Source organism: Nuphar pumila, chromosome 1, assembly GCF_984573655.1.
Source record: "Nuphar pumila chromosome 1, dmNupPumi1.hap1.1, whole genome shotgun sequence".
Lineage (NCBI taxonomy): Eukaryota > Viridiplantae > Streptophyta > Magnoliopsida > Nymphaeales > Nymphaeaceae > Nuphar > Nuphar pumila.
In genome coordinates, this window is record NC_143249.1 from 70,905,020 (window position 1) to 71,049,198 (window position 144,179).

At 38.0% G+C, this 144,179-nt stretch overlaps 4 protein-coding genes across 5 annotated transcripts in view; 3 read left to right on the top strand and 1 right to left on the bottom strand.

Annotated features, from left to right (window-relative positions):
* Window positions 1-9,310: 9,310 nt before the first annotated feature.
* Window positions 9,311-11,166, top strand: LOC149848989 (uncharacterized). 2 transcript variants are annotated; one of them, XM_089998323.1, is made up of 3 exons: window positions 9,311-9,616; window positions 10,257-10,936; window positions 11,139-11,166. In XM_089998323.1, the coding sequence occupies exon 2, from the start codon at window positions 10,423-10,425 to the stop codon at window positions 10,909-10,911; it is 489 nt and encodes a 162-aa protein (XP_089854449.1). In that variant the 5' UTR covers window positions 9,311-9,616; window positions 10,257-10,422; the 3' UTR covers window positions 10,912-10,936; window positions 11,139-11,166. The 2 variants fall into 2 exon arrangements, with proteins under 2 accessions (XP_089854449.1, XP_089854443.1); XM_089998317.1 differs by lacking the exon at window positions 9,311-9,616 and adding an exon at window positions 9,706-10,082 and having other exon boundaries at window positions 10,257-11,166.
* Window positions 11,152-92,321, top strand: LOC149848990 (uncharacterized). Its single transcript, XM_089998332.1, has 4 exons — window positions 11,152-11,286; window positions 86,603-86,785; window positions 86,864-86,928; window positions 91,987-92,321. Exons 2-4 carry the CDS (start codon window positions 86,641-86,643, stop codon window positions 92,053-92,055), a joined length of 279 nt encoding a protein of 92 aa, XP_089854458.1. The 5' UTR covers window positions 11,152-11,286; window positions 86,603-86,640; the 3' UTR covers window positions 92,056-92,321.
* A 3,368-nt stretch (window positions 92,322-95,689) lies between these two features.
* On the bottom strand, window positions 95,690-116,032 carry LOC149848991 (putative methyltransferase PMT7). The gene is made up of 5 exons (XM_090006440.1): window positions 115,878-116,032; window positions 110,576-110,655; window positions 99,997-100,243; window positions 99,773-99,911; window positions 95,690-95,964 (listed from the first exon to the last, which is right to left on the bottom strand). Exons 1-5 carry the CDS (start codon window positions 116,030-116,032, stop codon window positions 95,806-95,808), a joined length of 780 nt encoding a protein of 259 aa, XP_089862566.1. The 3' UTR covers window positions 95,690-95,805.
* A 22,409-nt stretch (window positions 116,033-138,441) lies between these two features.
* LOC149848992 (uncharacterized) overlaps window positions 138,442-144,179 on the top strand; it is a 7,735-nt gene continuing 1,997 nt past the window's right edge. Inside the window, exon 1 of the mRNA XM_090013067.1 lies at window positions 138,442-139,015. Coding sequence (XP_089869193.1) covers window positions 138,535-139,015 — 481 coding nt within the window. The 5' untranslated portion in view covers window positions 138,442-138,534. The remainder of the gene's footprint in view (window positions 139,016-144,179) is intronic.

Genomic DNA, 144,179 nt, shown 5'->3' on the forward strand with positions numbered 1-144,179 from the left:
TACAACCCAACAGTTTAAAGTTTACAAAAAAGCAAGAGTATAAAAATGTCCAAAAATAGGGAATATATCCCAACAACACCCAAAAACCCAAAACCACAAGGGACAGGATCTGCAGCTTAAGTGTGGGTCCCCAAGCCTCCACTGTGTGTCGTCGCATCAACACTACACCTGTTTGTCACTTACATCTCCATAAAACGGGGTCAGGCCTCTTGCGAGATGGTGAAGAAACAACCATAATATATATATATATATATATATATATATATATATATATATATATATATATATATATATATATATATATATATATATATATATATATATATATATAACAATCTAACAGGAAGCAGAAACAAGGACTAACAAGTGTATGTGTCTGTGTCAGGTAAGTGCGTACGTGACAAGTGAAACAAGTAACGTAACTGAAGTAACTATAAAGCAAGTAACTCAAAGCAGTAACTGAACTGTAACAAGTGCTGAACAAGTAAGTAACTAAAGTAACAACTGAACAAGTAAGTAACTGAAGAGAGACTACTGAACAAATAAAGTAGCAACTACAGTAAGTCAGTGGTGATTGGTTAGTCTTTAAGTTCTTCTTGTTACTCCTTCGGGTATGTGAAGGAACCTCGCATTCTGTGAGACATGCACCCGGCGTCTGTTATTCAATTCTAGTGTGGTAACCGAGGATGCTACAGACCGAGTAAACCTCATGTGAGCAGCACATAGCTGGGAGAAAACTCTCGCATAGGCAAGGATTGCAATCCATACTACTGCAGTAGTGAGGTCCTAAAAAGGTAACCTCGACCTCCCTGACTCTGAGTGACTGGAGGCCAAAGGGCGCTACGACTCCTGTCAAAACACGTGTCGTAGTGACGATAAGTCACTCAGGGCTATACCATCCACCCTCTCCAAGGTGAACCATTTTGTGAATGGGGCGAAGCGGGTTTATCTTTCTTAGGCTCATTGTTTAGTCATACCTCTCAACGAGGATTTTGCCTCGTGGTCCCCACAGGGTACACAAAACGAGGACTTGGCATGCCCATCCACGTGCTCAGCCTCACGCGGCCAACAAGAGCACCTCGCTCGTGAAAGCGAATCACAACACCATATTATTTCTTTTCTAATTCAGGGTATAGTCACATGTGAGTCCACTCACAACAAAAGGGCCATTGCCCAGAGACTCCAACTGAGTCCAAAACACATCATATTCATTCATACCCTATGGTGTTCAAGTTTCAGTCTTTTCATTTCATGAAGTAAGTGCATCTTGTGCACTTACCAATGCCTCAAGTAATGTACCAGTCGAGGTACGCACTACTCAGTACCAGTGTCAGGATGTGCCACGTGCAAGGTGTAATAGTACCACATACTTTCTATCATTTGCACGATTATAAAGGACAGAGGCATTATATGATTTCATTTCTGAGAGACAAGTAAACGTGCAAGCAAATATACAGTTTCATGCATATGACATTTCATCAATTTTCATCACTCAAGAAGTTGTCTCTAAATCATTAACATTAGCATGTTGCATAACATGAAATTATTCTTGTAGTAACAATTCATGATTTGGCGTACTTAAGTGTTAAGATTAAATTTAACAATATTTTCATACGTATGGAAATTATATTCTCATTTCCAAGGTGGATCGTCGCTCTTGCAGGGAGAGACGCAATCGCGACACGAAAGACCATCATACATGATTTAATACACTTACGAGTTATGGTGGAAATCTGAGATATTCCCAACTTATGGGAATAACATTAACATTTCCACGATGTGAGTAATTTCCTTACGCAGTACGACACACATACGTGTCAAAGGAGAATTCTGGAAATATCCCATCTAATGGGTATTACATTAGCTTTCCACGGTTCGGGGTGCCGCACCTGCGGACCCAAAACGAACCATTTGACAAGACAAATGTAAAGTAACACTAAGTAACTCATACCTAGTTCGGAGTGTAAAATTATCTGAGGAAACACTTGGACGGGACACAAGAGTGTCGCATGTCCATTCGATCGCACTGAAACACTCAATTACGTGCATTAACATATATATATACGAAGCTTACAGTTATCAGCATATATATACACTTATACTGGTTCACTTAACGATGCCCAACCCTTTACATGTATATTCATATACGTATATACCCATTTTTCATATGAATATACCTATATATAAGGTTATCTAAAACTTGTGCATCCTGAGGCATGTGCACGCATGCCAAACACTCTAACCAAATCGTGAAAGGGTGCAGGGCAAGACAAAAACATGAATTTTGGACCTACTAAGGTTCAGCTAGAAGTAGGTTTGTGCTGGCCGTAAAAGGAAAAGGATTGACAGCCGATTGGTGGGGTTACGGGGCTGCAAAGGCGCTGGCAAAGGGGTCGCGGACCTGCTGCCATAGCGGGCCCACCTAAAAATGCAGGTCTGGTCCTCAGACCAGACTGTTGTGCGCACCCGGAGGATCTGGTCCGACTCATGGTTCAGACCAGGCTGCCGAAACGGCTCAGTTAGGACTGGGTCAAACTGCCAAAAGGGGGCTGCCACGGCTAACCTTACAACACTGGGTACTAATGGGGTTGGTCAGGGGGTCTGGTCCAAGTGACCGGACCACGTTGTCACCACGTACCCAGGTTTGAACATTTGGTTCAAACCTGGACCAAAAGGAGGGTGCCACACGTGGCCTGGGTGCCCAGCCCCACGCGGCTGGCACCCGGCCCCGACAATGGGCAAACCAAGGCTGGCACCATGTGCCACGCCCGAGCTGCCAACACCATCAGGTCTGAACGTTTAGTCCAGACCTGAATGCAAGGAGATTAGCCGAGAAGAAAAGGACCTGGGTGCTCAGCACCAAGTGGCTCCACCCGGCTCCAACAAAGGAGAAACTGGGCTGGCACCAAGTGCCAAGCCCGGGCTGGGTCTAGGCTCATAAACCAGCCGTCCCAAACGGGCTGTAGTATTGGTCTGAACCCATGGGTTCAGACCGGTACCTCAACCCAAACCCAGCTACAAAAGAAAACAAGAAGGACATTGGGTGCCTAAGGTTGGGCGCGGTCCATCCGCATGGCGCCCAACTCCAAATGTGGGGTAAGTAGGTTGGTTGATGGGTCTGGTCCACTAGACCAGACCGTGTGACTATCCACAGTCACGAGCTGGAGCCTAGGGCTCAAACCAGCTGCAACAAGGTGGGTTGGGCGCCTGTCATAGGTCGGCCCTATCCTGCCAACCATTTGGGTAACCCAAATGCGCCAACCACGAACCAAAAAAAAAAATAAGAAGCAACAAAAACAAGAAAAAGGGGAAACGATCGCCAGAGGGATCAGGGGCTTTCCCACATCTAATAGGGCCTGGTCACGTCGTGACCCAAGCCAAAAGCATGGCTCCAGCACCAGTCCCAACGTGTTGCGACTGGGTTGAACCCAATGCGCCAAGCGTTTCAAGGGGGGGTGTTGACGGCTGCAGCACACCAGCTGTGCTTGCATGCATTGCAAGAGGGTGCTAAAGGAGCTGGGTGTATGCTGGACGAGCCCAGCTCGGTCCAGTACACCCCAGCAAGGGTAACACGTTAAAAACCTAGCTATGACATCCATAGGCATACACGGCTGGAGCTAAAATAAATAAAAAAAATGTGAAGGGAAAGAAGCTGGAAAACGTCATTGTTAAACTAACAAAATATGCTTTAAAAGAAAATGGCATGCACAATGCAACCAAAGGCAAAAATATTTGGCAAAAGAAATGGAAAGAAACTCTTACACATGAACAAGGATAAACAAATGACAAAAAGAAAAACCATGGAAAGAAGCTAGCTTTGCTAAATCCGCCAAAGGAGCATGCACGCATAGGTGCATTCGCATCCTCGGCTTCACGATTTGTCGACATGAACAAAATGGAATGATTCTTCACCTTCAAAGCTGGAAATGGAGGTGGTAAGCAGCTACCTTCACGCCAAGGGTGGGACACTCCCACGGCTGGAGGAAGAAGAAAGTGAGAGAGGAGAGTGGGAGAGAGAATGAGAGAGAAGAGAGTGAGATTTTAGAAAAATCGCCCCTCTAATGGGGGGCTCGACTTTTTCTAAAGGGTTTTAAAGTAGGCTGAGCTGAGATGGAGGGTGGGAAAACACCCATCCAAGATGTAGGGCTGGGGTGGAACACGGTTTTCCACCGCTGCCCAGCCCTTCCATTCATTTTAGGGGATTCAAAATTGCTTTTTAGTATTTACAGGATTGCCATGGGGCTGCCACCCCATGCATCCAATGAGATGCATTCTAATCTAATGATGGCTCTTCCCTCTTGGGAAGAGCCCTTGGGATCTCTCTTGAGTCCCAAGGCAAGCACTCAAGTTCCACGCCAAACCCAAGAGGGAATGGCGCCCCTCTATGCCAAAACGTCATCTCCTTTCAAGCCATGACATGACATTATTAATTAGATTAATTAAAAAATTTCTTTTTAATAATTTGGGTAGGGCCAATCGTGGCCCTCCCTTTATGAGCTACTAAAATCTCTTATAATGATGCCACTAACCCAGCTGGTCAACGTGATCAGCTGGTTTCATGGCCATGGTCGTCCCAAGGCCCTCCTGAAAGCACGGATATGACCTTGGTCGACCTTGACCAATGAAAGAATAAACTGTCTATAATAGCAATTTTATTTTTAACTAAATTTCAAGTGTTTTTCCATGATGTGCAATAATTTTATTTTATATTATCAATGTAAATGATATTACAAAGTTACTCAAGCAAAGAAATCTTTGTTTCGAACGAATTAGGTCTTGTTTAGGCCCTCGCTAAATTTCTAAGTGATCTTCCATAATTCACATGCACTGACGAGGTTTTTTTGTCGTTCGGACCTCAAATTCGGGGTAAATCACCATAGACCTATTCCAAAATTGCCCTAAAAATTTTGGGGGTTAATTCGCTCTAGATTTCCCTCAATTGCCTTTTTACGTAAAATTACATGATTTAACCCGCATCTCAATGTAGACTAAATTACAAAAATTGCCAAAACCACAAAATTCCATCGATCTCAACACAATTTACGTAATGTTATCACAAAATAAACCATGGACCTTACAACTTTCCTCCTATATTTTATGTTTCTCATGTGCATTCATATAATTTCATGCAAGCATGGGGGAGTGTCACTAAGGACAGTGTCATTCAAGCATGGGGGAGGGTGTAGTTTGCACAACCAATTTTGCGCCCAATTTTTTTTGTCTACGTGCACATTGATGAAAACTTATAAAAAATAGGCTTTTAAGGAATGAGTTTGACCTTATATGAATGCTTTACATAATCTAATGTTTTTAGAGATTTTTTTTAAGCCCCACGAAAAACTTTTTCTGACATTGAACTAGAAAAACATGGTTATTTATGTGGATTTCAAAAAAATGATGATAGATGCATTTTAGAGTTTATTTTGAATCATAAGTATGAATATGCATAGTTTTATTTTTGAAAAACTAAGCAAATGAATGATATTGAAAATAAGAGCTCAAAAGTGAAAAAGCGCATATGTTTAGTTGTTTGATGTCTTTGTATTCCCTAGTAGCTGGGTTCAAACACAAGTTGAAGTGATTCTCACGTCGAAAAGGATGACAAAGGAAATCACTTCTTTGTCTAAGTTGATATATGTGGCCTATTCGGTTCAAGCAAGTAGAGCCTGAGGGGTGTTTACACCTGGTGCCCTAAAGCCATCTGGCTTGTAAGTCACCGGCCCAAAAGCTCGTTACATGAACTTTATAGAGAGCCTAAGAGATATTGACATTGCACATGACAAGAAGCAAGCTATACGTAAAACTATGAGAATTAAAGGTCTAGTGACTCGAGTAATTAAGTTTGAGGGATACTTTGTATCTCATGCCCTAAGGTCGTCTGGCCTGGGAGTCACTGACCCAAAGCTCTTTACATGAGTCACAAAAACTAAAATTTCAAAATAGTGCTTACCAAAAAGAAAAAAAATTTGAAAATCTGGAAAAAGAAAAAAAAGTCAAGAGCAAGAAAGAAAAAGTCCACTGCTTAGGAATAAGTATTGAAAAAACTTATGCAGAAAGCATATGAGTGAGAATAAGTAAATAATGACATGTATATATTTGATTTTCTGAGAATAAAGCATAAATGATTATGATTTTTAGAAAAACAAAAGAAAAAGTTTTTCTGTGGTGGCCTGTAAAAGGCTCTAATTATGTTTTGAAAATATAATGGCATGAAATAATTGTGAAAGCAAACTCCTTAACTGGCTAATGTTTTTTGAAGTTGAACCTTTATGCATACATGACAGAGATGTTTGTGGGTAGCATCACTGCAAACCCTCACAAGACCTTACTCGTCTACTGAGGTAACTCAGGGGTTTAAAGGGCTTATTGCATATGCTAAATGCAACCATGATTCCTGCGAAAGTGAGTTAGGCTTTTGTCTTGGTTAGTTTGTTATTTTTGCTTTTTTGATTCAGTTTGCTCGAGGACTAGCAAACGATAAGCATTAGAGAATTTGATCATGCATGTATTTTTCATTTTATTCATACTATTTTATGCATGATCCATTGAAAAATCGTATTAAAAAATCATTTTTATCATTAGTTTCAAGAAATCGCTTTAAAATAAAAGATATAAGAAAATTGCACATTTCAAAGCTTGTTGTGTGTTTTTCATTGTTTTGTTTAGTTTAGGATTTTTTCTAACTTGTAGTTTAATTAGATTAGGAGTAATTAATTAATTTTAGTTAGTTTAGAAGTTTTGCTTTTTGAAAAACATGTTTTCTAGAGAAGACTTGTTTTTGAAAACTATTCAAACTTCCATAGAAATCGTGTAAACCTAATAATTGTAATATAAATAGTATGTTTTTAACAAGATCAGACATTTTTGCCTCTGAGAAAAATGTTCCCCCTCTTCTGCTTCTCTCTCTTCTTTCTTCTCTCTTCCTACCGGTTCCTTTCTTGTTCTTCATTTCTTCTTTCTTGTCTTCTCTTCTTCTAAACCCTTTCATTGCCGACAATTTCGTTCTTTATTCGTCGAGGAGGCGTCTGTAGCTCGAGGAAAAGTCATCTTTCTTCTCAACCCATCCGTCGGAGGTAAATCGCACAGTTTGCTTCTTCTCCCCCTTTTTCTCTGTAGTTTCATAGATTTATGTTTTTGCATACCATAAATCATATCATTGCATGTAGTTTTGTTTGATCATTACATATTCATCATATTTAGATTAGATTAATTTAAATTCAACATCTGAAAATATAAAATATAAAAAGAATATATATATATATATATATATATATATATATATATATATATATATATATATATATATATATATATATATATATATATATATACATATATATTGCTTAATCTAGATTAGTTATTTTTCTTGATTGTGCATAGAATAACGTTAGTTTAGTCAAGTCGGTATATTTAACATAGCGTCTTATATTTTCTTGATTTTTAATTAAGTTTAGGTTAGATCTGAGTTAGAGTTAGGCCACATTACATTTTTTTTATTTGATATTTCCTAGATTACTTAAATAGTCTTTTTACTATTAGCCGATTTAGTTCTTGTATCATTTTTCTAAATGTTTCTAGATGGCGTTAAGTAAATCTTAGTTTCTTTGTTTAAATTTAATTCTACGTTAGTCATTTACTGTTCAATACATACCATTAAGTTTTCATTAAATATTAGATTAGCTTTTTCTTAGTTAGATTAATTATTAGATTAGAAAAAAAAAATCGGTAAAAATATAGTGTAGCATTTTTTTTTATTGTAATCAGCCACATAGCATAGCGTTGATTTATGTCATTTTTTTTAGTTAGACAGTAGTTTATTTAGTTCTAGTAGCTTTTAGTTTATTGCTTAGATTAGAATTAAAATAATTTTGGTAGTCGAGTTATGTCTTCTTTCAATTAGCATGTTGCCTCAAACTAGTATAGTTAATATTAATGCTTAAGTTGTAGGTTACTTTCAACTTTTAATTCATTTAGTCAATTGTAGCTTTATTTAATTCATGTCAGCCTATGTCAATTGATTTATGTTATTAGAATTTGGTTATCATTTTTTTGAAATATATCTAGCCGATCTTTGCTCGTTCTCCATTACCGTCTTAACATAGAAATAGATAGTCGGTTTTGCTTTTATTATGTCATTTGATCATTGAATAGTTTAGGTTAAATATTTATTTCAGGTTTTTTTTTATTTGTTAATTCTGAAAATTCGTACAGTATATAGTTTGTTAAAATTCATTTAGTTGTTTTTAGTTTTTGCCTTTTAGTCAGTTTGTTATTAGTTAGTTTTTTTATTATCTTTAATGTGTTACACTTTAGTTCGTGTTAGTTAGTTTATTTTGTTATTTTGTCTTTTAGTGTAGTGATTAGTTACATGTAGTTAGTTTATTTCATGTGAGCTTAATTTATATTTTTGTGATTTTTGGCTAAAACTAACATTAAATTTCTATGAGTTTTTGTGTTTTATTTTGTGTTTCGTCTTTTGATTATTGTAGAAAAGCGTTTAGACGTGCAGTGAGCCCTCAAAAGTACCTTCGAAGATCCCTCTAAGGTCCCTAAAAGGTTCCCTCAAAAAACCCTTAAGCCCACTCAGAATTCCTCAAAAAATAAAAAATTTATTGGTGAAGAAAAAGAAGAGAGATCACAACCACTGAAGGACAAAGAAGGGACAAGAAGCTCAAGCACGAAAGACCATTTTTTTTTTCTTTTTAACTTAGGCTATTATTTTATTTTATTTTATTTTATTCAATTCAATTCAATTTGGGTTTATAATAAGGCACTTTAATTTTATTTGTTTAAGCCCTCCGCAAGGACCACACTCTCATTTAGTTAATTAATTTTTTTTCAAGACAATAAAGAATAGCTTAATTTCTTTGGATTACAAAGTGTTTCTCTTATTCTCTGAGATTGGCCTGAACTCCACCACTCATGTGAGCTGATTTTTATTATTTGGTGCCTGATTTTCGTACTGTTTTTATTAAAAATATTATTTTAAAAATCTATTTTATAAAACTCACACCACCACTCTTAAAATAATGCTTTAACCGGCAAAGCACCCAAGGGATTTGAGCATGGACTTTCAGCTTGATAGAGGATCCGGCTGACCACATGAGTAATTCATGTGGTAGCACTGGTTCTGGTATTAGTGCACAAGGCCAAGAAACTGTTGTAGCTCTCTGGATCTCCTTGCTCCTATACGTATTCCGGGTCGGTTTCAGTTCTTATATGGTCCGTCCGGAATCCGTCCCCTTGCACGCCTATAAATAATGAAGGGAGACCGTTGAAGGATCCAGGTCACCACCAACTGGCAACCCGCTGTTTCAGGTCACCGTGCCCTTCCCGGCGGTCCGCTGGGTATAAAAGGCCCAACGCGCTGGGCCTCCGCGGCCGAGGCTCCCCCACACCGTCCTCCTTCACGGAAGGGAAGGGCCTCTCTCTCTCTCTCTCTCTCTCTCCGTGAGGTGAGGGCTAGGGTCTGCAGGATAAGCTCGGAAGCTTCCTTCATCCTTATCCCTTCCTCGTGGGGTCCTCTCTCGCTCGTTTCCTGCTTTTGCGATCGTCACCCGCAAGTGGAGAGATCCAAGAAGAAGAGATCGTCGCTCCGCGTCTCCATATCGAGGCGGTACGCTCGTTCTTTGTGTCGTTCCTTTATTCTTTGACGCGTTTCTTGCGTTTCGTTCCTTCTCGTTTGTTACGACGTTCAAGAATTCTCCCTCTGGTTTCTCTGCAAAAAAAAGGAATTATCCTTCTTGTTATCGTTTCTTCGTTTTAGGATCTGTAATTCGATCGTTATCTTGTTTTTCCTTGAAAAGAGACATCAGATTAGTGGTAAATTTGGGTTCTTTCCTGAATATTCTATTTCTGAAGGTTCTATGCCGCTTTTGTGCGTAATCCCCCTCTAATTTTGCGTTAGGGTTGGGTTTTCCAGTGGAATAATTTCTTCGGTCTTTCCTTTCGAAATTTCATTTTGACTATGGTTAAAATCAATCTCGTCGTTGTAGATTTTATGTTTTTCTTTTCAGGATTTCATGCCGTATTTCTCCATAATATCTCTCTAAACGACGTAGGTCCTTTGGACTTTTCTTGAGGTAATCTTTATTTAGATCTGGTTTTCGAGTTTCTTCTTTGAAAAATGCGTCAGAATCGTCAGATTAAGGGAAGAATGGGTTACGATTCGTGTATTGACTTTCTAGTGTTCCTTATGCTTTAATTTTCTTCAATCGCCCTCCTATTGACGTTCCTCTTTGGTATTTCTCTTGAAGAAATCTGCAGCGAGACGTTCGATCGGCTTGAAGCCCGTTTCTTTTCGTTGAAGATCGGTTTTGTTTGTTTTTTCTGCCGTAAGATTTGTGCCTTCTGATCGTTCCCGCTAAAGAAAGCATCTAGCTGCGGTTCCTTTACGGAAGGACGAGACCTTCCCTGGCCGAGATGGCTGCTGGGTCAGAGATTCCCGATTCGTCTCACCGGCTTGATGTGGACGAATCGGCCGATCTGCTCTATCAGCGTCGATGCGGCTGCTTCTGGTTCAGCTACTTCCCGTCGGAGCGGTCCTCTCGGAGCACGTCGTGCTTCCGCGGTGAATGGTGGGAGAGGGTGAAGACGGCAGCGACAGAGCCGCAGAACAGCCAGAGCTGGTGGGTCAAGGGCTGGAACGCACTGAAGCGGATGAGGGAGTGGTCGGAGATCGTCGCCGGGCCGAGGTGGAAGACGTTCATCAGGAGGTTCAATCGGAACGGGCGGCACCGCCTTGGGAGGTACCAGTACGACCCGCTCAGCTACGCTCTCAACTTCGACGACGGGGGACCCAACCAGGAGGCCGAATACGCCTACGGAGACTTCTCGGCACGTTTCGCCGTCCCTCTGCCCAAGTCGAGAGATTTCGCAAATGATGGGCCCTTGTTCACGACGAATCATTGACGAAGAAGAAAAAGGAGGAGAAATCGTAAGCTGAGGAATCCCTTTACCCCTCGATTTCTCCCTGTAAAATACGATACTTTTACTACAGTTTTTTTTCCAATAATTTCCTGTAATTCTTCCAATTTTTTGGGCTGTGTTTTCAGTAGACATCCATTCGTTCAGATTCTTCTCCAAACATGCTCTTTTATTCTGCTCGTTTATCTTTGGAGCCATGCTTTCCTTTTCAGGTGGGCTCAATTCAGAAGAGGCATGAAATATGTTTCCATATCTTGGAATTCTATTCTCATAATAGTGATTATGATAAGCATTTGGTATAACACAATTGGTATGGACGAGTGAAGTCTTTACCCCTCGTGCACTTTCAAGTACATGTTGGTAGGTATTTTTGATGGATTTGTCATGCCTCATTTACCATGTTTTGGATCGATTCATTTAGACATATTAAACTGTACTTTCAAATAAAATGGTTAGGCTGCACCTGTAAACGATGAATTGTCACATCCAAGCTGCAAGATGTGAAACATGAGTGTCCCAAAATAATTCCATGGTAAATTCATCCAAGCGGTCGATCTACTTGAAAAATGCACAAAGTGGATGAGATTTTTGTCACTGACGCGGTATGTGAAAAACTGCACGATTTTAAGAGATTCTTCTGCTTGGGGATATAATGGTATTATTACTGCTCTGGTTTGGTAAGAGCGGATCCTATTATCACCGTAATCAAGACCCAGTATCGACTCAAGTCGGATGGGAAATATCAAATGATCCAGCAAAATTATAATATCTACAGAGTAACCTTGTTTTTCTGGATTTGGCGTATGGGTATTTCCCTTTTAGATACATGGGTATGCTTGATCTTAATTTATGTTCAAACTGTTTTAGAAGTTTTCGTATTTTTCTCCTTAAAAATCGGTAAAATTTATTTTGCTGTCTTTCATGTGGGGCTGGGAACGGAGACCAGCAACTCATGTTCGTCCTGTAAAGAGCTCATTCAAACTCACGAAATAGACTCGTCCAGCCTTTGCATGAGCAAGTGTGCGGCTAGGCTTGGCTCATATGGGCTCATTGTAGAATCGATGTCCAAGGTGTAAATGAGATGGCACATTATTTAAAATCGATTAGAACTGGTAAGAATCAGGCGATCCGACCCTAAGTTCGTGGGCGTGGGCGGGGTCGTTCATTCAGTTTGTGGATGCATGATAGATAAAAACGGTTTCAAAGGGCCAGTGGTCCGAGGATGTGCCCATTTTGTTGGCTAGGAGTTAGATTCGTCTGTTTCTTTACGCTGCTGGTCACCCACGCAGCTAATGCTTTATTTTGGATTTATAACCAGAGGATACGCACCCGGCTAAGACCTAGTCACATTGGCTCAGCCTGCCATACCTAAGGTCGTTGCACCGGAAGTGTAAAACTCCGAGGCTACCCTCGTGTAAAACCTTGATTTTTTTTTTTGTAAAATACTATTTTAAGATTTTCGTTGAAAGCAAACACAGCGGAAGGCTTTACCTTTAAAATCCTTTTTTGAAACACAAATTTCAAACCAAGATCCAAAATCTCGAAAGACAATTTTGCACACTTATGCAAAACATAATAGTGATTCATTTCACAAAATGTTTATCATTATTTACATCCATATACAAAGTTCTCATAACATGAGAAAGAGTCTCAGGTCCACGTTCAAAAGTGATGCAGAGCATCCAGATGATCAGAGTTTCAAAGCTGAGTTGGATCCCAATGAAACTCCTCAGACCCCAGCATTGCTACCGAGGCAATCCACTCGCTTGCAGGACATCCCTTATCCAAGTGGATCCACAGCTTAGCCAATGCCCGTCACCATTTGCTTGGATATTTTGGATTCCATGGCATTCTGCCTGGAATCATATTTAGGACATTTTTGTCTTCAGACTTTATTTTATGTAATTTTTTATTTATTTTTAATTTTTAGGTATCGAATTCTATGGATCCGGATAGTTCTAGTGCCTTGTAGGATCTTTTTGTGGCACTAGAAGGTGTACAGGGTAATTAGATAGTTTTATTTTTATTTTTTATAATTTTGATGTTGGATCCAAAGTAATATGTGTGTAAAGATCTAGTTTGAGTATTGGATCTTATAACAAGATTCAATACCACCACCTGGATCCATATTGGTGCCCTAGAGCTGGACCAATATGGACTTAGGTCAATGATATTCAAGCTTTCCTTGACCAGCCCCATCAACTCATCCTCACTGGGCGTAATTGAGGTGCCACCCAACTGGTACAATTAATTCAAAAGTGTGTTGTGTTATTGGGCCAACTTGAGGTGCAATGAGTTGTGAGGCTTGTTTGAAAAAAGCTCCCTCATTGGCCTCAAGGGAGGCTGCCTCTCGCATGGCCAATGAGAATCCTTGCTCCTTTTGAGCCCCTTCAATCCCAGTAGAAAAATGGTGGAAGGGTCTTTTGCTACTTTTTGGTGAAGAAAATTTGAAATGATGATGAGAGATGGGAAGAGGTTATTTAAAGGGTGAACACAGTTCATGTATTTTGACTGTATCTCTCTAGACATGGGTCTAAATTGCATGATTTTTATCATACTAAAAAGCTAAGGTCCTGCTCTACGAGTTTTCTGTTTACCATTTGGCTTGATTCGGCTCGGTTAAGCCGCTAAAGTCCCTAACAAGTTGTCTACTTACGGCATCAAGGAAGAAGGTGATGCAAAGCCTTGTGCCTTTATGCATGTGAGGGTGTTGCTGGTCGTGTGATCAAGGTTTGGAAACCTTGGTACTGGTGTTTGAGACATGGGAGATATCAGGCTGATTGTGGTCTACCATTGAAGCCAAGCTTGTTTTTGTTTCGTAGCTGCAAAGGACATAAACAAACTCTACTCTTGTTTTTCTTGTGTTTAGCATTTTTTTGAGTTCCATTATCTTTATGCTATTCTATTATTGTTCGTGATGATTGTAATCTACAAGAAACTTGTTTATGATTGATTGAATGAATGTTCTGAGATTTTTATGTTATTGGATGTTCTCAAAGTTTGTTTTATAATCCTGCTCGTTGTGGGTTGCTTACACTCTGTTTCTATTGAGAAACGAGTTATCCTATTTTTGAGTTATCTAAGATGACTTTAGTAAATTGATCGTATCGGCCTGGATACTAATCGGATTCAGGTTTTCTTTAGCTTTCAGAAAATCTAAAACACCGATCTACAATCTTGTTGTTAATGCCTTTGCATGATTCAACCATCTGCATCCTTAAAAAACATTATGAAGTTTTGGACGGACAGAACTCTTTTGTACCTTGTCCAATACCGAACACTCCTGACAGTGTTCCATATTTGCTGGTTGTTTTCCTATCCTCTACATGAAATCGTGATTGGCTCAGTTCTTTGGAAAGTTAAGACGTGGGTCTATAACTTTCATGTTTAAGGTTTTTGGTGAATCATTCCTGAAGTGGCTCAAAAGTTTCGTTCTTTTTGAGTCTGCAAAAAATCCGTGAGTAAAAGAAATCCTATTATAGTTTCTTGAATAGGTTTTCGTATTTTCTGAACATCCTGATATTCTTTGCATGATCCATAAATCTGAAACCTGATCTGTTTAGATAACATCTTATTAGTTATTATTGTTATTTGGAGTTTTGCATGATTCGATCTCCTGAATGTTCAAAACTCAGCATTAATTTATTGCATGCTTGAAACCATATTCCTCATTTTACAACAGTTAGAACAAGCCATATCTAGACTTCAAAAATTCGTAGATACCCGTAGGAATAGCCGAAAAATTCAAACTTTGACTTTCTGGAAAGGTCTCGGTCTAACCTTGAAATCTTATGTTCAGAGTTTTCCGAAACTCTATCATCAGAGGGCTCAAAACCCCTCTCAAACAAACTGCCTACCGAGTTCAGCCAGACTGTCGAAGACCAGTCTTACTGGTCCAGTCCCACGTTCATGGATCGGGCAGATCAGATCTGATTCTTGTGCACTCAGATCTGTTAGAAAGGTGTGCGCGTCACACAACTTTCTCATTTTGACCACTTCTGTCAAATCAGAGTGTTTGGGTCCCAAATTTCTATTTTCCAGAGTCCTGTTTGGACTCACCTACATTTTGATAGCTTTCGTGCATGTCGAGATCCAATTGGATCTTAGATCATGAATCGGCTCCTGTGCCAAGTTTGCCATCAAGTCCATCGAGCTCAATGCTCCTCGCCGATTCATTCAACTAAGTCATTTCCTGGAAATTGATTCAAATAGTGGGATGAGATAAACTGCAGTCACAGTGTGATCCAACTACTCAACACTAGCGTTAATGAGTAGTGACACGAGATCAATTTAGTTTAAAAAGCTACGTAGCCAAAAATCCATTTTCCAAACAGGAATGTTGATCCTAAACTCATTAGGCATCGAACTTCAAGAGAACTCACACTATGAAAAAGATTCAAGAGGAGTCAACACTGCTGAACTAAGGGTTGACCCTCAACTGAACTAATTGAATATAAAAGAGAAAAGAAGAGACAACTCTGCATTCCCATGAGTCGACTCTCAAATCCAGACATAATATCTATGACTTAAAGAGGAGTCAACTCTCAACTCAACAAAATCATTGATAAACAATTAAGGAGTTGACTCACACAATACATGGGTTGACTCTCAACTTTAGAACATAACACTCAACATAAACCAAGAGGAGTCTACCTACCCAACTTAGGTGTCGAGAACAGAACATCAAATCTAAATGAAAATGACTCAACTCACCCAACATTGGGGTCAACTTTCAGATTAGAACATAATACCAAGCATAAACCAAAGAAAATTGACCTACCTAACTCAAGGGTCGACTCTCAAAGCATAACATAATGCTAAAACCAAAGAGAAGTTGACTCTCCCAACTCAAGAGTCAACCCTTAGAACATAACATAATATATATCATAGAAGATGAGTCGATACTAATATCCAAAATTATAAGAGGAGTCGACTCTCAACTCAACAAAATCATTCATTATACACAAATAAGGAGTCGACTCTGAAACATCCGGGAGTCGACCCTCAAAGAATGACATAATATACACAAGAGAGGAGTTAACTCTATATTCTCAGGAGTCGACTCTTTATGCAAAACATAACACCAATATAAGCCAAAAGAAGTCAACTCGCCCAACTCAGGGTTTGACCCTCAGGTGCGCCATGCGCTGAATACACAGATTCATGTCAAGTCTAACTACATGCATGAATATTTTATTCATCTTTTTATTTAGTTGGTTTTGCATTACATGATATGTTCATACACAATTTTGTTATGATCCTGTTTACACCAAAGAGGCAACACCTCCTTCAAAACTGTGGGCATCTTTGGCCCATCCAAGGGTGTTCATTTATACATTTGCTTATGTCTTTTAACCCTTGGAGGACATCGAGACACTTGCACTAGAGTCTGAGATCCTTCTTCAAGGCATCCCTCTCTCTCAGACCCAGAGTTCGAGACCTTATTCATCCCCTGAAGTCAACGTAGTGCATTACTATGCATGTTGCAGCAACTCCACCTCTACCTCAAGTATCAGAGTCTAGTGTCCCCTAAGCCCCGAGGTATGAAACAGATCCCTTAGATCCATATGACAGGAGCATAGCTTAACTATCCTAGAAACTTTTCACGAGGTTAGTGCAGGCTTATTCACATATGACAAGCTAGCTTAAGCCATAAGAAAACCGAGCGAACATATGTTACTCTTAGTGACTACATATATTGTATCTTGTTTTTAATTAAGTTCTTATGCATTACACAAAACCTCATAATGTATTTTCTTGATACCCTGTGTCAACTCTGAGAAGCTGACTAAAGACGTAAGAAAACTAGGCGAGAATAACATATCTAACAAGTTGATTGAAGTTGCAAGAAAACCAAACAAGTATAATACATCTAATAAGTTTGCTCAAACCATAAGAAAACCAAGTGAGCATAATACATCTAATAAGTTGGCTTAACCATAAAAAAACTAGGTGAGCATAATACATCTGATAAGCTGACTGAAACTGTAAGAAAACTCAGTGAGCATAACACATCTGATGGCTGACTAAATTTCAAAAAAACACGATGCACATAACATATCTAACAAGATAGCTCACTAATATCTAATGCTACAAACCAATCGTCATAGGCTCACAACTAGAGTATAACATGCATCATTTCATCATACCCTCGTGGTTAAGACAACCTGAGTCAATGCTTCATCTATCGTACCATCACGATACCAGTATCTTGGCCAAGATACAACTACCACCACAAAAATGACATATAGCCAATAGAACAAGTGTACCCCTTAGGTACTGGCACCCAAGGCTAAGGCCCATTGTACCCCTTTGGTACGAGATACAAGGACCAAGCATCCAAAGTCCACATACACACAAGTACATACAACAAACACCATATAGTAGCATGTCGGTACTTGGGTTTGGGTCAAGACTCGGCACACACAACAGTCAACATGAAGGCCAACTCAAGATACATGCTCAGTACCACAGATCAACATCCAAACATGTTCTTGTAACAAGATACCTCTAAGGTCATTACCCTAGGATTCCAACTGTACATATACATACCCTTTCAGTTACCTTAAAATTGCTAGTTTGGAAATGCCCATAACTAGAATCTGCAGGATTCCATATCTCAAATGCATCATACACCATGCAATATGCATCAATGCACTAAATAAGTTCCTCTTGGACAACCCACACTCACATAAGTGCCTCACTGTACAAAAGTGGCTCAAGAAAAAACACTAAATACAAGTAATGCAACTCATACACAACAAATTTTAGGCTAATACATCGAACCCTCAACCTAATAGCCCATACTCAGAGTCAAAATTCCAAAAAAAACATATTCACATGTATCAAGAGTCAACTCTTATATTCAGGGGTCATGAAATTATGAAAAGCTCAAACTAAAACATGATTAAGCAAGTTCATTGCATACGATAAGTTTCTTAACAAAAATCATGTATGATACACACATTAAACACTTTCACATGCCAAGATTTCACTTAATCTAGCATGTTTTTCAAACAAACATCATCTACATGCCCTAGATTTTCATGGAGCAAGAAGATCACACCTTGAAATCATTGAAACAACAAAAAATTCATCAAAGACAGTTCCTCACATGCGAGGAATCAAACACCCATGAGAGCTCCCAACACCGATTTTATGGTGTGCAGCCCCTCCTTCTCCACTACAACGTAATGGGTGTAAGGGAATGGGGGCTAAAGTAGAGGGAATAAGAGTATGGAAAAATGTTTATTCATTATGGGACAAGAGAGATTAAATAGTTTTTAACTCAAAACTATTTAATCAAACTACAACCTAAATACATGTCAACACTAAATAAAATGTTGGGGGCTGAGTTGTACATTTTAATGACAGCTGCCCATACCAAATGAATAGAATGCCGTTTGTAACTTTTTTATAACCGTTTTGCCTCTTTTGTTAACTTATTTACATGAATGTCATTACCTACAAAACCTATATCCTTCAAGCAAATACCTTTCATATCCCTTGATAATTTAATCCTCCATCTTTATTGAAAATTTTGGTCCTAATCCCTCATCCAAAAATTATGGTTCTACGCTTGGATGCAATCAGATCCGATCCAAACCTGATTTTGACCATTTTAGTGTCCAAAACTCATGAACTCTAATATACAACCATATACTTTATGAATTATGCATAAAATTCATTTTAATAGATTAAAACATGAAAAAATATCGAGTTACAAAAGGTCGAGATGTTACACCTTGGGCCTATACCACACATTGGCTTGCACACATAGGTGATGCCCATGGGAATTGAACCTTGACTATCCGTGTAGCAGCCAACACCCCACCCCACTATGCCAAGCCCCCACCCAATACGCCAACCCCTTTTGGGTCCACACAGCTAATGCTAGGTAACCCTAAAATTGAATCTATTTAATTATTTACTTTATTATATTTATTTTAAATGATCATTTTTAATTTTGCATCTACAAATTTTTATAAATTAAAACAAAACAAAAGCTACACAATAAAAAAGCGAGACAATGCATGCTAAAATAAATAATTGTGTGAAGCACTTTAACAAAATAAATATTTATGTGAGGCAATTTGGCAAGAGAATGTATTAATTGTATGAAATTATTTAACAAAATAAATATTTTTTTTACAAGGAAAGTTGGGGTTAGTAAGACCCCTACCAGTTACACATTATACCACTGGCATTCGAACTTACAATATCCAAACACAAGGTGATGTGCACTAATTGCTCCTTTCACGCAAGTAGTGGTGGCTAAGAGAACGTGGGTCAGGCTAGATGGGCTTGAGCTATTTATTATTTAGTAATAATATAAAATTTTTTAAAATTAACTATTACATAATAACTTAGTAACTATTTCTATTTACTTAATTAGTTACATTAATTTTATAAAAACTAAAAAAATAATTAATTCGACGGATGAAAAGTTGGAAACTTGTTAATTATTATTCTATATAAAAGGATTTGGGTCAGGCTAGGCTGGACCGACTTGCTTCACATTGGCTCGTTGGGTTCATGGCCATGGGCTGCTCTTCAAACCCAAGCCCATTAAGAAATGGGCCAAAACCTATCTCATTAGTAAACGGGTCATGCCCTCTCCTGGATAGGCCACTAGTGATTCAAGCTCTAAACAGGCTCGAGTCGGGCCAGCCCGATGCCCACCCCTACACACAAGCAAAGTTGTCAGTACACACAAGTATAGACAACAAACACCACATAGTACCATTCCAGTATTTGGGTTTAGGTCAATACGTGGCACAAACAACGAGCGTCAACATGAAGGCCAACTCAAGATACCTACTCGGTACCATGGATCAACATTCAAACAAGTTCTTGTAACGAGATACCTCTAGGGACATTACCCTAAGATTCTAGCTGTATATATACATACCCTTTAACTTACCTTGAAATTGCTAGTTTGAAAATGCCTATAACTAAAATGTGTGGGATTTCATATCCCAAATGCATCGCACAACTTGCAATATGCATCAATACACTAAATGGGTTCTCTTGGACAACCCACACTCACATAAGTGTCTCACTGTACAAAAGTAGCTCCAAAAAATACTAAATACAGGTACTGCAGCTCATACACAACAAAATTTAGGCTAATATATCGAAACCCTAGCCTAACAGCCTGATGCAACTTTTTTAATAAAGCATTTTAAAAATATATTTTCAATAAAAACGTGTGCAAACCATGCATCAAATCATAAAAACTGGTTTGCACGAGTGGTGGAGTCTAGGTCGAACTCAGGGAACGAAAAATACTTTGTATTCAAGCATATAACTAAACTACGCTTTATTGCCAAAAAGAAAAATTAATTAATTGAGTAAATAAGGAAGTGAGTGCAACCTTCTGTGGAGGACTTTAAATAATAATATAATGGCCTTATTACAAACCCAATTAAATGAATAAAATAAAGGACAAATCTTTAGTGCTTCGAGTCTTTTGGTCCCCTTGATCCTTGTGCTTCCTTCTTTGTTCACTTTTGTATGGTTTGATAAATGGCTTTCTGAGGGCTTCCTAAGGGGCTCTTTTGAGGGCCTAAAGGGACTTTTGAGGGGACTTTTTAGGGACCTCCGAGGGCTCTTTGAGGGTATGAAAATGGGCCTCTCGCACGTCTGATTGTTCCCTTGCACAAAACAAAGACACTATACATAGTAGCATGAATAGAACTAAAACAAATCTAAGCTTAAAAACAGTAAAAACAAGATTAAACTAACTTCTAACAAACCACTACAAGACGGAATAACATAACAAACTATTAAAGAAAAGAACTAACTAATCATGAAATAACTAAAAAAACGCTAATGTTGAATGCCTAATGAAATAAATAAACAAGACAATCATGGCTAATAAACTACTAAAACAAATAAAAGCTAATGAAGTTAACGTCTATTGCTGAATGAACGTCTAATGCAATACATGGCTTACGTTAAATAACTAACACAACTAATAACTAATACTAATCAGCTAATGCAATAACTAAAGGATAAACTAAACTAATGAAATCAACGATGAATGAAATAAGATAACCTATGTAATCTACAACTAATGCAACAAACAACTTAAGTAATTAAACTAATGTAATGGACGTCTGCTGCAAGCAAAACATGAATTGACAAAACCGGAGATATGTAATCACTACAGCTGACGAACAACAATAGCAAAACAAAAAAACTAATCAAGTAAAATCTAATGCAACATGGGTTCCGAACAACATCAAACACGTGATAAAAAAAAACATGCTGGAACAGAATAAACAAGACCGACTAATAACAACAAGAACTCAAAATGTTGTATGCAAAACCAAACCAACTGAATAAAAAAAACACAGAGGCTGAATAAAAATATTGAAATGCAAAGATTAAATACCGACTGAGAAAAAAAATTGATAAAACGCAGATTCAATATGGTGAAATCTAACTATACGAACTAGAATACTCATTGAAACTACACTAGACTAAACTATATATATATATATATATATATATATATATTCACTTTATATTTTCAGATGCTAAATTTAATCTAATCTAAGCTAAATATGTAGAATATGTGATGATCAAATAAGACTACATGCAATGCTAAGCTTTATGATATGTAAAAACTAAAAAAACTATGGTGAAACAAGGGAGAAGAAGATGGTTTTTACCTGTTGTACCCAAACAAACTTCAGCTCTCTCTCTCCGACAGAGAGAATGCGAGGAACCGATGATGATGGGGTTTAGAAGACAAATTGAGTAGCAAAATAAGCAAGAAAGGAAGAAGGTAGGCAACCGATCGATCAAAAAATGGGAAGAATGGAAGAACGGGAGGCAGAGAATAGAGAGAGAGGGGCGCAGGATCCAAGGCTGGCAAAAGCATTTTTTCTCAGCTAAAAAACAACTATTTATATTAATACTATAGGTCAAAACACAAGTTTTCAAAGAAGATCCAAAATATTTTCACAACTTTGAAAGAGGGTCTTCCTCAAAAATATATATTTCAAAAGAGGTTTTTCCTAAAATGAATTAAAAATAATTAATTAAGTCCTGATCTAACTAAACTATGAATTAGAAAAATTCTAACTAATAAAAATACTAAAAAATGCAGGGTAAACTCTGAAATTGTGATTTGTCTCAAATTTTCTATCTCGAAGCGAATTCTAGAAAACAATGATAAAGATGGGGTTTTAATGAGATTTTATCATAGATCATGCATAAATATAGATGAATAAAATGTAAAATGTTATGCATGATCAAATTCTCCCTTGCTTATCATTTGCTAGTCCTCGAGCAAGCTGAAGCAAAAAGCAAAAATACGAAACTAATCAAAACAAAAGTCTAACTCATTTTCGTAGGAATCACAGTTGCATTTAGCATATACAACAAACCCTTTAAACCCTTGGGTTACCCCAGTAGACGAGTAAGGTCTCGTGAGGGTTTGCAGTGATGCTACCCACAAACATCTTTGTCATGTATGCATAAAAATTTAACTTCAAAAAGCATTAGGCATTTGAGAAGTTTGTTTTCACAAATATTTTATGCCATTATATTTTCAAAACATAATTAGAGTCTTTTACCAACCACCAAAAAATAAAACATTTTCTTTCACTTTTCTAAATATCATAATCATTTATGTTTTATTGTTAGAAAATCAAATATGTGTATGTCATTATTTACTAATCATCACTCATATGTTTTCTGCACAGGTTTTCTCAATGTTTTCTTCTAAGTAGTGAACTTTTTCTTTTATACTCTTTTCTTTTTCTTTTTCTTTTTCTTTTTTTTGATTTTCAAATTTTTTACACTTTTTCTTTCTTTCTTTTGTTAAGCATTATATCCAATTTTTAGTTTTCGTGACTCGTGTAACAAGCTTTGGGTTAATGACTCCTAGGCCAGACAACCTTAGGGCACCAGATATAAAGTATCCCTGAGACTTAATCGCTCAAGTCACAAGACCTTTGGTTTTCATAGTTTTACGTATAGTCTGCTTCTTTGTCATGTACAATGTCAACATCTATTAGGCTCTTTATAAAGTCCATGTAACAGGCTTTCAGGCTGGTGGCTCTCAAACCAGATGGTTTTAGGGCACCAAGTGTAAACGCCCCTCAAGCTCTACTTGCTAGAATAAAATAGGCCACAAATATTAACTTAGACATAGAAGTGACTTCCTTTATTATCTTTTTCAACATGGAACTCAAATACTTCAACTTGTGTCTGAGCCTAGTTAACGGGGAATACAAAGATATCAAACAACTAAACGTATGCACTTTTCACTTTTTGAGCTAATGAATGCAATGTGGTTCATTTGCTTAGTTTTTCAAAAATAAAATTATGCATATTCATACTTATGATTCAAAATAAACTCTAACATGTATCTATAATCAATTCTTTAAAATACATATAAATAACCACATTTTCTATATCAGTGTCAAAAAAAAATCATGGGGCTTAAAAATTCTCTAAAAATATTAGATTTTGCAAATCATTCATATAAGATCAAACTCATTCCTTAAAAGCCCAATTTTTATGAGTTGTCATCAAAAGTGCAAGTACAAAGACAAAAAAAAATTGGGTGTACAAACTACACCCACCCCCATGCTTGAATGACACTATCCTCAATGGCACTCCCCCATGCTTGTATGAAAATGAGTGAATGCATGTGAGAAAAATAAATGAGAGAGGAGTAGAAGTCACCAGATCCACACCGTGGAACCTTACCTAATATGGCATGTGAATGGATCTGCATAGGTTCCACCTATCTACCTGTTATGCAACTCATAAAAATATGCCAAAAATGCAATGCATACACGATCTAACATCTAACTCATGAAAGAAGAAAACTATCTAAAACTGAAAAACTACTAAGACTACTAATAGTACATCACAAATATAGGTTGTCTTTCATAAAGCGCTAGGTTTTACGTTCTCAACCAGATGAATCTCTGGTGACCCTTCTGTTGAGAAACTATATTTTGATGATACACAATATGATACACTGTCATATATGATTTAATATGATATGATAATATGCCTTCATGAATAATGTTATATTATGACTGGATATGATTTGTCATGTATTTAACGAGTATTTGATGCAAGGATATTTCACCCAAAAAGGATGGAGATCTCCTGCTCAAGTACAACCTTTGGTACAATCATACTCTCTGAAGAAAAAGCTTGATGGGCCATTCATTTTTAAAGATCATCCAAGGAGATCGGCTACTTCAAGATGAAGATTTTTTTCTTCTTTAGAGTCATATGTAACAGAACCTTCAGAAACATGCATATTGCATATTACATGCTTTATCATACAAGCCACTCATTCACAAAAGCTATGTTTCATAAAAGCATACGATATTTTCAAAAAGCTCTTTTTTGAAAATTAATCATTGTACCTTCTTACAAACTTTTATGAAAAAGGTATTTTGACAAGATATAATAGCTCATGATTTCAAAAGCATTAATTGTACCTTTTAACATACATTTATGAATAAGACAACTTGAAAAAAAATAAAAAGTAATGATTTCAAGTATGTAAGGAAAAGACAAACATAAAAATCGGCTAGTTGAACTAGCAAAGAAAACTAATATTATTATAATATGTTTAGAAAAGACTTTAGTTACTTTATACAACTCAAGAATGTCAACTTACTTAAAGTCATCATTCTTTCTGTAAAACATTAAATACCACCTCAAAAACTTTTTAGAAATGACTATCTTAACCCCACTCAAGAATGTTGACTTACTTAAAGTCTTTATTCTCTCTGTAGACATTAAATAACACATCATAAAGTATTTTGAGATATGACCATTTACAAATAAAGGACTCAAAGCATTTATTGTACTTACATACATACTAAGTCAAGAAGTGACGATTTGTAATAAAAATATTAATAAACTACAAATCATTAAATTGAATAAAGACAAAACTACATGAATATTTACAATCCAACGTTCAATGTACTACAAATCATTTATTATAAGAATAGACCTTTTTACAAAATATATCACACCTAAAATACTACAATGAATAGTGTACCCCAAATGCTACACTTATAGAAAGAAGACTTTTTCAAAAAATACATAAAGTTGTTTTTGAAATGACTTGACATCTCACATCCCAAAAAGATAATCATTTCAAAAAGGCAATGACTATTTTCTGAAGGCTATATAAACACAAACAAAATAGTTTTTCAAACATGGACATGTGAGCATACAACGAGAAAAATTTTTATTCGATATTTTTGAAAGAGAGCCTAAAAAAAGAGAAAAAGTCAAGTATAGCTCTTTGACAAAGAGTATCCTCTGAGTGAAAAGAACAGAACAATCTGAGAATCCTTCATTTGTGCATTCATATCATTCTGAAGGTTCTATAGAAAGTATTGTAACTTTTTGTTATTCACTGTTTTCCTTCTTTGTTGAAAGAAGTAGACCTCTGTGAAAGAGGGTGTGCCCCTTCTCTGTTGAGAGAAGAAGACCTCTGTAAAAGAGGGTGTTGTCCTTCTCTGTTGAGAGAAGAAGACCTTTGTGAAAGAAGGTGTGTTTCTTCTCTGTTGAGAGAAGAAGACCTCTAAGGAAGAGGGTGTTGTACTATTTATCCGGTAACTCGGATGTTATAGTGAAAGGCTCAAATGTTTTGCTTGGAGACTGGATGTAGGTCAGTGAATCGACCGAACTAGTATAAATCCTGTGCTTTATGTGTTGTGCCTTATTGCATTTAATTTTTAATTTATCGATCTATTTCATATTTCACTATTCACCCCTCTTCTAGCGAAATTTCATTTGGTATCAGAGCAGGTTTGCTGGTTTCGACATAACAAGTCTTCCAACACTTATGGCATCAACCTCTTATGCTCGTGATATTGAAGGTCAAAACGCATCTCGTCCTCCTTTCTTCAACGGCTCCAACTATGAATACTGGAAATGCAGAATGGCTATATTTCTAAAGTCCATAGATTTTGCAGTATGAAAAATTGTTGAACATCCATACACATCTCCATCCTCAGACTATAACTTATGGTCTGATGAAGAAAAAAAGATAGTCAATCTAAATGCAAAGGCTATGAATGCTTTGTATTGTGCCATTGATCAAAATAAATTCAACTGAATATCTATTTATGAATCTGCTCATGATATTTGGCATTCTCTGGAGGTTATTCATGAAGGAACCAACAAAGTGAAAGAAGTCAAAATCTCATCTCTAGTTAGAAAATATGAGTTGTTCAAAATGAACAAAGATGAACCTATCACAGAGATGTTTACAAGATTCACCAACATCACCAACGACCTAAAATCTCTGGGAGAAACCTATTCTCAGACAAATAAAGTGAAGAAAATCTTGAGATCTCTCACAACTGATTGGGAGAAAAAGACAACAACAATTGAAGAAGCTCAAGATTTATCTAAGCTTACCCTGGACGACTTAATAGGCAATCTTATGGCCTATGAAGTCCATATAAAGGAAAGAAGGGAAGAGGAACAACCTATAAAGAAAACTCTGGCCTTCCCAACTCTTTCTGAGAATGAGGACTCAGAAAAAGAATCTGAAATTGCGCTACTCACCAGAAAATTCCTGCACTTCATGAGAAAGAACCGGTTTCCAAATAAGCACAAGGAAAGAAAAGACTCTAAAGAAGATTCCATGTGCTATCAGTGTAATAAGCCAGGACACATGAGACGTGACTGTCCTCTTCTAAAAAGAAAATCCAAAACCAAGGAACCAAAGAAAAGGTTCTTCAAGGAAAAGGCTCTACATGCTCAATGGGATGATTCAGAACCATCCACAAGTGAAGAGTCAAGTGATGATGAAGCTGAAACCGCCAACATGTGCTTCATGGCAAAAAGCTCTGTAAGTGAAACTCTCGATTTTTCTTTCGAAGATCTTCAAAATGCTTTTCAAGAACTTTTTGAAGAATCAAGAAAAACGATTCTCAAAAATAAAAATTTGAAATCTGAAAATCTAGAGCTTGTGCAGAAAAATAAAAAACTCAGTATTGAGATTTCTGAGTTGAAAAAGAAAAATTTTATGATTACTTCTGAAATCTCCTCTACTAGCTCCAAGACTAAAAATCTTCAAGTAGAAATTTCAGAATTAAAAAGTAAAACTAAAAACCTTATGAAAACGGTTTTCAAGTTTACCAAAGGAAAAGAGAACCTGGATTAACTCCTATCCTTTCAAAAATTTTCTTTCTACAAGAATGGTATTGGTTATTCTCACATGAATAAACCTTCTTGTATAAATAAAAAGATTGTTTTCATCAAAGGTTCTGCTGAACCTAAGCAGGAGCATTACAACTTTCATACTTTGTACTCCTCTAAAGTTATAGACAAATCCAAATCAAAATGGATATGGGTTCCTAAGTCTAACAAAAAGGGACCTGATTGGGTACCACAAAGAATTTTTACTTAATATTTTGCAGGCTCCAAAGAAGAACAGATGGATACTAGACAGTAGATGTTCAAAACATATGACAGGACATCCAGATCTTTTTGTTGTTCTTCATCATAAAGAAGGAGGAACTGCCACCTTTGGAGATAACAACAAAGGTTTGATAATTGGTATTGGTAATATTGGTAATATCGATAAACCTCTTATCAAAGTTGTTTTCCTTGTTAAAGGCTTAAAACATAACCTCTTAAGTATAAGTCAAATGTGTGACACAGGTTATAATGTTAGCTTTAAACATGATGCATGCCTTATAGCAGACACCAACGAAAACATCATTTTAAAAGGTATAAGAAGAAATAATATATATGAACTATACCTAGAAAACATTTCTGAACATTGCCTTATAGCTAATAATGACACTCAAAATTTATGGCACATGAGAATGGGTCATGTCAACTCAAAATACATGTCTAAATTAGCTAAAAACAATTTAGTACGTGGGTTACCTAAAATGACATTTAAAAAGGACTATTTTTGTGATGCATGTCAACTAGGAAAATTGTCAAAATCATCTTTCAAGTCAAAGAATATTGTTTCAAGTAAAAGACCTTTAGAGCTTCTTCACCTGGATCTTTTTGGTCCTTCTAGAGTAGCTAGTCTTAATCATAATAAATATGCTTTTGCCATTGTAGATGATTACTCAAGATTTACTTGGGTAGTATTTTTGAAAAACAAAAGTGATACGTTTTGTGAATTTGAAATTTTATGTAAAAAGTTACAAAATGAGAAATCTTGTTCTATTATAAAAATTCGTAGTGACCATGGAGGAGAATTTGATAATGATCTTTTTGTAAATTTTTGTAACTTGCATGGTATTTCTCATAACTTTGCCTTTCCTAGAGCTGCACCTCAAAATGGTGTATTAGAAAGAAAGAATAGAACCCTTCAGGAATCTGCTAGAACTATGCTCCAACATAATAACCTTGCTAAATATTTTTGGGCAGAAGCTATAAATATTGCATGCTATATATCAAATAGAGTTCTTATTAGGCCCTTATTAAATAAAACTCCTTATGAATTATTCTATGGCAGAACTCCAAGGATAAACTACTTTAAAGTCTTTGGGTGTAAATGCTTTATCCTTAACACAAAAGATAGCCTTGATAAATTTGATGCTAAATCTGTTGAAGGCATATTCTTAGGATATTCAAGTCATAGTAAAGCATACAGAGTATTTAATAAGAGTTCAAATACTATTGAAGAATCTATGTATGTCAGTTTTTGTGAATCTATTGATCAATCTGTTTATAAGCATACTAACGATGATGATGTTGAAAGTACAGATTTATTCCTAGATAACACAGCTAAACCCAATGAAGATGATCTTCAAAGAACATTTGCCGAAATTAGAGATCATCCTCAAAGGCAGATTTTGGGAGACCTGACCAAGGGGGTTCAAACTAGAGCTCAGCTGGAACGGATTGCAAACATGGCATTCATTTCTCAACTTGAACCAAAGAAGATTGGTGAAGCCATCATCGATGAGTTCTGGATGCTAGCCATGACTGAAGAACCGAATCAATTCCAAAGAAACAATGTTTGGGATCTTGTACCAAGACCAAAAGATCATCAGATCATTGGGACAAGATGGATCTTCAGAAACAAGCTAGATGAAACAGATAATGTTGTAAGAAACAAGGCAAGACTAGTAGCTCAAGGATACAACCAGGAGGAAGGTATTGATTTTGATGAAACATTTGCTTCTGTTGCTAGACTTGAATCTATTAGAATGTTTTTAGCATATGCAAGCTATATGGATTTCAAACTATATCAAATGGATGTTAAAAGTGCATTTCTAAATGGTTTTATAAATGAAGAAGTATATGTAAAACAACCTCCAGGCTTTGAAAATGAGCAATTTCCAGATCATGTTTTCAAACTAAAACGTGCCTTATATGGACTAAAACAAGCACCTCGTGCTTGGTATGACAGACTTAAAACTTTTTTTATTAAAAACTGATTTTTCTGTAGGCAAAGCAGATTCTACTTTATTTGTAAAAATAGTGAATAATCATACCTTAATCGTTCAAATTTATGTGGACGGTATCATCTTTGGATCTACTAAACATACTCTCTGTGAAGATTTTTCTAAGTCCATGCAGAAAGAATTCAAAATGAGTATGATGGGAGAATTCACCTACTTTCTTGGACTGCATATTAAGCAAACCAAGGATGGAGTCTTCATCAACCAATCTAAGTATGCTCATGAACTTCTGAAGAGGTTCAACATGAACTCAACTGCTTCAAAAACTACTCCTATGAGCACAACTACTGTTTTGGACAAAGATGAAGATGGTAAGACTGTTGATACAAAGTTATACAAAGGTTTGATAGGATCACTACTTTATTTAACTGCTAGCCGTCCAGATATCATGTTCAGTGTTTGCTTGTGTGCTAGATTTCAGTCAAATCCAAAAGAATCACATTTTAAAGTTGTAAAAAGAATAATGAGATATCTAAAAGACAATTGATTTTGGGTTATTTTATTCAAAATCATCTACATTTGATTTAATCTCATACAGTGATGTTGACTTTGCTGGAAGTAAAACTGACAGAAAAAGCACAAGTGGAACATGTCATATGCTAGGGCACTCACTAGTTTCATGGTACAGTAAGAAACAAAACTGTGTATCATTATCAACTACTGAAGCTGAATACATAGCTGCTAGCCTAGCATGTACACAGGTCATCTGGATGAAACAAACTTTGAAAGACTTTGGTTTAAAATTCGAAAATACAACTATTTTATGTGATAACACAAGTGCTATAAATTTATCTAAAAATCCTATTTTACACTCTCGAACTAAACACATTCAAATTAGACACCACTTTCTAAGAGAACAAGTCCTAAACAATATAATCAAACTAGAATTTATACCCACTAATAAACAATTAGCAGACATTTTCACTAAACCTTTAAAAAATGAAGACTTTATAAGAATTAGGAGAGAATTAGGGATATGTAAATTAAGTGATTTATAAAATCAATTCATATGACTAATTAAAATATAGAAAGATTAGTCTACTCGAGTTCACCTTTACAAAATATTAAAATATAATCTTTACTTGACAAAATTTATCTTAAACAAAGATTAAGAAGTAAGAACGATAAAAACACTTTATGTGAAATATTGTTTTTCTTTTACAAATTGTGTCATAATCGAGTGTTTGCATTTCTTACTATTTTTTTATTTTGTCATCATTCCATTCACCACCTTTTTCAAAGTTAAGGTCTTTCATATTTCACTTACATCATAAAGTTTTACTTTTAAATTAATGCTTTATGTCATCTGTTATATCATATCTCAAGTACAATCTACTTTTTGTCCTATCATCCTTCACACTTTTTCAAAAATTATATATATATTCAATAAAAAGAATCCTCGATAATCTTGTCTTACATTTTCTTCTTTTTTTTTTGTTCTTGTCATTAGTACCATTAGTACCATCTCTCTGTCTCTCTCTCTCATACAAATTGAGCCTCCATTCTTCTCAATCTGTGACTTTGACTCCTTTACAAGTTTTGAAATATTTAAACATTTTTCTAAAAACTATGAACTCCCTCCAATCGAGTTTCTCTAAAAACCATGTCCTTTAAACAAACATCACTTCATGTCAATCATGACATTGCTTTATATCATTCATCTCATATCAAACATCAATTGTTTTTTGTCCTTTTTGTCCACTCTTATCTTACTCTAAATTCGTATATGGCATCACCCTTTCTTTATGTCTACTCTTACTCCTTCCACGCATATCCATAATAATACTTCTTATATAAGAAATCATTACTCCTCACTCATGTTTTTTTTGTTTTCTTCTAAATTCATCTTTCACGAATTTAGAATACATTCTCATAAAGTAAAAAGATCATTTAAAGTTGTTTGTTTTATTAGGCCATTATTCATCTCACATGATATGGCTTTATAACACTCCATACTCAAATTATGTCACACTTCACAAGCCAATAAACTCTCTCTCTATAAAATTCCCTTATATAGAAAAATAATGTTTGAAACTATTTTTGTTGTTACTCTTCCTAATATAATATACTCTCATCAACACTATCTTCCAAATAATGATTTGATTTATCATTCACAAGAGCCTTAAGTTACAACTCACACATTCTCCTTTCAACTAAAATCTAAAATTCAAGTGTCACTCACTTCTTATCACAATTATTTTCTTCTCTCTATTTAATGAATTGATTCATCCCTCACCAATTCACTCAAAAATCTATCATTCTTTAAGTCTTTTACTCTCTCCAAGTACTCACTCTTTTTTCTCAAAGTTTCCATTATCTCAAGGCCTTTGGAAATGGCATCCTCTTCACGATCATCCGATATCAACATGATTGAAGTATCAAATCTGAGATATCCAGATCTCATTCACCTTTTTCATTTCATTAACTCCATGCCCATCCAAATCGGCAAGTTAGTACACCTTGAAGCTTTTCCATCATTCGACCTACAAACTTCTCTTTCAGAATTTATTCATGTTCTAGCCTCTCCCCAATCTATGACCATTTATCCACATCTTATCAAAGTTTTCTACACAAATCTTTCAGTCGACCACGACCACTCCACTATTAATTCCATGGTTCATGGAAAAGTGATCACTTTCAACATTTCTCAGTTAGGTTGCATTCTCAATATCTCTTCCTACGACATTAAGCTCCCTAACATAGTTCCTATCGACCGAACTGTGTTTAAGAAAATCCTCCTCTCCACTCACTCAACCCATTTTCCGTGGCATATAAGCAACTTGAAGCCTCATGCTCTGTTGTTGTCACAGATCCTTTCTTCCAACGTAGTCCCTAAGTTGCCCTCTAAGGGATTTATTGCCAATGAAATCTCACTCCTTCTCTATGCAATCTTCTGTGCCTTTCCAATAAACTAGTCTAGTGTCATCTTTAACAACATGATTAACTTTCGTTCTTTTCGCTCTCTTCCTTTCGGCTACTTCATCACCCTTATTCTTCAATACTTCTAAATACCTCTTGAAACTGATGTCGTCTACTACTCCAACCACACTTTTGATGACTCCTCCCTCCCTGAGGAAGAGTCCCCTCAACTCAACTCTGACGACGAAGGCCATCAAGAAGCAAATCCAGCAGCAACTTCTGAACTCGACATCTTCTCAGCAATTGTCGATGTACAGAACACCCAGGATCTCCTTCTGAAGAGTCAAGCATCTCTGCATCAAGCCTTCAAATCCCTGAAAATCGACCAAGATGCATTGCTTCGGAAGTTTCACCCCGCATCCGACTCAGAATGAACTTTTTTATTCATTGGTCTGTAATAACTTTTTATACTCTGATCCCCTCCTTTTTGTCCATGACAAAGGGGGAGAAAAACCTGTCTCCAATATTAGAGAAAAATACTCTGACACTTTCTATTTTTTATGCATTTTTATGATATTATTATTACTATGCATAATGGCTTTTTGACAAGGGGAGCATATTTTGTCATCATAGAAAAGGGGGAGAATGTTGAGAAACTATATTTTGATGACACACAATATGATACACTGTCATATATGATTTAATATGATATGATAATATGCCTTCATGAATAATGTTATATTATGACTGGATATGATTTGTCATGTATTTAACGAGTATTTGATGCAAGGATATTTCACCCAAAAAGGATGGAGACCTCCTGCTCAAGTACAACCTTTGGTACAATCATACTCTCTGAAGAAAAAGCTTGATGGGCCATTCATTCTTAAAGATCATCAAAGGAGATCGGCTACTTCAAGATGAATATTTTTTTCTTCTTTAGAGTCATATGTAACAGAATCTTCAGAAGCATGCATATTGTATATTACATGCTTTATCATACAAGCCACTCATTCACAAAAGCTATGTTTCATAAAAGCATACGATATTTTCAAAAAGCTCCTTTTTGAAAATTAATCATTGTACCTTCTTACAAACTTTTATGAAAAAGGTATTTTGACAAGATATAATAACTCATGATTTCAAAAGCATTAATTGTACCTTCTAACATGCATTTATGAATAAGACAACTTGAAAAGAAATAAAAAGTAATGATTTCAAGTATGTAAGGAAAAGACAAACATAAAAATCGGCTAGTTGAACTAACAAAGAAAACTAATATTATTATAATATGTTTAGAAAAGACTTTAGTTACTTTATACAACTCCAGAATGTCGACTTACTTAAAGTCATCATTCTTTCTGTAAAACATTAAATATCACCTCAAAAACTTTTTAGAAATGACTATCTTAACCCCACTCAAGAATGTCGACTTGCTTAAAGTCTTCATTCTCTCTGTAGACATTAAATAACACATCATAAAGTATTTTGAGATATGACCATTTACAAATAAAGGACTCAAAGCATTTATTGTACTTATATACATACTAAGTCAAGAAGTGATGATTTGTAATAAAAATATTAATAAACTACAAATCATTAAATTGAATAAAGACAAAACTACATGATGATTTACAATCCAACGTTCAATGTACTACAAATCATTTATTATAAAAATAGACCTTTTACAAAATATATCACACCTAAAATATTACAACGAATAGTGTACTCCAAATGCTATACTTATAGAAAGAAGAATTTTTCAAAAAATACATAAAGTTGTTTTTGAAATGACTTGACATCTCACGTCCCAAAAAGACAATCATTTCAAAAAGGCAACGACTATTTTTTGAAGGCTATATAAACACAAACAAAATAGTTTTTCAAACATGGACATGTGAGCATACAACGAGAAAAATTCCTATTCGATATTTTTGAAAGAGAGCCTAGAAAAAGAGAAAAAGAAAGAGAAAAAGTCAAGTATAGCTCTTTGACAAAGAGTATCCTCTGAGTGAAAAGAACAGAACAATCTGAGAATCCTTCATTCGTGCATTCATATCATTCTGAAGGTTCTATAGAAAGTATTGTAACTTTCTGTTATTCACTGTTTTCCTTCTTTGTTAAAAGAAGTAGACCTCTGTGAAAGAGGGTGTGCCCCTTCTCTGTTGAGAGAAGAAGACCTTTGTGAAAGAGGGTGTTGTCATTCTCTGTTGAGAAAAGAAGACCTCTGTGAAAGAGGGTGTGTTCCTTCTCTGTTGAGAGAAGAAGACCTCTGAGGAAGAGGGTGTTGTACTATTTATCCGGTAACTCAGATGTTATAGTGAAAGGCTCAAGTGTTTTGCTTGAGAACTTGATGTAGGTCAGTGACTCGACCGAACTAGTATAAATCTTGTGTTTTATGTGTTGTGCCTTATTGCATTTAATTTTTAATTTATCGATCTATTTCACATTTCAATATTCACCCCCCCTCTAGTGGAATTTCACCTTCATCATTCATGAGATCAATGGACGTGAAGTCATGCTCAATCAGGAGCTCTAAGAAAAATAGTGTTATTTGTGACACTGCGCACTATGTTTCTTCCTACTCTACCCCTATATACCCTAAGATGACTCTCGAGACTAGCAGAATGATTATATGGAGGCTATTCTCAAATGATAGAGAGCCATAAACCAAATGACTATTAGGGCATGCATCCAACCGTGGATCAGACTGCTTTCCTGTGACGTCTGTCACCTGAAAGCATTCATCATTTCCTATCACTCTCATGGCAACATCAATGATATGCAACCGTAAATGCTTGTTGCCAAAAGAAATCTCCATCTCCTTAGTATGACAATTTATACGAGCATGGGCAGTGGCCAAGAATGGTTTGCCCAGAATGATGGAGATCTAGCGAGCGACATCGATGCACTCCATGTCCAAAGCAAGAAAATCGACAGAGAAGTAGAAGTCCTCGACCTTGACTAACACTTCTTCCAAGATTCTTCGCGGATGCTTGGTAGACCTGTCAGCCAACTGCAAGACCATAGTCATGGGCTTTAAATCTCCAATCCCAAAAGTGTCAAACAGGGAACCTGGCAAAATGTTCACGCTGGCCCCAAGATCGAGCAATGAATGCTCGATAGTCTTATTCCATATGACACAAGAGATGATCGATGCCCAAAATCCTTGTGCTTGGGTGGGGCTTGGTGCCAAAACACGGAGCTCACCTGCTCAGTCAAGATCATCTTGGACAACGACCTTGATTTTCTTTTCTGCATGCAAAGTTCTTTGAGGAACTTTGCATAAGCAGGCACTTGCTGGATGGTGTCAAGAAGGAGGATGTTTATGTGAATCTGCTTGAACATGTCAAGCATCTCGTGCATGGGCGCCCCCTGCTTGCTAAAATCGTGTGGTTTGGGCAAGGCCTCAGAAAAAAGGGCTCTGGGAATATACGAAGAAGGCACAAGCTGTGGGCTCTGCCCATTCTCCTTGGGCTTGGTGGAGGAGATCGACTGGTCAGTAGGTGTGGAAATAGGCTCGCCAGTTGACTCCTGAGTAGAGTGAAATGCCTTCCCACTCTTAAGGGTCATAACAGAGTTGGCTTGCTCTTGGTGGGACTCTGTGAGGTGCAGACCGTGATACATGGGTTTCTTACCCTTTGAGTTGATGATAGACTGACTTGGGAAGCTTCCCTCGCTTCGCGTGCTCAAGGCCTCAGCCAACTGTCACATCTGAGTCTCTAGCTTTGCTATTGACTACATGTGGGAACTGAGGTTGGCCTTAATGTCAGAAAAGGCCTCGAGGAGCTTCTCCTGAAAAGATGGGCTTGATGTGGGCGCCTAAGAAGAAGGCAAGCTAAGCTGGGGAGGAGCCTATGGAAATATGGGATGCAGGTAACCTTGTGGGAGGTTACCTTGTCTGTGTTGTATCTGGGGAGGCAGATGAGGTGGCTCTTGTGGATTTTTTCACTCAAAGTTGGGATGATTTCGCCATCCCAGGTTATAGGTGGGTGCATAAGGATCGTGCATCGGTCTGACAAAACCTTGGGCATCATTCACTTACTTTTGAATGAATTGAGCATAAAGTGGTGTTGTCGAATACTCAGAAACAAAGTGTGCAGTGCTAGCTCATAGCTCTTACACTTTTCTTACTGAATTTAGCGAGGTTGGGTTGGCCAGTAATTGATCTACTTTCCTGGTTAACTGGCCCACTTTGATTTGCAAATCATGTCCGGAACCAAATTCAAAAAGCTCTTCCTTCTCAGAAGCACTAGGAGCAGGTGTGGTCCTATCAAGTCGCGAGGACAGGGCATGGTGTATGGCATTTTCGCTCAATGTATCAAATAATTTCCATGCCTCATCCTCACTCTTGAGCATGAATGTGCCCCTATACGAAGAGTCAGCCATTTGCCTATCCTTCTCGGTCAAACCATTGTAAAAGTATTGCACCAGTTATCAACAGGGCACCTGGTGGTGGGGGCACTTTCAGAGAAGATCTTTTATCCTCTCCTAAGTCTCATGGAACTGTTCTTCCTCAATCTGAGAGAAACTAGCAATGGTTTTACAAAACTGGTTCATCTTACCAATTGGGAAATACTTTTTGAGGAACTCACGCTGTAAGGTCCATGATTAATTTTGAAGTAATGTTATGTGAATTGTATTGAGATTGAGAATTTTCTGTTTTATTTACAAGTTTTCATATTTATACCTACGTGGAGATACGAGTCAAAATCGCGTAAGTTTACATTAAATAGCGATTGAGGGAAATCTATGATGAATTAACCTCCAAAATTTTTAGGGCAAGTTTATAATACGTATATTTGGGTTGTCCCCAAATTTGAGGCCCAAACGACAAAAAAAACTCGTCAGTGCATATGATTTATGGGAAATCGCTTAGAAACTTAGCGAGGGCCAAACGAGACCCATTTCGTTCATAGAGGAGATTTCTTTTCTTGGGTTAGCTTTGAAATGCTATTTACATTAATAATATAAAATAAAAATAAATATACATGATGGAAAATATTAAAAATTCATTTAATAATAAAATCGGTAAAAAAAATTAGTTTCTCTTGTTGGTCAAGGGTCGACCAAGGCCATGGTCATCCACTTAGGATGGCCTTGGGACGACCTTGGCCATAAGACCAGCTGGTCACGTTGACCAGCTGGATGGATGGCAGTCTTGTAAGAGACTAAAAGCAAGTTTCAAGGGAGGGCCACGATTGGCCCTACCAAAATCAAATAATATATATATATATATATATAATAGATAAAGGAGAAAAAGAAGAGAATGAAATGGCATGAAGGGAGGAGGGGTCGACCTTTCCCCTTGGGAGGTGCGTGGAATTGAAAGGAGTCCCTTGCCTTGGGATTCAAGGAAATCCCAAGGGCTCTTCCCAATGTTGGAGGGTCATCATGAGGCTTGAAGTGCCTCATTGGATGCATGGGGCGGCAGCCCCATGGCATTCTTGAAAACTTTGGGAGGCTTTTCAAATCCTCCATATCATGTGGTGGAGCTGGGCGGCAGTGGGAATACGTGACCCACTCCCAGCCCCACATCATGGAGAGTCATTTTTCACCGTCCATCTCAACCAAACCCCCTTTAAGAGCCCTTTTGAAAAATCGAGAGCCCCAAAAGGGGGCGATTTTTTTTAGCACTCTCTCTCTCTCTCTCTCATTCTCTCTCCCATTCTCTCTTCTCTCACACTCACCAGCTGTGGGTTAGGTTCAGCCTAGTTGGAGGAAGCCATTGCAGCCGTGACCTCCTTCCTCTTCCAAACTTCGAAGGTGAAGGCTCAATGCGACTTTTTCCTTGTGTTCGTTATGGTACACCATGAAACCGAGGAGTCAATGCATCTATGCATGCATGCTCCATTGGTGGATTAGTTTGGAAGAGCTCTCTTTCGACATCATTTCCCATTGTTTTGCGTTGGTTTGCAGTGTGTATTCATATTTTTTTTTAGCATTTTTGGACTTTCTTTCTTGTTGTCGCCCTTTTCTTTTCTTGTTGTTGGGCATGGTGGCATGTTCCTGAGCGTATTAGCTTTGCTGGGTACACTCTAGACCGAGTTGGGCTCGTCCAGATGTACCCAGTCCTTCGGCACCCCCTTGGAGTGCAGGACGGGTTGTGGGTGGCGAATCGCAGCCACACTTTTCTTTTTTTTTTGGTGTTTCGGTGTGCGGAGTTCAGACCCAGTCCCAAAGTACTTGGGACTGGCACGACGTGGGCGCCATGACCTGGGTCACGGTGTGACCAAGTTCCACCTAAAAAAGGGCCCATGGCCCTTTGGTATTTTTCTTTTTTTTTTCTGTTTCATCGAGTGCTTTGCGCGTCGGGTCACCCGGGGCCATGGGCACCCAGATTGGCCAAGTCTTTGGGGGACATGGGTCATAGACCCGTGTGTCTGGTTTGAACCAAGGGTTTAGACCAGAACTCTGTAAGTTCTTCTTATGTCCAGTCCCAGGGACCAGACTCAAGCCCCTCTCATTTCGGCTCAGCCTCGACCCCAGGGCAGCCGCTGTGATTCACGGCTAATCGCTGCACTACGTTGGAGATCGGTTTGAACCGTGAGTTCAGACCTCTCTTTTAGCAGCAGCATGGTCTAGTCTAGAGGGCCAGACCTATGGCATGTCTGTTCCCCCTCCCACTTGCCTTGGCACCATGGATTCCTACCGGACGACTTGCGATTTTGGGTAGCCGATTCAAGCTCACCCAGCTCGTTGAAGGGTCTGGTCTAAACCGTGAGTTTAGACTAAAACCCTTATTAGACCATGCGGTCTGGTCCGGAGGACTAGACTAGCATGCTTGTAACCCCTTTCAGCAGTTTTTGCAAAGGGTTAGCGGATGCCACTTGCACCCGGGTCCCTTGCTATCTTGGCGCCTATTTAGTGGCTGTCACCATCAGTGACTATGTGGCCAGATTTGGCCGTTGAGTGCAGCCACACCATAGTGTCAGTCTGGCCCACATGACCAGACCCGCTCACACCTACTCGTTGTAGTGTAACTGCAATAGGCTACCGGGTGCCATTGCACCCGGGTCCCTTGCAGTTTTGGTGCCTATTGGCTTGCTGTCACCATCGGTGACCAATTGACCTTAGTCAAGACCCTTGAGCACAGCCGAACAACCGTTTCGGTCTAGCCAGAATGGCCAGACCCGAACACCTCTTTTCCTACATCATTTCTATCGTTAAGGGCCCCAAATATGGGAATATGGTTGCGAGCAATCAGATAGCACGCGTTCTGGTGCATGTATACATATACAGGTGTAATATGTATATGTATATACATACATGTACGTTTAGATATATGTATAGATATATACGTATATATATATATATATATATATATATATATATATATAAATATATAGTAGGGTCGGGTGATTCGGTGCGACTACCTACGGGAAACCAAATGGACACGTGGCACCCTCGTGCTTTGTCCAAGTGTTTCCATGACAACCATTACACTCTAGTGTGAGTACGAGTTACGTAAGTGTTTGACCTTGCGACCGTCCAGTCGGATGGCCCAAAAATCTTGTCGATAGGTTCGTAGTGGACTTCACACTTTCTTTGATTTTTGTTTCGGTTGACAAGTATGTGTAAGCGAGTAAGCACTATTGCAAACTCCTCATGTTTAGAGCCAACGTGGTTTCAAGTCACTGAGATTGTTTAGTATTTGTGTTTTGGGTCCGCGGGCGTGGCACCCCAAACCGTGGAAAAGCCAATGTAATTCCCATTAGATAGGTTATTTCTAGAATTCGCTCTTTACACGTAAGTGTGTCACACTTCTTAGAAGAAAATACTTAAACATATCTTCAGCGTTGGTAAATGCTAATGTTATTCCCATAAGTTGGGAATATCCTGGATTCCTCCTGTGACACGTAAGTATGTTGAATTAAGTAGGCTGGCAAGGTATAAGCATACAATTGACCTTCATGGCATATTTGCACTTTTTTTCTTCTGCAAGAGCGACGATCCACCTTGGAATGCGAATGTAATTCCCATACGTATGGGAATATCATAGATTTCAATCTCAACACGTAAGTGCACCAAATCGTGAGTCTTCCCTATAAGGGCGGTCTCATGTTACGTGAAATGCCAAATCAAGACCTTTGAAGTTCTGATCGGTTTGAAATTATGATGAAAAACTTGCAACGATGGCTTCAGTATGTTGTATTTAATTCTTAAACTCTTGGATGTCTCTTGAAATTGATGAATTGTACACTCACATGCACATTATTATGTAAGAGTGTTATGTTTCTCAGTTATGCAGTTGTATCATGCCTCTGTTCTTTATGTTATGCAATTGACGAAAAATATGTTGCACTTTGCACACAACATATCCTGACACTCGTACTGAGTAGTGCGTACCTCGACTGGTACATTTCTTGATGCATTGATGAGTGCACGAAGTGCACCTGCTTCATAAAATGAAAAGGGTGATACTCAAAGTTTGAACACCATAGGGTATGAACAAACATTATCTTTGTTGGACTTGGTTGGAGTCTCTGGGCAAGGGCCCCTCTGTCATGAGTGAACTCACGTGTGACTATACCCTAATTTAGAAAAGAAATAATATGGTGTTAAGATCACTTTCACGAGCGATGTGCTCTTGTTAGCCATGTGAGGCTGAGCACGTGGATGGGCAGGCTAAGTCCTCGTTTGAGTACCCTACGGGGACCACGAGGCATAAATTCCTCGTCAAGAGGTGTGACTGAATAATGAGCCTAAGAAAGATAAACCTGCTTCGCCCCATTCACAAAGCGGTTCACCTTAGAGAGGGTGGATGGTACAACCCTGAGTGACTTGTCATTACTACGACACGTGTTTTGACAGGAGCTGTAGCGTCCTTTGACCTCCAGTCTATCAGAGTTAGGGAGGTCGAGGTTGCCTTTCTACGACCTCACTACTGCAGTAGTATGGATTGCAATCCTTACCTATGCGAGAGTTTCTCTCAGCTGCGTGCTGCTCGCATGAGGTTTACTCGGTCTGTAGCATCCCCGGTTACCACATTAGAAAATTGAATAACAGACGTCGGGTGCATGTCTCACAGAATGCGAGGTTTCTTCTCGTACCCGAAGGAGTAATAAGAAGAATTTAAAGACTAACCAATCACAGCTGACATATTGTAGTTGTTACTTTACTTGTTCAGCAGTTGTTTCAGTTCTCGTTATGTTTCTTTACTACTCTTAGTTACTTTCTTTGCAGTTACTTCAGTTTTGTTACCTGTTTCACTTGGTTAGCACTTGTCACATATGCACTTACCTGACATCGACACATATACTTGTTATTTCATGTTACTATTTCCTGTTCTTTCCTCATAGAAATGAGATATATATCGTTGTTGTTTCTTCACCACCTCGCAAGAGGACTGACCCCGTTTTATGGGGATGCAGGTGATGAATAGGTACGGTGATGATGCGACGACACACAGTGGAGGCTTGGGGTTTCACACTTAGCTGCTGATCTTGCTCCTGTTGGTTTTGGGTTTTTGTTGGGATACATTCCCTGTTTTTGACACTTATTGTACTGTCACATTTTGTAACTTTTAAACTACTGGGTTGTATACCCTTTGATATGTGTGATTGTACCTTTATTTAGGTTGATAGTCACTTATGTTGTACTTACCTGTGGCCGTCCAGACTCGCGGCCTTGCTACCTTCTTTACATTTTGTTTCCACTGTTTTCAGTAAAATCTTTCAATTTGTTTTTTATAGAAAATCTAAGGTTTTTCCAAGGTCGGGGTTTGGGGCGCCACAGAGATTGATATCAGAGCAGAAGTTAAGTGTGGTCCAAGGCTTCATCGTACAACGTCCATCGCACTGTAAGTATGATTACTCTTTATTTATCTGTATGTTCCTTACTTCTTAGTTAGAATTGTGTGCTTGATTCTGTGTATGGGTTAGATGGCGATAAACCCAAGCTACAAGAAGATTCTGGACGCTCTTCAAGACTTAGTCTGAGGCGGGGAGTCTTTTAGTAGAGTGGTGCAACACCTAGCTTGCGGTGTGCATATGCTGGCACAACAGACACCTCCTTGTGCCAGATGTTTAGTGGATCACGCGGGACAAATTTGTCCCCGTGGATTGAATGATTGCCCTTATTGTGGTCTTCAGGGGCATATTGAGGAAGAATGTCAGACGAAGCTGCGAGATGAGCTCTGGAAGAGCAATGTTGATGACTTCGACAATGTAACCTCAGTCACTGGACCCATTATGGTTGAAGTGGACAGTTAGGATGGAGACAGGCATGGAGCGCCAGACTCTCCCCAGTATTCTCCTGAATCTTATCCTTACGTTGTTTCATTAGAGTATGTGCAAGATCCTCTTGTGCCGCCAGTACTAATGAAAGTCCAAGAGATATCTGATACGCCGTTGAGAACTCCTGCTTCTCCTCCTCGTATCAGGCCTCGACGTTGTGGAAGTCGGAAGGACTACCAAGATTTTTATACTAGCAGGCCATGATAATGTTATGTTATGTTGTTAGAGACACTAAGTCAGTGTTTCATTTTTGGGTTCTTGCTTAAGTTATTAGTAATGTTTTGCATAACCCTGTCTGGATGAAGGGTGTTTCTGTCATGTAATGCATGCAATTTTCCTATTAATGCAATGAACTTTATACATTCAAGTACTTGCCTAGTTGCTTATGTGTAATTTTTGCTTATTTAGATGGCATGGCGTGCGCGTTGTGACGACCTTATGGAGACGCTCAACAACCTTACTGAGGTGGTTGGCCGTCAAGCTGAGACAATGAGGAACATGGGCGATCACATACAGCAGATCGCCCAGGGATATGGAGCTCCTGCCCAAGTTCCTGCCACCGTAGTTCCATACAAGCAGTTTATGAGCATGAATCATCCTTCGTTTGATGGAAAATCCACACCAGAAGTAGCGGAAGACTGGGTGCGAGAGATAGAGCGAATCTTTCGTGTCTTACAGGTGAGCGACGATCGAAAGGTTGATTTCGGGACGTACCGTCTCTGAAAGGATGCTTAGAGGTGGTGGGCTACCACCTGGGAGATCAAATTTGATAATCAGTCGATCGCGTGGGAGCAGTTTGTGGAGGTTTTCTTTGCTGCATATTTCCCGTCTCATGAGAGGAGTAGGAAGATGCAGGAATTCCTTGACTTGCAGCAAGGAAGTTCGACGCTAGCGGAGTACGTCACTCATTTCCGTAGTCTTGAAAGATATTGCCCTAACCTGTATGCAACCGAGAAGGAGCGAGCATTGAAGTTTGCTCGAGGTCTGAAGCCAGTTTTGTGTACCAAGGTGTATACGCGTGCACCTACGACTGTGGACGAGGCTCTAGAGACAACCTCACTTCTAGAGCATGATTGGACAGAGTCCCAGAGGACACCAGCATCCAGAGGACAGCAGCAGCAAGGCCAAAAGAGTTGGCCTAGAAAGCGTCAGTTCCAGAAACAACGGGGTGGAAAGAAGTTTCACCCACCTTCAAAGAAGAACAGAAACAACAACAACAACCAGCAACAATACCAAAATCGACGACCCCAGTACCAGCAGTAGCACCAGTATCAACAGCCTTAGAGGCAGATCACAGCGGCAGGTTGTCCTAAGTGTTCTGTCGGTCATCCAGGATGACCTTGCCCACGTGATACGGGCGGATGTCTTTATTTTGGCAAGATGGGCCACTATATCAAGGATTGCCAGAAGAAGCAATTCGACGATCAGAGGAGAAACACACCAGGGACATCTCAGTCGGCGCAGCTGAAGCAACCTCAATCATATCAGTCGTAGCAACAGCATCAGCAGAAGCAGGGCAGTCAGAAGACCATTGCAGGACGTGCTTACGCGGCAACCGTAGAGCAAGTGACCAAGGGCGAATTGGTCCAAGGTACTATTCCAGTCACAGGACATGCAACCTTTACGTTATTTGATTATTGTGCTTTGCATTCTTTTTATAGTTACCATATTTGCTAGTACTTTGTCTTTGACCGTAGAGTCTTTGAATTACCCGTTGGAGGTCCGTACTCCGACAGGTGATCAGTCCTTTTGTAATTCTTACATTCCGAGCATCGAGGTGTCAGTGGCAGGGCAGAACCTGTCAGCTGATGTGATCCTATTAGACATGACTGAGTTCGATGTCATTCTAGGCATGGATTAGCTATTTGAGTATCATGCTCAAGTTTTTTGTCGAGAAGGCAAGGTTGTTCTTTTTCAGCCTGATCGTCTTGTCTTGGAGATCAAGCTTCCTCGACCCTTGCGTGATAGTCGTTTGATTTCTTCCTTCAAGGGCCAGAAGTATCTGCGGAATAGAGGTACTGCATTTTTGGTCAGTATTACCCCAGTCGAACCTGAGATGGTTCTGATCAATGACTTAGACATGGTTCAGAAGTTTTCCGATGTGTTTCCAAAGGAATTGTTTGGTTTACCTCTGAAGTGAGAGATCGAATTTTGCATCGAGTTGTTGCCTGGAACTACTTCTATATCCAAGGCACCTTATCATATGGCTCCGGCAGAGCTTGAGGAATTGAAGCGGCAGCTGAAAGACCTTTTAGATCAGGGTTTCATTCGACCCAGTGCTTCTCCGTGGGGAGCACCCGTGTTGTTTGTGAAGAAGAAGGATGGATCTTTGAGGTTGTGCATCAACTACCGGATGCTCAACCAAGCAACGATTAAGAACAAATACCCGTTACCCAGGATCGAAGATCTTTTCGATCAGTTGCAGGGAGCAAAGATTTACTCGAAGATTGACCTCAGGTTAGGTTATCATCAACTTCGTATTAGAAAGGAAGACATTGCGAAGACAGCTTTTTGAATGAGGTATGGTTTATACGAGTTCGTGGTGATGCCCTTTGGCCTCACGAATGCACCAGCTGCATTCATGGATTTGATGAACCGGATTTTTCATCCATTCGTGGATACGTTCATGATCGTGTTTATTGACGACATTTTGATGACCAGTATGGTAAGTTTCTAGCCCTGGCAGGACAAGCAGATACATTCTTTAGTGTGTCAGATGATGGCAGTATTCGTATGAGAGATCGACTTTGGGTTCCAAGCGACCCTGAGCTGAAGAAAGAGATTCTTGATGAAGCACACATGTCGAGATATATGATTCATCCAGACGAAACAAAGATGTTTAAGGATTTACAATAGAAATATTGGTGGAACGGTATGAAGCGCGAGATAGCAGTGTACGTTGCGAGATACTTGACTTGTCAGCAGGTCAAGGTGAAACACCAGCGTCCTGGTGGTTCCATGCAGAGGATCGAGATTCCTCAATAGAAGTGGGAAGATGTTACGATGGATTTTGTGGTAGGTTTGTCGCAGACGAGACATAAGCATGTTGCGATATGGGTAGTCTTGGACAGACTCACCAAGTCTGCCCATTTCTTACCTATCAGGATCAGTCAATCCCTTAAGAGTCTAGCTGACCTGTATGTCAGAGAGATTGTACGACTGCATGGTGTGCCGAGATCGATTATTTCTGATCATGATCCTCGGTTCTCATCACGACTGTGGGGTCAGTTGCAGTCTGCTTTGGGTATAAAGTTGAAGTTCAGTACAACTTTTCACCCTCAGACGAATGGACAATCCGAACGAACTATTTAAACGCTAGAAGACATGTTGCGAGTCTGTATGCTCGATTGGAAGGGTGAATAGTATTCACACCTGTGTTTGGTCGAATTCGCATACACTAACAGTTATCACGCAGGTATCAAGATGGCCCCGTATGAAGCATTGTATGAGAGACATTGCCAATCACCGTCTTATTGGGACGATATCAGCGACAGATCTAGAGAATCGCCGATTGTTCTTCAGCACTACACTCAGCAAGTGCAGAAGATCCGAGAACGCTTGAAGGTAGTGCAAGATAGACAGAAAAATTATGCCGACAAGAGACGACGCGAATTATCATTTGAGGTTGGTGACATGGTTTTTGTCAGAGTTTCACCGACCAAGAGTGTGTTCCGTTTCGGTAAGAAAGGGAAGTTGAGCCCTAGATACGCTGAGCCGTTCGAGATTTTGGCAAGGATCAGTGAAGTGGCATATCGTGTCAAGCTACCTCAATAGTATGCCCACATTCATAATGTTTTTCATGTGTCGATGCTAAGGAAGTACATTCCTGACCCATCACACATCATTCGCTACGAAGACGTGGAAGTGCAGGAAGACCTGACTTTGATAGAACGACCTATTGAGATAGTTGATCGACGAGATCAGGTTTTGCGTACCAATACTATTCCGCTAGTTAAGGTACGTTGGCAGCACCATGGCATCGAAGAATGCACATGGGAACCAGAAGCGAGTATGAGAGAGAAATATCCAGAACTCTTTGTAACCTGATACGTGTGATTTCGCAGACGAAATCCTTTTTAAGGAGGGGAAGATGTAAGGTCCATGATTAATTTTGAAGTAATGTTACGCGAATTGCATTGAAATTGGGAATTTCCTGTTTTATTTACAAGTTTTCATATTTATACCTACGTGGAGATATGAGTCAAAATCGCATAAGTTTACATTAAATAGCGATTGAGGAAAATCTATGATGAATTAACCTCCAAAATTTTTAGGGCAAGTTTATAATACGTATATTTGGGTTGTCCCCAAATTTGAGGCCCAAACGACGAAAAAACCCTGTCAGTGCATGTGATTTACAAGAGATCGCTTAGAGACTTAGCGAGGGCCAAACGAGACCCATTTCGTTTGTAGAGGAGATTTCTTCTCTTGGGTTAGCTTTGAAATGCTATTTACATTAATAATATAAAATAAAAATAAATATACATGATGGAAAATATTTAAAATTCATTTAATAATAAAATCGGTAAAAAAATTTAGTTCCTCTTGTTGGTCAAGGGTCGACCAAGGCCATGGTAGTCCACTTAGGATGGCCTTAGGATGACCTTGGCCATGAGACCAGCTGGTCACGTTGACCAACTGGATGGATGGCACTCACGTAAGAGACTAAAAGCAAGTTTCAAGGGAGGGCCACGATTGGCCCTACCCAAATCAAATAAATATATATATATATATAATAAATAAAGGAGAAAAAGAACAGAATGAAATGGCGTGAAGGGAGGAGGGGTCGACCTTTCCCCTTGGGAGGTGCGTGGGCTTGAAAGGAGTCCCTTGCCTTGGGATTCAAGGAAATCCCAAGGGCTCTTCCCAATGTTGGAGGGTCATCATGTGGCTTAAAGTGCCTCATTGGATGCATGGGGCGACAACCCCATGGCATTCTTGAAAACTTTGGGAGGCTTTTCAAATCCTCTATATCGTGTGGTGGAGCTGGGCGGCAGTGAGAATACGTGACCCACTCCCAGCCCCACATCTTGGAGAGTCATTCTCCACTGTCCATCTCAGCCAAACTCCCTTTAAGAGCCCTTTTGAAAAATCGAGAGCTCCAAAAGGGGGCGATTTTTTTTTAGCTCTCTCTCTCCCATTCTCTCTTCTGTCACACTCATCAGCCGTGGGTTTGGTTCAGCCTAGTTGGTGGAAGCCATTGCAGTTGTGACCTCCTTCCTCTTCCAAACTCCGAAGGTGAAGGCTCAATGCGACTTTTTCCTTGTGTTTGTTATGGTACACCATGAAATCGAGGAGTCAATGCATCTATGCATGCATGCTCCATCAGTGGATTAGTTTGGATGAGCTCTCTTTCAACATCATTTCCCATTGTTTTGCGTTGGTTTGCTGTGTGCATTCATATATTCGTTTTAGCATTTTTGGACTTTCTTTCTTGTTGTCGCCTTTTTCTTTTCCTGTTGTTGGGCATGGTGGCATATTCCTGAGAGTATTAGCTTTGCTGGGTACACTCTGGATCGAGTTGGGCTCGTCTAGATGTACCCAGTCCTTCGGCACCCCCTTGGAGTGCAGGATGGGTTGCGGGTGGCGAACCGCAGCCACCCTTTTCTTTTTTTTTTGGTGTTTCGATGTGTGGGGTTCAGACCCAGTCCCAAAGTACTTGGGACTGGCACGATGTGGGCGCCATGACCTAGGTCACAGTGTGACCAGGTTCCACCTAAAAAGGGGCCCATGGCCCTTTGGTATTTTTCTTTTTTTTTTTCTGTTTCATCGAGTGCTTTGTGCGTCGTGTCACCCAGGGCCATGGGCACCCAGGTTGGCCAAGTCTTTGAGGGACATGGGTCATAGACCCGTGTGTCTGGTTTGAACCAAGGGTTCACACCAGAACTCTGGCAGTTCTCCTTGGGTCCGGTCCCAGGGACCATACTCAAGCCCCTCTCATTTCGGCTCAGCCTCGACCCCAGGCCAGCTGCCTAGTGGCGAGCTGCTGCTGTGATTCGCGGCTAATCGCTGCACTGCATTGGAGATCGCTTTGAACCGTGAGTTCAGACCTCTCTTTTAGCAGCAGCATGGTCTGGTCCAGAGGACCAGACCTATGGCATGTCCCTTCCCCCTCCCACTTGCCTTGGCACCATGGATTCCTACCGGACGACTTGCGATTTTGGGTAGCCGATTCAAGCTCACCCAGCTCATTGAAGGGTCTGGTCTGAACCGTGAGTTCAGACCAGAACCCTTATCAGACCATGTGATCTGGTCCGGAGGACCAGACTAGCATGCTTGTAACCCCTTTCAGCAGTTTTTACAAAGTGTTACCGGATGCCACTTGCACCCGGATCCCTTGCTATCTTGGCGCCTGTTTAGTGGCTGTCACCATCGATGACTATGTGGCCAGATTTGGCCATTGAGTGCAGCCAAACCATAGTCTTGGTCTGGCCCACATGACCAGACCCACTCACACCTACCGGTTGCAGTGTAACTGCAATAGGCTACCGGGTGCCATTGCACCCGGGTCCCTTGCAGTTTTGGTGCCTATTGGCTTGCTGTCACCATCGGTGACCAATTGACCTTAGTCAAGACCCTTCAGCATAGCCGAACAACCGTTTCGATCTAGCCCGAATTGCCAGACCCGAACACCTCTTTTCCCTCATCATTTCTATCGTTAGGGGCCCCAAATATGGAAATATGGTTGCGAGCAATCGGATAGCACACGTTCTGGTGCATGTATACATATACAGGTGTAATATGTATATGTATATATATACATGTATGTTTAAATATATGTATATATATATATAGTAGGGTCTGGTGATTCGGTGCGACTACCTACGGGAAACCAAACGGACACGTGGCACCCTCATGCTTTGTCCAAGTGTTTCCACGACAACCATTACACTCCAGTGTGAGTACGAGTTACGTAAGTGTTTTACCTTGCGACCGTCCAGTGGGATGGCCCAAAAATCCTGTCGATAGGTCTGTAGTGGACTTCACACTTTCCTCGGTTTTCATTTCGGTTGACAAGTATGTGTAAGCGGGTAAGCACTGTTGCAAATCCCACATGTTTAGAGCCTACATGGTTTCAAGTCACTGACATTGTTCAGTATTTTGTTTTGGGTCTGCGGGCGCGACACCCCAAACTATGGAAAAGCCAATGTAATCCCCATTAGATAGGTTATTTCCAGAATTCGCTCTTGACACATAAGTGTGTCGCACTTCTTAGAAGAAAATACTTACACATATCTTCAGCGTTGGTAAATGTTAATGTTATTCCCATAAGTTGGGAATATTCTGGATTCCTCCCGTGACACGTAAGTATGTTGAATTAAGTAGCTTGGCAAGGTATAAGCATACGATTGACCTTTGTGGCATATTTGCACCTTTTTCCTTCTGCAAGAGTGACGATCCACCTTGGAATGCGAATGTAATTCTCATACGTATGGGAATATCATAGATTTCAATCTCAACACGTAAGTGCACCAAATCGCGAGTCTTCCCTATAAGGGCGGTCTCATGTTACGTGAAATGCCAAATCAAGACCTTTGAAGTTCTGATCGGTTTGAAATTATGATGAGAAACTTGCAACGATAGCTTCAATATGTTGTATTTAATTCTTAAACTCTTGCATGTCTCTTGAAATTGATGAATTGTACACTCACATACACATTATCATGTAAGAGCGTTATGTTTCTCAGTTATGCAGTTGTATCATGCCTTTGTTCTTTATGTTATGCAATTGACAAAAAATATGCTGCACTCTGCACACAACACATCCTGACACTCGTAACCTCGACTGGTACATTTCTTGAGGCATTGATGAGTGCACGAAGTGCACCTGCTTCATAAAATGAAAAGGCTGATACTCAAAGTTTGAACACCATAGGGTATGAACAAACATTATCTTTGTTGGACTCAGTTGGAGTCTCTGAGCAAGGGCCCCTCTGTCATGAGTGAACTCACGTGTGACTATACCCTAATTTAGAAAAGAAATAATATGGTGTTAAGATCGTTTTCACGAGCGATGTGCTCTTGTTAGCTGTGTCAGTCTGAGCACGTGGATAGGCAGGTTTAGTCCTCGTTTGCGTACCCGGGACCACGAGGCATAAATTCCTTGTCAAGAGGTGTGACTGAATAATGAGCCTAAGAAAGATAAACTTGCTTCGCCCCATTCACAAAACGCTTCACCTTAGAAAGGGTGGATGGTACAACCCTGAGTGACTTGTCGTTACTACAACACGTGTTTTGACAGGAGTTGTAGTGTCCTTTGACCTCCAGTCACTCAGAGTCAGGGAGGTCGAGGTTGCCTTTCTAGGACCTCACTACTGCAGTAGTATGGATTGCAATCCTTACCTATGCGAGAGTTTCTCTCAGCTGCGTGCTGCTAGCATAAGGTTTACTCAGTCTATAGCATCCCCGGTTATCACATTAGAAAATTGAATAACAGACATCGGGTGCATGTCTCACAGAATGTGAGGTTCCTTTGCGTACCCGAAGGAGTAATAAGAAGAACTTAAAGACTAACCAATCACAGCTGACATATTGTAGTTGTTACTTTACTTGTTCAGCAGTTGTTTCAGTTTTCGTTACGTTTCTTTACTGCTCTTAGTTACTTGTTTTGTTGTTACTTCAGTTCTGTTACCTGTTTCACTTGGTTAGCACTTGTCACATATGCACTTACCTGACACTGACACATATACTTGTTATTTCATGTTACTGCTTCTTGTTCTTTCCTCATAGAAATGAGATATATATCGTTGTTGTTTCTTCACCACCTTGCAAAAAGACTGACCCCATTTTATGGGGATGCAGGTGATGAATAGGTACAGTCATGATGCAACGGCACACGATGGAGGCTTGGGGACCCACACTTAGTTGTTGGTCTTGCTCTTGTTGGTTTTGGGTTTTTGTTGGGATACATTCCCTATTTTTGACACTTGTTGTACTATCACATTATTTAACTTTTAAACTGCTGGGTTATATACCCCTTGATATGTGTGATTGTACCTTTATTTAGGTTGATAGTCACTTTTGTTATACTTACCTGTGGCCGTCCAGACTCGCGGCCTTGCTACCTTCTTTATATTTTGTTTCAGCTGTTTTCAGTAAAATCTTTCAAAAAAAAATTCATAGAAAATCTGAGGTTTTCCCAAGGTCGGGGCTTGGGGCGCCACACACACTGCATGCATTCCCAAGTAGTAATCTGAACAGTATCGAGGGCCTTCAGTTAGTGCTTGGCTTTGTCCTTGAGGGAGAACAAAAACAACATCAACTTCAATGCGTCATCTCCAAAATTATTGATCTGCATCATAGAGCAGATCTCGAAAAACTCATCAAGATGACGGTAAGGGTCTTCGTTGTTCAGGCCTTTGAAAGATGGTAGCATTTGTATAATGTTGGCCTTTATCTCGAATTGGGGTGCTCCTATAGCGACTAACGATGTAGGAGGCATGAGTGTATTAATTAGGAATGAAATACTCCCTCAGAGGATGGGTCAACTATTGATCTTGAGCCATGGGGTCATTTTAGTATAGTGGTCAGTATTCCCGCCTGTCACGCGGGTGACTCAGGTTCAATCCTTTGCAACAACACAAAAAATTTGATGCAACTTTTTCAATAAAGCATTTTAAAAATATATTTTCAATTAAAATGTTTATGCAAACCGTGCATCAAATCATAAAAATTGGCTCACATGAGTGGTGGAGTCTAGGTCAAATTCAGGGAATGAGAAATAATTTATATTCAAGCACACAATTAAACTACGCTTTATTGCAAAAAAAAAATCAATTAATTGAGTAAATAAGAACGAGAGTGCAGCCCTCTGCGGAGGACTTTAAACAATAATATAGCGGCCTTATTATAAACCCAATTAAATGAATAAAATAAACCCTAATCTAAAAATAAAGGATAAATCTTTAGTGCTTCGAGTCTTTTGGTCCCCTTGATCCTTGTGCTTCCCTCTTTGTTCACTTTTGTATGGTTTGATAAATGGCTTTCTGAGGTCTCCTTGAGAGGCGCTTTTAAGGGCCTGAAGGGACTTTTAAGGAGACCTTTTAGGGACTCAGAGGGCTCTTCGAGGGTATGAAAATGGACCTCTCGCACGTCCGATCATTCCCATGCACTAAACAAAGACATAGAATGCAATAGCACGAATAGAACTAAAACAAATCTAAGCTTTAAAACAATAAAAACAAGATCTAAACTAACTTCTAACAAACCACTACAAGACAGAATAACATAACAAACTATTAAAGAAAGGAACTAACTAATCACGAAATAACTAAAAAAACACTAATGTTGAATGCCTAATGAAATAAATAAACAAGACAATCATGGCAAATGAACTACTAAAACAAATAAAAGCTACTGAAGTTAACGTCTATTGTTGAATGAACATCTAATGCAATACATGGCTTATGTTGAATAACTAACACAACTAATAACTAATGCTAATCAGCTAATGCGATGACTAAAGGATAGACTAAACTAAATGAAATAAGATAACCTATGTAATCTACAACTAATGCAGCAAAGAACTTAAGCAATTAAACTAATGTAATGGACGTCTACGGCAACCGACTAACACTAATCTGCAAAGAGCGTTAATACTAACAAAACTAAAAAGAAAACAAACATTAATGTTAACTTGCTGAATATGTTAATAAAGCTAAAACTAAAACGTTAATTGACCTAACTAAGCAAAACGTGAATTGACAAAACCGGAGATATGTAATCAAGCTGATGTAATCACTACAACCAACGAACAGGCATAACAAAACAAAACCACTAATCAAGTAAACATCTAATGCAACATGGGTACCGAACAACGCCAAACACGCTGTGATAAAAAAATACGCTGGAACAGAATAAACAAGACCGACTAATAACAAAAAGAACTCAAAACGTTGTATGCAAAACCAAACCAACTGAATAAAACAAAACGTAGTGGCTGAATGAAAATAATAAAACACAAAGATTAAATATCGACTGAGAACAAAAATTGATAAAACACAGATTCAATATGGTGAAATCTAACTATACAAACTAGAATATTCATCGAAACTACACTAGACTAAACTATTATATATATATATGCCAAATGTAATCTAATTTACGCTAAATGTGCAGAATATGTGATGATCAAATAAGACTACATGCAGTTCTATACTTTATGATATGCGAAAACTAAAAAAACTACGGTGAAACAAGGGAGAAGAAGATGGTTTTTACCTGTTGTACCCAAACAGACTTGATCTCTCTCTCCAGCAGAGGGGATGCTGTTATCATCGCAAAATTTTTATTTTTGCAAATCAAACTGACCTTTGAAAAAGTTTTTGAAAATAACTCGCCTCTGTTTTAAAATACGGGAAAATTCCAAAGAATGGGACTCGCCTGTCGGTACGAGGTTCAACCGTTCCTGGCACCTTTACCAGGGGTAATTGAACCAAGGATCAATTGTATGCTTAACTTTGTTCAACTTGTCTAAATCATATTCTATTTCCTAAATGCACAAAGAATCAGGCATGTGCTATGAATTTCTGAAAATGCATATTTAAAAACATGATGTTTGATTTGAATATTGGAATACTTGAAAATTTCTTGGAAAATATAACACTTGAGAATCGATTTTCGAATAATCTAGAGATTTTGTGAAAATAGATTTTGAGAAATGTGAAATAACTTTGAAAAATTTTGATTTATTTGAATTCAAACTTTGAAATTGAATATATAACTGGAAAGATCAGGATTTTGAACTTAGTAAGTACTTGAAATATCATTGGAAAATCAATGTTTTGAGAAAATCGATTTTTGAATAAGACTTAGAAAAATTTTGATAAAATTGATTTTTCTGAATTGAAATTGAAATTTGTAAATGCATGAATTGAATGAATATGGATTTGAAAGACTTAATTATGAGGAATTGAGAAAATCTTTTTGTATTTTTGAGAAATGCAGTGCATTTTGAAGTTAGCCTAAGAGTGTAGGCTGAATGTGGCTAATACGAAGATTACAAATCTGGGTCTCATTCGTATTCTGACTATGGTCATAAATACAAATTCCACCAAGTTTGTCAACTCTATAAGAGCTTGTGCACGTGCCATTTGTGTAGACCATAGTGAATTGGTAAAAATATGCATGAATTGGCATACATAGCAGTTATACATCAAAGCTTAAAACTATATGCAATGCATCCTATTCTATGCAGGAATTGAAATTCTTATTTCAAAATTAATTACTATTTACATCACTAATCAAATTTAAATACAGAAAATAAAGGAAAATAAAGTCTTCAATGTTCCTGCAAAACTAGAAAACTTGTTAATGAAGATATATTGGCTTTTCTAGATTTATCCAGTAATATCTAGAAATTACTAGATTTTGCTAGATATAAGCCATTTTCCATGATTCCCTTATATAAACTTAATGAAATATGAAATAAAATTAAATGAATAATAAATATGAGATTTGAAAATTCGAAATTGGGGTCAAAATGACCAAAATACCCTTGATAGCAAGACTATGGCCTTGAAATCAGGGTTTTTAGAAAGATATTTTGTAAAAATGCAAGTTTTGAAATACAAATAATGATAAATTAACTCAAATATGATATGACATGATTAAAAAGGAGAAAATTAGGGTTTAGAATTTCGAAATTAAGGTCAAATGACCAAATTACCCCTGATAGCAAGACTATGGCCTTGAAATCAGGGTTTTCTGAAATAGATTTTGGTAAAAACTTGGGATTTATGATTGAAATAAACACAAAATCAAACATGAAACACCCTAATATGATTCTAGACATGAGTAAACCCTAAAAATATATATTTATGCATGAAAATCAAGAAATATCACAAAATTTATAATTTTGCCAGTGTTTTTGGATCTTTCAGGTATCCTGTTTTGCAATTTAATCTATTCAGACATCAAATGAATTTTAAATTTCATGAAAATTGGCACAGACACTTATTATAACCCTAAACTCATATTAGAATTGCAAAAATATTTTTTTAACATTATTTTAATCCAAAAATTGCATTAACAACCTAAAATAGGCTATTTTTAACCTAGGTCACAAACCAGTTTCAGAGTTAGACCCAAATCAGGGGTCAATCCTCCATAAAAACTTATGAATTTTTACAGAGATAAACTAGGAAGAAAACAGAGATTTCCCAATTTACAGATCGGAAAAAGCATCTCCGGTTAGGGAGAAACCCTTCCGGCAATCTGAACTAAAATATAACAAATCTAACAAGGGTTAAAACAACTACTTAGAATTGAAAATACAGAAAAAAATATCAAACTTAATCAAAATTTCTAAAATTTTTGAAGTGAACATCGAACAAAAAAATAATAATACTCACTTTTTACAGATCATGAATCGGATTTGTGGTTTGGGATCTATGAATAACACAAGTCTGATTAGGGTTTTGGTAAACCCTAACGAGTTTTAATTTTAAAATCAGATTCTCTGACAGAGGAAAAATACTAAACAGAAATAAAAAATTCCCAAAATTTCACAGTAAATAGATATCATCAATATGAATTCATGTCACTTTACAGATCTTGAATCGGACATCGGATAAGAGAAATATCATAACAGCAAGTTACCCTTTTGATTTTAACAACGATTTTAAAGCTTTAAAAACCCAATTTGATGTCTGATTTTTCTGACAGGGTTTCCGAATCTCAAAACCTCTGATTTTTTTACAGTAGTTCAATAACATATGCACGTATCACATATAAAAAAATCAGATATTAACAGCAAATATTTCAATCCAAAACAGCATGCTCTTTTCTGTTCTAAACTAAAAACACACAGAAATCTAAGAGACTTGAGAAAACATGCATTAAATAATGAAAAACAACAAAATAAACATTAAAACAGTAAAAGAAAAATTATTTCTATGCTGAAAAATGTGTAATAAACATGAATAAACAAATAAATAAATAAAACTTAGGGAATCAATGGTTGGAATTTGATGTTACCTTTAAAAGCATGGATTTAACCCATTAAAAGGGTAAATCACATGTTTTATTGGTTAATAATGCAAAAACCAATACTAAAATTGATTCTAATGGATTAGAATCCCTGTAAACACCACAAAAAAGAGTTAGATCACTTTCTTGAACCGTTCTTGATGGTTCATGACATTGAATCCATGGTTTAATCCATGAAATAGATGATATTAATGGCTAGAATTAATTTAAAACTATTAAAAACATTAAATAAAAGCTAAAAATTAAAGAAAATACTACCTTGAGGTTGCTGCAATGGAGGAAGGGCTGGAGAGGAGAGAGAGGCTCCAAGATTTGCAAAAGATGAATAGTGAAAATCGTCCCCCCCTCTCTCTCTATTTATAATTTTTTTTTAGGTTAAAAATCAAGTGTTTTAAAAATTTTGGACTCTCTAAGGGGGGCGATTTTTGTAGAGGATTACCTATATACCCCTAGCCTAAATTATCCTAATTAATACCTAATTAAGCCCTAGCTAAACCTAAAAAATCCCCAAATGTGATGCCACTTGGCATTTTCCACATTTGGGCTTTTAAAAGTCCTTTAAAAACCTTTAAAAACACTAGTTTTAAAATCCAAACTTCAAAATGAGTTTTTAAAATAACTTTTGACTCTTCTAAACCTCTAACACTAACCAAGACACTGACTAACCCTAGTCTAGCCCTGACTTACTCGAATATGGCGCCACCCCGAGTGGGCCCTACTTGAGTTTTAAAAAAAAAACGATTTTAAAACTTGAAATTGAGAAAGTTTTCAAAAGATTTTCAAAAGTAAACTTTGAAATTAAAATTTTTGAAATGGCATAGGGTTCTAACTGAGTCAGAACTCCTCTAGATATGGTTTCAACTGAGTGGGCCCACATCGATTTTTGAAATCTTTGAAATAAACACTGAAAATGGCTTTGAAAAGGGGTTAAAATCAATAATTGAAATTCAAGATTCTTGAAAATAGAGACTCAAGCGAACTGGAACTCCTGGTTAGAGTCCTAAACTCTTAGAACTCTGAGATTTTGGGTTTTAAAAGCCAAATGAAGGAATTTTTGAAAAGATTTAATCGAAAATGGTGAAACAAGTCAGAAAATACAGTCAGGGTTAGACTCTTAACTCAATCAGGACTCTGAAATAGAGTCCTGGATTAACTGGACTCTGCAAAATAACCTAATTTTTGAAAACAAACAGAAGAGATTGAAAATGGAAGTAAAATAGAACTTCAAAACAGACTTCTGACTGGATTAGGACTCCGGGACAGAGTCCTGATCGGACTAAAACTCTAGATTTCTAAGAAATTTGATAAACAAAGGAATTCAGAAGCGACGCCACCTACATGGGTCTCATCTGATAATTGAAATCAATTAAAATTTGAATTTGAAATGAATCCAGATTGTTTTCTGAGAAAATATTTTGAAATATAAAGACCTGGGATTGGAAAATGACATAATGTTGATTAAAACCCAGGTTTTGAAATTGATTTTTTTTTTTGAAAGAAAAGCTTTAAAATAGAATCTGGATTAAATGTTTTGAAAACAAGAGTGTTGGATCTCGATAATGAGATGTGATGACATGCAATGCTATGCAATGTGATGAAATGATATGCCGAATGCATGCAGTGATATGCAACAACACATGAAATGCATGAACACTGGACGAGGGTAAAAATTTGGGGTGTTTACAGATGCCCCTCTTTGCTACTAAGCCGGTATATGGCCGAGCTTAGTGGCAAAGAAAATACACCAAATTTGGACTATAAAAATGCCCCAGTTAGATGAATCTGACTGGGTATGAAAGAATTAACTCTGACGGTATTCATAATAAGTGTGAAATGGAGAGTAAAGAAGAAAAAAATTTCCTCAAAAGAAGTGAGATTCAGGTTTTGCCCTTAACCTGGATGGGACAGAAAATACCTCACATAGAAATGAAGCTCAGGTTTAACCCTTAACCTGACCGGGAAATGAAATACCTCATCAGAATGAGGCTCAGGTTTGTACCCTTATCCTGATTGGGCAATGAAATACCTCATCAAAGGAGGCTCAGATCTGTACCCTTATCCTGATTGGGCAATGAAATACCTCATCAAAGGAGGCTCAGGTTTGTACCCTTATCCTGATTGGGCGGAATCCTCAAAAGAAGAAACCGTGATGGAACCTTCGGATTTTGCATAATAAATCCGACAGGGATTTTGCAAAAGCATGGAATTGGGGTCCCTAAAGCTTGAAAAGGGGTTTGATTTTGGGCGCCTCATTGCTGAGACTAAATAACTTTTGAAATTGCCTTTTGCTGGAATTGGTGGCTTAACCTCAAGCCGAAATTGGACTGTCTATGGTGGGACAGTAGGGACACAGGGAAGTGTGCGAATCTGAGAGCCCAGGCGCTCAGATTATACCAAAGAAGGGAAGGAATCTTGAAAACTCCCGTTATCAAGTCCTAAAAGGGATGGTGTCAGGATGCGCTAAAGATGAACCTCAAGCTCTCGATTCATGCTAGGATAGCTAGAAAATATTGTCAAAATGTTGAAAATTATTGTTGATTCAAAATGATTGAAAGTGATGCACATTGTTTTGAAAATATCTTCTCTTTTCTACCTGAAGTATTACCTTCGACTGGGCTTAACTCTGTAGAATCAGGATTCGAATTCAAATTGCTTGCAATTGGATTTCTTCCAAGGAAGCTATCAATTTCCTTGATATGAATAGAAAAGAAAGTATTCTTGATATTGCAAAAATCATTGATGAAAGAATATTGATAATAGAATTTCACAAAATTAAAAAAGATTCTTGATAGATTCGGCAGTCTGATATCCTGGGATTCTTTTCTCATGATGATCTTTCTGCACTCTCTTTTTAACAGAATTGGAGCTCTCTTGGGTTTTTCGGGAATTACATCATCCTTCATTTTGGAGATGTCCTGACTTTTCTCTCTTCTTTTTGGAAGGGTACGTCACAAACTCCTTCATCTCAAAGATGTTCTGATCCTTCTTTTCTCTCAGGGATTATATTGATGATTATTGGCTCTTTGGTTGGGAATCTCTTGATGATAGCAGAAATTAAATATCCTTTAGGGTTTGTCGAGAGGCTCATCGCAGTCGCCTTCATCTTGACGGTGCTCTGAACTTTCCCTGGAAGGATCCGTCACAAACTCCGTCATCTTGGAGATGATCCAAATCTTCTTTGGCCCCGGGGGTCTACTCGCCTAATTCGCCTTCATCTTGACGACAGTTGAGAGATCCCTTTTGCAGATATTTAATTGCAGCTTAGGTGATTGAGGAGATATAGAGTTTGAGTGGATTTTTTTTTTTTTGTATCACCCAGGATATTTCTACTGCTTTATTTTCCAAGAATGATCTTTAAAAGTGTGCCATTGACTGCGATCAATATCGACCACTCATGGCTTTGCAATAGCATTGAATTTTCTTTACCGGCCGTATCGCGGATTTATTCTTCATCCTTTTGGTTGGCCAATAGAAAGATTTTGAAATTTGAATCCTTTTTCGAGAAAGCTTTGTCCTTTCGGAAGTAGTACTGAGGGTATTCTGAGGTAATAATTTTGTGCAATAAAGATTTTTGAAATCAACAAATATTCGACGACAAATTGGCAAAATTTTCTTGAAATCCCTTGTGAAAGCGAGCATTTGAGACACAACGCAACACATCCATGACAGAAATTCTCTTCTCCTTTCTCCAAAAGCGACGATTCAGAAATTGGAATTAGAAATTACTTCTCTCTTCCCTGAAGAGGAGGTGTTTGCAAAACGAACTTTCGAAGAGAAATTAAGCTTTCGTCAAAACTTCTTAACATTAGACTTCTCTTATGGAAAGGGGGCCGGTATTGGTGAGGTCAGTGAATTGGTCATGAAGGAACGAGTCCATCATGCTCCCCTCGACAAGAGGGTCCTTCATGATGAAATGGCCTAGTCTGAAATTATGGTTACAAGGAAAGCGAACTTCCGTCGAAGCTCTCCCTGAACTAAGGGTTCCTTGTATGAAATTGGAATTTTGTTTTGCAAACGGTTCACAAAGACACGAGTCCCTTTAAATTCTCCCTGAAAAGGGGCTAAGTGAACGAATTGGATAGCATGCGAAAAGAACGAGCTCCCTCAAACTCTCCCTATAAAAAGGGTCTCTCGCAAGAGAAATTTATTGGAATTTGTATTGGGTGACCAAAAGGTCGAAATTTGGAAGTTGAAATTTTGAAATTTGAATTTTGATATTTGAAATTGGAAATTGGAAGTTTGGAATTTAGAAATTGACATTTGGAAATTGGAAATTTGGAAATTGATATTTGGAAATTTGAAATTTGAAATTGAAAATTTGAAATTTTGAAATTTGAAATTCGAAATTGGAAATTGATTGACCTAAGGGTCAAAATTGGAAATTTGGAATTTGAGGTTTGAAATTTGAAATTGGAAATTGTATGACCTGGAGGTCAAAATTGTGAATTGGTTTACTGGGAACGGTATGGGTTCAATAGGGATTAAACCTAAGAACGACATTGGTTCAATTGAGAACGGCATTGGTTCACTGGGAACGACATGGGTTCAATAGGGATTCAGCCTAAGAACGATCAATTCCATAGGGATTTAACCTAGGGACCATAGTTTAAGGATTCAACTTGTGAGCTTTGAATGGACCAGGTGTTAAATTGGGCTTTTGAGGGAAGATTCGAATCGAAATTCAACTCTTCAAGGAAAAACTAGATGAATTGGGTTTGGAAGAAAATTCGAGTCGGAACTCTAATTTTCTAGACCAACTCTGAAGGAAAAGAAAACTCGGGTCGGAACCCGAATCTTCGAAGGAAAACTAGGTCCATTGTGGAAAGAAATTTGAGTCGGAACCCGAATCCCAAAGGAAAACTAAATCGGTTAGAAGGAAAGAAAATTCGAGTCGGAACTCGAATCCCGGAGGAAAACTAGATCAACTAGAAGGAAAGAAGATTCGAGTCGGAACTCAAATCCCGAAGGAAAACTAAACCGGTTAGAAGGAAAGGAAATCCGAGTCAGAACTCGAATCCCAGAGAAAAACTAGATCAACTAGAAGGAAAGAAGATTCGAGTCAGAACTCAAATCCCGAAGGAAAACTAAACCGGTTAGAAGGAAAGGAAATCCGAGTCAGAACTCGAATCCCGGAGGAAAACTAGATCAATGTGGACACTGAATCTTAAAGTGTACCATTGCAAACACTAGATTTCGAAAATGTACCAATATAGGCATTATGTTTTGAAAAATTACCAATACGAATATTGGGTTTTGGAAGACTACTAGTACGAGCACCGGATTTTGCAAGATTACCAGTACGAGCACTGGATTTTAAATGATTACCAGCACGAGCACTGGGTTTTGAAAGATTACCAGCACGAACACTGTATTTTTGAAGAATTACCAGCACAAACACTGGATTCTGGAGAATTACTAATTAATTTTGATGGAAGATTTTTAGTCTTCACACACACGACGACTTGGACAACTGTCGGGGCCTCAGGATTTATCCCTTATCCTGAATGGGTAGTTCGATGCAAATGCAAATTGATGCGGATGAATGCAGGTGAATGCAAATGAATGCAGATGTATGCAGATGAGTGCATATGCATGCGAAATGAGAGATTTGTTCATTCTGCCTGTATACAGGGTATTTGTAGATAAAAAAAAAATTTTAAATGCCCCAGTGTAACTAGGAAAAGAGAATCTTGATTATTATTCAAAGAAAAATTTGGAGGAATTACAAAGAATAGGACATGATTAAGTATAGAATTTTTTCAAATGCCGAGCGTTAATGGGATATGGTAATTCTATTCCATCGGCATTGATGAGCTGATATGAATTACGAGGTAATGCCTCTTTAACAACATAAAGACCTTCCCAATTTGGTGACCATTTGCCACCTGGGCGGTGCTTGAGATAAGCCGTTGATCTGAGCACTAGATCATTGACTCGAAATTTTCTTTCAATGACAGATTTTGCATATTGTCTGGCTATCCTTTGATGATATGATTGAGCGTGCTCTGCTGCTCTGAGCCTTTTATCATCTAGCAAATTAAGTTGTACTAGCCGCTGTTGCTGATACTGATCAAGAGGTAATTCTAGAAGTGATGCAAATTTCAAAGCAGACTTCTAAACATGTAGAGGCAGTACTACTTCAATTCCGTAGACAAGTTCTGATAGAGTAGCATTAGTTGGAGTTCGAATGGTGGTTCTATATGCCCACAACGCATCATGAATCTTTTCATACCAATCACGACCTGTTTCCAAGGTTCGCTCCAGAATTCGAATCAGAATCTTATTGGTGGCTTCTGCCTGACCATTCCCTTGAGGATAATAAGGAGTGGAGAAATGGTGATGGATTCTGAACTTTGAGCAGAATGTCCTCATTCTCTCATTCTTGAAATGACTGCCATTATCTGATACAATATCATGCGGTATACCGAAACGGCAAAAGGATATTCTTGTGAATGAAAGAGACCACGTGTCAACTCTCTACTGTGCGTAGAGTGACTGCTTCTACCCATTTAGTAAAATATTCTGTTGCGGCAAGAAAATACTTGTGACCATTTGAGGCAGACGGGGTGATGGGACCTACGACATCGAAGGCCCACATAGAGAACGGCCATGGAGAGATGACAGATTGTAAATATGTTGTTGGCGCATGAATAGAAGGTGCATGCATCTGACATTGAACACACTTCTTCACAAAACGATAGCAATCTTGTTGCATGGTCCTCCAGTAATATCCTGCTCGGATGATTTGTTTGACAAGAGTTTGATAGCCAACATGACTACCGCAAATGCCTTCATGTGCTTCTTGCACAACTTCTTTGGCTTCCTCTTCGTCTAAACATTTGGAATATTTAGAACTGAATCCACGACGATAAAGGACGTCGGCAAGAATAAAATATTGAGCAGACATGCGTTGCATTGCTTGCTGCTCTTTCTTTGAGAATTTTGGAGAAAATTCACCAGTTTTAATGAAATTCTTGATGTCATGATATCAGGGCTTCTTCTTCTGCTCAGCCTGGTTTATCTGCTCTACTGGGATGAAAGCGGGTTGATCAAGTCTACCAATTTCAAAGAAGCGACAAGATTCTCCGTTCTTGAAGGACATGATGGATCTCAGATTGGCTAAACTGTCTGCAACTTGATTGAAGTCTCTCTTGATATGAAAAAGTTGGAATTCTTCGAATTTGTCGGCAAGAGCTGAGACGATCTTCTGATAAGGAAGCAATTTCTGATCCTTCACTTGCCATTCAGCTAAGACTTGATTGACGACGAGCAAAGAGTCGCCATAAGCATGCACTCTTTTGCCATTGAAGTCCTGTAGAATTTTTAGACCTTGTATTAAAGCTTCATACTCGGCCATATTATGAGTACACTGAAAATCCAATTTGAGAGAGAAGGGAATCATCTCTTTCTCTGGTGTGATTAGCAGAATCCCGATTCCTATGCCTGCCATATTCTTGGAACCGTCGAAAAATAAATTCCAAATTGGGGTTTGTTGAATATTGCAGATTCGCTCATCGGAGAAATCATCCTCGACTTTAACATCCTATGCCAGAGGAAAATCTGCCAATTGATCTGCAATTGCTTGGCCTTTGATAGATTGCTGGGAGACATACTCCAGATCATACTGCATTAACAGAACTTGCCATTTGGCAATCCGTCCACTGAGGAATTGTTGCTCTAGAATGTACTTGAGAGGATTTAATTTGGATAAGATCTTGACTTCAAAGGCCAGCAGATAGTGTCTCAATTTCTGACACATCCAAACCAGAGCTAGACATGTCTTCTCTATCTAGGAGTACTTCTTCTCGTAATCAATGAAGGTTTTGCTCACATAGTAAATGGCGTGCTCAATCAAACTGCCTTTTTCGTATTGTGCCAAGAAACTGCCGCAAGCAACTTGATTGACTGAAATGTATAGCAGTAGGGGTTTCCCCAATTCTGGCAGTTTTAAAACAGGAGGGTTGAGCAAGTATTTCTTTATGTGTTCGAACGATTGCTGACACTCTGGTCCCCATTCGAACTTCACTCATTTTCTGAGTAAATGATTGAAAAGTTCACATCTCATTGCGAGATTGGATATGAATCGCCGAATTGATTGCATGCGTCCTTGAAGGCTACGCAATTCTTTGAGATTAGTCGGAGGTGGCATGCCAATGATAGCCTTGGCCTTAGCGGGATCCATTTCTATCCCCTTCTTGCTGATCAAAAAGCCTAGCAACTTGCCGGATTCGACTCCAAAAACACATTTTTGTGGATTGAGTCTTAGCTTGTAAAGAATGAGCCATTTGAAAACTTGATTGAGAGCTTCAATGTGATCTTGCTCTTCTTTAGATTTCACCAGAATATCATCGACATATGCATCCATGACTTTATGCATCTGGTCATGGAAAATAACAGCCATGGCACGCTGATAGGTGGCTCCAGCGTTCTTAAGTCCAAAAGGCATAACTGTATAACAGAAAGTGCCCCAAGGAGTGGTGAAGGACGTTTTGGATTGGTCACGAGCGGCCAACTTGATCTGATTATATCCAGAGTATCCGTCCATAAAGGAAAACATAGCATGTCCAGCCGTGCTATCAACTAGGAGATCAATATTTGGGAGCGGATAATCATCCTTTGGAGTGGCTTTATTGAGATCTCTGAAGTCAATGTAGATTCGAACCTTGCCATTCTTCTTGGGAACTTCTATAATATTTGCCAGCCAGTCCGGATAATCAATTGCTCGAATGAATCCTGCTTTAAGTAGATCCTCAAGTCCTTCCTTGACCTGTTGCTTGATTCGATGATCCATTTTTCTTAACTTCTGCTTAACTGGTTTCGCATCAGGCTTCAGAACGAGGCGATGTTCCACCAATTTAGGATCTAAACCTGGCATATCCTCATAAGTCCATGCGAATACTTCTTCATGCTGCTTGAGAAAATTGGTGAGCCTTTCTTTCTCTCCCGGACTCAAGCTACTGCCAATCTTGAGAATTCTAGGATCATCTTCTGATCCGATATTGATGTCCTCAGTCGGATCCTGAACTAAGGATGATGACTCATCTTGTTTCTGAACTGATGCAAATTCTGGTAATTCTTGAAGAACTGAATCGAACTCTGTGAACTCTTCTGACTGCTTTGTAGTCTGTCTGCATTCTGTTCTTATTTTGACCTGATGAATTACTGCTGACTTTAAACAGGCATTTGGATTAAGGACGAGCTTCTTGATAGATCGGATAGACATTCTGAAAATTAGAGAGTAAATCGATTCAGGGAAATCGCCTATCATAAAACAAATTGCTTTTATTGAAAAGTTAATTGGAAAATTAAGAGATCAAAGTAATGACAATTTTGCAAAGATTTGATGATGAGAAGTAAAGAGACAAATGGCATCCAGATAGATAAAGGAAACTTGCAACTTTATTGAAAGATAGAATTGATCAGAATGACAGTAATGAAAATGAAATGGGATATTATCCTGACAAAAGAATAAAAAAGAAAAGACAAATTGATTCTTTTAATGTATTCCCTTGACGAAAATAGTGCCCTTCTGAGATTTTCTACCACAAAAGCCTAATCCGGCCCTTTTAGGGCAATGCTGAGGAATCACTGGTTCGAGACGACCATCTCCATTTTTGCCTAGGCCTTGAAAAGGCTGATAGCCATGCTTCATTAATAGATCAAATCCCTTTTTGGCCTTCATAAATTGGGAGAATAGAGGATGATCCTTGAGTGTACTGTAGTCAATTCGTCCTCCAATCTTGAAGAGTTGTGGGCCTTCCCATTGGGTTGTAGCCACTGTATGCTCAGGATGTTCCGCTGTCTGCAGTATTCCTGCATTTTCTTGGATGCTGACCTCATCAATGCCCCTAATGCTAGGGATGTCAGTAGTGAAAGTGGGCCTGGGAACCATGGGCTGTGCTAGCCTCTGTTCTGGATCTTTGCCCAAGACTGTTGTGATCATACTACCTTTTGACCACTTAATGCACTGATGCAGAGTAGATGGTACTGCGTTTGTGTTATGGATCAACGGTCTCCCGAGGAGCAGATTATATGTGGGCAGCACATTGACCACGTGAAAGAGGATTGAATGGACTGAGTAATCAATGAAAATCTCTAGAAAGATTTTTCCTTTCGCGGTTTGACCATGATTGTCAAACCCGTAAATGGTGATTGGATCTGGAATATATTCTTCTTCTTTGATGCCCAATGCTTTGGCTGTCATTTTTGGGCATATATTGAGGTTGCTGCCTCCATCAATCAGCACATGAGGGATGATCATCCCTCTGGTTCGAACCACAACATACAGGGCGTTGTTGTGAAATGCATGAGGCTTAGGGAGATCCTCGTCTGAGAAAGTAACCGGAGCATTAGTCATGGCTTGATTGACTATGTGAGCCATGTCCTCAGGGGTTATGCTTGGTTTCACTTTGATTTTCTGCAGTAGATCATTCAACACCTGCTGATGCTTGGCAGAAGCTTGGGTTAAATCCAAAATTGAGACATTGGATAATGCTGTAATTGACTTTGCAATCGATGCCTCGTTTTCTTCTGGGGCGGGCTTAATAAAATGCTTGGGGATCCATGGAATTCTTCTGGCTACCTCAGGAGATATCCCAGCGGGCTTGTTAGATACCTTCATTTTTCCAAAGGCTAAAATAAGGTCCATTTTTTGAGCTTTGGACTGAGCCTGTTGCAATACAAGGACCCGATGCTGAGCTTGCATGTTTGTTTTAGAGCATGGCCTGATATGCTCCTGTGATTGAAACAACTGTTCAGTGACAACTGCTGTGGAATGACGGGAAAATGGCTCTTTCAGAATTTCTATATTTTCGTCTTCGGCACCCTCTACCAGAAGATTCTTGTCAATGAGATCCTGAACAATATTTTTGAGAATGAAGCAGTTCTCAGTATTATGCCCCACTGTTCTGTGAAATTTGCAAAATTGATCCTTGAATTTTCCCATAGGCACAGGGGGGTCGACCAGCCTAGGCAACTTGACCATTTCCTTGGTCAACATGTACTCGAGCACAGTCTCGAGTGATTGGTCTAATGGAGTAAACTTCCTGTCATAACTCCATCCTTCATGTTTTACTTTCTCTCGGGGTTTCGGTCCCTGCTCTGACTGAAATGGCTTGCTGAATTGTGGAATCGACTTCCCTTTCTGATCGTTCTTGCTTGAATTTCCTGCCCCATAACAGAAGTCTTTATTCTGCCCCTTGCGATGATTCCATTTATTATTGCTGACAGAATTAGTGAAATGAGTCTTCTTCTTCGACTCGTTTTGGCCACTGTTCTTGGTGAAGGTAAAGCCTTCATAGAAACCATTCTCCATACTCAACTCGAGCCATTCAGCTCGCTCTGTTAGTTCAATAAAGGTTCTGGACGGTGCGGTGGAGATGAGGCCTTTCAGAGGCTGCGAGAAATTACTCAATATTAGGGACAAAGCATGCCCCTCTGATATGGGATCTCTCATCTTATTGCAAGCTGATCTCCAACGATGGATGAAATCTCTGGCCTTTTCATTTTCTCTCTACTTGAGGCCACAGAGATGACTGAGAGTAGGGAGCGCCTCAGCATTAAAGAGGAATCGCTCAATGAACATGTTCACCACCTTGTCAAATTCTTTCAACTCGATCGGGTTGACATGCTCTGAGTACCATTTAGCTGTCGTTCCCTCCAGGCTGCGAGGGAAACAGAGGAAAAGTGCCCGATTATCTCGCTTGAATCTTGAACATTCAGCGAAGAACATGACGAGATGAGCCTTGGGGTCGCCAGAACCGTCAAACTTGATAAACTTTCTGGGGAGATTATCCAGATTGTCGTCCCCATCCAAACCATCATAGAAGTCTTCGCTGGTGAAGACTTTCTTGCCCTTGTCACGGGCCTGCAGGTCTTTAACCATTTTCATCATGTCTTTGAGTTGCGACTGAATAGGGTCATCAACGGACTGATTTCTGGATTTGTAAGCCGACCCCTGCCCCTGAGTCGACCTTTTGAATTCTTGCTTATTTTCATATTCCTTGTCAGTATCATCTGTTGATTCTGACCCGTCAGACATTTCTTCAGGACGATTCTGCCTTTTGATGATCTTCACATTCTTGGCTGTGTGACCCCTATCTTTCTGCTTGATCTGAATCTGCTCAGTACTGGCTTCAGCTTGCTCTGCCAGCATCTTGGTCATCATTTTCTTAAACATAACATATATTTGAGGATCAATGTCATCCTCAACCTGTTGTCCTTGACTTTTGGCTGATCGGGGCGAGTCCATTTCTTCTTCTGAAGCGATCGAGTATGCCACGCCTTCAACTGATGAGGTTTTCCTTCCGGACCTTGTATGAACCATCAAGTATCACAAAATGCTCTCTTGAACGTCACTGATGCTCTCTGTAAGGTAGAACTGATGATTAGGCTTCTGAAGGAAATTTGGTTGGAGAAAAATATTTGTTGCGAATTTTGGTAGACAATTGAAATAATATCCCATTACTAGGGATTGAGTCGTCGCTGGAGTTACGACAATTGTGTTGTCATTCCTTTGCAAAAATAAACAACTGAAAAATGTGTCTTGTTACCTAGGTGAGGTCGTCAAACCAAGATGAAATGAAGAATAAAGGAACTTTATTGGAAGAAAATATGATTTTACTAATAATACACTTGACAAAGGGGAGGGGGGCAAACAATTTTCCACCACTCCTGATAATCAGAGGACACTCGAGGACCAGGAAAAATAGTAAGAGTAACAAAAGAATCCCAGCCATGTCTGGCAGAATGGTATGCTCCGGACCACTGATCTGATGTGAGATCAAACTCTGGCAAGACCCCTGATAGTGGACGAATCTCTACACACTTTTGTCTCTAAGAGAACTGCCTGACACATCACTCTGGATGGTAGTATGCGCAGAAGAACGGGCCAAGTAATCTGAACCGCTTGCCGTATGCATAAGTATATCTGGGAGGTGACTCCTGACGATCAAAGTAGTCCCATACGACTTCTTCCTCCTGAAGGTTGTTGATCAAGAACCGGTATCGTGCAACTGGCAGTAGTTTTTCACCATTGTATCTGAATGAACTGGCTCGAGCTGGCACATGCCGTAGGAACCAGGACCGTAAGGCATAGGTGCACCCTTCGACTAGAATCGATTCTTCAAGTGTGAAGCGGGTTAACCCTCGGTATAGAAAGGCGAGTGCGACCATGGCAATGGAGAGGCGGTTGGTCTGTCGACTTCCCCACCTTCGCAGAAGTTGCACTATCCTGATATCCATGTAATTCCGTCTATCTGGAAAGTGAGCGAGTCCCACAGTGCATAAGACCATCGCATGCTGGATTCTCTCTTGGGTTGTTCGAGATAAGGAACTGACTTCCACAAATGCTCCATACTGTCTGTAGATTTCGAGCAGGTCCACATATTCGTTTCCATCCTCCTCTATCAATGGCCAAGACTTGCGTCCTGTCATGCGAGCTAAGGCGTCCTTAGAGTCCAGACCCTTGACATTGATTAAGAACTGTTTCTCCAACGGATCTCCAGGCTGACCGGCTGGCTCGGGTAATCCCATAATCTCTGAAAACTCATCTATCAGCACTGTCATCTCGCCTCATGGGAACCAGAAAGTAGAAGTGCTCGGATTCCACCGTTCTGCTAGTGCATGAATCAAATTGTCGTTGACTGTCTGTTTTCCCACTGCGGATGCCAGTTCTAACCCACAATTGTCCAAGTGGTCCGGAAACATACGAGAGAAATTCTTGAACCATGAATAGTACCACCAGGGAAAGAAGGATCCGGTGTTGAGGACTCGATGCTTAGGAAGACTTTGTCGCACCTCATAGGAGATGTGACCCTCAGGGAAGACTGAATCAAGCTGACTGGATGCCATCAGAATAGACTGGAAAACATGGAAAATTTGGAATAAGACTTGGGAAAATATAGAGATTTTTTTAAAAAAAATGCATGCAGGATAAAATGAAGTAGGAAATTCGAGATCCAGGAGAACGAAAGAATGGAAATCACCTGGAGTTTTGAAGAAAATAGGGGAATTTTATGAAAATCGTTCAGGGTTTAATACTTCATAAAATGGAGTACTTGAAAATCGTCCAGGGTTTAAAACATGGACAATATATGGACAGGGATTGGAAATCGTCCAGTATTTTAGAAAATTGGGAAAATATGGAAAATAAAAAGAAATGACTTTAACACATTTAAACACATCCTGCACAATCAAGTATGCACATACAACATTCCCTAAAAGCTGACTCTAGATGCACAAGTTTTGAAATAGCTGTAGGACTTTAATCCTAACTCTAAGGTTCAGATCATCTGTGTCCAATCCAGTTATGCCGATATACTCAGGCCAAGGCCCGATGTACGTGGCATAAAATCGATTTCTCCGGTTCTAGGTTCAAGTTTTCCAACATCTTTGAGCACCTGCCGATATACGTTGGACTATGGCCCTTGGTACGTGGCAGGGGGGTTTTCACCCAAATAGGTGGCCCAGTTGTGAGGCTCTGTCCCGAACTATGGTTCTGGAAGAGAGCCCAACAACGTGAAGACCGGGTAAAGATAGGTGGGGTAGTTTTTGAAAACATGAGCACATGCAAGCAAATCAGAAGGCTCTAAGTCCTAAAGAGATAGAATTTTAAAATATTTGAAGAAGCAAACATTGTTTTCAATCAAACCTAGATTGAGGATTGTTGTATTAGACCTAAGTCTATGTGAGCATAAATAATTCTCCTCAATATGGTCCTACCAAACCATACCTAGTCTATATGCAATCCATGTCAGCTGGGTTCAAGTCTAGGCTCCTAGGTTCACATGATATCATGAAATAAAAGCTGACATCCCATGGAACACGATTTTGACAATTCGAACTAAGTTAAGCACACAATTGATCAGGCGAAGACAGGTCCCATCTCGGTCGCCAAACCTGTTATCATCGCAAAATTTTTACTTTTGCAAATCAAACTGACCTTTGAAAAAGTTTTTGAAAATAACTCGCCTCCGTTTTAAAATACGGAAAAATTCCGAAGAATGGGACTCGCCTGTCGGTACGAGGTTCAACCATTCCTGGCGCCTTTACCAGGGGTAATTGAACCAAGGATCAATTGTATGCTTAACTTTGTTCAACTTGTCTAAATCATATTCTATTTCCTAAATGCACAAAGAATCAGGCATGTGCTATGAATTTCTGAAAATGCATATTTGAAAACATGATGTTTGATTTGAATATTGGAATACTTGGAAAATTCTTAGAAAATATAACACTTGAGAATCGATTTCTGAAGAATCTAGAGGTTTTGTGAAAATCGATTTTGAGAAATGTGAAATAACTTTGGAAAATTTTGATTTCTTTGAATTCAAACTTTGAAATTGAATATATAATTGGGAAAATCAGGATTTTGAACTTAGTAAATGCTTGAAATATCATTGGAAAATCAATGTTTTGAGAAAATTGATTTTTGAATAAGACTTAGAAAAATTTTGAGAAAATTGATTTTTCTGAATTGAAATTGAAATTTGTAAATGCATGAATTGAATGAATATGGATTTGAAAGACTTAATTATGAGGAATTGAGAAAATCTTTTTGTATTTTTGAGAAATGCAGTGCATTTTGAAGTTAGCCTAAGAGTGTAGGCTGAATGTGGCTAATACGAAGATTACAAATCTGGGTCTCATTCGTATTCTGACTATGGCCATAAATACAAATTCCACCAAGTTTGTCAACTCTATAAGAGCTTGTGCACGTGTCATTTGTGTAGACTATAGTGAATTGGTAAAAATATGCATGAATTAGCATACATAGCAGTTATATATCAAAGCTTAAAACTATATGCAATGCATCCTATTCTATGCAGGAATTGAAATTCTTATTTCAAAATTAATTACTATTTACATCACTAATCAAATTTAAATACAGAAAATAAAGGAAAATAAAGTCTTCAATGTTCCTGCAAAACTAGAAAACTTGTTAATGAAGATATGTTGGCTTTTCTAGATTTATCCAGTAATATCTAGAAATTACTAGATTTTGCTAGATATAAGCCATTTTCCATGATTCCCTTATATAAACTTAATGAAATATGAAATAAAATTAAATGAATAATAAATATGAGATTTGAAAATTCGAAATTGGGGTCAAAATGACCAAAATACCCCTGATAGCAAGACGGCCTTGAAATCAGGGTTTTTAGAAAGATATTTTGTAAAAATGCAAGTTTTGAAATACAAATAATGATAAATTAACTCAAATATGATATGACATGATTAAAAAGGAGAAAATTAGGGTTTAGAATTTCGAAATTGAGGTCAAATGACCAAATTACCCCTGATAGCAAGACTATGGCCTTGAAATCAGGGTTTTCTGAAATAGATTTTGGTAAAAACTTGGGATTTATGATTGAAATAAACACAAAATCAAACATGAAACACCCTAATATGATTCTAGACATGAGTAAACCCTAAAAATATATATTTATGCACGAAAATCAAGAAATATCATAAAATTTATAATTTTGCCAGTGTTTTTGGATCTTTCAAGTATCCTGTTTTGCAATTTGATCTATTCAGACATCAAATGAATTTTAAATTTCATGAAAATTGGCACAGACACTTATTATAACCCTAAACTCAGATTGGAATTGCAAAAATAATTTTTTAATATTATTTTAATCCGAAAATTGCATTAACAACCTAAAATAGGCTATTTTTAACCTAGGTCACAAACCAGTTTCAGAGTTAGATCCGAATCAGGGGTCAATCCTCATGAAAACTTCTGAATTTTTACAGAGATAAACTAGGAAGAAAAACAGAGATTTTTCAATTTACAGATTGGAAAAAGCATCTCCGGTTAGGGAGAAACCCTTCCGGCAATCTGAACTAAAATATAACAAATCTAACAAGGGTTAAAACAGCTACTTAGAATTGAAAATACAGAAATAAATATCAAACTTAATCAAAAATTTCTAAAATTTTTGAAGTGAACATGGAACAAAAAAATAATAATACTCACTTTTTACAGATCATGAATCGGATTTGTGGTTTGGGATCTATGAATAACATAAGTCTGATTAGGGTTTTGGTAAACCCTAATGAGTTTTAATTTTAAAATCAGATTCTCTGACAGAGGAAAAATACTAAACAGAGATCAAAAATTCCCAAAATTTCACAGTAAATAGATGTCATCAATATGAATTCATGGAACTTTACATATCTTGAATCGGACATCGGATAAGAGAAATATCATAACAGCAAGTTACCCTTTTGATTTTAACAATGATTTTAAAGCTTTAAAAACCCGATTTGATGTCTGGTTTTTCTGACAGGGTTTCCGAATTCCAAAACCTCTGATTTTTTTACCGTAGTCCAATCACATACGCATGTATCACATATAAAAAAATCAGATATTAACAGCAAATATTTCAATCCAAAACAGCATGCTCTTTTCTGTTCTAAACTAAAAACACACAGAAATCTAAGAGACTTGAGAAAACATGCATTAAATAATGAAAAACAACAAAATAAACATTAAAACAGTAAAAGAAAAATTATTTCTATGCTGAAAAATGTGTAATAAACATGAATAAACAAATAAATAAATAAAACTTAGGGAATCAATGGTTGGAATTTGATGTTACCTTTAAAAGCATGGATTTAACCCATTAAAAGGGTAAATCACATGTTTTATTGGTTAATAATGCAAAAACCAATACTAAAATTGATTCTAATGGATTAGAATCCCTGTAAACACCACAAAAAAGAGTTAGATCACTTTCTTGAACCGTTCTTGATGGTTCATGACATTGAATCCATGGTTTAATCCATGAAATAGATGATATTAATGGCTAGAATTAATTTAAAACTATTAAAAACATTAAATAAAAGCTAAAAATTAAAGAAAATACTACCTTGAGGTTGCTGCAATGGAGGAAGGGCTGGAGAGGAGAGAAAGGCTCCAAGATTTGCAAAAGATGAATAGTGAAAATTGTCCTCCTCTCTCTCTCTATTTATAATTTTTTTTAGGTTAAAAATCAAGTGTTTTAAAAATTTTGGACTCTCTAAGGGGGGCGATTTTTGTAGAGGATTACCTATATACCCCTAGCCTAAATTATCCTAATTAATACCTAATTAACCCCTAGCTAAACCTAAAAAATCCCCAAATGTGATGCCACTTGGCATTTTCCACATTTGGGCTTTTAAAAGTCCTTTAAAAACCTTTAAAAACACTAGTTTTAAAATCCAAACTTCAAAATGAGTTTTTAAAATAACTTTTGACTCTTCTAAACCTCTAACACTAACCAAGACACTGACTAACCCTAGTCTAGCCCTGACTTACTCGAATATGGCACCACCCCGAGTGGGCCCTACTTGAGTTTTAAAAAAAAAAACGATTTTAAAACTTGAAATTGAGAAAGATTTTCAAAAGTAAACTTTGAAATTAAATTTTTTGAAATGGCATAGGGTTCTAACTGGGTCAGAACTTCTCTGGATATGGTTCCAACTGAGTGGGCCCACATCGATTTTTGAAATCTTTGAAATAAACACTGAAAATGGCTTTGAAAAGGGGTTAAAATCAATAATTGAAATTCAAGATTCTTGAAAATAGAGTCTCAAGCGAACTGGAACTCCAGGTTAGAGTCCTGAACTCTTAGAACTCTGAGATTTTGGGTTTTAAAAGCTAAATGAAGGAATTTTTGAAAAGATTTAATCGAAAATGGTGAAACAAGTCAGAAAATACAGTCAGGGTTAGACTTCTAACTCAATCAGGACTCTGAAATAGAGTCTTGGATTAATTGGACTCTACAAAATAATCTAATTTTTGAAAAAAAACGGAAGAGATTGAAAATGGAAGTAAAACAGAACTTCAAAACAGACCCCTGACTGGATTAGGACTCCGGGACAGAGTCCTGATCGGACTAACACTCTAGATTTATGAGAAATTTGATAAACAAAGGAATTCAGAAGCGACACCACCTACATGGGTCTCATCTGAGAATTGAAATCAATTAAAATTTGAATTTGAAATGAATCCAGATTGTTTTCTGAGAAAATATTTTGAAATATAAAGACCTGGGGTTGGAAAATGACATAATGTTGATTAAAACCCAGGTTTTGAAATTGATTTTTTTTTTTGAAAGAAAAGCTTTAAAATAGAATCTGGATTAAATGTTTTGAAAACAAGAGTTTTGGATCTCAATAATGAGATGTGATGACATGCAATGCTATGCAATGTGATGAAATGATATGCCGAATGCATGCAGTGATATGCAACAACACATGAAATGCATGAACACTGGACGAGGGTGAAAATTTGAGGTGTTTACAGATACAAGGAACTGATGATGACGGGGTTTCGAAGACAGATTGAGAAGCATAAGAAGCAAGAAAGGAAGAAGGTATGCAACAGGTCGATCAAAAAAGGGGAAGAAAGGAAGAAGGGGGCCAGAGAAGAGAGAGCGAGAGAGGGGCGCAGGATCCAAGGCTAGCAAAAATAATTTTTCTTAGCTAAAAAACAACTATTTATATTGCTACTCTAGGTCAAAACATAAGTTTTCAAAGAAGATCCAAAATATTTTCAAAATTTCCAAAGAGGGTCTTTCTCAAAAATATATTTTCCAAAAGAGGTTTTTCCTAAAATAAATTAAAAATAATTAATTAAGTCCTAATCTAACTAAACTATGAATTAGAAAAATTTTAACTAAGAAAAACACTGAAAAACATAGGGTAAACTCTGAAATTGTGATTTTTTTCAAATTTTCTATCTTGAAGCGAATTGTCAAAAACAACAATAAAGATGGGTTTTTAATATGATTTTATCATGGATCATGCATAAATATAGATGAATAAAAAGTAAAATGTAAAATGTTATGCATGATCACAGCCCATACCTGAAGTCAAAATTCCAAGAAAAATGCATTCGGGTGTCTCAGGAGTCGACTCTTATATTCAAGGGTCGACTCTCTACTTGCAAGAGTTGACTCTTTTATAATAGGGGTTGACTCTTGATCATGCATATATTTTGCAATTTATTGATTCAATTTTGTGCATGATCTGTTGAAAATTTGTGTTAAAAACCCAGTCTAATCGGTATTTTTGAGAAATTGCATTTGAATTGAAAATAAAGGAAAAACCCTATTTTTAAATACTTCTATGCATTTTTTAATGTTTGATTGTATTTAGGATGTTTTGATTAGTGTTTTAATTAGTGTAGAAATGTCTAAGTCACAGTCCATTTGGTTTAGGAGACGTAATTTTGTGAAACATGTTTTTTTAGAAACACTATTTTTAAATTTTTGAAAATATATTGGAGCTTTCTAAAAAAAATGTGTTAACCTAATTTTCATAATATAAATAGTATTTTTAAGAGAGAGAAAAACATTTTTTTCAACCCTGTAGCCTACACCCCCCTCTCTCTCCTTTCTGCATCCCTTTCTTCCCCTTTTTCGATCAACCGGTTCCCTACCTCTTTTTTCTTGCTTCTTATGCTTTTTAATCCTTCTTCTAATCTCCATCATCGCCGGTTCCTCACATCCCCTCTGTCAAAGAAATAGCTGTAAGGCCCATGAATTTTCTGAGAAAAATCAATACATGATGAGAATTTTTAGAAAAATATTTTTGTAACCTATGTGAATCTTGGCATATATATATATATATATATATATATATATATATGCATATCGTGATGCATTTTTTTTTATCGAAACCCTAAATTTCATTAAAATTTCATAAAATTAATGGAATTGCAAATCAAAGAGTTTAAATGATTTAAAACCTTTTCATTTCATGTAATTTGGCAATGAATGTGTTTTTAAAAGATTATGGGTTTTACAGGAATTGAAGTTGAGCATTTCAAAAAAATATATATATAGACAATAATTTTTAAAGTGTAATATTTAATAAAGCCAAAAATCAGATTTTTTTGTGGGGTGTTTGGGCTCGACTTGGAGAGCCCGAACATGGACCCTAGCTGGGCGTGTTTGACCAGCTAGGGGGTTTGACCAGATGGGTGGTGGCCCAGTTGTAATTACCTCCATGTATTACAAAAGGAGCAAGTGCTCATTGGCCATAGGGGCGGCAGCCCCATAGCACTTTTGAAAGATTTTCAAAAGTAAAAGTAGGCTACGAGCCTATTGGTCACAAGGGGCGGCAACCCTATGACATGTTTTAAAAATTTTCTAAAAACAAAAGGGCATAAAAGACCTAATACAATGGCATTTTTGAAAGATTTTTAAGAAAATTTGAATGGAGGTTTCCCATAGGGGGCGTGGGAGGCATACTTGAGATATTTCAAGTATGCTATTTCATGGGTGGGTGTGAAACACATCCCAGCCATTCTTTTTTTGAGAGCTAATCTGGACCATCCATTTAATAAACCCTACCTACTTAAGCATTTGAGAGGAAAGAGAGAGAAAGAAAAGGGCGATTTTTCTCTCTCCCTCCTCTTCATTCTCTCCCTTCTCTCTCCCTCACTCCAAGCCGTGCAGCCTACCTTGAGATTTTATGTTGGGCTGGGTACCGAAGAGGGACTCCTCTCTACACTCAAAGCCAAGCATAGAATCCGGCTCCTCCTCCTCTCTGAAGCAAGTTGAGAATATCTTACAACTTCTATTTTGTTTTGAAAAAGTGTATTTCAATGCGCGAGTATGAAGTCAAGCATCCCCAATACAATTTATAAAATGCATGGGGCTAGGCGGATTAGAACTAATGTTGGTAGTATTCCGCTTTTTCTATGTATGTGATGCACATTGCGTTAACACACACACAATATATATATATATATATATATATATATATATATATATATATATATTATTTTTTTTTTTTCTTTCCTTACACTCTTTTCTCCTCCTTTTGACCCACTCCATGGTTGGGTACCTCACGGCCTCTCAATGGTCGTGTGGACCCTAAGCTCATGGAATAAATCCCAGTAGGGTGGCTGGAATGCACCCTCTCAGTCGTTGGTATGAGTGTTGTCATTCTGGCACCCTATCTTAAAAAATATATATATGTTTCACAGCGGTTCTTCTTTTATTTTGTTCCAGATTCATTTTCTGTTGGGGGACCCTGACTAGGGTCTGAACACGTGGTTCAGACCTGGTCAGTCCACCCAGACCAACCTGCCCTAGGTTTGAGTCCATTCAAAATAGACCTGGGTGTTCCACAGTTCCAATCGAACATCTGCTAGCCGTCGAGCGACTATTGCATGTCAGGTGATCCCACTCGGCTGGGCCGAGTTGGGTGCAGCCCAGAAGCAACCCAACACCTTGGAGTTTGCTCAGTCTCGGATGGGCTTGCGTGTAGAGAGCATATGTAGGATGATTTTTAAGACACACACAAAAAAGGAAAAGAATAAAACATAAATGCATATGTATCGTTTGTTTCGTTTTGGGTTTTTGCTCTCGTTTTTGGGCTGAGCAAGTGAGCCTGGACCAGCCGGTCAGCGAGCTGACCAGGCTGTGCATCAACCCAGTTTTGGCAGTGTCTTGTGGTTGCTTGGTTCTGCTGCTGGGCACTCCAGCCATGTGAGTCCGGGTAGCTTGTTCTTGCAAATGCATGGCTTTCTTTTAGCACACCAGTCGGCGGGTCTGGGCCTGCATGTCAGGCCAGACCAAGTTGTTTGTTGCCCAACCGTGGGCTGGGTACCTGCTCCTCCAACCTGTATAGTAGGGGGTAGCAGTTTGTACCCTTGCACAGCGAATGTCCAAGCTTGGACTACCCGAAAACCGACAAGAACTGGTGTAACCTTTATCATTAGGGAAACCGACCCTTAGGTCAGCCCCTTCACCAACCCGTGTTCCGCACTGAGAACACCTCTGTGACAGCAACCAGTGGCTATATTTTGGTATGCTTTTCGCATGCGTTCAGCAGCACATAGCTGCTGCAGTTTTCCTGCAGCAAGTCGTGCATGTTGACAGCACCTGCAACTTCCGACCGTAAGGGTGCAACACAACAGCGTGCTTTGGGCTGCAATCTCCTGCTGAAGTGTCGTCGTGTGGCAGCACTCTTTCAGCCGCATAATTCCTTGTTGCCCAGGCTACTTCATGGCAGTGAACTTAGAGCTGCACTGCTTTGCATTTTTTATGCTTTCATGGCAGCATGTGGTCGCTGCAAGTAGCTACACATTTGGCATATTTGAGCATGACCTTCGGCTGTCGCTATGGCAGCAAGATAAGAATAGTTCGGACAACACATAACTGCTTTCAAACTCTCCACTGAAAATCCAAATTGGAAGATCGGGTGTCTTATTTGAAATGCATAATTCAAAACAATAAAATTGTTATTTTAGCAGGCTTGAATGTGACATATCACACACTACTGAGCACGACCATGAATTTTATATTATGACATGGAAACATTAACGCGATAACATGTGTGGAATGATTCAAGAATCATACATGAAAGTTATGGTTGTTTGTGCAATGAATTTTATTGCTAAGGTACACTCCACACTTGCACATATTGGCACGATCTTGATACAAAGCATATGTGACATGCTTAGTTGGTACAATTTGCATTTTAGTACGTTTAAGGAATTGTTGAAAATATGCTTGATGGAATTGAAATGCTTTCATATGTACATGGCTCATGTAAGGGCAGCTGAGTGGTGTTAATGAATTAGCACATTTTTCGCAACACTCTTGACTATGTTATAAAACACTGCACCACTCGACATGACTGCGAATTTCCTATCATATGCATGATATTCAAGTGTTGTGATGTTTTGCACTATGCTTAATGAAGCATACTATTTGGCATGGTTATGAATTTTATGTTATGAGCATGATATGACATAAAAGTATCAATGTTTAGCACGAATGGAAACTTGCCACTTGCACATCATGTCACAGAACTCAAATGAATTGATTGAATCATGCTTATAGTCAAGTACTTATAGTTGAGCTATGAATGTGCAATGTTACTACTTGTATCAATGTCTTGAATAGACTCTTGTACCTTTCACATCACATGGATGTATATGCACATTTGACACTTGACTCATCCCGAATGACAAGGGAACATGAACATCACAGTATGGTTATGATACTTGCTTTGTATATTTGGATGCATGTTTGGAACTCCATGGCGAGTTGTGTTGGGCATTGGGCTATTTTCGTGAGTAGAGCTCACTTGTGCTTGTTGTTGTCATAAACCCCTAAATATTTGATCAGCGTGTGACTTTATGCGTACAGGTGACCCGTCCGTAAGGACGAGCGTTTTTTAATATTTGTTAAGGACATATTTTTGGGTCTTGGTTAGTTGTCTGCTGATGACCATGTTTGAGAAGTTGATGAATTGTGTACTCTTGCCTTATCCCCCATTGTAGGGCTCGCAGTACTGACTAATTTAGACATCAAATGATTCATACATCAAAGCTCCATGATGACGATGATAACTTTGGCATGCTAGATTGGTATGCAAAGAAATTTATAACATAAGCTTGCAAATCATCATGCCAAGCTCTTCACAGGACTACAACTCGTGGCAATAGAGAACAGTGCAGTAAAACCATAATATCACATTTGAATTTTTTTTGCAATGCATAAAACAATTAAAACAAAGAGCAACACCTGCTCAAGGCTCACACAACCCAAGATGATCCAATTTGATCATCTATGCTTTCATATGCAATAACTCATTAGTAACATGTCAGTATGCATTCATCTTACTTGCTTCTCGATGCATAGTCATTTATGCCAACCAAAAGGTGTGTAAGTAACAATAATATTTATGGGCATATGCATAAGTTCACACATTCATGTTAAGTGCATGCTTTTATTCAATGCATGTATTCATGTTCAAGGCATTCTTCCACATGCAAACATTCAGACAATTGTACACATGCAAGCCCATATAGATTTCAAGTATGCTCATGAATTGAAACAAGCTTTATATTGACATTCTACTAAATCATGTCATATCTCATCGAGGCAAGTGGAAAATTACGTTCTCAATACATATTAGGATCAAAGTGCATGCTTATAACATAATCGAAAAATCTTATGACAGGATCAAACTCATTCATTCTAGGTGTGCACATGCATTGAAAATCAACGTGAAATAACATCATACTCAAGCATGTCATGTCAAGCTAAACGTAAGAATAAGGACATCCCATTCCCATTATGTATTCGACTCAAAGTACATATTTAGTCAGATCTGAAAATTTTAGATAGATAAACAAACATGTACTCTCTCTCTCTCTCTCTCTCTCTCTCTCTCTCTCTCTCTCTCTATATATATATATATATATATATATATATATATATATATATATATATATATATATATATATTGAAAGACAAAGGGACAGGGTGACCTTGTGAACAGGCCCTTACTGGGTTGTCAGGCCACAGCCTGTCCTGACAGTCAATGCACAGGCCTGCAGGGCCTGCGCACTTGCCTGTCAATGCCTGGCAGTCAGCCGATTAGAGTTCGGATGGCTTCCAGCCAGCCTGTGCAAGTGTTTACCGGGGACTGGCAATCAGTCGAGCAAAGCTCAGCTGGCTGCCAGTGCCAGCCACATTCCTCCCTAAATTTTTTTTTTTTTTTAAAATGGTAAATATAAGTATGAAGGAGTGGTGCAACTTTCTCTAAGCAACCTATCATTTTTACACCATCTACAAAAGTATACAGCTTATCATCAGTATAACCAGCATCACATGTACAATCCAATCAACAGCATAAACCTTGTCCAACATACATGAACCTACAGATTTAACCAACCACAATGATATAGTTGTATTTTCAACATGCATCAAATTTTCATTTGTCTACAATGTTGATGTAAATGTAATTATATATCATAGTCTGAGAACACTTTGCATCTATCACTACCAAGTTTATATCTTTATACCTTATGGATAAAAGAGACTCAAGGTGTTACCCTTATACTTTAATTCATCTTCAGTGTTGGATTGAAGTAATCTTGGCACGAACTGATGAAGGCTTGTACATGCTTAAGATTTTTTTTTCTTTACTTCCCATTTTAGTTTTATATAGAGTACACATTTAACTAGAATATGGCACAGAAAACGAACAATGGCATATTACATAGAGACTGAACACAAATGCATATAGTGTTGGTGTAGAGATTGGATACTATACAATAGTGACCCTAACATTTTCGAATATCTTACACTAACCATTTAACTCAAAATAGAATCAATTATAGTGTAAGGCTAATTGGATCTGAATCTCTAATGATTCTGAAAATACATAAAATCTAGATATGTAGATTCAGTAGTAACCTCATCCAATCCCCTTATCTTCCCTTGTCTACTCTAACCCCAAATCCGAATGCGATAACACTAGGTCTGGTTAGATCAGATTCTGTTATTACTAGTTACCTATGCACAGATGATCCCAGACTATTTGCATCTTATTAATTAATTTACTTGCTACCACCAATAATGCAAGAAAAATAATGACTGCTACGCTTAAGCATGAAAAGATCTTTATTTAATCAGCAAGTCACGTCATCCTGGTTATGTGAGTTTAACAGAACCAAAGAAAAGAAGACTGAAAAATACCATTTTACAGCATCATCCATCTATGAGACATTCAACCAATTAACTTGCAGAAGTACAAGAACTACTCATTCTCGCACCCCCTTCATGTATTAAACCTGGATCAGATTTGCGCATGTCCTAAATATAGCAAATCTGTCCAGTTTTAGGGATCCACAGTTAAGAATACAAAAATATACATTTTCTCATAAGTACACTAAAAAAAATTCATCCCGCCTTGCCCTGTTTGGACGGAAGGCGAAGGACATGAAACAAGGATGAAAGCGGGGATGAAGGTTAAAATCAAAACCCATGCAAGAATGGAAGGCAAGATTTTGAGACGGGGTGGGGATGGAGACCTTGTCCCCCGCCTGGATCTACTGCCATCCCTAGCACTGACATGCCGACACAACCCCTGTGGACATTAGTTTAAATGTTATTTTAATAGTTTTAAAAATATTTTAGTAAAAATATATTTTCATATTAAAATATCAAAATATGGTTTTTTATTAATTAAAAATTGTGTCCTCCTATCCCATTTTCCAAATAAAAATATTTCCAACTTGCTTGTCAAACTCGTGTCACCACTCAGCTCGTACCCGTATCATTGTGACATAGAAGTTGGGCTGAAACTTTGGGTTTCCTTAGGAGTTTGGATTATGGGCCACAATGCTAGGAAAATTAGGTCGGATCCGCTTGTGCCCAAGGAGGAAAAAAAAGGACCCACACCCAGTCATGCAGTGAAACCGAAACATCAAAGCGGATCAATTTTGACATGACCACTGATCCGATCCAATCGGTTGGACCAAACAAACTTCATCGGACCTAGCTTGACCCGATGATTGATTCGGTCCATTATATTGATCCGGTTAACCATGCCGTTGCCCGAGAGAGAGAGAGAGAGAGAGAGAGAGGAGGAGGAGGTTTGGTAATCCCTTTTTCTTTTTTCTTTTTCTTTATTCTAATTTTGTTTGGTATTCTGAATTTCTGAAATGAACGCTGAGAACTCATGATCTTTTTTTTTTCCCGAAAGGAGTGATCTTTCTTCTTTTCTTATTCAAAGATTCATAACGAAAGCCCCAAAGAGAAATCGCGTTTGGTGTTGTTTCAATCTTAATAGAATGAAGAATGGATCCTTTCTTTTGCGTTTTGTTTTTGGATTCTGGCTTGTTGGTATGTTAAATCTTGAAGGTATTTTGAGGTTCAAGGGAAAAGATATGAGGGCAGCTTCTGTAATGTCCAGGATAGTGGCTCTAGTGATAAATTATTCATGCTTGTTTGTTTATTATTGGGGTCTTGCTGGATCTCATCCTTCTTTTCTTAGTTTATTTTTTCCCATTGGTTGGGTGTTACAGATGTTGAATATGCTGCTATCTGAAAGGTTCTAAATTTGGGTGCTCTATTCATGACTAGTTTTGTTGCTTAGACGTTGCTTGATTGCTTCTTTGAGTCCAACATTGTGGGTATTCTTTTCTGAAACTGAACATGTTGATTTGGTTGAAAAGATGGAAACCTTTTCACAATGTATTTTTCTGTTGTTTGTTGCTGAAACACCTCTTACAATGCACTGACTTCATATCGTTTTTGTGAGGTATCATATTAAGGTAATGAATGTGGGCTCATGTCATGGCCGCTTAGCGTGAGGGAGGGATAGAGGTTGATAGCTTCTCAAAGCTTCAAGGGTATTTCGAATGATATACCAACCCACCCTGTTACAAAAACTCTTTGTTTTAGAAACCATTGCAATTAGCAGTTCATAGATCCAACCCGAACTTATTCTATGTAAATAAGGAATCGCCACCAAACAAAATAACGAATCAGAAAGAATTGGTTAGCCTGAATCCTTGGACAATGACAAGGTGCTGCCAAACTAGTAAATTTCATTCAATTCCTTCCAAATCTGTTTCGCTCCAACTCATTTCCATCTGTTCTTGTCAATTATCTTCTCCTAACAGATCCTAAAAGTAAATAGTTAAAAGAAATGAGAAACTTTAAGCTACTAAAAAATGTCGAAAATACTTAAAAATTTGAAAATGTTGGATACAGAGGAAACTGCAACTTCAATTACTTTTTCTGTGGCTAACTGGGCCTTCTGAGATAAGGAACTATTTCTATCTTACCATTTGTAGGTTATGCTCATTATTGCTTGGCCTTATATCCACAGAAATATAAGTTGGCATGTTCGTGAATTAGCCTATTAAGACATAATTACAAATATCTGCCCTTTTCAATTTCTTGCAGCATGATCTTGTGAACTTTCAAAAACTTTAATCTACTGCAATCTCTTGAATAATTCAAAAAGTACCAGAACTTTGAATTTCTTGCAGACAATATCATGAAAGAGACATTATTTTTAAGATGTCACAAAATATATCGTACTTCTTTAAGAATGAAAAAAAAATCTATAAAAAGCTAACCACATTTTTCCTAAGAAAGGCTGTCTTTCCAAGAAATTACATTCTGGTGTAGCGTGGCTGGCTTGGCTGCTGGTCCCGGGTCTGCTGCCTTTCCTGTTGCATATTCACCCTTACCAATCTAGTAACCCCCTCTGCTTGCTCCACTTTGCTGGACACTCATTCTGAGAAGACACTTTTGTTAGTGACATGAGTTCTATCTTTGTGAATCTCAGTCACGAGATTCGGTTCAGACATCTCGCCTAGTGCTATTGGCTTTTTATAGTCCTGCGTAGCAGTTCTATGCTCAAAGAAGAGAATTTTCTTTGCTCTATGCTTGTAGGCCCTACGCTAGGCTTTGTGCTAGGTGGTGCTCTTATGTATGCTTTGCTAAGAAGAGCATCCATTTTTATGCATCTTGTGGATCTTTGTTGGTACGCTTAAGAATTTTAATAGATATTATTAACCTATGACATTTGTTGTCATGCATTACAGTGTCATATGGACAGGAAAAGATTCCAACATGGTTTCCAGATTTAATATCAGAAGTTACATTGTTATTAGTGACTTTTGTTGGTTATTCTTCAGTTTGAATATATTGTATAGCAAGTAACATCAAAGTCATTTTATGATGACTGGAGCCATAACACAGAGATGCATCTTATTAAATGGCAATTACTTCATAACCAAGTGGTTATGGGAGTAAAATTTATGTTTGATTTAACAAAGTAGAATGAACTTGGGTGCTACTAGAGATATAGGCATGCTCAGGCTCATCCAATTTTTTATGGAAGTTATTGCTGGCATTTTTACGTTGAATATTTGTTTGGCAATGTTCACTTACATTACTATGGTGTTGATGGGGCAATTTCTTCAATGCCATCGAGAGAGTATGATATCTTATACAAAAATGTGTCATGCAGTTCAAGTTACTGTTTTTATTATTTCTTTGTGGTCAAACTGATGGATAGCCCTGATGTGATTTAAACTGAGATCCCTGGGTTGAGATAGTTCTCTCAATCCAGTTGTAATATTTCACCCTACTTAGCTCGAAAGGTAGTAAGAAATAGACTGTGTAATCATGATGCTAAACATTTTCTTGTTGGTTGTAGTCATCCATAGGAATTAGGAAATGTTAAATTTCTCTTTTCTAGTTATTTGAAAATACATTTTGTGAATGTAGAGAATTATGCTTTATGTTTATTTATTTTCTCATTTTTGCTTATGGATCCATTGCCAAGGTCTTGGCTTTTGAATTTGGCTGTTCTTTTTGGCGCCAGTACAATAGTACTTGTGTACAGCTAAGGCAAGGGGAACAATGGCATTGGGGTTAATAATGGGTATTTGTCGAGCAATGAGAAGAAAGCGTAGCTCCTCTCTTGACATCCTCTCTTCTAAAAGAGGCCCTCGTGATTATTACAAGGGAAAAAATTGCAAGCCTACTGGTTTCCATACACGCAAAGGTGAAATCACTTTTGTGCAGGTGGATATGTTGTGATGGATGAAAAATTGTCCTTTCTAAAGAAATCACTTTTGTGCAGGTGGATATGTTGTGATGGAAGAAAAATTGCCCCACTATGTTGTTCCTGATTTAATCAATTTCAAGGTTTGTGCATTTGTAACTTGTCTACAATATCATTACTTTTTTAGGTATGTTTTTAAATTAATATAGCAATGTCTATAAGCAATTCATCCTAGGGAACCTGGTAAGAAAAGTGAGTCATACTGTAATGGAATCAAGAGCACACAAGTACAAGGGCCACTAATGGCAAAGAACACATGCCACTATAGGCAAATACAAAAAGCCACCAAGGGCAAAGCACATGAGCCACTAAGGGAAAGCACAAGAGCAGACAATATAAAAAATAAATTTTATTTATCTTACAGATACTTTAGAGAAGCATAAATCACAAGAGGGGTGTAACCCCTATATATACACAAAGGAGAGAAAAGATAGACTCAACTAGCCATTGGGCTAGTCCAACGGCTAGTTGAGCTAATAATTGGACCAGCCCAACGGCTAAAACAGGAAAGACAAAAATGCCCTTGATAGTTTTTTTGTCATGAAACAAAAATAAATAAAAACAAAAAAGCAAAAAGAAAAATGCATAATTTTCTAAAATATATTCTAAAAAGAAAGAATATATATATATATATATATTCATGAAGAATATATATTTAACACTCCCCCCTAAAATGACGATGAGATGACCAAAAGTTTGCCAAGGAGAAAAGAAAAATGCAACGATGGTAATGCTTTGGTGAAGAAGTCAACGAGCTAGAAGTCTGATGTCATATATGAAAGCTTTATGGTCCCTTTAAGAAATTCCTCTCGAACATAGTGACAATCCATCTCTATAAGCTTTGTGAAAGTGAAATGTGTGATTGCTCGCAATGTAAATGACAATTTTGTTGTTGCAACACATTTTCGATGGTGTAGAGATAATGACGCCCATGTCTTTTAGCAGACTTCTTAGCCAAACAATCTTTGTGGTTGTAGTTGTCATTGCCTAAGTCTCTGCTTTGGTGGAAGAAAGTGACTTTTTGTTGCTTCTTATACCTCCAAGAGATGAGCAAATAGCCAAGAAAAATACAATAACATGTAGTAGAAATGCGATAATTAGGATTATCTCTCCAATCTGAATCAATATAAGCAATTAAATTTAGAGATGATGAAGAGGATAAGAAAAACCCTTTAGTTATGGTGTCCCTTCAAATATCTGACAATTCTCATAACAACCATGTGAACTGAGGTAAGTGCATGTTGAAACTGGCTCGCACTATGGACCACATGTGCTATGTCAGGTCAAGTGATCGATAGGTACTGGCTCGCATTATATACCACAAAATTTCTTTTCAAAAGAAAAAACATACATTTTAGAATAGTTTGGATGTCCAAGTCTTTTATGCCAAGTTTCAATTCCCTTATTTTGGACATGGTTACAAAAAGATTTTGAAGGGAGAGACAATGAGTCCATAAAGTAAAGATCTTCCTTTCTATGGCCTTGCCCAATCCACTTCTCGGATCAGAGATTCTGCACAAAGCAACTTTTAGATGAAAAAGATATTTCTTACCCATGGTTGGCAATTTGAGAATCTGAAAAAATGTTTAACTTTAGTTTAGGAACAACTCTAACTTTTGTAACAAGAAAATTTTGAACATTTTTTGAATCCAAAGTTCCTATACTCTCAATTTTCAAAATGGTTCCATCGGCAGTAGAAACACAAGACAAGTTTGAGTTTATGCATATATCAGATAAGGCATTCTCATGAGGGATCATATGAAAAGATGCTCTCAAATCTAGAATCCAAGAATACATACCGGGTGAAGATGAGGAGGCAATGACGGTACCCGATGTAGATGAGGTTGCTTTAAGAATTTGTTGAAGTGTCATGGATATTTGACCAAGTGTGTCTTTAAGATTGCCTCCACTTTTGCTTTCTTCTCCTTTCTTCTTGAAAGTAGATTCTTCAACGAAAGCAACCTTATACTTGAAGGTTTCATTCAACTTAGGACAAGCGGGTTTAATGCATGGTTGCTAGTTGAGGAAGCGGGAGCGGGAAGCGATACGGGAAGCGGGAGCGGGAAGCGAGGCACTTTCAAAATTTTAGGAAGCGGGGAAGTGTGGGACCACTTAGGAGCGATTCGGGAAGTGTCTCGGAAGCGACCTAGGAAGCATCTCGGAAGCGACATAGTAAGCGTCTCGGAAGCGAGGGGGAAGCGAAAAAAATAAAAATAAAAAATACAAAAAAATTTTGAAAAAACAGGGGAAGCATGGGGAAGCGAGGGGGAAGCGCGCTTCCCATTAAAGGGAAGCGCGTCCCCCATTAAAGGGAAGCGCGCTTCCCAAAAAAGGCGGCCGCTTCCCCCCACGCTTCGGAAGCGCGACGTTCCGCGCTTTCGAAGCGCGCTTCCCCTTTTAGCTAGGCGCTTCCGGTAACCCTGGTTTAATGTGACCTAACTCATTACAATGATTACAAATATTCATTTTTTTTGCACCACTATAGTTATTATTATTATTATTATAGTTGTTTTGCCTCTCAAAGTGTGGAGGCTTATAGGTCTTAACATTGTTGTCGGGTTTAGATACTATCAACACTTCATCACAACTTTTACTCATTCAAAGACGAGTTTCTTCTTGAACAATTTCGACAGTAGCATCTTTAAGAAGAAAAGGAGTAGATCTATGTAAGAGAGATCTAATTTGCTCAAATTCGGAATGAAGCCCATACAAGAATTGAAAAAATCTCTCTTGTTCCATTTGTTTTTGCCTAAGTTTCACATCTTCAATGGCAACTCAGGCTCCAAAAGTACTAGTTTATCCCATAGGAGATTTAAAGCACTATAAAAATGTTGGATACTTAAGTCCCCTTGCTTAGTAGTTCTAACCTATGTCACATGGGTGCGGGTGCTGCGCAATTTCAAAAATTTTGGACACGGGGACTCGGCTATATATATATATTTAAAAAAAATATATAAATAAATAAATATATATATATATATAAGACTCGATCAAAGTTGTGCCCATTAGGGGACAGGTGATGAGTTGTGAAGCCTGATTCATGGTTTTTTTCCTTACAGGAGGGGTTTTTTTCCTTAAATTCTGTAGCCCAGATTTTTTTTTTTTAAAAATAAAAATAAAAATGGACCAAAATGACCCTGGGTGCGTTGACCCTGGGTCGGTTTGACCGAGTCTGAGCCGCACCCGTGTCCGTGCGTGTCGATGCGGGTGCGTCGACCTTGGAGATGAGTTCGTGTGACATAGGTTCTAACTTTTTCTTGCAAAAAAATATGCTCTTGCAAGTTTTTTTTTGGAGGTATACATACCCTTCATAAAAATTCAAGCTTCATTGGCTTTTCAAAATTTAGCAATGTTTGCACATACCTTAAGCTCGACATTGTTCATGAACCATGCAAGAATTTTTGCATGGTTGCTCTCTCAATCTTAAACTTATGATGATCCTCAATGGCCTTGGCATAAGCATCTTCCTCTAAAGCCTTCTCTTAAGCTCCTTCAATTTTTGTGAGCTTGAGTTGGGGTTCGGGGATAGTGCCCATTACATACCCCCAAAGCTTCTTTCATTTGAGATTGTTTTCCATAGCGGATGGCAACATTATGTAGTTTTTTCTATTGAGCTTAAATGAGAGGTTGATTTTGGTCTTGATTATGTGAGAAAGAGAGGAAGAGGAAGAGAGTGAAATGGAGAGAAGGAGGGCATGATCTCTTAAAAAACTGTCTAGAACACAATCACTTGATGACAACTTTTCACAAATCGAAGAGCACTATGACTATGATACCATGTAATGAAATATGCGAAAGCACGAAACACTAGCCACTAAGGGCTTACAAGATCACAATCATACAAGTGCATATGCACAAGTCCACTATGAGACAATACAAAAGTCATAAGGCAAAAAATAAATACACAAGAACGTAAAAATATCAGCCTTTATTGATCAAATGCTTAACACAAGCATTGAAAGAACAAGTGGGGTTTAACCCCTATTTATACATAATACCACACATAAAGGGGAGGCCATTGGGAGCTCCAATGACTCTTTGGTCCAATGACCAAAGAGCCCCTAGTCTTTGGTTAAAAGACAAAAAGAAAAAAAAAGTAAAAGAAAAAGGCTGTCCCTAGAGGACAAAGTTTATTACAAGGAGAAAAGACCAAAATACCCCTGGCTCAAAAAGAGAAATTATATATATATATATATATATATATATATATAACAAAGATATGCCAAAGAAGGCCCAAGAATGAGTGCTAGGTATTTAGCGAATAATTCATATTACTGCTTTTACACACAGATCCTATATCTGCCTGTAACTCTTGCATTTGTTGAGTCTTGGTTTTTGCCTAGTGAGATACTCGAGCATTAATAAACTGTTATTTTTTAGCGAGATCTGACTTGGAACTGCATAAATTTTGGGTTTGATGTATATTTGGCAGTAGCATCAATGTTCTCACTATAAATTGCAATGTTAGGAGCGATTACATTATCATCTACAACACCTGAAAGAGATGGGATTTAATGTTATAGTGCATCACATCATCCTATATGAATAGTGGGTCACACTTTAATAGATTCTACAATAAACATAGTGTAGTAATTGGTTTGGCATTTGGTTATTTATCAAAGAAGAAGACATACTGAATCAAGCAACTACTAGCTATGCGTTGGTGTTTGGTTATTTATCAACATTACTGGCAACTAAAAAATTGATACCATTTTAAGATGTATTTTGAACTTGAGGTCTTCCAATTAAGGTCTCATGTTTGGCTGCCGTTGGACAAAGTACTAAATGCTGCAGTCTTGATATGTATATGGGTACCTGAGATATCCAAGTTAATGTCTAATCTTCCAAGTCATCCTAATCTCACTTTGGTGGACTCCATCTTCACTTGATAGCATAAGCCTGCAATTTTTGGCACTTTGGTCTACATTTTTCTGATGGTTGTTTGGGTGGGCACATGCTATTAATTTGCATACTTATGGTTGTTACATTTCTGTGCGACCTTTCAAGCTTGGTAATCTGTGATATTGACCAAAGCTCCTGTTTAGTGCTCCCATCAGTATCATTCTTCTACTGTGAACTGTCATTCATGTTTTCAATAAAGATGTGAACCTAATATTTGTGAACCTTGCCTTTTTGTGCAGCTGAAGCCCTATGTGGCACAGTGCTCCAGAGATGCAGCAAGCTCTGAAGCCACTGCCCCATCAAAGTAGATGCAACGCATGTACTGGCTAGCTAATTATCTAGGACACTTAGTTTTGATGCATCCACATGCGTTTGAATTTACCATGTATTTGTGCATCTTTACCAACGAAGAAGGTTGGTGTTTTTAGAGTAGTTCTTTCTGTTACTGAGGGCTTTAGTTATAGATAAAAAATCCATTGCCTGCACATTGACCCAGTATGCAAGGTTATCAGGCAATTTCGGGCCTGAACAAGGCTGAACCTGGTCCGTTAAGCTTGAAAAAGTCTTAGTTCAATTTGTTTTATTTTTTTTTAATATTTTACTGACCCGGCCTATCCTCCAATCAGCCCAGCCTGGACCCAACCTGATGAATATGGGGTCAGGTTTAGACCCTGTATTGATCAGGCAAAAAACGAATGGAAGGCTGGCCAAACCAGACCAAGCGCTAGGCCAGTCTGGTGGCTTGATTGCATAGACATTGAACAAACTTTCTCTTGGGCTACAGACCTGGTTCTCGCCATTACTGAGGTCCTTATGTCAGTAGTCTTGTTTGGCTTTATTGATTAGGTGTTGCACATAACTGAGTCTTGCTGATCAACTACCAAACCTGGCATAATCTCTCAGTTGAAGGCTGGGGAAGGCTTTATCCTTGTCTGGACAACACCTTGGTCAGACTTGCTCAAGATGACTGGATTCCCCTGTGCTTGAAAGAGAATCATAACAAAGCCATAATTGGATTCACTTGATCTGAGACATGAAACCAGTCATCTTTTTAGAGCACTAACTTGGCAGCAGGCTTCGGACACTGACCTAGGAATCCTTTTGAGTCTCATATTTTTGAGGGAAGATCAGGTGCAATGTGATTGCACACTTTTGGTGTGCTGCTGCACCTGATCACCCACCATTTGCTGTTGGCCCCCATGGCTAACATCCTGTATCCCCAAGATGGAGAATGATCAGGTGCAACAGCACACTAAAAGTGTGCAATCACATTGCACCTGATCGTCCCTCCATATCTTCTCCCCCGGATGATCTCTTACAAATCCGCAGTTACTAATTTATCAATGTGTCTCTATCACTTAGTCTCGTGTCAAACTAATCTTTGAAGTCATTGTTGCTTCTGTTTTTAGGTGCTCACGCAGTTGCACTCTATAACTTTTCTTGAGTACAACTTTATTTTGTGCACTAGAAATATGTGAACTTTTCGTTTGAACCAAGATTCAGTTTTTTTTTTACCTTTAAGTTTCACCATACAGATGCATCCTACATGCTTTGTTTTATAGGGGTAGGCTCTTGGATTACCCAATTATGACAAGTGAGCATGTTTTCTTACAGCTTGAGAATCAACAGTCGAGAAATTTCATAAATATTCAATGATCAAAAAGTCATTTTTTTATTGAAAATGCACGATCCAAGTGTCGATTCCTAGCAAATGGATCATGCCGAACACATCTGCAGGGCTGAATTTGCCAAAAGAACATAGGAAATGCTCCATCCTCACATGATTCAATCTTCCATTTGTCCAGTATAAAATGGTCATCCCTATCCTGCTCGATGGTATGAACCACTCTATCTCTGAACATCTCGTATAAATGGGATCATGGTCTTTCTCTTGATGAATCGATTAGGTTGACAACTCAATATTTCAGGGTTACTAAACCATAACTCAGATCAAACCGCATGATCTTAGCAATTTACAATTGAATCGTTGAGTCAGAATACAATAGATTGTGATTAAGGGATGGTTCCTTATCATATAAAATCTAATAGTAGAACACTCTGAATTCAAAGAATGAACAGGAAGAAGCTGGCCTGACTTTGGAAAGGATCTTCCTTTTCCAAGAGTCACTTGTGTTTATGTTCTGGTAATGGTTCATATTGAGCTTTGAAATTTATCCCCATGAAAATTGAAATACCTAATCGTTTGAATATTTATCTTGAAATCTATAAATTATGTCCTTTTGTTGAACCATAGCAGCTGACTTTGATTTTAACCCTCTCTTTTATGTAAGATATTCATCATTTACTTGTCTTTTTGACAGATGGACCTTAGCACTTTCTCTTACTCCAACAGCTAAATGCAGTATATGTTTAAACGAACATAACATGCATGTATTTGTTTTTTTATATACAAGGATATAAAGATTCCTATTATTGAATGATTCATAGTTCATATCTAAAAAAAAAAATGGCTTTGTCAAAATCCAATGAAAAATAAATCCCAGGACTTGTAATGTTTCTTTAGTATAAGTTCTTTATTTTTGCAACCCAATCACTTTTTGGAATGAATTAGTTTTACTTATACACATCCAATTACACTGCAGTAACTAATGGAGAATAGTGAACTTCTTTACGATTTTTTGTCTTTCGATTGCAATCAATTCTCAATAAGCACGTCGCCTCTCTCACAACTCTTTCGCTTGAAATAACAAATAAGTAATAATAAGGCTCTGTTTGGGAGCCATTGTTGGGAGCGGTGTTGAAATTGGTGGATTTTGCAACAACATCCTCATGAGGACGTTTTTGAAGTCCATCCATTTATAATACCATCTCCCCTCCCAACACTGATTCCATCTCCGGCTCCCCTCCCAAAACGGTGACTCCAATCAATGGAGATGCTTGGGATTTGGTGAACCCTCCATCGCCACTCTCAACTACAACTCCCATACAGAGCTTAATTGGAGTCTGTTCCTACTTGGATCAACTCTATCTATACAGACTCCGTTTTTTTTTTTTTTTGAAATTGATCCTAGTAGAAACATATTGGTTTGGATGCAGTAGGCATTACTAAATCCAACCTAGTCAAATGTTGCATATTTGGGGCCTGACTCCGTTTCAGATTACAATTTAAGTAGCTAACTGGATATGCCCTTTACACGTAATTGGATTTCAAGTATCCATAGGATACTGATTGGGATGTGATACACTGAACTGAATCTGTATCTGATTATTGAACAAATGTCATTCGCTCTTATTAAATCCGACTAAATGGATTTGGATTCTGTTGGACATCTGACCTCTAATACAACCATTGAGGTCCCTAAATCCAAGACCATGTGCCCAAAATCAATAAATTATAGGCATGATAAAATGCTTCATATCTATTAGACCGCCACCAAGACATCCCCAATGATGTGCAGATCTGGGAGTACAATCTGTGGAACAATGAGATGGTAGGTGGTAAATCCACTATCAATCCAAGAGCTAGTGGACCCTTCCCATTTTTACTCGCCTTTTCTTTTTAAAAGCAGAGGCATTCTAGATCACAGGGGCTCCACACATCTGGCTAGGGTAGGTCAGCTTAAGACATTTAAGTTGGATGTCAAGAGTTTGATACTCGGGAAGGGCAACCCCTGCCTTAAGGGAAGGGGGAGTACTCGAGGAGTTTTATACTGTGAACACCAAAACAGGGCATGGTCAACATGACACCTTTCAACCTGTAACAGGACATGTAAACTAGAGTGTTGGTTTCTCCCCATTATCAAGAAAAAAAAAGTGTCACCTATTATTGAGTACTCTTGTTCAAATGGCAGAAGCTGCACAGCAGGATCCAAATTTTTCTTGGCAATTCTATGAATATCTTCCAACCAGCAAATAGTTACTCTAGTAATAATAGTACATTGCATGCTACATAGAATATCAGAGGAAAACACAAATCAGCACTTTTAGTAACTGATTGTTGATCATAAAAGAAAGTTGAGCTCATCTAATGAAATTACAACAAAATGCATTCAAAGAATCGGGACCGCCTTCAGCCAATAGCTAAAAAGCTATACATACTAAGAAATTGCCCAAAATTTCTTTCTACATATCAATACATTTTCTTTATTGCCACTTTCATCCGAAAGAACATGTGATTCAGCATCCCACAGGAATTTAGGAGCTTGATCTTTGACTCTTGACACAATGACTGCCTCATCTCTGATAATAATGATACCCTGCAAAAGGAGATGATCTTATAAAACAGCTACCCTATGGTCCAATTCCAGGAAATAGGGTAAATCTCTTAAATGATGCAGAAGAGTTGTGAAATCTTACATACCCATTGAGAGTGCGAAAATGTCAGGAAATATACCAAATACAACAATTATTTATACAAGAGAAATACATTCTCTGAACTATGTTATAAAGACATGGATAAGGGTACATAAATGCATGGTTACATGTATACATGTGGAAAAAATAGGCTAGTTGTATTAGTACCATACATTAGTAGAAACCCTTGTTTTTTATTCTTGAATTTCAAGCCCTATAGGAAGGAGGGCTCTCAAATCTTGCCTTGTGCCACCGAATTCTTCAAAGCCCGCTTCTCTTATGTGGTGGGTGCGGATTATGACATCTCTAACATGGCTCTCAAATCCATAAGCGAAGAGGAAAGGAGGAGCATCACTAGCGCTTTCACCGTGGACGAGATCAAGAATGCTATTTGGTCTCTTCCAAATGGCAAGAGCCTGGGTATTGATGGGTTCCCTATAGAGTTTTTAAAGCTCACTTGGGAGTGTGTCAAGGCTGATCTACTTTAATTGATGATGGAGTTTCATTCAAATGCCAAGATACCAGGGGTTATGGGCAAGTTGACACTTGTCCTCGTCCCTAAGGACCCGCAAGCCCAAAACATTGAAAGATTTAGACCATCTCTTTGGTGGGCACCGTCTTCAAAATCATATCAAAGATTTTGGCAATGAGAATCAAGGGAGTTATTGGACACCTCATCTCAAAATGGCAAAGCGCATTCATTCATGGTCGCCGCCTCCATGATGCGTGTGTTACTGCACATGAGACGCTCCACTCCATCAAGCTCCAAGGTAAGAAATCTTTTGTCTTAAAAATAGACCCTAAAAAAGCCTTTAATTCTTTAGATTGAAGATTTTTGTTGTGTTGTATGCAAAAGATGAGGTTTGGTGAGAAGTGGAAGCATTGGATTGAAGGGTTTCTTTCTGCAACCTCGATTGTGGTCTCCCTTAATGAGGAGAATGGTGACTTCTTTATGCCAAAAAGAGGGTTGAGGCAAGGCAACCCGTTATCACTTCTTCTTTTCATCATGGCTATGGAAGCGCTATCGGTGATGATCTCACATGCCGAGGAGGCAGGTGTGTTCAAGGGATGCAAAGTATCAGACTCAATTACAAATTCCCACCCTTTTGCGGATGACTTGATTTTTGGGAAGGCTTCGGAGAATAACATGTGGACCCGATGGGTGTTGCTTAAATGTTTTTCGAAAATTTGTATAATGTAGCTAGAGCCAAATAGTGATTTTTGGTTGAGTTTAGAAGAGGTATGGGACATTGTACTAAGAAGAGAGCCATCAGATATGGTCTTTTGCGAATGGACAACACTTATGGCATCATTATTGGAGGGTTACTCTTCCGGAGAATTAGATAGTTTTCCTGATTCTCAATGGGAAGATGAGGTTTGTTGGCCACTAGCTAAGGAAGGTGACTTTAAAGTGTCTACCATGTACCGTTTCCTTGGCATGCCCCCCCCCCCTACATGGCTACTGAAGAAATCTTTGTGGATGGTGGGCTCCCACTTAGAGGGTCTCTCATGGGTTGGATGATTCTTTGTGAGGCAGTTAATACGAAACTTAGACTCAAGCGTCGGGGGTGTCACCTTGCTAGCCAATGCTCGCTTTGTTATTGTGAGGAGGAGTCCACTTCTCGGCTCTTTTGGAATTGTATCTTCATCTGCACCTTAATGCACTGAGCGTGGAATGACCATTTCATGAATTGGGACAACATCGCTTTCCTAAGAGAGGTCTTGATTGCATCCCGCATGAACTCAAAAGGCTCTCGCTGGAAATTTGTATGGCGTGTATGGTTCTTAACAGCTTGGAGACTTATTTGGCTCGAAAGAAATCAACGCATCTTCAAGGGGTAAGGCTCCTGATCTGGAAGGCATTTTGTACCAGCTGAAGTGGGAAGTCAAGGAACGGGTGCATCGCAAATGGCCGGACTGCTAACTGATTGGTTAGGGAATAACAGGGCTGCGACATGAGCACCATGCTCGGTCACATTCGGTTCTGCACATTTCCTCTCTTTGCTGCTGATTTTGGATTGGTCATGTTCTAACTTTGTGTATTGGGAATGAATTTGGCTATTCGGTTTGAATGGGGGTGTGATACCTCATCACACACCACCTAACTAGATTGATCTGTTACATTGTGCCTATTTCTAATAATTTTATTATCTTTTCTCTAAAAAAAAAGCCCTACACATATAACCTAAATGGTTTATATGGTAAAAAACATGTTACAGATTGTCAACTTATATTTTGCAAGCAACTCCAACTCCTCCTTTTTTCGATCGGAGATGTTTGAAAAGTGTCCTACCCATCCTTCCTTTTAAAAGTTTCTCTATATTTTGCTCTGATGTCATTATATTGAAAAATGCATCGTGAATATATCTATAAATTATACTGAACATCAACTATTGTATGACAACGCTTTCTAGATAGTCACACTTGCACTACTATTTATTTGTCTACTGACTTGGACTACTGTGAAGCCTATGGCCTATAGCAAATACTAACAAGTTGACCATTATTTACTGCCCTTGACATTTTTTGGAACTCGTTGTAGGACTCTCCTGAATAGGACTACCAACAGTATTTTCTGATAACTTATAACATATGTAATTACCACTGAAAATACAATTTATTGTGTTTATATGTTTTGCAACTTTGTAAAACTAGGTTTGGTGCTAGTCAAAACAAAGTACTGCTATGAAATTATGAAATATACTGGTGGCACTAAAAGTTTGTGAACTTGTCAACATCTGAAATCTGGTGTTCAACATCATAATTATTTTAGTATCAAACTATGGTTTCCCATGCAATTAACCAATGAAAATGTGCAGATTCTTTTGAAATCCTCAGCCATCATTTCCCAGGCTCCTCCAAAACAGACCTCTTTCTCCATTGTCCACTTTCTAATGTTGCCATAATGGGTTTCAACCAGAGTTACCGGAAATGCCTAGGTAACTGGGGAAGCGCGCTTCCCCGAAGCACATTTTTTGGGGGAAGCGCGCTTCCCCCATTTTTTTCATTTTTTTTTTTGTATTTTTATTTATGTTTTTTTTTTTCTCTTTTTTCGCTTCCCCCTCGCTTCCTAGGTCGCTTCCGGTTCACTTCCAAGACGCTTCCTGATTCGCTCCTAAGTTGTCTCAGCTTCCGCTTCCGGTATCGCTTCCCGCTTCCTCGACTGGCAACCATGGTTTCAACTCTTTCAGTGACCTGTTGTGTTAGTCTTCCTGGCTGACTAGGAGCGGGGGTGGCAGATTAAAATTCCTTTTTTTTTCTCCTCCCATGGGTAGTAAGGAAGGTTGGTTTCTCCTCCCCCTCCCCTCCATGCTATGACTGTAACTTTTTATCTAGTATACCTAACATAGTAAGATTTTAGGTATTTGCTGCCAATTTAATGTTTGCACTCAAACACGACAAAATAGCATATTTTCATTTGGATTTTGACTTTCTGAGGCAGAAATTGAAGAATAGTTTTATAATGTTTTTTTACCAAGTGAAGTAAAATTTCACAAAACATGCATTGGCATAAAGAATACAAACAAATAACATGGCACATGAGAAACCATGGAGTTCTTTCAACTTGAAGAATATAAGAACTAAGCAGCTTTCTCAAGGCATTGCATAAAAAGAAATGAAATGTTGAATAAAGTGGACATCGTAAAATGGACTATCTGCAGAATTAAAGAAGCACCATAAGAGGGTCATGCAAAAAGTGTAGCACGGTACCTGAGGCCGGATGATCCTATCCATTTCTAGCATAATATCTTCCATTAAACAACCTTCACCTCGGTTCTTATAGTGTGAAAAAAGGTGAGAAGCATGTAACAGATCATACGTTCTTGGGTATGTGGAGAAAGGCACACACCTGAGGTACCAACAAGTTGGAGATGGACCATAAAAAATATGCACAAAAGGAAAAGAAAAAAAACTAATGATGCAGGTATTCTCACCAATCATGGAAAGCACCAATCAGCCCACGGTCATATATTGCAGCTAGTGTGTTCTTCATAGTCACAGGAACTAAATTCATAACCCACAGAGGCAATTTACTTAAAGCAACTGCAAACCCACCACAGTAAGCATTCATATCCATGACATTCTGAATTTCTGTATAGTTGGTTCCCATCAGCTGCTCATATTGAATCACTTGCTCTTGCCAAAATATGGTATTCAATCTAAACATGTCTGGACTAATGCCTGTAGAAGGCAACAGATCAGAATAATCAAGGAAAAAAAAACTATCCACAGGAAAAGGAGACTATGGTTTGTGTTCTTTGGTTTTACAAACATGATAAACTAAAAATATCCTCTAGTTATGGTTCATTTGCAATGCATGCAAATTACCATCTGTATGAAAGTAAACTATATATGCGGCACATAAATTTCCACATCTTTCCCTTGAGAAGTTTTCATGATTGTTTCTAGCTATCGCCATTGTTCCACATTGACCAAATTGGACAAATGTTAAACTAAGCTGGTGATGTGCAACTATGTCCATCTTTAGGTAAGACTTATCAGAACTGCTTTGGTCAATAAGTCATGTCACCAGCCAAACAGGTCTCTGATTCAACATATACCAGGGGACATCATCCAGCATGATTAACAAAAGGGGGGGAAAAGAAAAAAAAGGAAGGTAGCTCAAAACTAACACCTAAACCCTTTGATTTAACAGAAAGCCCCAAAGTAGGTAAGAAATCACAAGGATTAGAAACTGAAAGTAAATGAAACGTCATCTAGAATACTTACCTGCAGCTAGGCCTGGTAAACGAGCCTAACAAACCGAACAGGGCATGTTCGGGCTTGGCTCATTTACCAATGGATTAAGCTCGTGGCTCGGCTTGCATTTGTGTTTAGCCGAGATGAGCTCGAGCTCAGCTCATCCCTGAATGAGACGAGCTGAACATGAGCTAGCTCGTTTTGAAACATTTCATGTTATTTATGCATGGAATATATATATATATACATATAATGCACTTAAAATATTATAATTTTTATATATTATGCTTAATCGTTCATATTTTATGTATATATTTTTCATTCATCCTTCTCTTTTTATATACATTTTATGCATTTTTATTTTTATATATTACACTTACAATATATATTATATATTAAAAATATATATTTTATCTATATGAGCTCTCCCAAGCCGAACACCCTATGATGGGGTCGACTTGTTTCATCTTAATGAGCTACTCTTGGCTTAGCTCACCAACTATATGAACAGATCACAAACAAGTTCATGACGAGCCGAACCGAGCCGAGTCATGAGCTGCTCGGTTCGTTTACCAGCCCTACCTGTTGAAAAATATTTCACTCAATGGATAAGGCAACTGAGCTTGAATCAGGTGTGTTTAAAGGCACGCATTACACACACTGTCTTTCAAGCGATAGTTGCCCCACTTAAGATCAAGTCCTTTGTGCAATGGGTATTCGTGCAACTTTGCTCGCAGGATACAGCTGAGCTTTTGCCTTCTCGCGAAGATCAACCCAAGCTCTGCACTGGGTGAGACCGATAAACTCGACATGAATCACCTTGAATAGCCTCTTGACTATGTATGGTTGACTTAATCTCTATTATAGGCTAGACCCTAAGCTCAACTTGTTAAAATGTATTGATTCATGTATATGTATATATTATATATTTTTGTAATTGTTTTATTATTGTAATAGTTTTTTGCCCATGTAGGGCATTTTGGTTATTTGCACTTATGTAATAGGTATTGCCCATTAGGGGCAGTTTTGTCTTTGTACATTTTTGTTGTCTTTTCCCTTTTTGTATGAGGGTATATTGGCCAAAGTCCAAAATAGTCATTGGGATCTCCCCAATGGCTATAAATAAAGCCGTTGGGAGCATCCCAATGGCTGTATGGCCTCTTGTAATGCCTATTTAAATGAGCTAAAACCCTCTCTTGTTTCTTAATGCTTTTCTAAGCATTCTCTCATAATAAAGATCATATTTTTAAGTGTTTTGTGTTCTTTTGTATGCCCATTAGTGGTTATTGTAATCTTTTGTATTTGCCATTGTTTGGCTTGTGTATTGTCCCTTTGTGGACTTGTGTTTGAGCATTCTCTTGTTGTCTATTGTATGCCCTTGGTGGCTCTTTTGTATTTCTCTTGTTTTCCTTACATGGTATCAAAGCCAAGAGAAAAATTCTTGGTATTTTGCTTATTTGGGTTTTGGGATTCCTTGGTTTAGATTCATGCTTCGTGAAGAAATCATGATCGATGTATGGCTTGGGATTCAAGGGAGTTCTTGACTCGGTATATAACTTAAATCTTTTAGTTATTTTTACTTGAGTTGTCTATCTCATGCTTTATGCATGAAAAAAACACTCATTTTCTTATATTTGAAAAATTATTTATTATTTCTTAAACTTTTTTGAAATTTCCTTTGTTTTATGATTGTTAATTAGTAAATGATTGGTTTTTTTTGAATTCCCTTGGGTATATGGGGTTATTTGTTAAAATATTTAAAATGATTTTTCAAATTTATTGTTAGATTTAAATTGCACTCATATTTATGCTAAAATGCTTTCACAGGGCTTATATTATTTTGTGAAATAATATTTATGCAAGTGTATGCTTTTATAAATCTTTTTAACATGTAAGTATGTGATTTATTGTTTTTTGAGTTTATGTGTTCTTGACACTTAGATACTTTATTTGAACACTTTGTGGTTATAAATATCAAAACATGTCCTTATGTATGACTTCAAATTTATTGTGTTTTTTATCCTTGTATTGACACTTGTTTTGGTTCTGACGGACACTTGATTGACCTCTGGTTCTATGAGTGAGTTGTATCACTCAATTGCTTATTTGGCCGTTGTTTATTAGATGCTTGTATCGATCTTCGTTAATGATGGTTCAATTGTTATTTGCTTGTGATTATTTTGGTCCTTATGAATTAAATCTCATAATATTGCAAAGTTTATTGCTTTTACCTTGATTTGAGTATTGTTTTCAAATCTCCTTGCTTATCAACATTAATTTGTTTCCATTAAAATATTATTTATTGCTTGTTTTCTTCACTCTCTCCTCTTATTTGAGTAATTTTTCCTTTGGTTAAGAGATTTTGTTTTATAAGTGTGGTGAGTTATGTGCACCCGTTGAAATTGATATTGTTGCTTACAATTTTACAATCATTTGTGAGGTGAGGGATGTGCACCTCTTGTAGTTTTAGCTGGTTGTTATTATCATTTTAGATAGCCGGTATTGCAGGTGCATGGTCAATGGTTTGGTTATTGCTAACATTTGTGTTTTATCTCTTATCCTACGCGTTGATATACTTAAATTTTGAAGATATTGAATTGGAGGTCAAAGAGGTGATTGATTGTAATGAGCAAACTATTGTTGAAATTTGCAAATATCATTTCTTTTGATATGATTTGTTGTATGTAGGATTTTTAAAATCTCTCCATGTACTTTATAATCTTTTTTGCTGCCCACATTTCCTTGTATGAAAAATGTTTATTCATTCATGCATCTTATGTGTATTTCATTGATAATAATATTTATACTTTTATGATTGTTGTTTGGCCCTTTGTACTTAAATCAATTTCGGGTTGTGTGAGTGAATCCTAATGGGTTGTGATTTATGAGATTGCTCTCATTCATTATTATGTGCATTAAATATGCTTTAATTGCATGTTGGATATATATGTTGAGGATATTTAGATTTGTTCCATGTTGGTTATCTTGCATTTTTGTATGAATTTAATTAATTCCTCATTTATTGTAAACTCCCTTGAGTTCTTACATTTAATATACATGTTTTCGGTTTTTTTATGAGATGTATCTTTATTTGAAAGTTTACATAAGCCTTTGAGACATTATTGCAAAATTGTTTATTTTATGTCTAACATGTGTGTGTCTTTTAGACTTTAAGGATAAGAATTTTTAATATGTTTAGAATTTATATTTCCTTGAAAATATGTTGTTTTTATATGATTGTCTAAACAAGAAATTCTTAAAAAATGGTTTTGAAGTATATTCCTTGTGTTTATCTTAACGACTATTGTACCTTGCTTGAATTGTTGCTAATGTTTCTAGCTTAAGGTGAACATCTTACTCGCTTTTAAAAATGGTTTAGTTTATAGTGTTTTTATGTTTTGTTGGGGAACTTAACCATCCTCTCTTCATATATATATATATATATATATATATATATATATTAATCTGTGTTATTCTTGTTCAAAATATATATTTGTTTTGAAACTATATACATATATCTTATAACTATTGGGTTAAAATGTTTTCTTTTATGATATCTTCCTTTGTATAGTTGGAACCTTTGTTTTGTTCTCTCTGCAAGTTCTTAAAGATGATATGGTTCGAGAAAGAAATTTTATTTTTTATGCATTATGAAGATGGAGATAGCCGATAAGAGCATTTGGTGAAGATTATCAATGAAGACTTGGATTCTTCCCTTTGTTTCTTTTTGTATTTTCAAACTTTCGATAATCACACTGTAAGTTTAAAGGGTAAAGTTAAAATGTATTAATTCATATATATATATATATATATATATATGAGTGTATATATTCATATAGGAGTATATATGTATATATTAACTATTTTATTATTGTATAGGTTTTGTCCATGTAGGGGCATTTTGGTTATTTGCACTTATGTAATAGGTACCCCTCATTAGGGGCAGTTTTGTCCTTGTACATTTTTTATATTTTTTTTGTCTTTTCTCTTTTTTGTATGAGGTATATTGGACAGTCCAATATAATCGTTGGGATCTCCTCAACGGCTATATGGCCTCTTGTAATGCCTATTTAAATGGGTTAATTGGGATCTCCTCAACAGCTATATGGCCTCTTGTAATGCCTTCTCTTGTTTCTTAATGCTTTTCAAAGCATTCTCTCATAATAAAAATCATATTTTTATGTGTTTTGTGTTCTTTTGTATGCCCACCAGTGGCTATTGTAATCTTTTGTATTTTCCACTGTTTGGCTTGTGTATTATCCATTTGTGAACTTGTGTTTGAGCATTCTCTTGTTGTCTATTGTATGCCCTTGGTGGCTCTTTTGTATTTCTCTTGTTTTCCTTACACAACTTAGGCACTGGCCCTAGGCTAAACTTAGGCAAAGCCTTGACTAAGTTAAGGTCTGAACTTACTAGAGTGAGAAATAGGAAAAGCACTAGAGAAAAAGAGAGCGTGAGTGAGCTATGGAACTCAAGAAAGAGAGAGAGAGAGAGAGAGAGAGAGAGAGAGAGGTGAGTAATGGAGAGAATGAGAGAAGGTTGGGGTATATATAGGCCCCAGACCAACAACCAGAAATAAAGAGCCTAGGTTGGCCAAACAACCAGCCTTAATGGCCCAAACGACTTGTCAAGGGAGGCACACTGGCTAAGCATGGTCAACAGACAGAAAGGTATAACCTTGGTCCAAAACGACCCTACCAAGGTCAAGAAGGTTCAAATCTTGGGTCGCAGTCAGCAGTCAATAGGGAGGAGTGCCTAATAGACAGTTTGACCATAAATGCCCCATGCAAAAGACGTTGGGCAGGTTCTGGTCAAAGTCAAAAGGGTTTCAACGGATAAGAAGACTGGGTCAAGGTACAAAAGAGTATGGTCAAGGCTCATAATGGGTAGGTTAAATACTTGGAGATAAAATCATCCCAAAATTCCAAAAAAGATTGGTCAAAGACCAAACCAAATTGAATTGAGTCGAGCTAAGCCAGACTAGACCGAAACCAAAACAAAAACCAAAACTCAAATCTAAGTCCAAGTCTAAAATCCAAAGTCCAAAATTCAAGGTCTAAAGTCCATAGTCCAAAGTCCAAGGTTCTTCAAGGTTCAAATTGATATGTCCCCAATGGGTCTTTCCCATAAAGGCAACACCTCACTTAATAAAGCCAAGTGAAGCTCTCACACTCCTTAATGTGGGACTAAACTTGTAGGAATAAATGAACACCCACTAACTTAGGTAAATGTAGGAAGATGAGTAAGCAAACCTAAATAGTTTTGAGCCAAAATCCCAACACTATTTGCAACTAAAACATTTGAATAAATTGAAGCTCTAGAATTAGTCAGTTTTTTTTACTCTAGAAACATGATCATGTACATAAAACATGCCATCCTTTAATGGGTAACTTGAAGACAATATTTCAAGAACTCATAAATATGGTTCTTACACAACACATATATGTTAGATGCCTAAGTAGTCAAAAGTCCTAGGTGCTGCTTAGCTGCTATGCTCCCAAACGTCATCAAAGCATCCAAAAAATAAAAAATAAAAATACCAAAAGAAGAAGAACAAGAAGAAAGAGGACCAGATGGGAGAAAAAGAAGAGGAAGAACAAAAGGGTGGGGGAGAGTCGGGAGACAAATAAGATGAAGATGGATGGGATTGACCAAGTACTCTCTAGAGAGAGGGAGGAAGAGTACTTGGACTATCCTGTTCCTCTTCTTCTTGCGCTAGCTCAGAGAGAGAGAGAGAGAGAGAGAGAGAGAGAGTCTACTACTTTTTCTTTAGAAAAATAAAAAATTTTGAGTCCTGGTTGCCTAGTTAACAGCTTGCCTAGTCAACAAATAGAAGACCTAAGGCAACTAGTCGGTCGACTAGTAACTGGCCAGTGCTGGGACTAAGACAGTCAGCCAGGATCTAGGACAACTAGGCAACTAGTTGAATGATTAGTAGTGCATTTGACCACTAGGCAGATGCATTGCTGATTTGTACCCTCCCAATATCCCTCTTGCCACTACTAGTATTCTATTAAATATTCTTTCCTACAGTTGGTTAATTTTGATTTTACTTTCTATTTTCTTCATTTAGGCCCTGTTCAGAAATAACATTTGAACTGAAAAACATTTATGCATTTCAAATTTTTATTTTTTGCATGGTACATCAAGCATGTTATTTGCTACTGAAGGCATAACAGCTGCATCTTGTAGATACTCTTGGATAGAACTAATCCATGGGCACAAATAGTTCATAGGCAAAAATTGAGTCATTTGGGTCCTGAGTGAATAATTGAATGGACAATTCAATCAATCATTCTTGGCCGAAAGAGAGTATATTTATTGGGTGAGAAAACAGGGAAATCCCACATTACCCACTGTCTGACAAGTTGCATTATATGTCAACCCATGCACGTGTATAAGACGGACTCTCCAGGTAGACAGAAAAAGGCAATAAGACTATCTAGCCTACACCAAAGGATGAATTTGGTTGAACACTCCAGGCAGAAGCAAAAGAGCAATAATTTGTTAAAGTATATATATATATATATATATATATATATATATATATATATATATATATATATATATATATATATATGACTTTTGTAATGTCCACTAGGGGAAAATTCATCTTTTCACTTGTAAATACGCATGTCCATTAGGAACTTCCTTTTTTGTATTTTTATTATTTTTGTTTTTATATTTTTTATTTTCTTTTTGTTGGAATAGGGTCGTTGGGGACCCTCTCCAACGGTCACAAATGTGACCGTTGGAGGGGCTCCCAATGACTCTACGGGAGCCCCTATTTGCTCCCTCTTGTTGTATAAATAGGGGGTCTTGCCCCACTATAACGTAAGGCTTTTGAGAGCCCTTTTCAATAAGAAGTTCATTTATATTTTTAAGTCCTCTCTCATATTGTGTGTTTGTCACTTGCCACTTTGTGGCCTATTGTATCTTGCCCATTAGTGGCCTCGTACTTGTATGCTTGTGCATCTCTTATAGTCATTTTTTACATTGTTCTTTGCCTAGTGTTTCATTACATAATTCTCTCCAACTTGCTGAAAAGGATGAATCATTATCTACTTGTTAGACAAATCTAGACAATCAAGTTGAAAAAGAAATGGCATGCAATTTATTTGCCTAGTTGATAATTCCTTGGCTCAAAAAATTTAGAGAGTGAGCAGCAAAATGAGTTGTACTTGACAAAAGGTGACACAGAAGCAAAACAAATCTGGTTGCAAGATAGAATGGATAAAATAAACAAACGAGCTGAGCTTGACTGGGCTAATGAGTTTGTCAGGCTTGATTAAGCCAATTTAAGCTTGGTTTCCGACACGGATTGGTTTTCTTTCTTGCAGTCAGCAAGTTGCTTCTTTAGATGAATAGTGTCGGACTGAGAGTGATGTACATGGGAATTTTTTAGGTTGTTCCATACTTCTTGGGTTGTACTTGAGTCAATTACTTGTGCTAGGATCAGCCTGATCAGTATTATAAATTTATAATGGATTAAAGTTTGCTGCAATCATTTGTATGTATGACTTAGCAAATTCCATTTTTTTATATTTTTTTTTCTTGGTCCAAATGACCCCATGGATGTGATTTACATGCTTTTAGTGGCAACCGGCTTTTGAATTGCCAGAATCCGACTTGTATACGGTTTTTCCAGTGATGCAAAATTCGATGGTTGTAAATGCATCAATTTTTTCTGACTCAGAAAAAACATGACCTAAGGGTCGTTTCCCACTAAATCAAGCATGCTGAACACATCTACGAAGTTAGATTGAGTTAAAACAACTTGCATCATGGTGATTTCAACTAGATTGTACCTACAATCAACTGAATTAAATAGATGTCCTATATATAACTGTCACCAGTATCGGCAATATTTTGAAAATAGAGCAAGAAATACTGATATTTTAAGGTAGTCGATATTAAAGGAAATATCTTGTGATATTTTCAAAATGTTGCCAGAAGACAAATTATTGCGATAATATCACAATATTTTTTAAAAAAAACTCTTTTTTTATATTTCAAGTTTGTGTTTCCTTTTTTTTGTTTTTTTATATTTTTGGAAGAAAAATAATGCATAACTTATTATTCTCTTATCTTTTTGGTTATTATTTATATTTTTTAATTTTTTAAACTCCTGAGATTTTTCTGAGTTTTTTCAACTTTTGAAAATCTCTCCAAGAAATACCCTTGCCAAGATAATACCTTGAACAATATAGGTGACTATGATACATATTAAGTGCACATTAAACCTCAAAAACAATGGAGATGTCAAAGAGAATTAGATATGTGAGTGAAGAATGCCATGCTAGGATCGCACATCCATCAGCCCCTGTAGAGTTTTTAATGTATGGTGAGGGGAAGCCACCTACACAAATAGCTTAAATCTGACCTGGCAAAAGAGATTGGACCTGCATCGCAGGTTTAGGCCAATATCCTGTGCGCTTCAATTTTAAAAAGTCAATTAAGACTTCACTTCTTTGTATACAAGAGATCAGGCAACTAACATTTTCTAGGGCTGGTAAACGAGCCGATCGGCTCATGCTCATATTTAGCTGAGCCGAACTGAAGCTAGAGCTAGAGCTCATCCGTGAATGAGACGAGGCAAACACAACCTGGTTCATGTAAAAAATTCCACATTATTTATACATGGAATATATATATATATTTTATATACTACACTTAATAATTCGTTATATATATATATATATATATATATATATATATATATATATATATTAATATATATATTCTATGCTTCTCTTTACATATTACACTTACATATATATTATGCATAAAGATATATATTTATCTATACAAGCTCACCTGAGCCAAGCCAAGCCAAGCCAAACACCCTTTGTTCGAGCTCGACTTGTTTAAGCTAAATGAGCTGCTCGTGGCTCAGCTCATCAACTATGCAAACCGATCATGAATACATATGTGACGAGCCAAACTGAGCCGAGTCATGAGCTGCTCGGTTCGCTTACCAGCCCTAGCCATTTTCTTGTGAATAATTCATTTAAAGGATTTCCTTCAGCTACTAATGCAATAGGTAAATAACAAATGAATATAAAGAAACAAACGATGATAAAAGAGACTTTGATCATGCCACAGAAAAATGTGGGTTTCATCAACATATCCAACAAAATATGACACCAACAGATAAACAAACTACTAAGAAAATATAAACACCATATCCGCTTGTTTCAAAGAAGGCGCAAAAGAAAGCCCAATTTATGGCCTCAACTTTTGCCTTTTATCTTTTTCTATTTCAGATCCTAGTGATGTATAAGCTATGTAACATGGGTACTCTACACCTCCAAAGCACCCATGTCAACATGGTGCAACATGGGTGTGGGTGCAGCACCAGACACAGCTGAGTATAGATCAACAAGTGTTGGATATAGTCAACCCCGCACCAACCATTTTGGTCCAATTTTGGACTTGGTCAACTTTGACCAAGTCCAAAATCGTCTAGGTTTTAAAAACTTATAATTGTAGAATTGTAAATATATTTTATGGTACACACACACACACACACACACACACACACACACACACATATATATATATATATATATATATACCTTCACACCACCCGCACCCGCATCTGTACCTCCACCTATGTGACATAGCATATAGGCAACAAAGATTTTACACACAAGCATGCTTTTGTGAGTGCAGTGTTTGTTACCATATTAAGATTGTAACATAGAGCACATTGTTCTAGAGCATTGGCAATCTGGAACCGACTATCAAAAAACTATGCACTTAAACAATATTTCACATTGATGATTAGATGAATATAAATAAAATACAAACCTGTAGTTTCCAGACTCTTAGAATATACAGAAAGACGTTCTGGTCTTGAAGGGAGCTTCTTAATTTCTTCTTCTCTAGGACTAAGATTAACACAATTCTTTAGTGGTGTTTGCCATGATGGTTTCCTATCATTTCCTGAGACACATAAATTCAAAATTTTCTCCTTAGCATGCTCTAGACGATATGACTGATTTGCTTCCTTGATCCAAATAGCAGTTTGCACTTGTTGAGCTATGAGTTTCCAGCATAGTGTTGTTGTCAGATTGATCAGCCTCTCCCAGGTGATGATCCAATTCAAATCATAACTGGATCCAAACAGGTGATGATCCAATTCAAATCATAACTGGATCCAAAGTATATTTTGAGTTTTGTATCAACCATTCAGTTGAATCTCAATATCTGGATCCAATATTGGGTTACCCAACCCAAAACTATCCACAAAACTCATAAGTTTGACCCATATACATATGATAATCAACATAAATCCAAATCATCAAGTTGGACTTACCTTAATATCATGCAAACAATAGTCCATCATACATGTACATGAGTCCCAAATTATAATTGGTTCAGTTTCGATCCTGGTCTCATTGGTTCAACTGGTTTCAAACGAGTCCACTTGGTCCAATCTAGTTGACTAAATCCCATCCAGTTCACTTGAATCTCCAAGACTGGTGAGCTTGAATGCTAGTACTTGGATCCAATCTAGTTTGAATGGATCTAAACAAATTTAATAAGATCTATTCAGACATTTAGGTCCAAATTTAGTTGGCCCAAAGTGCACTGAGTCAGTCCAAAGGCTTGACCCACTCTAGATGCATTTGATCTATATCAATGGGTATGATCCATTATGATATTTTGGTTCAATCAGATCCAGTCTTGTTTTACTGGATCCAAATAGACTTGATCCATTCTGATTTGGTCTATATAACCAATCTGAACATCATGCCTGCATCCATTAAGACAAGAACCACTTTTTTTTTCTTCTTCTTTTCCCTTTCTTCTCTCTTACTTGAAAAGGGGGGCTGGGGGCAAGAGTGGAGAAGGGGGAATGTCGTAGGAGCTGTGAACACCCCAAATTTTCCAAAAATCCCAAAAATGACCTTTTTGCCCCTGACCTCCGTCATCTGAGTAATCGGGTCAATTTTAAAAAAAAACTCCATTCATCCCTCGGATTCGTTAGAATTCGGACCCAAAGTCTTAGCTCTGACCCAATTTTGATCCAAATCGGATCCGATCCCCTCTTTGAGAAAAATTTTTTTCTCAGAAAACTCTCTTTTGTAAATATTTTTGCAAAAATACAAAAAATCAGTTTTAAATCTTTATCTCTCGTAAATCTTAGGATTTTATCTTAAAAATACAAAAAAATAGAAGAATAACACAAAAAAAAAAACAAAACAAAATGGAAAAAGCTACGAGAAAATCAAATTTTTTTTTTTTTTTAAGGGGAGTCCCTCTTTGTAAAATCTTGAAAATTCAAGGAGGCTCCTCTGTAAAAACGGATTTTAGGGTTTTGAAAACCCTTCGTAAACGAGGAAGGGGCGAAAGAACGCCGCCCACTCACTCTCGCCTCTCTCCCCTTCTCGTCTTCCCTTCCACGACACACTGGAACCCCCATGTGCTCTCCTTCATAAGCCCTCCATCACCAACGAATTCACCTCCGGCCGCCCATCTCCAACAAACCCTCCCGAACCTTCCCCTTTTCCTCTTTAAAAAGAGCGCACATGGCTCCCAATCGGCATCCAGCTTCTACACCTCCATCTTCTTCTTCTCGATCCTCCTCCCTCCGATCCGTCTTCTTCTTCTGCTCTATTGGTCTTCCCCATTGATTGAAAGAACTTCAATCACGAAGCATCAACTACGCGGTTGAACATTAAGTCCTCTTCTGCAAAACAAGGCTATGGTCGATCAATCCTTCAGTAGTCCAGATTAATCCTGTAACGAAGAACCAAGGTGAGCTTCAATTTCAGCAGCGACAACAAAAGAATTGGATCCATCTTCATATTCCAGAGGGGGCACCAACACTCGATCGAATAAACAGTAAGTCCCCTTTCTCTTCTTCCTTTCCCTTTGTTTTCATGATTGGTTTCTCTTTTTCTTTTTTTTCTTTTTCTTGTTCTTATTTTGAAATACCCATGTAATACCGATTTGCTTGTGGCAAGATCGGTCTACATTTGTGTGAAATCAACGGAATACTCCATATTCTGACAATTTTTTTTTCTTTCTTTTTCCTTTCCCTTCTTCTTGTGACTCGTTTTATTCTGTTTACGCCATTTTCTTTACTGTAATCATCACCATTTTCCCGTTCATCTACCTCTGCATCTTGTTTCAGTATCAAAATTCATCTGGCTTCTTCATATTTCTCATTACCCGTGGTTGTTTTATAAGTTTTCTGAAGTAATCACATTAGCATCGGCCCTTCTCATCCTTTTTTTTTTATATATACATCATTACGCTTTCATTTTCTTTTGCAGTCCCTGTAATCATTTTATTGAATTATTGAGTCTTGTCTTTTTTTTTCTTATCTTTTTTTCTTATTATTACTATGACATTCGGCTCCCATTGCCTCATGTAGTTACTTCTGGGGAAATTAAATCTTCTGTTGGTAACGCGCATTGCAAAACCCATTATCATTTTGCAGAAATCTCTGTTAAGATTGATTTGCTTCTACAGTAGCATTACACCTTAATAATCGATGATATCCCTCAATGATATCACCGGTTCATTTGGGCATAGCAAACCATCGTCATTTAGATTCGCAGTCTTCTCCTTATTGTGGTTGGCTCTGAATATCACTCTCATGTTAAGCATTTTTCTGTGTTTCTTTTGTGTGTCATCTACATTCGTAAACATTGAACCCCTGAATTCAGCATTATTTTGCTTTTATCTGATATTTAGTTTACTTCATCTGCATTTGATATGTGTATTAGCATTCATAACTTGTAAATACCATCACATGTTAACAACGGTTTGTCACATTTTCCATATATATCTGTGCATATTTTCATCACATACTACCAGCATGCATACACACAGTAGGCATACCTATTGAGTCCATCACTCCCCACTAGCTCCCCATTTCCAACATTTAAACCCAGTGATTCTCACTCCACGTCAATTCCCCCAGACGTATGTCTCTGATAACTCAACCAAATAATTTCACATGTATGTCCACAACAATATATTTGTCAATCTCACAGTAGTCTTTGTTCATTCCATTAATCCCAACCCTTTTCAGAATTTTGAAAACAATGATATTGTTCATTCGTTGCTGAGAAAGATGTTAAGGTTTCTATATATGGAAGTATTGTTGAGGCTTGTAACTTAGAAGGTATGATTAAAAAGGCTAAAGGATAGTCTTCTGATGTCAAGGACAAGCATGCAAGGACCCAATGGCTGGTAGTGAACAGGAGACCTGCATGTCTACAAGTGATGATTCGGATATAACAAAACTTATCAGGGAGTCGGTGTACTAGGGTCATATGATATTGTCACGGTAATATTTGACTATAGGAAGGTCATAGAATTGCAGCACAATGCATCATTTCTGGCATCCTTAAAGAAAGGAATCAGACTCACTTTTGCATGGTTCTGTCATCCATGATGTTTTGATAGTTCAATATCAAATTCATGATTTGTTGTAAAATGTGCATTAAAATTGGGTGCTCTACAGAATCACAATCAGATTACATCTGCTACATCCAGCCATTTCCCCACATCCTCATTTTACCTCCACCGTACTTACAATCACCATATAGTTGTATATTGATGCCTCCATTTGTATCAACCATTGTCCCTTGCTGTATCCACTTTGTAATGAAAGTTGTTTTTTTTTTTTTTGCTTTTCAGCACAACAATTGTTTTTCTCATAAATCCACACCATTTCATTATGCCCCACTAACATGCATAACATCATTGTTCCTCATTACTTCACTTCCCATCTTACACTTGTATTCCATAGGGTATAATCGTATACCACACATCCACTGTAGTCACATATATGTTGTTCTTTAAAGTGTGCTTTCGCGTGTTTTACCTTCATAACTATCTGCTGAAACTATACACACGCAGTGCTGCCACCACTCTACGAACACTCCCAGCTCATTCCTCTGTTGCATTGTTGTCACGGTCTCATATTGCACATTTCAGCTACATCTTTTTCTCCTTGTATATCACAATTACATATTCACCTACTTGTCACACAGCATCATTTCACATATCTTCAGCTATTTTTGTTTCCTACTACAGTCCTAGCGGTCCTGCCATACCATCAGCACCTCATTCACTTGCTGTTGTCACTACTTCAGCATCTGCATTAGTACCCCATCACCACTGCATACATACTCGTTGCTTCACAGCCAGTTGCCATTGGGCATTGTTAAATATGAGCTCTATTATGTTATCTGCAGGTTTGGAAGTGGAATTTGATTACTATAGATGAATATCTAGTGGGTTAGTACTGGTTATCGAATACTAGTGCAGAATGTGACAATCAGTATGTAGTTAGTAGGTGTTAACAGAATGTGTTAGTGTCGTGTGAGGTGGTTGACCTGTGTAATATACTTATATATATATTGATGGTATGGCGTGTTAGTTTTTTTTTTGTAAATATGGGTAGCAAACAAATTGTATCTTCAGTGTGATAGGATGTAATGTATACAGTGCAATTGAAAGCTGGATATTAAACATTGGTGGATAGGTATATTAGCAGTGTGATACATCATGAGTATGTGTTATAATGTAGGTGTTGGCCTTTGTCAGTATGTATTGTGTTAACACAAAATGCTGGTATCGTTAGTATCAAGGCAAAATGGTATGATGTCTGCAGTTAGGCTAGGAGTGGGTTTATGGTTAAGGCAATCAATGAAAATCACGATTAACAGCGAATATACACTAGCATTAGCGGTTAATGGTCTGTATTTCTAAAAGTTAAAAGAGGGGTTAATGTTGTATATTAGCAGTCAGTATATGTTAGCATATTATTAACAAAGTTAGAGTATGATTAGCAATGGGTGTGTTAGGTAGTGTGTCATAATCATTGTTTTACAACTAATTGTTTCTTACATTTGAGTTTTTATCATGTCTTTATTTGTTGTGAAGTAGTGATTCTCAAACGCCTTTTGCTCTCATTAATTGCTGCCCTTCACGGTAAGTGTTTTCTGTTCCTTAATGCTTTTCTTAATTTCTTTTCCACCAAGCACATAATAGCAGTTTCAACATTTTGTAATATATACCAGCATCAGTTTCAGCGTATGTTTTATTTATCTAGTATGCTCCAACACAGCCACATCACCTATATTACCAGCACAGCCCACCACACAAGCATCCACCCACCTTCACAGCAATCCAGCCACTCTGTAACATCATATTCACTGCTCCAGTCCATGCCTTCATAGCCCTGTGCAGCAGCCCAGCCATCAATTGGTTGTATCTCTTCTTCCCAGCCGCACCTGCCATCTTTAAATAGTCATACCTCCAGTTCCATTATCCTTCAAACAGCAACATCCATAAGCATAGTATATTGCTGCCCCTTGTCATTTTCCTCACCTTAATGCTAGTATTCATCCATTATAGCATTGCATCCCAGCCTATCACTGCATCTTTATCTTCCCTGTATTCCAACATTTTCATATGAACAACAGTGAACTATACCCCATAAACTTCAACACATTGCCACCATACATCGTTTCCTGCTGTAAATACATGCATGGATGCTATGTGCACACCACTGCTGCATACCATCGTCGGCACTCAATCCCCCATTGCCTTCATTCACTGCTATCACAAATGTGACACATTTGGTACAGTTTCAAAAGCACCTCCAGTACCACTTATGCACATCTGTTGTATACCTTCAATACACAACATATATCAGCAACCTACATTAGTAATCAATTCCCCTTTAGCATACCTCTTGTGGCATTGCTTTCATATCCACATTGTTATATCTCAGTATATTCATGTATCATCTTACAAATTGCTTGTACAAATATAAATGGATCATGTAGGTGACTCAGTCATCAGGCATTCAGGTATATACATCTTCATTAGTCAAATATATAGATTTTGGTTTGATGTTTTCCACTATTTCTCTCAAGTTATGTCCTTGCTTCACTAACTCTATTTTGTAGGAAGTAAGTTAAAAATATCATTTTAGCTTAGGAATGTTAAATCCAAATCTCAAATTCAATTTAATATTGTAATAAGAAATTCTTATTCCTTACACTAGATCAGAATGTAGGAGCATACATATTTCTCTAGAGTTGTTTGTTTTCCACATCATTTTCTCTTTTTCTTGCAAAAATCTCACAATGGTGAAACACGAATGGCACATGCACCATTTCGTAAGAGGTAAATTAATGCTAAGTTGATGATTTACATCAACGGCCATAGTCGGGATGTAAACAAGACTTAGTATTTTTATCTTTTATGAAATAACACTGGATCCACACTAGATCCTTTTCAAAAATCATCATATTTTCAAATATTTCATCTTTTATCAGAGTTTAACTTAAAATTAATTCAATATATATACCAATGGCCATAGTCAGGGTATATTGAGGGTTAATTTCATGTTAAATTCTATAAAAGCACCAAATGTATTTTATTCTTCTCTTGAATTTAAATATAGATTATTATATAATACATTCAATGACCATAGTCAAGGATGTATTATATCCTCAATCTTCTTTTAATTCATTTAAAGAATGGAATAGCTTTTTCCAATTTCAAATTCTTCAAATTCATTCATCATTTAGGATAGAATTACATCATACTTTCAAAAATTCGTTTTTTTCAAAAACTTCAAGTAAATGTAATTATCCTCCTCAATCTATCCTTATCAAATCCAGTTCATCCTTTCATTTTTCAAAGTTCTATTTTCAATCTCAAAGTTCAATTTAATTTTGAGATTTCAAAGTCATTTTTGTATTCAAAATCAAATCAGATTTCAAAGTTCAATTTGACTTTAAAACTCCAAATTCATTTTATATTCAAAACCCTAACTCAAAGTTCAATTTTAGCTTTGAGGCTCTTGATTCATCTTCTAAATTCCAAACTCGAAAATTCAAGGTCTAATTTGACCTTGAAATTCGTTTGTATATTCAAATTCTAAATCTCATTTTCAAGATTCGATTTAAACTTGGAAGTTCTTGATTCATCTTCTGAATGTAACTCCAAATCCATTTTAGGATCCAGGATTCGACACTCATATTGGATCTCAGACTTCACATCCAATTCCTCTTTAGGATCCAGAGTCCAATTCCACTTTTGGATCTCAGACTTCAGATCCAATTCCCCTTTAGAATCCAGACTCTAACTTCACTTTGGATCTTAGACTTCAGATCCAATTCCATTTCAGGATCCAGAATTCAATTCCACATTGGATTTCAGAATACAGATCCAAATCCATGTTAGGATCCAGAATCCAACCTCACCTTGGATCTCAAATTACAAGTCCAAAATCCATCCTAGGATCCGGAATCCAATTCTACTTTGAATCTTAAACTTCAGATCCAAATCCATCTTAGGATCCAGAACCCAATTTTATATCGGATCTCAGATCTCATATCTTAAATCCATCTTTAGATCCAATTACATTCCCAATTCTAGATTTCAAATTCAATTCCATTTCAAGTATTCATTTTCCTTTCTTAAATTCAAATTCAAATTCAAAGTCCATTTTTGACTTTGAAACTTCATTTTCTTTCGTTTCAAAGCTTCAAAGTCCTTCTTTTTCATTTATTCTTCCAATCCTGATTTATTTCAAAAACTTAGAACTTCTCTGATCTATCTCAAGTTCTAAAGTTAGATTCAATCATTTCTTCAATACTTGGAGTTTTTTCAAAACATCTTTTCGAAAGAGCATACATCCTCGCATTGCACAAGCATGATTCCTTGTGCATTTAGAGTTAGAATAAAACCTTAGATTATATTTAGGCAAAGCAAAATGCATAGATTCGATCCTTGGTTCGATTACCCCTGGTAAAGGCGCCAGGAACGGTCGAACCTCGTACCAACGAGCAAATCTCGTCTCTCCATTTTTCCCGCGAATTTTCAAAACGGAGGCGAGTAATTTTCTAAATGTTTTCAAATAAAGGTCAAGTGAAAACCACGCAAAATAGTTCCTCTTCTCTCTCTCTTTCTTTCTTTCTTTCTTTCTTTTCTCTTCTCTCTTTCTTTTCTTTCTTTTATCCTTCTCCCTTCAAAAAGGAGGAGAATAGAGGTTAGAAAAGGAAAAGAGAAGGAAGAGAGAGAAACCATAAAGAGAGGAAAAATTTTGCGATGATCACAGGTTTGGCGACCGTGATGGGACTCGTCTCCGTCAGGTTGAATTTTTGTCTTTTGCTTTGCTTTGATATTCTCTAAGTCTTTATTCTTCTAATGTCAGCTTCATTTGCATGCAAACCTTAGGGGCCTAGATTTTGTCCTAAGCTGACATCATTGCATATAGGATTTAAGTATGGTTTGGTAGGACCATATTGAGGAGATTATTCCATGCTCACATTACCACGTACCTAAGGGCCATAGTCCGAGGTATATCGGTAGGTGCTCAAGGATGTTGGGAAGCCATTACCTTAGAACCGGAGAAATAATTCTTATGCCACGTACTTCGAGCTTCGACTTGGGTATATCGGCATACCTAGATTGGAATCAGATGATCTGAACCCTAGAGTTAGGATTAAGGTCCTACAAGCCTTTTTCAAAATCTTGCGTTTTAGAGTCAGCTTCTAGGGAGTGCCATTCTGTGCATCATTGCTTGTATAAAATTGATTCTTTTGTAGATATTATCTTATAAAATCTTATTATAAAACCCTGGATATCTGTTTCAAAAATTTCTTCTATTTTCAAAAATCCAGGATTATATATTTCTCATTCTTTATCCTTTTTGTAAATTTTTAAAAACCCAGGATATTCTTTTAAGTCTTCATCTATCTTTCAAAAGGTTCAGGTGTATTTTTTCTCTTTTCTTTTCTGATTTATTCAATTTTCTTTGATCCTGCCTGCAATTTTTCAAAAATAGTCAGATCCTGTCATCCATTTTCAAAAATATGTCTTTTAAATTTTATCTTCCTATCCAAGATCCCTTTTTATCGAGAGATCTCTTTTCAAATCTTTTGAAATTTTCTTTTCCTTTCAAAATTTCTTTGATCTGAACCCTTCATTTATTCTTCAGAGAAAATACCAACATTCCAATCATGGTTCAAACGAGAGCAAGGAGAAGGGCAGCTCAGCAGCGCAATAACAGCGAAGTAGAAGAGATGAACTCTTCTAGGTTATCTCGAAAACATGATTCAGATGAGGATGATGTTGACCCAACGATGTATAAAATCTTTCAAAAGATGATGGCAAAAATGATGCCCGAGCAAGCTGAGGCAAATTCAAAGAAAATATCCTCTAAAACCAAAGTCAAAAGGAAGCCAGTGAAGAAGCATGTCAGGATCAGCAAAAAGAAGATTAAGCAAGACAGCACCTCTGAAGGCACAGAGTCAGGAGGAGAGGATTCCGAAGAAGAGCAGTTTGTATTCGTCCCAAAACATCTGCGACAAGTCAAGAAGGTGGCAGAGGAACCTGAATCAGTCAACAAGCCTAAAGATGGAGTCCCGGCGGAAGACTCAGTTCAAATATTGACGAAGATGGTCAAAGACCTACAGATCCGAGATAAGGGAAAGAGGGTATATACCAGACAAGACTTCTTGTAACGCCCCGAAATTTAACCCAAATTTTTTAGGGATTTTTTTTTTTCAAGCGGAAACAACTAATAATTCTCGGGTTAAGCATTTCAGAACGATACAGGAAGGTAAAAGCAAACCACACCATTTATTTCCACTTCAATAATAATAAAATCCAACATCAGAGTTTTCACATTTAGTCTCAAAACAAAAATCTCAATCTGAAAGTAAGCAGAACCGCCAGGGAACAAATGGATCAAGTCTCGGTCAGCGCCTCATCCCGCATCGCTCATAGAACTACTCTTCTCCTGAAATTAATAGAAATTATAGGAATTAGACTACCACGTCTAAGTAGGAAAACTGTAATTATTCTTGCAAGTAGATCATGTGTCAGGTGTGTGATGTGGGTGTCGTATTTAAATTTCAGTCTAAACATAAACACCTAAGGAATTCGAAGCAACAGCAATAACAGGCCTATGTCTAAATAGAAAGGTAGATTATGTAACAGTTATACTTAAGCACAAAGAAACAGTTTATGCGACTACAACAATTAAGCAGGTAAGGTATTAAGCAATTAAAGCAGAACTTACACTAACATGAATAACATCAACATAACATCCTTAATATGAATTCAATTAACTAATCTATGCACAGTTTTAGGATGTCGCTTCATCATAAATACCGAGTATAAAGCATGATGAAAGAGTATGCAAATGTCTCTTTAATGACTCCAACATAGTGATACCTAACTGTTCTAATTAATGTTTATCTTTTCTTATCCCGCGGGTACACACGGGCCAAGGCAACCATCACAGAAGAGAATTTCCGGGGGTATATTATTCAGGGTTGTATTATTTACCCGAACATTCTAACTGTGACTGAAATCCCAAGGGAGCGGCCAGTGACCGAGAGAAACTCCCAAAGGCCAAAACCAAGACAGGATGCATCCCGAACTTCTGCAGAAGAACATGGAACTACCGCCTAGGACACAATTGGTAGTCCGGGTCCCCCGACTCTGAGGACTGGGACCAACGAGTCGCTTTACGCTCGAAACTAAACACATGTCCCCAGAGTTTTGTACCACCTACCCTCTCCAAGGTAAGCCTGAAACTGAGTGGGTTACTCTTTTTATTTAAATTTATTTCCCGAAGTACAGGGCATTTCCCCAACTTCCTTCTACTACCACGGCAGTAGAATTCCCATCCTTAGTTTATTTACCCGGGTATAAAACCATCACAATCCTTTGTTATATTTATTGCATAACCCACCCAAAGTGCGCTGGTGCCTCTAAACCAGTCAAGCATGGATGTTAAAATTTATGTGGTTATTAACCCTTTTTAACTTGAGTACCAAGGTAAAGCCTTCCAGTACCTGGTGATTCACAGGCCAGCCTTAAACCATAACACCCACACATAGATGAAAATTTATTCTTATTTATCAATCACTACCATGGTTTTCTTAAACTAAAAGAGTGGTTACAACTCTCTTTGACAGGAATCGTCATTAACTTAGCTCGGCCCTTTATAAGGATCCATGGTGATAAAATTTACTAAAATGATAATTTGCACATTCACAAACCCACTATTGATAGTTCCTTAATAGGAACGTGAAATTTCTATGCATACCCTTTACAACATGTCAAAGGGAAAATAGGCATCTCCTAAAGATCTCGAACTAATTACAATTGTTGAAACTAACATATGCAGTGTCTACAGCCAATATACCAAAACAAATCCTTTTGATGTGCATCACAATACATGCCGAAAATAACAGAGCATGTAACTTATTCTACCTATTTCAGTTATATAACACAGGAATTCAAAAATAAAAAATCCCATATGAATCACTCAGCCATTCTACTATATCCCACAGATTAACTAAGTGAAGTACAGTACGGTGTGTTACACAGAAAATAAAGGAAAGAACCAAGAATTTATTTAGCCGCATGAACTAAACACCCCTATTTTTTTTTTTAGTTCAACCCTCATACCGCATATACATCCAACAATGGTTTCATCCATTCTACTGCATTTTACAGGATTATTAAGTATTAAACAACATGTTGTAATATGCAGAACCAACAAAAACAAAAGAACAACTACTGGACATATACAAGACTCAAACATGGGCAGCACCTGGGTTTATCATAAGTAATTCAAACTAAAAACACAGGATTTAAACATGCATTTCCATTGATTAATCATATGAGAACAAATGTCCAGATCCTTACGGTATTCAAGCATGGTCATACGTGTACAGACTGTGTGTCAGTCTACCCGAATGCATCATTTCTGTTACTGAAAATTTTCCAGAACATAGTACACCAACCCTCATGATCCCCATTCCTCTAACATAGACAGCTCATAGAGGCTGCATATTACAGGTCATATACTGATGAAAAAAAAAAAAACTAAAACTTCCTACTTGTTAATCCAGTTACACATAACCAAAAGAACTTGTAACAATTTAATAGGATACAAATGAACATCCAAATTATCATACCAAGGGCGTGGCTAACCTCTTTATGTATATTTTCTTTTGTGAGAACAGCAAAACTTAATTTCTCTTACCCATCTCCAGACTGAATCATACTAGGGGATTAATTTACAACTTTTCCCTATTATAACCCATTCTGCCCCATTTCGACAGGTTACACGTATGCCGACCATGATTTAGTTCAAAGAATAATCATGTAACAAGGATTTCCAAATTTTTTTTTTCTTTTTACTTTTTAGCATAATCGAAGTTACATAATACAATAAAAAAAAAAACTATTTGCATAACACTGAATACAGGTTCCATAACTTTATACAATATAACGATCTGGGAAGATAAACCCCAGATTCCTAGTTTAGATTTGGGGTTCTATTTTTTTTATTTATTTAAAATAAATTTTTTTTCTCAACAACCGAGATCCCCCAAATTAGTTGATTTGGGGATAATCGGACAACCCTTCATACTTGACCCCAAACTCCCAAGAAACAATCAGGGAGATCTACTCATGGACATTGCATTTGTAGAAATCCCCAACTGTCACCACACCACTCGTGATTTGGGGATGTTCTTTTCCCCCACTCACTCATACCCCGAGCACGCGAGCTACCTACACAGAATAAAAAAAATAGTAACCTACCATTATCCGGCGAGGTTGTTGCGGCATCCACAAGAGGGTCGGTCGGCCTGGACAACACCACCACCGGCGAGGTTGGCTCCTCACTGCAAGGCCTCGAGCTGCAGCCCGAGATCGGAGGTTGATTCGAAGTTTAGAGAGGTAGAAGAGAGTGAGAGAGAGAATAGAACAGAGAGAGAGAGAGAGATTCGGGGTCCCCTCTTTGTAGGAGGGTGGCCTCCCGAAAAGGAAGGGCTCCTCCTCCTCCCGGCGGCTGCGGTGTGCTCTCCTTCCCCTCGCTCACGCTCTCAGCGTGTTAGGGTTCAAAAGAACCCTAACGTGAGATTTATCGGGGAAGAGGGTTTCTCCCTCATAGCTTTATCGGGCAACCCATATCGGGTTGCCCCCCCCCCTTTTTCGTTTTACAAAAATGTGGGCCGGGTCCGAGTCCGAACTGCGACCCGCACCCGGGATCCAACATGTTGGATTCGAGTCTCATTAAAGATGTGGACCCATAGTTGGGTCCAAACCTCAACTAATAATATATATATATATTATCTATTTTTCTCATTTACGTATATATATGGATATTTAATAGGTTTATATATATATAAGTGGTATTTACTTAAGTATGGGTTCTGGATCCGAAACTTGGATCCGTGCCCAATTCAACCTATTTTACGCATAAAACATTAAAATTTTTAATGGAAAAATTTGCAGTTATTACACTTCTACCTTGGTTTAGATGGGGACAACAGCTTGGAAGATCTCTCCCGAAAATTTATTAAGTTCGATGGGTCCGGCAACCCAAAGGCCCATCTCACGATGTTCTTTGCCGAATGTGCCAGATTCAGTGAAGACAATCGGGCCCTTTTCTTGTGCTTTCCTCGCAGTCTAGAAGGCGTAGCAGCTAAATGGTATGCGGAGAACATCAACCCCGGCGAGCTGCAAAATTTTGATAAAGTTGTTAATCTGTTCGTGGAAAGATTCATGTTCAACACTGAGGCACTTCCGACCCTCAATCACCTGTATAACCTTAAACAAGGAGATAAGAAAAAAGTTGTAGACTTCATTCGGAGGTGGAGAGATACCTGCAACAAGATGAGAACCCCCATTTTAGAGGAGCACCAACTCCAGGTTATCTTGAACAATTTTTCTCAGCCTCTCAGAAGCCTCATCTCCACTTACCCATCAAAATCATTCATAGAGCTTATCGAACGAGCTGAGTGGCTCGAAATGGGAATGGACAATGGAAATTATGAGGGCATCACTCTCGTCAAGGGCGGCCAAGACCTTAAAAGGAAGGTAAATTATACATTCTCGGCTAATTCTGGGGGCAGTGGCAGCAAAGATAACAAGACCAAGCAGATGGGTCAGCAAAAGGAACCCTTCAAGCAGAATGACAAGCCAGTTCTCGCCAAGCAGAAGGAAAAGATAAAACGTGAAGGTTGGGGTTATGACCGCCAATTCTCTGCTCTTGAACAGTCCCTTGAGCAAATTCTGGAGTATATGTTGAGCAAAGATATGATTAAACTCCCGAGAGTCGCTGATCCTCCGGTCTCCCTGGGAAAATGGAAGGACAAGTTCTGCAAGTTCCACCGGGCAGTGGGGCACGACACCGAGCACTGCTTCGTCCTAAAGAACATCATCCAGGACTGCATTGATAAAAATCTTCTGATAGAGGACGAAGAAGAAGAGCAGCCCGCCGTCCTCACCAAGCCTTTCCCAGATCACTCAAAGAACTGATAATATCAAAGTTTTCTTGCTTTCTTGCTTTTGCTTTTTCCCATCGTCTTGTAGGGGCAAGTCAGCCCTAGTCTTTTGTGATCTTTTTTTCACATGCTTGTAGATAAGTCAAGTCCTTGTTTTCAGTAGTTACTTATAAATGAAATGTCAATTTCTTTCGTACCTTTATGTTCAACTCTTACTTCTTTCGCCATATTGGGGCATCTTTTGTTAAAAAATTACGTTTACATATTCTCTTGTCATTAAATTTCTGTTCTTTTTCGCAATGCGGGACAAAATCCTGACATCATTCATGAGAGAAATGATATTACCTATGAGGGTTTTTCCAAAAATCATGAAATTTTGAAAGTCTTCATTACGATGACCAAAGAGTACAAATATTCTTAGGTCCAACCTTTGTCAAAATCAACCCTCGACGAAAATAGGTTTTCGAACCGTTGCATTGAAAAATCAACCCTCGAGTTGATCACGTTTTCAAAAATAAGTTTTTGAACCATTGTATTAAAAGGTCAACTCTTGTGTTGGTCTTATCTTCCAAAATGGGTTTCAAATCATTTGTGTTCAAAAGATCAACCCTTGTGTTGGTCTTATCTTCCAAGATTGGTTTCGAAACATTACATTTAAAAGATCAACCCTCGTGTTGATCATATCTTTCTACAAATCGATTTCGAATCATTGCATTCCAAAGATCAACCCCTATGTTGATCTCATTTTCAAAAAATTGATTTCATTACATTCAAGCATCAACTCTTGTGTTGATCATATTTTCTAAAAAAATTGATTTCGAATCATTTCATTCAAATATCAACCCTCGTGTTGATCATCTTTTCTAAAAATTGGTTTCAAATCATTACATTCAAAGATCAACCCTCGCGTTAGTCATATTTTCTAAAAATTCGTTTTTAAATCATTTGCTTCAAAAATTAACCTTCATGATGATCTCTCGTGAATGATCCCCCGTCAAAAAAAAAAAAATTAAGCTCTCGCAGCTAATCCTCTTTTCAAAAATGATTTCCTTATATTCTTCTCCTACTTCTTAAAAGATCCCACATGCAGGCAGGATCAAACAAAATTCTTTTCTGCTCAATCAACTCTTTCTTTTTATTATTTATCAGTCTTATCAATTTTTTTTTTTCATCTTTATCAATTTTGTCAATTTTATTGATCCTTCATTGATTTTGTTAATTTTTCTTGTCAAATCCTTATTTTCAAAAATTACCCTTTCAGGTTAAGGGATAAACCTGATGCCTCTTTCCCATGAGGTATTCCTTTTTTTCCTTCTTTTCCCACTCAGGTTAAGGGATAAACCTGAATTTCCCTCTCAGGTTAAGGGATAAACCTGAACCTCGTCCCACGAGGTCCTTCTTCCTTCAGGAACAGGGATAATCCTGAAGTCTTTCATCATCTTCCAAGTATCTTTAATTTTTTGTATCAAGCTTTGCCATTCTTTTAGATCTTTGTCAATCTTTGTCAATTCTTTATTTCTGATTCTTTATCAATTTTATTGATTCTTTTTCATTTGTTATCAATTCTTTTAATTCTTTATCAACCTTTTATCAAATTTCGTTGAATTTGTCAATTTTATTCCTTCTTTCCCTTTCAGGTTAAGGGATAAACCTGAATCATCTTCCATTTTCATCGATTTTCAAATTTTTCTTTTAAAGATTCGGGTTCCGACTCGGGTCTTCATTTTATCTTTTCGTTTTGAAGTTTCGAGTTCCGACTCGGGCTTCCCTTTGGTTCTGATTGAACCAATTGTTTTCTTTTATCTTTTATCCTTTTAAAAGATTCGGGTTCCGACTCGAGTCTTCTTTTTATCTTTTCATTTGAAGTTTCGAGTTCCGACTCGGGCTTCCCTTTGGTTCTGATTAGACCAATCGTTTCCTTTTATCTTTTATCCTTTTAAAAGATTCGGGTTCCGACTCGAGCCTTTCCCTTTATCTTTCTTTTGAAGTTTCGAGTTCCGACTCGGGCTTCCCTTTGGTTCTGATTGAACCAATTGTTTTCTTTTATCTTTTATCCTTTTAAAAGATTCGGGTTCCGACTCGAGTCTTCTTTTTATCTTTTCATTTGAAGTTTCGGGTTCCGACTCGGGCTTCCCTTTGATTCTGATTGGACCAATCGTTTCCTTTTATCTTTTATCCTTTTCTTTTAAAGATTCGGCTTCCGACTCGAGTCTTCCCCTTTCATTCTTTCCTTTTGAAGTTTCGAGTTCCGACTCAGACTTCCTTTTGAATCCAATCCTCGCATTGGAAATCAATCATCTCTTTAGAAAACCGAGTTTTAACTCGGGTTTTTCTTCTATTAATTTTCATTCGAAGTTTCGAGTTCTGACTCGGACTTCCTTTTGAATCCAATCCTCGCATTGGAAAACAATCATTTCTTTAGAAAACCGAGTTTTAACTCGGGTTTTTCATCTATTATTTTTCATTCGAAGTTTCGAGTTCCGACTCGGACTCCCTTTTGAATCCAATCCTCGCATTGGAAACCCATCATTTCTTTGGAAAACCGAGTTTTCAACTCGGGTTTTTCTTCAATTATTTTTTTTTTCATTCGAAGTTTCGAGTTTCGACTCAGACTTCCTTTTGAATCCAATCCTCGCATTGGAAAACATTTATTTTTTTAGAAATTTAAGTTTTCAAAACTCAATTTTTTCTTTCATCTTTTATCTTGAAAATCTGGGTTCCGACTCGGGTTTCCCCTTTTATATATTCCATCTCCTTGAATATCTAAATTGAATTTTATTCTCTTTAAAATCCCTTCATTTCCCGTTCGGGATAAGGGATAATCCTGAAACCATTCATAGATGCAGCGCAACCTTCTATAATGATCCTTCCAAATCCAGTCTAGCACTGGTCCTTCATCACAAAATTCTTCATAAAACCCAATTCTCACATTGGTCCTTTCAAATCCAGTCTAACACTGGTCCTTCATCAAAATCCTTCATAAAATCCAATTCTCACATTGGTCCTTCCAAATCCAATCTAACACTAGTCCTTCATTAAAATCCTTTCAAAATTCCAGTTTTACGCTGGTCCTTCAATTTCCAATTGGTCCTTCATCAAATTCCAATGTTTTCATTGGTCCTTCCAAATTCCAATTCCATGAATTGGTCCTTCCAAAATTCCAATGTTTACATTGGTCCTTCCAAAATTCCAATTTTCACAAATTGGTCCTTCAAAATTCCAGTTTCACGCTGGTCCTTCAAATTCCAGTTGGTCCTTCATCAAATTCTAATGTTTTTATTGGTCCTTCCAAATTCCAATTCTATGAATTGGTCCTTCAAAATCCCGATTGGTCCTTCATAATACCAATTTTCACAAATTGGTCCTTCAAAATTCCAGTTTCACGCTGGTCCTTCAAAATCCCAATTGTTCCTTCCAAAATTCCAATGTTTACATTGGTCCTTCCAAAATACCAATTTTCACAAATTGGTCCTTCCAAAAAAATTCCAGTTTTACGCTGGTCCTTCAATTTCCAATTGGTCCTTCATCAAATTCCAATGTTTTCATTGGTCCTTCCAAATTCCAATTCCATGAATTGGTCCTTCCAAAATTCCAATGTTTACATTGGTCCTTCCAAAATACCAATTTTCACAAATTGGTCCTTCAAAATTCCAGTTTCACGCTGGTCCTTCAAATTCCAATTGGTCCTTCATCAAATTCCAATGTTTTCATTGGTCCTTCCAAATTCCAATTCCATGAATTGGTCCTTCCAAAATTCCAATGTTTACATTGGTCCTTCCAAAATACCAATTTTCACAAATTGGTCCTTCAAAATTCCAGTTTCACGTTGGTCCTTCAAATTCCAGTTGGTCCTTCATCAAATTCCAATGTTTTTATTGGTCCTTCCAAATTCCAATTCTATGAATTGGTCCTTCAAAATCCCAATTGGTCCTTCATAATACCAATTTTCACAAATTGGTCCTTCAAAATTCCAGTTTCACGCTAGTCCTTCAAAATCCCAATTGTTCCTTCCAAAATTCTGATGTTTACATTGGTCCTTCAAAATTTCAATTCTCACAAATTGGTCCTTCAAAATTCCAATTTTCACAAATTGGTCCTTCAAAATTCCAATTTTCACAAATTGGTCCTTCAAAATTCCAGTTTCACGCTGGTCTTTCAAAATCTCAATCAGTCCTTCAAAAATTCCAATGTGTATATTGGTCCTTCAAAGCTCCAGTTTAGCACTAGTCCTTTACCAAAATTTTCCTTTACCAAAATCTTCCTTTATCAAAATCCTTCTCAAATTTTAGCACTGGCCCTTTACCAAAGTCTTTTTACCAAAAATTTCTTTACTAATTCTTTCACAAGATTCTTTACCATAATTTCTTACTAAAACCTCATTCTTTAAGTTGTCTCGTAAAACCCAGTTTTACTGATCAAGATTGCCAAAATGAAAGATGTTCAGCCCGAGGTCCTATCAAAATCTATATTGAGTAATTATTTCACAAAGGATTCTCGAAAACTTTGCCAATCTGCTAAAATATGTTTTGATTCCAATATTTTACTGCACAAAAAGAATCACCTCAGATTACCTCTATTATTCTTTTCAAAAGGGTGAAGCTTTTTGCGAAAAGGAGTGAAAATTCAAATCTTCTCTCTGTTGGTCAACCAAGAGGATGCAAGAAAGGTCCTTGATATAATTAGCAAAAGAAATATTCAATGATGTTGAAAAGCTTGAAGCGAATCGATGTTGATCATAGCTATGACGCATGCTTTAAGACGACTTTCTGGCAATCAGGCAGCGGAAATATCCTGAGCGTTAAAAAGAATCCACTCAATCCATATCTCCTCGTTTATTCATTTAAGCTTCAATCAAATATCCGCAAAAGGGATTTCTCAATTGTCGTCAAGATGAAGGCGAATTAAGCGAGTAGACCCCTGGGGCCAAAGAAGATTTGAAACATCTCCAAGATGACGGAGTTTGTGACGGATCCTTCCAGGGAAAGTTCAGATCACCGTCGAGATGAAGGCGAGTGTGATGAACCTACCGACAAACCCTAAAAGATATTTGATTGCTGCTGTCATTTAGAGATTTTTACCACTGAGCCAATATAATCCCTAAGAAAAAGAAAGGATCGAAGCATCTCCAAGATGACGGAGTTTGTGACGTACCCTTCCCCGAAAAAAAGAGAAAAGTCAGGAAACATCCAAATGAAGGATGATGTAATAAACTTCCCCTGAAACCCAAGAAAGCTCAATGTCCTCAAAAGAGTGCTAGAAAGATCATTATGGGAAAAGCCTCAGGATATCAAACTGCCATAATTGCCAGGAATCATCTTTTCTTGTGCGAAATCCTTTAATCAATGTCTTTTCACTACGGGCTTTTATGAAATTAAGAGTATTTCTTCTCTATTCATGACAAGGAAATGGATAACTTCCTTGAAGAAACTCAACAGCTTTGAAATTTGAATCTAACTCTAGAATCCAATGAGTTAACCTCATTTTGGAGGAAATACTCTAGGTGAAAAGAGGGAATATCTTTCGCACATACGTGCACGTTTTCAAGCATTTGAATCATTTACAATTTCATCTTATTGGCAAAATTTTCTAGTTATCCAAAAATGAGATAAATGCTCAAATATCTATTTTGATACAACCTAGCGTTGTTTGTATATTCTTTAAACAAGAGTCGCCTCGTTCGGGTGAGGTATTTCTCCCAGTCCCATCATGGTGTTCCTCATTAAGGAATCCATGCTTTGTATATCCATTCAAATAAAGATTATACCTGAACCTCGTCCCACGAGGCATTTTTCAAAAGCGTCCCATCCAGGTTAAGGGCTAAGCCTGTGTCTTTTCAAAAATCCTTATCTTTGTCTCAAACTTTGAAATTTCTTTAAAAATCTCTCCTTCTATTATTTCGGGATCTTTATCCCAAAGTCCCATCACGATTTCCTCGTTTTCTTCTGTCCAAATTATTTTCATTCTCGAGGATTTCATTCTCTTCCCAAAACCCTTTCAGGTACAAAACCTAAAAAAAATAATATAATAAAACCTTCTAAAGCCAATTCTTCCACACTCAGTTCAGACTTTCTGACTGGGGCATTTTTAAGAAAATTTGGCGTGTCTTCTTTGCCGCTAAGCTCGGCTTACAACCGGCTTAGCAGCAAAGAGGGGCATCTGTGAACACCCCAAAATTTCCAAAAATCCCAAAAATGACCTTTTTGCCCCTGACCTCCGTCATCTGAGTAATAGGGTCAATTTTTAAAAAAAACTCCATTCAGCCCTAGGATTCGTTAGAATTCGGACCCAAAGTCTTAGCTCTGACCCAATTTTGATCCAAATCGGATCCGATCCCCTCTTTGAGAAAAAAATTTTTCTCAGAAAACTCTCTTTTGTAAATATTTTTGCAAAAATACAAAAAATCAGTTTTAAATCTTTATCTACCGTAAATCTTAGGATTTTATTCTAAAAATACAAAAAAATAAAAGAATAACACAAAAAAAAAAACCAAAACAAAATGGAAAAAGCTACGAGAAAATCAATTTTTTTTTTTTTTAAGGGGAGTCCCTCTTTGTAAAATCTTGAAAATTCAAGGAGGCTCTTCTGTAAAAACGGATTTTAGGGTTTTGAAAACCCTTCGTAAACGAGGAAGGGGCGAAAGAACGCCGCCCCCTCACTCTCACCTCTCTCCCCTTCTCGTCTTCCCTTCCACGACACACTGGAACCCCCATGTGCTCTCCTCCATAAGCCCTCCATCACCAACGAATTCACCTCCGGCCGCCCGTCTCCAACAAACCCTCCCGAACCTTCCCCTTTTCCTCTTTAAAAAGAGCGCGCATGGCTCCCAATCGGCATCCAGCTTCTACCCCTCCATCTTCTTCTTCTCGATCCTCCTCCCTTCGATCCGTCTTCTTCTTCTGCTCTATTGGTCTTCCCCATTGATTGAAAAAACTTCAATCACGAAGCATCAACTACGCGGTTGAACATTAAGTCCTCTTCTGCAAAACAAGGCTATGGTCGATCAATCCTTCAGCAGTCCAGATTAATCCTGTAACGAAGAACCAAGGTGAGCTTCAATTTCAGCAGCGACAACAAAAGAATTGGATCCATCTTCATATTCCAGAGGGGACACCAACACTCGATCGAATAAACAGTAAGTCCCCTTTCTCTTCTTCCTTTCCCTTTGTTTTCATGATTGGTTTCTCTTTTTCTTTTTTTTCTTTTTCTTTCTTGTTCTTATTTTGAAATACCCATGTAATACCGATTTGCTTGTGGCAAGATCGGTCTACATTTGTGTGAAATCAACGGAATACTCCATATTCCGACAATTTTTTTTTCTTTCTTTTTCCTTTCCCTTCTTCTTGTGACTCGTTTTATTCTGTTTACGCCATTTTCTTTACTGTAATCATCACCATTTTCCCGTTCATCTACCTCTGCATCTTGTTTCAGTATCAAAATTCATCTGGCTTCTTCATATTTCTCATTACCCGTGGTTGTTTTATAAGTTTTCTGAAGTAATCACATTAGCATCGGCCCTTCTCATCCTTTTTTTTTTATATATACATCATTACGCTTTCATTTTCTTTTGCAGTCCCTGTAATCATTTGATTGAATTATTGAGTCTTGTCTTTTTTTTTTCTTATCTTTTTTTATTATTATTACTATGACATTCGGCTCCCATTGCCTCATGTAGTTACTTCTGGGGAAATTAAATCTTCTGTTGGTAACGCGCATTGCAAAACCCATTATCATTTTGCATAAATCTCTGTTAAGATTGATTTGCATCTACAGTAGCATTACACCTTAATAATCAATGATATCCCTCAATGATATCACCGGTTCATTTGGGCATAGCAAACCATCGTCATTTAGATTCGCAGTCTTCTCCTTATTGTGGTTGGCTCAGAATATCACTCTCATGTTAAGCATTTTTCTGTGTTTCTTTTGTGTGTCATCTACATTCGTAAACATTGAACCCCTGGATTCAGCATTATTTTGCTTTTATCTGATATTTAGTTTACTTCATCTGCATTTGATATGTGTATTAGCATTCATAACTTGTAAATACCATCACATGTTAACAACGGTTTGTCACATTTTCCATATATATCTGTGCATATTTTCATCACATACTACCAGCATGCATACACACAGTAGGCATACCTATTGAGTCCATCACTCCCCACTAGCTCCCCATTTCCAACATTTAAACCCAGTGATTCTCACTCCACGTCAATTCCCCCAGACGTATGTCTCTGATAACTCAACCAAATAATTTCACATGTATGTCCACAACAATATATTTGTCAATCTCACAGTAGTCTTTGTTCATTCCATTAATCCCAACCCTTTTCAGAATTTTGAAAACAATGATATTGTTCATTCGTTGCTGAGAAAGATGTTAAGGTTTCTATATATGGAAGTATTGTTGAGGCTTGTAACTTAGAAGGTATGATTAAAAAGGCTAAAGGATAGTCTTCTGATGTCAAGGACAAGCATGCAAGGACCCAATGGCTGGTAGTGAACAGGAGACCTACATGTCTACAAGTGATGATTCGGATATAACAAAACTTATCAGGGAGTCGGTGTACTAGGGTCATATGATATTGTCACGGTAATATTTGACTATAGGAAGGTCATAGAATTGCAGCACAATGCATCATTTCTGGCATCCTTAAAGAAAGGAATCAGACTCACTTTTGCATGGTTCTGTCATCCATGATGTTTTGATAGTTCAATATCAAATTCATGATTTGTTGTAAAATGTGCATTAAAATTGGGTGCTCTACAGAATCACAATCAGATTACATCTGCTACATCCAGCCATTTCCCCACATCCTCTGTAATAACTGCAAATTTTTCCATTAAAAATTTTAATGTTTTATGCGTAAAATAGGTTGAATTGGGCACGGATCCAAGTTTCGGATCCAGAACCCATACTTAAGTAAATACCACTTATATATATATAAACCTATTAAATATCCATATATATACGTAAATGAGAAAAATAGATAATATATATATATATTATTAGTTGAGGTTTGGACCCAACTATGGGTCCACATCTTTAATGAGACCCGAATCCAACATGTTGGATCCCGGGTGCGGGTCGCAGTTCGGACTCGGACCCGGCCCACATTTTTGTAAAACGAAAAAGGGGGGGGGCAACCCGATATGGGTTGCCCGATAAAGCTACGAGGGAGAAACCCTCTTCCCCGATAAATCTCACGTTAGGGTTCTTTTGAACCCTAACACGCTGAGAGCGTGAGCGAGGGGAAGGAGAGCACACCGCAGCCGCCGGGAGGAGGAGGAGCCCTTCCTTTTTGAGAGGCCACCCTCCTACAAAGAGGGGACCCCGAATATCTCTCTCTCTCTCTCTCTGTTCTATTCTCTCTCTCACTCTCTTCTACCTCTCTAAACTTCGAATCAACCTCCGATCTCGGGCTGCAGCTCGAGGCCTTGCAGTGAGGAGCCAACCTCGCCGGTGGTGGTGTTGTCCAGGCCGACCGACCCTCTTGTGGATGCCGCAACAACCTCGCCGGATAATGGTAGGTTACTATTTTTTTTTATTCTGTGTAGGTAGCTCGCGTGCTCGGGGTATGAGTGAGTGGGGGAAAAGAACATCCCCAAATCACGAGTGGTGTGGTGACAGTTGGGGATTTCTACAAATGCAATGTCCATGAGTAGATCTCCCTGATTGTTTCTTGGGAGTTTGGGGTCAAGTATGAAGGGTTGTCCGATTATCCCCAAATCAACTAATTTGGGGGATCTCGGTTGTTGAGAAAAAAAAATAATATTTTAAATAAATAAAAAAAATAGAACCCCAAATCTAAACTAGGAATCTGGGGTTTATCTTCCCAGATCGTTATATTGTATAAAGTTATGGAACCTGTATTCAGTGTTATGCAAATAGTTTTTTTTTTATTGTATTATGTAACTTCGATTATGCTAAAAAGTAAAAAGAAAAAAAAAATTCTGGAAATCCTTGTTACATGATTATTCTTTGAACTAAATTATGGTCGGCATACGTGTAACCTGTCGAAATGGGGCAGAATGGGTTATAATAGGGAAAAGTTGTAAATTAATCCCCTAGTATGATTCAGTCTGGAGATGGGTAAGAGAAATTAAGTTTTGCTGTTCTCACAAAAGAAAATATACATAAAGAGGTTAGCCACGCCCTTGGTATGATAATTTTGAATGTTCATTTGTATCCTATTAAATTGTTACAAGTTCTTTTGGTTATGTGTAACTGGATTAACAAGTAGGAAGTTTTAGTTTTTTTTTTCTCATCAGTATATGACCTGTAATATGCAGCCTCTATGAGCTGTCTATGTTAGAGGAATGGGGATCATGAGGGTTGGTGTACTATGTTCTGGAAAATTTTCAGTAACAGAAATGATGCATTCGGGTAGACTGACACACAGTCTGTACACGTATGACCATGCTTGAATACCGTAAGGATCTGGACATTTGTTCTCATATGATTAATCAATGGAAATGCATGTTTAAATCTTGTGTTTTTAGTTTGAATTACTTATGATAAACCCAGGTGCTGCCCATGTTTGAGTCTTGTATATGTCCAGTAGTTGTTCTTTTGTTTTTGTTGGTTCTGCATATTACAACATGTTGTTTAATACTTAATAATCCTGTAAAATGCAGTAGAATGGCTGAAACCATTGTTGGATGTATATGCGGTATGAGGGTTGAACTAAAAAAAAAAAAGTAGGGGTGTTTAGTTCATGCGGCTAAATAAATTCTTGGTTCTTTCCTTTATTTTCTGTGTAACACACCGTACTGTACTTCACTTAGTTAATCTGTGGGATATAGTAGAATGGCTGAGTGATTCATATGGGATTTTTTATTTTTGAATTCCTGTGTTATATAACTGAAATAGGTAGAATAAGTTACATGCTCTGTTATTTTCGGCATGTATTGTGATGCACATCAAAAGGATTTGTTTTGGTATATTGGCTGTAGACACTGCATATGTTAGTTTCAACAATTGTAATTAGTTCGAGATCTTTAGGAGATGCCTATTTTCCCTTTGACATGTTGTAAAGGGTATGCATAGAAATTTCACGTTCCTATTAAGGAACTATCAATAGTGGGTTTGTGAATGTGCAAATTATCATTTTAGTAAATTTTATCACCATGGATCCTTATAAAGGGCCGAGCTAAGTTAATGACGATTCCAGTCAAAGAGAGTTGTAACCACTCTTTTAGTTTAAGAAAACCATGGTAGTGATTGATAAATAAGAATAAATTTTCATCTATGTGTGGGTGTTATGGTTTAAGGCTGGCCTGTGAATCACCAGGTACTGGAAGGCTTTACCTTGGTACTCAAGTTAAAAAGGGTTAATAACCACATAAATTTTAACATCCATGCTTGACTGGTTTAGAGGCACCAGCGCACTTTGGGTGGGTTATGCAATAAATATAACAAAGGATTGTGATGGTTTTATACCCGGGTAAATAAACTAAGGATGGGAATTCTACTGCCGTGGTAGTAGAAGGAAGTTGGGGAAATGCCCTGTACTTCGGGAAATAAATTTAAATAAAAAGAGTAACCCACTCAGTTTCAGGCTTACCTTGGAGAGGGTAGGTGGTACAAAACTCTGGGGACATGTGTTTAGTTTCGAGCGTAAAGCGACTCGTTGGTCCCAGTCCTCAGAGTCGGGGGACCCGGACTACCAATTGTGTCCTAGGCGGTAGTTCCATGTTCTTCTGCAGAAGTTCGGGATGCATCCTGTCTTGGTTTTGGCCTTTGGGAGTTTCTCTCGGTCACTGGCCGCTCCCTTGGGATTTCAGTCACAGTTAGAATGTTCGGGTAAATAATACAACCCTGAATAATATACCCCCGGAAATTCTCTTCTGTGATGGTTGCCTTGGCCCGTGTGTACCCGCGGGATAAGAAAAGATAAACATTAATTAGAACAGTTAGGTATCACTATGTTGGAGTCATTAAAGAGACATTTGCATACTCTTTCATCATGCTTTATACTCGGTATTTATGATGAAGCGACATCCTAAAACTGTGCATAGATTAGTTAATTGAATTCATATTAAGGATGTTATGTTGATGTTATTCATGTTAGTGTAAGTTCTGCTTTAATTGCTTAATACCTTACCTGCTTAATTGTTGTAGTCGCATAAACTGTTTCTTTGTGCTTAAGTATAACTGTTACATAATCTACCTTTCTATTTAGACATAGGCCTGTTATTGCTGTTGCTTCGAATTCCTTAGGTGTTTATGTTTAGACTGAAATTTAAATACGACACCCACATCACACACCTGACACATGATCTACTTGCAAGAATAATTACAGTTTTCCTACTTAGACGTGGTAGTCTAATTCCTATAATTTCTATTAATTTCAGGAGAAGAGTAGTTCTATGAGCGATGCGGGATGAGGCGCTGCCGAGACTTGATCCATTTGTTCCCTGGCGGTTCTGCTTACTTTCAGATTGAGATTTTTGTTTTGAGACTAAATGTGAAAACTCTAATGTTGGATTTTATTATTATTGAAGTGGAAATAAATGGTGTGGTTTGCTTTTACCTTCCTGTATCGTTCTGAAATGCTTAACCCGAGAATTATTAGTTGTTTCCGCTTGAAAAAAAAAAAATCCCTAAAAAAATTTGGGTTAAATTTCGGGGCGTTACAGTTATGGTATCAGAGCCTGGGAACAATAAATCAAGGATCACGGTCATGCCACATCCTGAGATCGCTCTGTGAGTATATTTGTATCACTCTTACTTTATTAGGCCTGATAATTTCATTGTTTTCTATATAAGTTTAGATATATACTTGTGATGATTTTATGGACACTACAATTCAAAGACAGTAAAACTGTGTGTATTGAAATGATTATTAGATGTATCGTCGATCCCAAGCTAGTTCGAGCACGGCGAACGAATGGCAGGACCAAAGGGGTTTCGTGATGGAAACTCTCGGTAGTCTGGCTCAAACCATGGACACTCAAATGCGCCATCAGGCGGAGTTAGCCGCAGCCATAAGTGAAAGGCATAATACAAACACAATCACCTATGAGAAGTTCTTGAAGTTGAACCCGCCTACCTTCTCAGGCAAGGCTGATCCTGAATTAGCTGAGAGTTGGATTGCCGAGACAGAACGAACTTTTCGGGTTCTGTCTGTTCCTGATGATAAGCAAACGGACTTCGGCACATACCGCTTGACGGAAGATGCACAGAAATGGTGGGACACAACCCGAACCATCCACTTTGCTGGAGTGGATACTATTCCATGGGAAGATTTCAAACGAACATTTCTCGAGGCATATTTCCCCCAGTACGCTCGTGATCAGAAGCATCAGGAGTTCTTGGAGCTTACCCAAGGAAATATGAATTTGGTGGAATACACTACCAAATTTCGGACCTTGGAGCGGTATTGCCCAAATTTGTTCGCGAATGATAAAGCCAGAGCAACTAGGTATGTCCGCGGACTCAAGGACGGATTGCGACCACGAGTGATGATAAATCTGCCATCTACCCTCGCACAAGCCATTGAAGTGGCTACTATGCTGAATGAAGAATGGGAGAGATCAAGGAAGAGTCAAAAAGACACACCGGGGAAACGGGGAGCCGGTCCGCCGCAGCATCACAGTGGCAAGAAGTACCAGCCACCTTACAAGAAGCAAAAGTACAATGGTGGAAATCGTCCTCCGCAGCATCAAGGACAAAATCGGGTGTGCCAGAAGTGCAACCGGTCCCATTATGGACAACCTTGCCCTAGAGACACAGGAGCATGTCTTTACTGTGGAAAGATGGGTCACTATGCCCGTCAGTGCCACAAGAAGATGGCGGATATGCAGAAACGAAATGCCGGGGGAGGACAGCAACACCAACCATCTCAGCCGCAGCAAACACCGCAGCAAAATGCACAGAAGAGGGTGCCGGGACGAGTATATGCCACCACTGCGGAAGAGTTGGAGAAAGGAAATCTGGTACAAGGTACGGTATTTGTCAATGGCTGTGCTGCACTTGTTCTATTTGACTGTGGTGCCACACATTCGTTCATATCCGTAGAATTTGCAAAATTACTTGGTGCACATACTGAATCTCTGAAACATGAATTATATGTGTACAATCCGATAGGATATAATTCGATATGTGTAAACTACATCCCTGATGTCATAATTGTACTTGAAGGGCAGAACTTACCTGCTGACCTAATCTTGCTCGATATGACTGAATATGATGTCATTTTGGGGATGGATTGGTTATATGAACATTATGCCAACGTTCTCTGTCGACAAGGGAAAGTGGTTTCGTCCCGACCAGGACTGCCAAAGGTTGAGTTTCGACTCTCTAGACCTACAGTGAAGGGCCAAATTGTATCGATATTAAAGGTTCAGAAGTATATGCGACAGGGGTGTCGAGCATTCCTAGTAAATGTATTCTCCGGCGAGTCGAAAGTCACACCATTAGAAGAACTTGAAGTGGTTCGTGAATTCCCGGAAGTATTTCCGGATGAGTTGCCTGGACTACCTCCACAGCGTGAGGTGGATTTTCATATCGAGTTGGTGCCTGGGACGGCACCGATCTCGAAAGCGCCTTATCGTATGGCCCCGGTAGAATTGGAGGAGCTGAAGAAACAACTCCAGGAGTTGATGGAGCAAGGTTTCATTAGACCGAGCGTATCACCATGGGGAGCACCAGTTCTTTTTGTGAAAAAGAAAGATGGTTCTATGAGGCTGTGTATAGACTATCGGATGTTGAATCAAGCAACAGTCAAAAATAAGTATCCCCTACCTCGTATTGAAGACTTGTTCGACCAATTGCAAAAGGCTAAAGTGTTTTCAAAAATCGATCTTAGATCTGGTTATCACCAACTCCGGATAAAGGACGATGATATTCCTAAGACAGCCTTTAGAACAAGGTACGGTCACTACGAGTTCGTAGTTATGCCATTCGGACTGACAAATGCTCCTGCAGCATTCATGGACTTGATGAATCGAGTATTCAGAGCATACTTGGATACGTTTGTAATTGTCTTTATTGATGATATACTCAGAAAGCATAGAGCAACATCGTGAACATTTGAGGATCGTATTGGGGACTCTCAAGGAACACCAGTTGTTCGCCAAATTCTCCAAGTGCGAATTCTGGCTCGAGAAGGTCATGTTCTTGGGTCATGTCATATCGCGTGACGGAGTCGCTGTAGACCCGGCTAAGGTTGAAGCTGTATTAAATTGGGGTCAACCGAGGAATATCAGTGATATCAGGAGTTTTCTGGGATTAGCAGGCTATTATAGAAGATTCATTCAGGACTTTTCACGAATCGCCATGCCCATGACCAAACTTCTAAGGAAAGGAATCAAGTTCGAATGGACGGATAAGTGTGAGGAGAGTTTCCAAATCTTAAAGAAGAAGCTACCACCGCACCAGTGTTGGCTTTACCTTCAGGTCATGGTGGTTTTGTGGTCTACTCAGACGCATCAGGTACTGGGTTAGGATGTGTTTTAATGCAGAATGGTAAGGTGATAGCGTACGCCTCTCGCCAATTAAAGATTCATGAGCGAAACTATCCAACTCATGATCTCGAATTGGCAGCCGTAGTGTTCGCTTTGAAAATATGGCGACATTACCTGTATGGGGAACAATTCGAGGTATTTACTGATCACAAAAGTCTCAAGTACCTGTTTTCCCAGAAAGAGTTGAACATGCGACAACGACGATGGTTGGAGTTTATAAAGGATTACGATTTTACCATTTCCTATCACCCAGGAAAGGCAAATGTGGTAGCTGACTCTCTCAGTCGCAAAGCTGGTTGCAGTTTGTCCAGTCTATTGACAAAAGGGTGGAATTTGGTGGAGGAATTCATGGATTGGAAACCGTTTTCAGATGTCGTGGGGAGTATCAAGTTATCTAATTTATCTGCTCATCCGGAGATCCTTACAAAGATTATTGAAGGTCAGAAAGAGGATCCCCAATATGAGAAATTGAAGTCACTAGCCCAACAAGGGAAGTCACATTTCTCACTCAAGGAAGATGGCAGTATTTGGATGAAAAAGCGACTTTGGGTCCCTAGTGATCCCAAGTTGAAGGAAGAACTATTGGGGGAAGCACATAGGTCCAAATACACCATACACCCAGGAGGCACGAAAATGTTTAAAGATTTACAACGTGGGTATTGGTGGAATGGAATGAAGCGTGAGGTCGCAAGTTATGTCTCGAAGTGTTTGACTTGTCAGCAAGTCAAGGTAGAACATCAGAAACCTGGTGGAATGATGCAGCAAATGGAGATTCCACAGTGGAAATGGGAAGAAATCACCATGGACTTCGTGGTGGGTTTGCCCAAAACACGGAAACAACATGACGCTATATGGGTAATAGTGGATCGACTAACCAAATCGGCTCACTTTCTACCCATACGAATAAATCAATCCCTCGAGAGCTTAGCAGACTTATACATCAGAGAGGTTGTTCGACTGCATGGAGTACCAGTTTCTATTATATCAGATCGAGATCCTCGATTTACTTCTCGGTTTTGGGGTCAGTTGCAACAGGCTTTGGGTACGAAACTGAAGCTGAGTACTGCTTTTCATCCCCAGACTGACGGACAACCAGAGAGGACGATCCAGACACTAGAAGATATGCTGCGAGCATGTATGCTGGATTGGAAAGGTGAGTGGGACAAGCATGTTGTGTTAGCCGAATATGCCTACAATAATAGTTACCATGCGAGTATCGGCATGGCTCCTTTCGAAGCTCTGTATGGAAGACCATGTAGATCACCTGTGTATTGGGATGAAATTGGTGAACGGTCGGTAGAATCACCAATCGTGTTACAACATTATACCCAACAGATAAAGATGATAAGAGATAGACTTCTCACAGCCAAGAGTCGACAAAAGAGTTATGCAGATCAAAGGCGCAGGGAGCTCACTTTTGATGTGGGGGATCGAGTCTTTGTGAAGGTATCGCCCACCAAAAGTGTGTTTCGTTTTGGTAAGAAAGGAAAATTGAGTCCCAGATATGTCGGACCTTTTGAGATTTTGGAACGGATTGGAGAAACGGCCTATCGTATAGCCCTACCTCCTCAGTATGCTCAGATACATAACGTATTCCATGTATCTATGTTAAGAAAATATCTTCAAGATCCGTCACATGTCATCCAATATGAGGACGTAGATATAAGAGAAGACCTAACAATGGAAGAAAAACCAGTGGAGATATTGGAACAAAGCGAGCGAGTCTTGAGATCAAAGACAATTCCTCTCGTCAAGGTGAGATGGCAACACCATGGCATCGATGAAAGCACGTGGGAACCGGAGGCTAATATGCGGGAGAAGTACCCCAACCTTTTCGAGTAAGCAACCACAGGTAAATTTCGAGGACGAAATTTCTTTAAGGGGGAAAGAATGTAATAACTGCAAATTTTTCCATTAAAAATTTTAATGTTTTATGCGTAAAATAGGTTGAATTGGGCACGGATCCAAGTTTCGGATCCAGAACCCATACTTAAGTAAATACCACTTATATATATATAAACCTATTAAATATCCATATATATACGTAAATGAGAAAAATAGATAATATATATATATATTATTAGTTGAGGTTTGGACCCAACTATGGGTCCACATCTTTAATGAGACCCGAATCCAACATGTTGGATCCCGGGTGCGGGTCGCAGTTCGGACTCGGACCCGGCCCACATTTTTGTAAAACGAAAAAGGGGGGGGGGGGCAACCCGATATGGGTTGCCCGATAAAGCTATGAGGGAGAAACCCTCTTCCCCGATAAATCTCACGTTAGGGTTCTTTTGAACCCTAACTCGCTGAGAGCGTGAGCGAGGGGAAGGAGAGCACACCGCAGCCGCCGGGAGGAGGAGGAGCCCTTCCTTTTCGGAAGGCCACCCTCCTACAAAGAGGGGACCCCGAATATCTCTCTCTCTCTCTCTGTTCTATTCTCTCTCTCACTCTCTTCTACCTCTCTAAACTTCGAATCAACCTCCGATCTCGGGCTGCAGCTCGAGGCCTTGCAGTGAGGAGCCAACCTCGCCGGTGGTGGTGTTGTCCAGGCCGACCGACCCTCTTGTGGATGCCGCAACAACCTCGCCGGATAATGGTAGGTTACTATTTTTTTTTATTCTGTGTAGGTAGCTCGCGTGCTCGGGGTATGAGTGAGTGGGGGAAAAGAACATCCCCAAATCACGAGTGGTGTGGTGACAGTTGGGGATTTCTACAAATGCAATGTCCATGAGTAGATCTCCCTGATTGTTTCTTGGGAGTTTGGGGTCAAGTATGAAGGGTTGTCCGATTATCCCCAAATCAACTAATTTGGGGGATCTCGGTTGTTGAGAAAAAAAAATAATATTTTAAATAAATAAAAAAAATAGAACCCCAAATCTAAACTAGGAATCTGGGGTTTATCTTCCCAGATCGTTATATTGTATAAAGTTATGGAACCTGTATTCAGTGTTATGCAAATAGTTTTTTTTTTATTGTATTATGTAACTTCGATTATGCTAAAAAGTAAAAAGAAAAAAAAAATTCTGGAAATCCTTGTTACATGATTATTCTTTGAACTAAATTATGGTCGGCATACGTGTAACCTGTCGAAATGGGGCAGAATGGGTTATAATAGGGAAAAGTTGTAAATTAATCCCCTAGTATGATTCAGTCTGGAGATGGGTAAGAGAAATTAAGTTTTGCTGTTCTCACAAAAGAAAATATACATAAAGAGGTTAGCCACGCCCTTGGTATGATAATTTTGAATGTTCATTTGTATCCTATTAAATTGTTACAAGTTCTTTTGGTTATGTGTAACTGGATTAACAAGTAGGAAGTTTTAGTTTTTTTTTTCTCATCAGTATATGACCTGTAATATGCAGCCTCTATGAGCTGTCTATGTTAGAGGAATGGGGATCATGAGGGTTGGTGTACTATGTTCTGGAAAATTTTCAGTAACAGAAATGATGCATTCGGGTAGACTGACACACAGTCTGTACACGTATGACCATGCTTGAATACCGTAAGGATCTGGACATTTGTTCTCATATGATTAATCAATGGAAATGCATGTTTAAATCTTGTGTTTTTAGTTTGAATTACTTATGATAAACCCAGGTGCTGCCCATGTTTGAGTCTTGTATATGTCCAGTAGTTGT

Coding starts and splice junctions, on each gene's coding strand:
- LOC149848991 (XM_090006440.1), bottom strand. CDS start 116,032: ATGGCAGGTGCGGCTGGGAAGAAGAGATACAACCAATTGATGGCTGGG. Junction 110,656..115,877: donor TTGTGTGGTGGGCTGTGCTG/GTAATATAGGTG, acceptor TGTTAATCTTAG/TCCTAGAGAAGAAGAAATTA. Junction 100,244..110,575: donor TAAGAGTCTGGAAACTACAG/GTTTGTATTTTA, acceptor TGCCTTCTACAG/GCATTAGTCCAGACATGTTT.
- LOC149848989 (XM_089998323.1), top strand. CDS start 10,423: ATGGCTGCTGGGTCAGAGATTCCCGATTCGTCTCACCGGCTTGATGTG.
- LOC149848990 (XM_089998332.1), top strand. CDS start 86,641: ATGGCATTGGGGTTAATAATGGGTATTTGTCGAGCAATGAGAAGAAAG. Junction 86,786..86,863: donor TGGTTTCCATACACGCAAAG/GTGAAATCACTT, acceptor ACTTTTGTGCAG/GTGGATATGTTGTGATGGAA. Junction 86,929..91,986: donor CTGATTTAATCAATTTCAAG/GTTTGTGCATTT, acceptor CTTTTTGTGCAG/CTGAAGCCCTATGTGGCACA.